Source organism: Sciurus vulgaris (assembly GCF_902686455.1).
Source record: "Sciurus vulgaris genome assembly, chromosome: 1".
Classification (NCBI taxonomy): Eukaryota; Metazoa; Chordata; class Mammalia; order Rodentia; family Sciuridae; genus Sciurus; species Sciurus vulgaris.
Window position 1 is genome coordinate 79821943 of NC_136461.1, and position 108882 is coordinate 79930824.

The 108882-nt window shown below is 35.4% G+C and overlaps 1 protein-coding gene across 6 annotated transcripts; it reads left to right on the top strand.

Annotated features, from left to right (window-relative positions):
• The first annotated feature begins 3040 nt into the window (after positions 1-3040).
• Positions 3041-104284, top strand: BTBD8 (BTB domain containing 8). 6 transcript variants are annotated; one of them, XM_079144034.1, is made up of 18 exons: positions 3041-4318; positions 10516-10713; positions 19685-19881; positions 27775-27892; positions 40108-40197; positions 63122-63202; positions 64556-64652; positions 69995-70083; positions 70504-70606; positions 87550-87732; positions 88347-88493; positions 89311-89440; positions 91824-91885; positions 96168-96864; positions 97233-97317; positions 98218-98357; positions 99794-102112; positions 103412-104284. In XM_079144034.1, exons 1-18 carry the CDS (start codon positions 4170-4172, stop codon positions 103879-103881), a joined length of 5355 nt encoding a protein of 1784 aa, XP_079000160.1. In that variant the 5' UTR covers positions 3041-4169; the 3' UTR covers positions 103882-104284. The 6 variants fall into 6 exon arrangements, with proteins under 6 accessions (XP_079000160.1, XP_079000164.1, XP_079000162.1 ...); XM_079144036.1 differs by having other exon boundaries at positions 3045-4318; positions 88347-88484; XM_079144033.1 differs by having other exon boundaries at positions 3049-4318; positions 97230-97317.
• The last annotated feature ends 4598 nt before the right edge of the window (positions 104285-108882 follow it).

The window sequence follows — 108882 nt, forward strand, 5'->3', positions numbered from 1 at the left end:
CTTTTTTGTGATGTTTGCAGCTATTGGTGCTCATACTGACTATATCTATTAATCATCGAAGACTGCAAAATTGAGATATTCTGATTTTGTTCTTTTTCATTTATTAGTTAAAACACCTTAATAAGATGCTATTTCCATTCATTTATTATGTGGTTACCTAGTGATACAATTCCTACTGAAAAAAAAAAAAACAATAACTCAATTCTTAATCATGGCCAATTTTTTTCGTTTTTTTTAAATTTGTTCTTTTCAGATATACATAACAGTAGAATGTATTTTAACATATTATACACATATAGAATATAGTTTATTCTAATTAGGATTCCATTCTTGGGGTTGTACATGACGTGGAGTTTCACTTGTGTATTCATATATGACCATAGTAAAGTTATATGTGACTCATTCTACTGTCTTTCCTATTCCCATCCCTCCTTCCTTCCCTTCATTCTCTTTGCCTAATCCAATGAACTTCCATTCCCCCGATCCCATTATTGTGTGTTAGCATCCACATATCAGAGAGAACATTCAGCCTCTGGTTTTTGGGGACTGGTTTATTTCACTTAGCATGATTGTCTCTAATTCTATCCATTTACCAGCAAATGCCATAATTTCATTCTTTCTTATGACTGAGCAATATTCCATTGTGTATATATACTCCATTTTCTTTATTCATTCCTTTGCTGAAGGGCACATAGGTTGGTTCCACAGCTTTGCTATTGTGAATTAAGCTGCTATAAACATAGATGTGGTTACATCACTGTATTATGTGTGAAGTGAATCAGGTACCCTCACCCAGAAGAACTTTATCATAATTAAGCTTCTCTTCTTGTCAGAAAGATTTTTACAAAGAGTGTCAACAAGTTTTCACAGTTCTGCAGAAAGCTCAGTGTGGTTTGAAGCTTCCTCTTTCTTGTAAATGCCAGGTTCACAGCAAAAACATTTGAAACCTCTGTCTAATCTAAGAATATAGAACAGAGAGTAACTGTTATGTGAACCCCCATCCCCTGATGAGTATGAATCTTAAAAGAATTTTCAGACTCAGGGTCCAGTGATTTTAGGCATTAGCCCCTCTGGCCCACTAAGGCAAAAACAAACCTGCTTCCTGAAAATTCCTTGGGTGTCCAGCCTCATCTGTCCAACATCATGCTGATTTTAAGTCCTTTGAGCATGTACCAAGGAGTGGGATAACTAGGTCAAATGGTAGTTCCATTCCAAGTTTTCTGAGGAATCTCCATACTGCTTTCCAGAGTGGTTGCATCAATTTGCAGTCCCACCAGCAATGTATAAGTGTACCTTTTCTCCCACATCCTTGCCAACATTTATTGTTACCAGTATTCTTGATAATTACCATTCTGACTGGAGTGAGATGGAATTTCAGTGTAGTTTCATGGTTTATTTTTAAATAAGATGGCAGTAAGAAATCAAAAAATATAACTTCCCTATGAATGAAGACCTTCAATGGTCATCATCACCAACTTCACAAACTCAACATAGCAGTGGAGTTAGTAAAACTTAATAGCTAAGAAGAAACAAATGACAATTTAGCAAAATGGGACTATTTATTTGAATGGAAGACAATGTGGGGGAGAATGTAAACACTAAGGGACACTCTTCAAAACTGGTAAAATGAAATCATAAGTTAGCAATACATGTGGTGGCAAGATTTCACATTTTGTCTTTCCAACCATCACATGAAATACTCTTGTCCCCATTATAGGGAAACTGCAGCTTAATACACTAGAGTTCAATATATTTAGACTACTAGTTCAGCAGTTTAGGTCATGCAACTAATAAACGGTTTACACTAGATTCTATATTATGATTTGAATGTGTGTGCCCTTACACAGACACATACACAGGGAAGAGTCCAGGAACAGAAAAAAAAAAAAAATGATAAGATCTCTCCAGGGATAAGTGACTATAGGGATGAATTGATTAAAACAGAATTCATACTTTTAGGGCCTAAAGGAGTAGCTTAGTGGTAAATCACTTGGCTAGCATGCCCGGTTTGATCCCCACCCAACAAGGAAAAAAAGGTGGTGGGGGGAGAAGAATGCTTTAAGAAATCTCTTCCAGTAGAATGTGAAGCATCAATGACAGGACTTTTTTTTTTTTTTAAATCTGGGACTTCACACAAGCTAAGTGCTACCACTAAGCTATACCCCCCAGCTCCCTGTGCTTCTCTTTGTTCTTTTTTTTAAAGGGGCACTTATTTTCTAATCACTTTACATAATGAGTTGCCTAAGCTGCCTCAGGTAATTTCAAAGAATTAAATAACATGTCCCAAAAATCAAATCCTTCTGTCATTCATTCCCAACCAGAAAACCAGAGAATAGCCTAGATTTTACTTCATCAACTGATAAAGAGACATCAATAGAAATATTGGAAGAGTTTTGAAGGGCAAGAGCCTGGCACTAGACTGCTTGGTTTGTTTAATTTAAGGTGTACAACATGATGTTTTGATACAGTGAAATGATAAGTCAATTAATATTTTGTTTCACATAGTTAACTTGTGGGCTATGAGCACCTAAGATCTACACCTAATGGCTAATGTCTAGTATACAACATATTAATTACAGTCTTCATGTTATACTTTAGAAATGTCTAGATTTACTCATCTCGCATAACTGCAACTCTGTATCCTGAGTCACCTCTCTCCTACCCCACCCAACCACCATTCTACTATGTATTAGACTTTATCTGCCCATAATTAGGTTGTTTCCAAATCTTGAATAATTTGAATTATGCTGCAATGAACATGGGGAAGGCAGATATCTCTATGAGGCGCTGAGTTCATTTCTTTTGGGTATATATCCAGAAGAGGGATTTTTGGATCATATGGTAGTTCTATTTTAAAATTTTTGAGGAATAGCCATACTGTTTTCCATAATGTCTGCAGCAATTTACATTCCCACAAACAATGAATGCAAATTGACTAAATTCATCAAGCAAAAGATAAACATGACTTTGGTTTTAAAGCTGGTTGTGTGACCTTGATCAAGTTATCTATCCTCAGTTTCCTCAGCTGTAAATTGGGGCTCAGGGAAGTATCCATACAGATGGTTAACATGAGCCCTGAGTTAATATAAAATAAAGCAAGAAGAATGTGCTCATCATAAAATAAGCATTCAAATTAAAACGTCAGGTTTCTGAATATCTGAAAGGGGAATCTGGACAAATGGCTACCTCTGGGTCAATCTCATGTTACAAAGTCCATATATTTTCTAAGCAATTGTTATTCTCTACCGTGTGCAGAGGCTGTCAATAAAGCACAACTATTGAGCTTTCTTCTTTTGGAGGAAGTGATCAAATAGAAAGTACCGAAACTTTTAAATGATACTCCACGTAGTTTCTTCAAAATTCTATAACTCCTCCACCCAATTCTCTGCTCAATGAAAGCCTCTGTTCCTCCCAACTTACTTTTTTCCACCTTCCTGATCATAAAATTTAGGGCTTCACACGCAAAGTCGTGTAACAAAATTCGACTTTTCTCAGCTCAAATCCAAGAGCAGTTACACGAATCACTCCTTGGATCAGAAGACCCTGTAAATACCTTTCGTATTGGACTTAGGATAGTTTTGAGGCAGAGTTTACCAATTTCTTCCTCTACACCAATATTGCTTGCCAAAAGTATTTATTCTTCAGGGTTGAGAAGCCGGTAAGCGAGAGGGGGTGAGCCTCGCGGCTGGAAAGGTCTTAGGAACCAGTTTTTCGTGGGGAAAAAAGCGCACACAGGCCAGGAAGATACCGCTTTCCAAGGCTGGTCATACTGATTTGAATTCAATCCTAAATAACATGTTTATTAGAAGGAATGGTTGACACTGACCGGAAAGCAAAGACGAGGGACGGACAGGTGACCCCACTCGGTCCGGCGAGACCGCCGGGTCGCGAGCAGCAGGGCGGGGTGCGCGCAGGCAGAGGTAAACAGAGCGAGTGCGCCTGCGCACGCCCACCAGGGTCACGTGCCGCCGCCGCCCGGGGCCTGCGAAATCGCCCCGAGGGCGGCCCGACTGTAAGAGACCGCGGGCAAACACAAGAGGGGCGTCGACCTTTCTCCTGGGGGGCGGACTCGGGTCCCGCGGCGTGTTCTGTCGGAAACGCCTCCTTCTTCCTCCTGGGCGGGGCGACTGAGGCCCTGTACCGAGTCTGCCGCGGCGCCTCAGTGGGGTATGGCCCGTTGTGAGGAGGGCGACGCGGTCCCCCTGGTACTTCTGGGGTCTCCCGGAGTTTGCAGTAAAGGGTTGCAAAGGAAGGGGCTCTGTGAATGGCGCCGGCTGAAGGCGATGGTGTCGGAGCAGCTCAGCCAGGATATGCTCAGGTAGGAGGAGGCGGGAACTCTGGCTGCACCAGTTACTTCAGCGCCCACCTCCGCCCCCGAAGCGGTGGCTTTCTCCAGCTCTGCCTCCCCATCCCTTCCCACCTGGTTCCCCGCGCCTCAGGCAACTGCAGGATGTTCGCCAGTCTCTCCACAACTCCGACACCCAGATAACCAGTCTCGAGCATTTCAGACCACTTAACACTGCAAAGGGAAAACAAGATTACGGTTATTTCAGCACCCGTTTATGCTAAAATATTCTAACAGGGGCAGGCCCTATTGCTTTGAAGACAAATCGCTGAGATCGGGGTGAATCCCGGTCTGGAGACATACACTTTTTTTTCTTTTTTAATTAAAGTAGATGAAATTAGGCATATTTGTATTGAGGAAAGATAGAACAAATTACTAAAACCTTGGATTCCCCCCCCCCCTTTTTTTTTATGAGCTCTGAAGGTGCGCTCTTTAAACGGTTTACTAGGACTGCTTATATAGAAATACTTCCTGATTGCAACCTGCCTTCCCCTCTCCACCTAGAGCACTCTATGGTTCCTAGCAACTCCCTTCTCCCACCCGGACCCAAGCAAATGGAGGGTTGTCCTGAAGTTTAACCCTTTGTAGGCGTGTAAATATCTTAGTCTGTAAGGAACCCAGTTAAAGTTATCTCTCTCTCTCTCTTTCCTTAAATATTTTTTAGTCATAGATGGACATAATACCTTTTTTCCTATTTATTTACTTTTATGTGAGGCTGAGGATTGAACCCAGTGCCTCACAAGTGCTAGGCAAGCACTCTACCACTGAGTCATAACCCCAGCCCAAAACATCTCTCTTTACAAAGACAATTAACTTAGAAAAATTACTTACCTTATCTCTATTACCTTTAAAACATTATTCCTTGAACTTTCATGAGCATCAGAATCACCTGGAGGGCTCGTTAAAACACAGGTGTACTGGGTCCCAGCCCATAGTTCTGATTCATTTAGACTGGGACTGGGGCCCCAAGATTTTATATTTCTGACAAGGTCCCAGGTGATGCTCAGGCTGTTGGTCACAGCCAGACTTTGAGGACCAGAGTACACAGAATTACTAATAATAAGTAGCAGTTGTGCAGCATTCTTCATTTAAAAAGTGCTTTCTGTCAGAAATTCACCCACACTAAAGACTCCCTATAGCAAGAATTAGAATTTTATTTTTAAAATTTCCCTTTAATTTTGGCCTATCTACCAGGGATACTACTTTGGTGTCTACCAGTGGGGGACTGATATAAAAGAAGAAAAAATAAGAACGAAGCTGTTCTCTTTCTAGGGTGATGACTAGGATGAGATGCTCCCTCGTTTCAGTGACTTGATTTGTCTAGCTGTTTTGTGAGCTTTAAAGTGGCATGAATTTAAGAAAGCTGCACATCTAAATTATATATATAAAAGAAATGAGGTTAAAAGTATAGTTGATGGACAGTTTGTCTTCTTCCTAATAGCAATTGAGAATAAGAGTCTGAACTCTTAAGTTCCTATTATAAGCAAAGAAAAATATGTGTAACAGTATTTTTTTAACAACAGTGAAAAACTTGGTATGCTCACCCAACCATCTTACATGCTAAGCTAAATTAATCTTCCCCCAAGCATAGCAATATCACTGATTTATTCTACAAATATTAATGAAACCTGTAGCTCCAACCATGTATATAGTCCTGTACCAGGTCCTAAGGAATCGAAGATTAAGACATTGCTTTGGTGATTGTGCTTACACTTTAGTGAGGAGAGAGAATGACCAATTAAAAGTGGTGGTGGAGGTGTTGGGGAAGACTTTAAGGGTGACATTTGAGTGAGTTCTTGGGAATTAAGAATTGATGAAATAAAGATCAGGAAGGAAGAAATAGAGGGTGTTTAAACATGGGAAAATGTCTTTTACATAGGCAGAGATTTGAAAGAATTTGATTTATTTTGGGAAAGCAAGTTATATTAGATTCGAGGTTACCTGAGTCAATGAGATAATGTGGAAGAGTGAGGAAAAGCAGCAAGTAGTTTCAGCAGTTAAAAATATGGATCTGATGCAGAACAGGAAAGTTGCTTGGGTTATGACAATAATCATATAAGACCTTATCAATAAATGGACCATTATTTGGGAAGTCATCTGTAAGAAAAAGCTAACATGTATTACCATTCTACTACTTACTAGATACTGGGCTTATGTACAATGTTTTATTTACTTTTCTCATGAATCCTGTTATCATCTTCATTTAAAAGATTAGAGACACATTGTATAAGCTTAGATAAGAAGAGTCAGAATAAGAACCTTGGCAGTCTGGCTCCAGAGTCCTTAAAGTGACTTGCCCCAGGGTCACATGGCCAGAATATGAGTCATAACATAAACCCAGAGAGTCTGCCTTCTCTATAGTAGCTGTAGAAACTGATCTTCAGTAATTTTGTTTCATCATTTTTGCTTCTCTTTACCATTTCTTTTTCTTAATGTAGCATTGATTTGCTTTGGAATGCTCTTACATGCCATCAACTGGTTCCATCAGTTGCTTTATCTCTGCTGGCATTGTTTTACTTGACTACCACACTTGCTGAAGGCTACCTTTGGCTCAGTCCTTCATCTATTCAAATATGATTAGGGGATAAGGACTTGTGGTCCAAACCAGGACATATATAGTTAATGAGTTTGTCTCTTTATTTGCCAGAAGATGGTGAATATGGCAGAAAAAGTGACAACACAGAAAGGCAAATGGATACACTAAGACTTCATAACAGAGGCCTTCTTTCTCTCTTTTGTGGTACTGGGATTGAACCCAGGGGTACTCTATCACTGAACTACATCCCCAGCTCTTTTTATTTTTTATTTTGAGACAGAGTCTTGTTAAGTTGCCTAGGGTGACCTCAAACTTGTGAGGTCTCCTGCCTTAGCTTCTAGAGTCACTGGACAGAGGCTTTTTTCTTCCAGGGAAATGTTTGGAATGTATTCTAGAGGAAGTGGTGTTTTAAAAATAGGAATTAAAATATTTGTTTTGAATTTGAGAAAAGAAATTGGAAACTGACTAGTGAGATTTTAACAGTAGTCAAGAGATAAACAATTAATGGAGTTGGTGACTGAATACATGTTGGGGAACTAGGGAAGGGAAGACTGGAAGATGGCCCCAAATCTTAGGACATTTGAAAGGGAGGTATATAATGAATGCTCAGGAAGCTCTCTATTCAGAGACAATTGGAAATACATCTGGAGTTAAGCTAGAATTAGCAAATACATATTAAAGGTTGCTGGCATCACTAGAACCCAGTTACCCAAGCCAAGGGTTATTCCCTTCATTTAGCCTTCCAGATTCAGTTGCCAACTCCTGCCAATTTTATTACCTAAATATATTTTAATTCCAACCCCTCTTTCTTATCATTGAACTCTTCTGGCTCCAACCCTTCATGTCATCCTCCTGCTGTTTAATAGTTGTCTCATCTTCATTCTCATTTTCCTCTAACTCCTCCATTACACAACTAACAGGGGATTTGTTGGGGGGCAATAATGGGAATTTAGCCCAGTGTGCTCTACCACAGAGCTACATCTCCAGTGCTTTTTATTTTTTATTTTGAGATAGTGTCTTATTAAGTTGCTGAGATTTGGCCATAAATTTGCAATCCTTCTGCTTCAGCCTCCTGAGTTGCTGGAATTACAGGTGTGTGCCACCATGCCTGGCTAACAGGTGATATTTTGAAAAATAAACTTGCCCATGTTTCAAACTATTTGGTGACTCCCCTTCAACTGCAGAATATGGTTAAATCTTTGCCTTTCTTATTCATCCTTGTCCCTCAGCTTCATCTGCCACTTTTAACCTTCTTAGTACTCTATGCAGACCATGTTATAATTCCATGCTCACACTTACCTTTGTAAAGAATGTGGAGCCTAGGAACTCCCTCCCACTTTCCCTTGCTCCTCTATGAGGTCTTTTCTTATGTCTGTATTTGAAAAACAAAGTACTTTTTTGTGCTGTTGAATGTATCACACTCTTAATCATTTCAGGACCGATTTCCCTACTGTACTATAAATTCCTTGAGGGCAGGTATTATGATTTAGTCATCTATATGTTACTAGTGCTTAGTACATAGTACCTGCTTAATAAATGTTTAGTGATAAATGGGATTTTTAAAAATGCAGTCTAAAATTCTTTAGTTAGATAATTCTATGATTTGACTATTTGTCACTTTCAGAATTGGAGTTGAAATTTAACTGCCATTCTAGAAATATTGAGAGGTGGGACCTTTAAGTAGCAATAAAGGCCATGAGGGTACCATCCTCATAGGTGAGACTCATACCCTTATAAAAGAATTTTCCCTCCTCTTAACCTTTCCTGCCCTCTTGCCTTCCACCATGTATTAATGAGTAAGAGAAGCCCTTGTCAGGTGTTGGCAGCTTGATATTGGACTTACCATCCTCTAGAACTGTGATCTATTAAATGTCTGCTCATTATAAATTATCCCATCTTTGGTGTTCTGTTATAGTAGTATAAAGTCAACCAAGACAGGTTAATACAGTAGTTGGCCAAAAAAAAATAAGGTGTAAAGAAGCTGGGGCTTGACAACATTGAGCTTTTGCTCCAATTTGCCCGCCCTCTAGACTTTACTGTTAGTTAAGTCAGTAACCCCTCTTATGTTCAAGCCAATCTGAGTCAGATTTTGTTACTAATAGTTACAGGATATACTCACAATATATGTATGTGGTTTTATAAAATAAAAAGCACCGTATTTCCACAGTAATAATTTTTTACACACATAATGTTTTTCTTTCATTTAGCAAATACTCAGGAGCATCTGTTATGAACAGGAGATTCCCTAGTGATATTTGTTTGGCTACCACCTACAATACTTCCTCATTCACATGAAGAGGAGTCGGGGTAGGGGGAAAATGGATGGGAGAAAGGAACAAATTGAGTGTACAATTTGAGTTTGAGAGGACAACACACTTGTATAACTTAGAAAAAGAATATGATGAAAGTATTGATCAGATGCATGTCTGCTCATTGTTTTCAAGGTTTTGAAAGCTTTTGTGCTCTGAAACGTTTGTTAAGGGTAAAATGGGATCATTTAACATCAGATATTGAACTCTTGCTGTATACTGAAGACACACAGTTTTTGCCCTTGAGGAGTTCATTGTCTAGTAGGGAGAAACACTGATAAAAATAATGATGCAATGAAAGAAGTGCTGTAATAGAGGTATGTACTGAATGTAATGGGATTAGAGGAAGAAGCCATTTGCTTGGTCTTTGGGGAGTATGAGTGTCATTGGCAACTTTCCAAGATTTCACAGTAATGGCCATCTTTACCCATTACTTGTACATCCTATAGTGTACTGGTGCGATTGCCAATTATATCTTGCAATACGGAAGTCTTCTGAGAATACATACCATGACAATGATATTGCTATAGTGATGTCAAGTATTGTTTCATATGAGTGTAAAAATATATAGTTACTGCAAAGAGACAAAATATTATGAAAGTTTCAGTTTTTTATTTCTGTTCTTCCATTACTTTCTGTATGCATGAAATCAATGTGCTTTACCATAACTATGTCTATATACTAGTAAAGGGATTTGAATGGGTTTACTCCTTGAGTTCATCATTTTAATACTAGATTAGATTATGATTAATTCTACTTGGGTAGATGGAAAAGGACCTAAATGTCACATTCTTGACATCCAAGCCTGCGTATCAGACTTGGCAATTAACAGTCAGAACAAAGTGTACCAGTTTCTAACCTGAATTGTCTATTGTTAGATTTGGTTTGTTGGTGTTATTGACCATTGACTCTTTTTGCTTCAATTTTAGTAAGATTTTTTAAAAGTTTATTCTTTTTAATAGTCAGCAACTATGTTAACTTTGTGTTCTGTGTTTCAAAAAAAATCTAAAGAAGGGTCACTATAAAGGAAAATCAACATAAGTAGAAAATAAATTTTATTATTAGAAGGAATTAATAAAATATATTTTGAAAAGTAGTCTTTTTTTAGTGAAATTACCTTTGTTTTCACTATAAATTTTTTTAAAATTAGATTCTAAGCCAATATTAAGTAATGTTCTTTGAAATGAAGTCAGAACAAACCCATTTTTACTATTAACATTTTGTTGCCTGTACATTTAAAAATTATTATTTTAAACCTGTTTCATAAAAAATTTATATTTCTTAGCATCACTAACTAAACTGTGATTCCATTTTATTCCTTATAGGCTTTTAAGGGAAGAAATCCATACAGATGTTACTTTCTCTACAGATTATACTTTGTTCAAAGCACACAAAGCTGTCCTTTTAGGGAGGGTTCCTGACTTCTATTTCCATACTGTTGGACAGACATCAGACAGTATAACAAATCACGAGCCTGTTCCTGTGGAGAATGTTGAAGCTTTAGAATTTAGAACATTTTTACAGTAAGTGCTCTTTTTTCCTATTACATTTAATTCTAATAAATAATTGAGTATTTTTAAAGCATGTGTAGAGTGTATATGTTTTCATTTCATTCACTTTCATATCTTAATAACCTGATCAGGAAAATCCATTAATTTAAATTATAAATTACCTTAGTAATTAGTATTAGTAGAGTCTGTTAATATCATAGACTTAGTATTAGTAGAAGCTAAGTACAAACTTTAGACTGATCCTGACCTACAGGTGTTGCCCAGTGGTAGAGTGTATGCTTAGCATTCATGAAGCCCTAGGTTCAATCTCTAGAACACACACACCGAAGAGACTGATCCTAGGAGAGGAGAAAGAAATGGTATGCTCTCAGGTAATTTGAATGAATTATTTTATGCTAGGGCGACGCTATTGACATTTTGGCTTAGATACTTTTTTGTTGTAGGGGCAGGGCTGTGAAATTTATATTAGTTGTGACAACTGAAATGTCTTTAGACATTCCCAAATGTCCTCTGGGAGTTGGAGGTGTGTGGCTATTGAGAACCATTGCCCCATACTGATTTCTTATAAATTATTGGTATTTAAAACTTTAAATAAATTGTTTATAAAATATATTTAGATTATAACTGACTTTATTCTCATGGCTTATGTTTTAGTCCATTTGAACTGCTGAAAGAAAGTATCTTAGTTAGATCTGGTAATTTATAAACCACAGAAATTTATCACTATAGTTCTGTATTCTGGGAAGTTCTAGATAAAGGTGTCAACAGATGTTGTGTTTGATGAAGGCTGGTTTCATGTAGATGGCACCTTCTATGTCCCTTCACATGCCAGTTGTTATGGACAAACTCCCTCAGGTCTCTCTTTGAAGGGCACTAATACTATTCATAGGTTGGAGCCCTCATGACCTAATGACCTTTCAAATGTCCCACCTTTTAATACTACCACATTGAATTAAGTTTCAACATAGAATTTGGGGGAACATAAGCATTAAGACCATAGTAGCTTGTATGTGGTCAAAATTTTTTGAAAATAGATCATCAGTTGAACTTTATAGTATTGGGGGAATTCATGTGTTTGATGAACTTAGAAAATTGTCATCAGCTAAATAATGAGAGAAACTAATTTAACTTAATCCCCATTCTGTACTTCATTTCTTTTTATCAGTGAATAATATTTAGTTATATATCACATTTTATTTATCCATTCATCAGTTGATGACCATTCAAGGTTTTTCTATTTTTGGACTATTATGAATAATGCTGCTGTGACCCTTTATGTATAAATTTTTGTGTGAATCTATGTTTTCATTGCTTGTGGATAAATACCTAGGAGTGAAATTGTTACGTCATATGGTAAGTCTATGTTTAATCTATTGAGGAACTACCAGACTTTTCTAAAATAGCTATACCATTTTACATTCCCACTGTCAGTAGATGAGAGTTACAGTTTCTCCATATTCTCAGCAATACCTTCTGTCTTTTATTATGGCTATCCTAGTAAATATGAACTGGTATCACATGTGGTCTCCATTTGTGTTTCCCTGATGTTGAGCATATTTCATGCGCATATTTGCCATTTTAATATCTTCTTTTAGGAACTGTTCATGTTCTTTGCCATTTTTTAATTGGGTTATTTGTCATCATTTTACTGAATTTTAAGAATTCCTTATATATTCTGGAGTACTAGACTCTTACCAGATATATGATTTGCAAACATTTTCTTTTTTTTTGTAGGTTGACTTTTCACTTTCTTGATGGTCCCATTTGTGACGTGAGAGTTTACTTTTTTTTTTTTTTTCTGTTTTTGGTACTATGCATTGAATTCAGGTACATTTTACCACTAAGCCTCATTTCTCATTTTTTTTTTTTTTTATTATTTTGAGACAGGGTCTTGTTAAGTTGCTGAGACTGACCTTGAATTTGTAATCCTCCTGCCAGCCTTTGGAGTAGCTGGGATTACAGGACTTGCCACTATGCCTACTACAAAGATTTATTTATAGTTTTTTCTAAGGATTTTATGCTTTTGTGTTTTTGGCTCTTACATGATCTAAGATCCATTTTGAGTTAATTTTTGTGTGTGATGTAAGGGTTTCCAACTTTATTCTTTTATATGTGGATATCCAATCATTTCAGCACCATTTTTTGAAGTAACTTCTTTTCCCACTGGAGCATTTGGACACCCTTGTTGAAAACCAGTTACCCATTCCTCTGAACTGAATTCTCTTCCTCCAGACTTTTATGTTGAAGCCCGAATGTATGATGGTAGTTGAAGGTGAGGCCTTTGGGAGGTAATTAAGTTTAGGTGATTTCATGAAGGTAGGGTCCTCAAAAGAATTAGTGCCTTTATAAGAAGAGAGATCAGAGAGCCTGTGCTGTCCTACTATTACCACCCTGTGAAGACACAGTGAAATAGCAGTGTTTTGAATCCAGAAAGAGGGCCTGCCCCAGAACCCAACCATGCTGGCACTCAGATTAGACTTCTGGCCACCAAAATTATGTGAAATAAATTTCTATTATTTAAGCCACCTACTTTATGGTATTTTGTTATGACAACTTGAGCTGACTGATACACTCATAAATATAGGGTTAATTTCATTTCTATTCCATTGGTCTGTATGTCTGTATTATGCCAGTATCAATGGTCAGTTTTTGCTTTTATGAGAAATCAAAGTTGGATTTTTTGGGTTTTTATATCCTGCATCATATTTTCTGATATGCCTTTTGCCTATAATCAAAATCACATTGACTTTAGAAAATTGTCTTTGGATCAAGAAATTTTAACTATATTTGTGTGATTTGGCCAGTTATTCTTTATTTTATGTTCTGCCTATTTCTAGAGTCATCTGTTTTTCTTTCTTTATTTGAGTTATGTGAAGCTGCTATAAGCAAAATGGAAAATTGCCTTGACTTTCCCTGTTTCTTAGTACAGCATAATATACTATAATTTAAACAGCTATTTTTAGTGCCATTTAGAGAATTATTATTTTTCAGTATAGATCACAGGCCTTTTATTGATAGTTCCAAATATCAATTTTAAAATGTATACCTTTTTTTCCGTAGTAGATGGTACAATGGAGTTCTTATAAAAACAGGCTTTGTAGTCAAGCCAGGCTTACCATTTTTAAGTGTGTAAACTTGTATTAATCATTTACCATTACTTTTCTCATCTAAAAAAATGGCCGTAATAACAATAATTCCTACCTCATAGAGTTATTGTGAGATTTAAATGAAATGGTTGTAAAGCACTTAACACAGTAGCCTGACATATAGTAAGCACTGAACAATTTTTTTTCTTTTTTGGTGGTACTGGGAACTGAATACAGGGGCACTTTACCACTGAGCTATATCTCCAGCACTATTTTTTTTTTTTTTTTTTTTTTGAGAATAGGATCTTGCTAATTTGCCCAGGCTGGCCTTGAACTTGCTTCCACCTCCTAAGTTGCTAGGATTACAGGTATATGCCACCCTACCTTGCACACTGTACAAATTTTAATAAATGTTTATATTACTAGCACTATGAAATTATACATTTCCATAGCTATTAAGTGCATGTTTAAAAGAGGATCCTGAGCCAGGAGCAGTGGTGCATTCCTGTAATCCCAACTACTTAGCACTCTGAGGCAGGAGGATCCTAAGTTCAAAGTCAGCCTCAGCAATTTAGCATGATCCTGTCTCACAATAAAAATAAAGGTCTAGGGGGCTGGGGATGTAGCTCAGTTGGTAGAGTACTTGCCTCACAAGCACAAGACCCTTGGTTCAATCCCCACAAAAGACTAAAAGATAAAAGATAAATAAAGGGTTGGGGATATAGTTCAGAGGTAGAATACCCCTGGGTTAAATCTTTACAAAAATCAAATCAATCAATCAGTGAAGATCCTGGAGAGAGTTTAAATTTTTATATGTTAGGGAAAGAGATATTAAATCAGTGTTATCCTTTATTACACTAAAAGTGATTGCGGGTACTGGAATTGTAGCTTAGTGGTAGAGTGCTTGCCTAGCATGTGTGAGGCACTGGATTTGATTCTCAGCACCACATATAAATAAATAAATTAAGTAAAGGTCCATTGACAACTAAAAAGCAAATTAAAAAAAGTGGTGGGGGTTGGGGCTCAGTGGTAGAGCACTTGCCTCACATATATGAGGCACTGGGTCCTCAGCACCACATAAAAATAAATATATTAAAAAACAGATTTTGTCTCCATTTACAACTGAAAAAAAATTTAAAGTGTTGGGGGAAAAGGTTAAATTAGAGTTAGTACAGGAGAGTGAAGTCAGCCTTGAACTTGGTAGCAAAATAGGTATCTGCCTCCTTCTGGTTATGCATTATCTTGTTTGATTTCTTTCTTCTTTTTTTTTTTTTTTTTTAAACTGGTAAGAAGGATTTATTTGGGACTCACTGTTTTAGAGGTTCAGTCTATAGTTGGTGTTTGAGCCAGCTTTTTCATTGCTGTGACCAAAGATCTGACAAGCAGTTAGAGGAGGAAAAGGTTATTTGGGACTCATGGCTTCAGAGCTTCAGTTTGCCGACTCCATAACTCTGGGCCCAGGGTGAGGCAGAACATCATGGTGGAAGGGCATGGAGGAGGAAAGCAGCTCAGGACATAGCACCAGAAAGGAGAGGGGTGGAGGAAGAGAAGAAGAAGGAGGAGAAGGAGGAAGAGGAGAAAAAGAAGATGAAGAAGAGGAAGAAGAGCTTGTTTGATTTCTTTCAGCCTCAGTCTTCTCATTTAAAACAAGAAAGTTGGAGTAGCTGGCTTTGTACTTCAGCATTTCACAATGCTGGATTTTAAGCAGTTAATTCTATTCTATTTTATATAAGGCTAGTCATGTATGTCTGTAGTTATGTAAGCTCTTTGAGAGTAAATTGTCTCATTGATGTGTGCATCCAAATGATATCTAGTATCTTGTACTTAGGAAGTACTTGTGATGTACTCTGTGTTAGCGGATTCCATTGAAATTTGGCTATATTAAAGTAATGCATAAGGAGAGTATTTTAATGGAAAACATTAAATTTCTTTTAGTAAAAACTGATAAAATAGATTTTTGAATTTTTGCTATATGAAATTCAGTCCTTTGTAAGTTTCTTCAGTTCACATCCTTTCTCTTGAATCAATAAAGATGTTGAAATATTCTTTTATGTTGCTACTTATTCTACCATAAGTCCTTTCATGTGTACTTGAATTAAAGTATGAAATATAGTTTTTGAAAAGTTGTTATATATGCAGTGACTTCAGATATGGCTCAAGTGTCAGTGGAAAATAGTGCTTACTTTATGACCTCATGATTAGAATTCAAGTAAAGATCATAAAACTCTTCAATTTCCCCAGAAGACTTACCATTGTTATTGTGAGTGTCTGTATGTAAGAGAGGGAAAGATGAGGGAGGACTTTGAATTTTCAGTTTAACATTAATAACTGGGAGATGTTGTAATAAAGTATCAGATAAATACATAAAACAGCACAGAACAACCTTCTTATGTGGTTCCTATTTTCTCTGTTACATTCCTTTTATTATTCAGGCTGGAAATGGATGGGATATATGTCTTTCTTGTATTAACTATAATTTCTGTATTTTTTTTCTTTTGGTGCTGGGAATTGAACCAATCGTATTGTGCCTGTTAAGCATGCACTCTGCCACTGAGTTACATCTCCACCCGTGTATTTTATTTTATTTTTTGTTTGTTTGTTTATTTTTGAGACAGGTCCTCAGTATGTTGCTCAGACTGGCCACAAACTCCTGGGCTCAAATGATCCTCCCAACTCTGTTTCCAGCCATGTATTTTTGATGCCTTGGTATTTGGAGTCTTATAAACTAACTGGGAAGAGAATTCCCTTCCCAGAGTTAGCTCATTCCTAGAGATAATAAATGACTTGCCTATGAATATATCTTTTATATGCAAATAAACTAATCATGAGTCCATATACCCACCCATACACCTTCCTCCATCTAGTTCTTATGCTCCAGGAGACAATATTCATCTACCCTAATCATCCCAGGGTCAGTACCAGACACCTTATAGCCAGGAGCTTAACAATATTATTAAATAATTTAATCCAAATACTGTTCAGTTGCTCACCTCACCTTGCTCATTCCTTCCCACAAAAACCACAATAATGGCTTTGTCCTGAGCTGGGGATGTGGTTCAGATGTAGATCACTTGCCTAGCATGCATGAGGGCCTGAGTTTGATAGCCAGTACTGGGGGAAAAACAAAAGCCCTTGTCCATGTTTTTTACTGTTCCTTCTGCCCCGTACCAAATCTGTTACTTCCCCACATGGCCCTGCATAGCACGGTACACCCCCCTCATTTTGGGAATTGTAAATGACAGATTATCTTTTCAATAGCAATAATTTCCTGATCTGTCTGCCTCACTATATCTGAACAAATCCAAAATCCCTGGTACAGTTTAAACCACTTATCAATGTCATTACTGCCTTCAGACCATTTTCCCTGCTTTTTCCTAAGCCCCATGTCTTTGAATCTCATTTTACTAGTCTATATACCATTAGATCATCATCCATAGACCTCCAGGTCAGTACTCCTCTTTCCTCAAAGTTTTTGGGTACTGACTTTTGTCAGTTTCTGTAGTTACACAATTTTTGGTAATTCCAGTTGCTGTATAGATGATGTTTCCACTAATTTTGCCTCTCAGTCCTTTTAATTGCTATCTTACAGTTATCTTGTTTTCCACCTTACCTCATTTCCCACAACAACTAAGTATTAGTGTGTGAGGACCAGCTCCAAGGTGTCATGAGACCAAAGAGAGAGGCAAACAGATTTAGAAGCACACAGAGTGCAGTTTATTGAGGAACTTAGCTATAGAAGCGTGGTCAAGGGCAATAGCAAGACCAGTTGGAACCCTGCAGTTTGAGTCAGAAAGAGAAGTTAGGTTAGAACAAAAGTGACTTCATTCTAGCTGGAATGTACCTGATTTATCTTAAGATAATATCAAAGAATTAGGCACATCTTTGGAACCAGGGTCCACTCAAATAGTTTTGTCTATTTGTAGTTGCTGGGAAAATATACAGGAAAAACTGACTAGGGTTATTCTGGGGCAGTCAAGATGATTATGACTCAGGATAGCTACAGTCATGTCAAACTGAATTCATATACCTCAACTATGCACTACCAGGCAAATTGTAACTCATGTTATTACCAATAACTGACTCCATAATCTCTGTTCTAAGCATCTCACTCTAATTTTTACCTCCTACCTTTCTAGCCTACTTCCTTTAGGACTCCAGCTATAATAATTTATTATTTTAGTGCATTTTTCTGTTGCTCTTACAGAATACCTGAGACTGGGAAATCTTTAAAGAAAAGAGGTTTATTTGGCTTATAGTTTTGAAAATCCAAGAGCGTGGTGCTGGCATCTGCTTGACCTCTAGTGAGAGCCTTGTGGTGGGAAGTGGAAGAGAAACGACTGCAGGCAAGGAGAGGCACATGTATGAGACAGACCAAAGGGAGTGCCAGGCTTGCTTTGTAATAACCCACATATAAGAATCCAGTCTCTGAGGAAAGACATAATCTGTTGATGAGGCTAGTGCCTCTATAACCTAGTTACCTCCAAAGGCAGTGTTACCTCCAACACTGCCATATTGGGAATCAAATTTCAGCATGAGTTTTGGTGGGGGCAAACCATATCCAGACCATTCCAGCGGATCTGCCACATTAATCTTGCCACATTTTTAGTCTCTGATTCTCTTTTCGGGGTGGAGGGCGGTTACTGGGGATTGAACTCAGGGGAACTCAACCTCTGAACCTCATCCCCAGCCCTATTTTATATTTTATTTAGAGGTAGGTTGTCACTGAGTTGCTTAGCACCTTGCTTTTGTTGAAGCTGGCTTTGAACTCACAATCTTTGTGCCTCAGCCTCCTGAGACACAGGGATTATAGGCATGCAACAATGTGCCAGCAAATTACTGTATCTTAATCATGTCTGATTCTGATTCTCTTATGTCCTCATTTCTTTTCTATCTTAGCTTAAATTCCCTTTGGTTATCATTGTATCACTCCTTTTACATGCAGCCTGAACACCTTGTCCCCTTGGAATTTGTTTTATTTACATGTCAAAACTGCAAATCTTAATCCAACTTTTTGACTACTCCACTCCTGCTTTCACACGGTCGAATGTGGCTGGAAAAAAACACACACAACCATGTTAGCTAATCTTACTTTAAATTTATAGCTGTAAACCTCAATTGATGACTGCTAATTACTGTGTGGTGTTTGTCTTTTATTCTGTTGATATGGTGTACAACATTGATTTTCTGTGCTTGACCACTATCAACTTCCTGAGATAAATCCCAGTTTATAAGTTGCTGGATACAGTTTGCTATTTTTTTTTGAGGGTTTTTTTTCATTCTTAGCAATAAGTAATATAGGTATGTTTTTGTTTTGTTTTGTTTTTTCCCTTCTAATGTCTTTGCCTCTTTTCAAGTAATACTGGCCTCAGACAATGAGTTGGAAAGTGTTCTTTCCGTGTTTTTTTGGAAAATTTTGTGGAGGATTGGTTGGTGTTAATTCTTTAAACATTTGGGAGAATTCACTAATGAAACTAGATGGCCCTGGTTTTTTCTTTGTGAAAGTTTTGATTACAACTTCATTCTCCTTATTTTTAAAAGGTCTACGCCAATATCCTGTTTCTTTTTGAGTCAGATTTAGTAATTTTTATCTCTCTGGGAATTGTTCATTTCATCCAAGTTACCTAATTTTTTGCATTGTATGTTACATTTAACACTAAGAAAATCTTATAGACTATTTTTCAAACTTTTTATAGTTTTAGATTGACTTTTCCAGTTAGTCCAGACTAAATGGGGTTTTAAATTATGTTTAATACATGTGTATAATTATTTTATGCATATTTTATATGTATAACACACATATACATATGCAATATATGAAAGCAGCATTTGGGAAACTAGCTTTTTACTTTTAAGGCTCACCCTTTTTTTAACTAATTTTTAAAAATTTTGTCTTTTAGGATTGTATATTCATCAAACAGAGACATAAAAAACTATGAAGAGGAAATTTGTAGGAAAATGATAGCAGAAAGTGGGATACTACAAAAGAAACTTGACTTCAGTTTTCAAAAGTGTAAAAATTCATCTGATTGTTCTCTTCAGAAGCATGAAATTTCAGAGGATATCAGTAATAGAGATGACAGTTTAATTTCCAATGGTGAGGTATTTTTGGTGGATTTTTATAACATTGTACAGCCATGAAAATAATTGTAATCTGATATAGAGAAAATCATACTTCAAAAACTGCTCTATTGATATATTTTTAAAAATAAGCATGGAAAAGGGAATATATTAGTGTGACTAACTCTGAGTTTCCCCGAGTAATTAGAAATAGGGTTATTATGAATAAATCCATATATAATAACTTTTATATAACTTTTCCTCTTAACTACTGAAGCCTCTATATGTCATTGTCCTTATTTTGTTCTATACTAATAAAGAAGTTTTAACAGACTATAGAGTCAGTTCTATTATAGCACAATATATACTTTCTTTTAAAAAAAATCACGGAACACAAAAATTGCTGTTACACAAAAACTTTTTAAAAAGATAGTAACCTAAAAAATATGGTAGCTTAGTTTTACACACATTAAATGGTTAAGAAATACATAAATATTATAATACGTATGACAATTTACCTTAAAAAAGACCTTAAGATTGCTTGTGGAAGCATCAGCTTGTGAGTTATTGTGAATTGGTAGAAAGAGGATATTAATTAGATGTATAAATATACTGACAAGAAACTTGGGGTCTCTGGAACAGAGAATAGACCACACAGAGTATTTTAGTGCCAGTTCTCAGACGTTAAGTTCCATGAGACAATGAAGTGAGTTCCTGATGTTATCCTGCTTGTAGAGTGGAATTGCACCACAGGAAAGGAATACCAAAATTAGGAAACACTAAGCTTTCCAGGTTGCTGGCCTATCTGCCAGTCATACTCTACAGAGAAATGGAGAGGAAAAGGGAGATACCAATCTTGGCTTTGGAAGTAAACAAATCTTCTTTAGGGGAGAGTGGGGAAGGTACCCTGGAATGTAAGGAAATGGCTTCCTGGAGAGGCAGGTCTCCAAGACCTTTTTTTTCTTTTTTTTTCTTTTCTTTTTTTTAACATTTTTAGTTGTAGATGGACACAATACCTTTATTTTATTTATTTATCTTTATGTGGTGCTGAGGATAGAACCCAGTGCCTCCCACATGTTAGGCAAGTGCTCTACCACCAAACCACAACCCCAGTGCTCCAAGTCCTTGAACTGTATGTTACCTCTAGGTTCTAAGGAATATTGCTGCTTGATCATCTTTAGCCAAGTTTACCAGGGCTTTTCTCAGAAAAGTCAGACTGTGCAGACACAAATATTGATATAAAATTGTCTCCCAACAGTTATCTGAAATCAAATGGAAAAATTTAACACTAGGTATGAATGGGTATGGCTCATAACATATGCAGCGAACTGAGGTATCTGGTAGATTTTTAGGTGTATGCATATATGCTTTGTATATTATTACATGGCTTGATTCATCTGGGTACCATCTTCTGCATTGACAATTGAAGTGTTTTTTATATATGAAATTGCACCTAAGGACACTCAAAATTTAGTTATATTAAAATTGACCCCGTAAAATATCAGTCGTGTAAAGATGTTATAGCAGAATTTACTATATATGAAAATACCTGTTAACTAAAGGGTCTTATTACTGATGTTTTGTGTAGCAGCAGCAACCACCACCACTAAACTGGTTTAACTAATTTAATCTTGGTTAGATTCCTTTTGCATTACATTCATCATATCTATGAATAAATGACTAGAGAGTCTAGGCTTTGAAGTATCTAGTTGATCTCATTTGGTCTCATATAAACCTAAGTAAGTGGTTGCAGACTCATTTTATCAATAAAGACCCTTATACCCACAAAACATAAATGATTTCCCAAGGCCATACAGAGCAATTGATAAGCTGCTATTTGGTACACATTTTTCATGCTTCTAGTGTAGAACTCTACCAGTGGCTCCATAGCAGCCCTTTAAGATGGCAAAATGAGTAAGTGTAAGTGAAAAGAGCTTATTTACCCCTCAAACCCTATTCTTTGACTGTTTTCTCTATCAATCCAAAGAAAAACCCCATGCTCACCCATAATCTCCCAGTTGTCAATTTAAGACACTTTTGGTCCACATCTTCTTAGTCCCCTTGAATTCTTTCATATCAGTGCTGCTCTCCTTAAAACATTTCCTGTCTTTTATGAAATTATGCTCTCAAGATTTTCCTTCTTGACCATGCCTCATTCTTCACTAATGTCATCTTTCCACTCCTTAAATAAATAGTATTCTCCAGTTTTTTCTTGAGCTTTATATCTAACTACTCACTACACATAGCTATTTTTAAAATACCTTAAATATTCCAAATTTATTATATAATGACTTAATCACCTCTTGCTCCTTTTTTTGATTAATTAATTTATTATTTTCAGTGGTTGAAATTGAACCCAGGGACTCTTCACCACTGAGTTACATTCCCAGGCCTTTTTAGTTTTTTATATTGTGACAGGGTTTACTAAGTTGCTGAGGCTGCCCTTGAATTTGTGATCCCCCTGCCTTCATCTCCTGAGTAGCTGAACTAAGGCTTATGCCACTATGCCCCACCTTTTCTGTCTCCTTTTCTTTTCCTTTTTCCTGTCCTTCCTTCCTTCCTTTCATTACAGTGATGGGGATTGAACCCAGGGGTCTCACATACTAAACTTCATCCCCATCCTCTTATTTAAATTTTATTTGAGACAGGGTCTTACTAAGTTCCTTGAGGGTGTCCTTGAACTTGTGATCATCTAGCCTCAGCCTCCTGGGTAGTTGGGATTAAAGGTATGTGCCACCAGACCTGGCTTCCTTTTCTTAAATGCTTTATTCTTGTGAATTGTATCATCATTTTAATACTGTTACTTTCACATTAGTTTCATTCAATTTATGGCTATGTCATTGATTTATCTCCTAAATATTCTTAAATACTTCTTTTGCTTTATCTTCCTGCCATTTTTTTATTTTGAGATTTTGGCATTTTTCTTGAGTATTTGCAACTCCAGGCAGTCTGCAGGTCCCTAGTTGCACTCTCCATTTGTGTTGTAAAGAACCAATTACAGGTCTAGTTGCATGGCATTCCCTTTGTTAAAATTATTCAGTATCTCTCATAACCTTAATTTAAATCTCAAATCCCTTTCCATGGTGTCAGGGGATTTTGTAAATTGGTTCCTGCCTCAACCTTTACTGTCACCTCTCTTCACCACCCCTTCATACCCCTTGAGCTTTAGTCTTACTGAATTACTTGATATGTCCCCCAAACTGTGTTTTGCCACATCTGTGTCTTTGTACTTGCTATTTGTTCCTGCAATGGCATTCTAGTCATTTGTTAATTATCTATTCAGTGCTAAATTTAAGGCTATGAGAGTGAACAAAGTAGTATTTCTGTCCTGCAGTCTAGTTGGAGATATAATCAGGTGGGTCATGTATTAAGAAAACACAAATAGGGCTTTCAAAGAAAGCTTCATGGAGGGGGTAAGTTCTTGGTTGAATCCCAAAGAAAAAACAAGTTACCCAGGCAAAAACAGTATTCCAGGAAAAGTAAACAAATTCTGAGGGTATCATGACATTTCCTTCCTCTATAGTTTCAATAATTTGCTAGAACATCTTACAGAACTCAGGATAACACTCTACTTGTGTTTACCAGTTTATTATAAAGGATACGATTCAGGAATAGTCATAGGGAAGACATGTGTAGGGGAAGGTATTTTGGACCAGTGCAGAAAACTTTCACACCCTTTCCAGATGTACTACTTTCTTAGTATATCAGTGTGTTTAGTAACCTAGAAGATCCCTGAATCTATTGTTGAAGAGTTTTTATAATAGGGGCCCAGTCCTAAATCACTTTATTAGCATAACTCAGGTGTGGTCAAAAGCATCTCACGAATGACAAAAAACAGTGCTATCACTCAGAAAATTCCAAGGGTTTTAGGAGTTATGTGCTATGAACCAGGGACAAAGACCAAATATTATAAAATGATATATATTTTATTATAACACACTGACATATTCTAGTTCAATAGGGTATTTGAGTACATTAATGAGCATTGAGATACTTTATATAGTGTAATCTTATCAAACTAATTTGGTTTTGTTTTGAAGTTTCTGTATTTTCCCTTGGTATCAAGGGAAAATTCTTCATTCTCCCATTAAGTGCTTCAAGTTTTCTGTAGGAATTATAGAAGGAGTTGGATTTCCCTTTTCCTGATGCCTAATTATGGTTCGAGTTGTATATTTTTCCTTCAGAAGTTTATTTATGTAATATTTAATATATTAATTCAAATATTTATTAATGTTCTATGTATCATATACAGTCCCAGGTCTGAGGGATACCTCAGGACTAAGATGGATTTCCAGCCCTTTTGGGACCCTACATTGTGGTTAGAGAAGGTAGGATACGGATACGGGGAGGGTAGATGATAAACATGGTAAAGAAATTAGAAGGTTGACATATTTTAGGAAAAAAATAATAGGACAAGGAAAGGGGGTCAGGATGGGCAGTGATAGAATTGTAATTTTAGACAGGATGGTCAAGTTCAGCCTCTAAATTGATGGATAAACAAAGATTTGAAATGGGGGGGTTAGCCATTTGGATATCATGAGAAGAGTGTTCAAGGCAGAAGAAATGTCAGTGCAAAACATCCTGAGATGAGGATGTACCTTCCATATTGGAGAAATGAAAAAGAATTCAGTGTGGAAGTGAGCAGTGTAGTAGGCAAGGAAGTCAGAGAGAGAATGTTACCAGAATCCTAGGCCAGAGGCTCAACTCTGGTAATCCCATCAAATTGGGTTCAGTCACTTGCCCCAAAAACAAAGTGGTAAAAGTAATGACAAAATGCAGAAAAGAAACTTTAATCTGTATAGCTACACTGGGAAGATAAAAGGGACCAGTATTTCCAACCTTGTCTGAGTTCCCAAGTTATATAGATAAGTGGGGGACCAGAGGTATGTGTGGTCAAGAAGTCTTGTCAAACAGTGGTCTGGTTGATCATTACCTCAGGATTGGTCAGGTGGGACTTTATCAGAGATAGGAAAATTGTTGCCTGGGGGATAGTTTTGACTCATCCTGAAATTTTTTATATCAGACTTCTTGTTTCTGGAGTCCATTGTAACTGACTGAGAGCAAAAGAGACAGATGCAAAATGGAGGCAGAGATACCAAATTTTTTACACTTGCAGGCCCGAGTGAAAAATCAGTGTTTTCAGCAAAAGTAGGCTCTAAGTCCTTGTTACAGTAACAGGAAGCTAGATGTCATGGGGGCCTTATAAGACATTGTTAAAGACTGGTTTTTATTATAAAAGAAATGGAGTGAGCCATTGAGGGTTTCATCCTGGGATGAACTATGATCTGAATTGCATTTTTAATGCAGTTTTGGAAGTTCTGTTAAAAATAGATTGTGGGATTCAAAAGTAAGAGAGCAGTTGAGAGATGCTGTGGCTTGGACTAAAGTACAGGAGTGAAGGTGTTGAGTAGTAGTTGGATTCTGGATCTCTTTTGATGGTAGAGCCAACATTAGCATTGTAATATGTATTTCAGGCTCAAAATTTATTTAGTGGGAATCCATCATGAGTGAATGAACCTTACCAGATGTACTAACTAAATAAAGTTTCTAGACTGTCAGAGTATGACATACAATTGTTAAAGGAAAACTTCAGACAAAGTAAATCTGAGTTTATTTGAACAAGAAATAGTTCATGAATCAGTCAGCTCAGAATCAGAAGAGGTTTAGAAGGGTCCACTGTACCACATGGGCAGTAGTATTTATAGACAGAACATGAAAGTAACATACAGAAATAGCTTGATGGGTTACAGATAGGCTTTTGCCTTAATGGACATGGTCTCATGTGTTGATTACCTGTGATTAGATGGCATTTCACTGCTTGCTTTTTCTCTCTTCCTCCGTCCCTACCTCCCTTTCCTTCCCTCCCCCCACCCCTTTCTTTCTCTTTCTTTTCTAATTCTGGGAATTGAACTCAGGGGTGTTTTACCACTGAACCACACTCCAGTCCTTTAAAAAAAATTTTTTTTTTTTTAAATTTTAAGACAGGGTCTCACTAAGTTGATCAGCTGACCTCAAACTTGGAATCCTGATGCCTTAGTCTCCCAAGTTGTTAGAATTATAGGGATAAGTCATTGTGCCTGACTTGCTGCTTCTGTTTGGTTAAGCTCTGACTGTTACCAAAAACATATACTCCTAAGTCAGGTTGCAGTTTATTATGTAAGATACAGTGTCAGGTCAAATGTTAACTTAGCACCGTGTAGTTTACACACACACACACACACACACGCACGCACACACACGCACTCATGCACACACAATGATATATAATGATGAGCCATGATATACAGTATAGCATTTTTTTTCTTTTTATGTATACATGTCTTATATTTCACTTCCTACTACCTAAATGATGACTCTTTTGAAGAAGAGGTTTTAAAAATACTTATTTTAATATAACTTATTTTTCTATAATTCTATACTTATTTTTCTATAACTCTTGTTTTCAGTACTAATCTCATGGTAGGTTCTATAATAACCATTGATTTCAGTTGAATTTCTATCACTTTACATATCAGTCTAGCCATATTGTCAAAAAGTAAGTTGTTTTGTCAGCTTTCCATCATTATAATGAAATACATGAGACAATTAACTTATAAAAAGAAAAGACTTATTTGGCTAACAATTTTGAAGGTTCGAGTTCAATATCAGGCAAATCAATTACTTTGGGCTGATGGATGTACCAGATGACAATGGTGGGAAGTACCTGTCAAAATAAACTGCTCACCTTATGGCCAGGAAGCAAAAGAGAAGGAGACCAGGATTCCACAAACCCCCTTCACAGACATATGCCCAGTGACTTAAAGAATTTCCACTTAGGGGAGAAAGGTACACTCATACACTGCTGGTGGGGCTGCAAATTAGTGCAGCCACTATGGAAAGCAGTGTGGAGATTCCTTAGAAAACTTGGAATGGAACCACCATTTGACCCAGCTATCCCACTCCTTGGCCTATACCCAAAGGACTTAAAATCTGCATACTACAGAAATACAGCCACATCAATGTTCATAGCTGCTCAATTCACAATAGCCAGACTGTGGAACCAACCTAGATGCCCTTCAATTGATGAGTGGATAAAGAAACTGTGGTATATATATACAATGGAATATTACTCAGCCATAAAGAATGATAAAATTATGACATTTGCAGGCAAATGGATGAAATTGGAGAATATCATGCTAAGTGAGATAGGCCGATCTCAAAAAGCCAAAGGACGAATGATATCACTGATAAGTGGAGGATGACACATAATGGGGGGGAGGGAAGGGTTAGAGTTAGGGTTAGGGAGGGGGGCAAGTATAGAGGAAGGAACTACTGTATAGAGGGTAAAGAGGGGTGGGAGGGGTGGGGGGAAGGGAAAAAATAACAGAATGAATCAAACAACATTGCTCTATGTAAATTTATGATTATACAAATGGTATGCCTTTACGCCATGTACAAACAGAGAAACAACATGTATCCCATTTGTTTACAATAAAAAAAAAAAAAAAAAAAAAAAAAAGAATTCCCACTTAGCCCCACCTCTTAAAGGTCTACAGCACTTCCAATAGCACCACCTTGGGGACCAAGCTTTTAACACATTGACTTTTGGAGAATGTTCAGCATTCAAATAGGGAATAGGAAGGAATTAAATAGTGGAAAGGAATATCAAAATGGAAAAAAAATCAGACTTTCATGAAGTAAATTCATTTTGGTGCATAATTTTGTGATGTTTATATGTGTATCTGTATTGAAAGATATTTATGTGTAAATGGGAATACATATGTCAAAGCAGAAAATGTAGATGATTTAAAATTTTTTATCTTGAATTTACCACAATTTTGGAAAATTAAGATAATTGTGTAAGAAAACTCTTGCTGATATTAGAAAACAAATTTGGGGGATATTTATAATATTAAAGAAACCCTTTGAGTCTTATTTTTCTCTCTTAAAGATCATTATGACTTGGAACCTGCATCTGAATTAGGAGAAGATTTGTTGAAGCTTTATGTGAAACATTATTGTCCAGATATTGATATTTATGTTGATGGAAGAAGGTTTAAAGCTCACAGGTAAGTAGACATGTGATTGATTAATTTGGTGCCTTGGTTGTGACATTGAAGTATAGAAGAATGTCTGTCTTTTTCTAACACAGTGGTTTTCAAGCTCTGCTCCATGTAGGCTAAGGGATTCCATAGTGAGTCCTCAGGGAGTCTCTGATAGGGGGAAATGTTGGGCATCAGACCTGGTTTTCTGCCTGCAGGATCATACATGCACATGTGGATCCACCCAAATGTGCATGTACACATTTCAGCCAGAGCAGATCTCTTATCTGTTTTTTGCCTTGGACATGAACTTGAGATTTCATTAGATTAAAATGTTCTGTTGCCTAAAATGGGTTTGAAAGCTGCTGTCACAAAAAATATAGTTCATGCAGTTTTTAATGTTATAAGAATTATAGTATTAAGAATGGTTATTTCGACATGAATGACATGTATTTTCTCTGAATGCATTTTAGCACAAATTCTGTAGTACAAAATAGAGGATGCTCATGAATAGCATTGATTAGGAGGTTTAATACTTCAGTGTACTTTTTAAAAACCCTTGTTCTGCTTTAAAACTGGGTTGCTCACATATTCTAGTCTTTCAGATTTCAAATTAAAGCTTGCTGCCTGTTTCAGTTAGGCTCTTTTGATTGCAAGTCACTAAAATCTGCTTAAAAGAAGAAAAAAAATTATAAGAAATTCAGATTACCAGTTGGAACTCAATATAAATAAGCATAACTGGGTCTCACTATTAGCTAGAATCAGAACCAGAAATCTGAAGAACCCAGACAGTATTCCTTCTATCTGTTTGTGTTTTAAATATGAATGTTAAGTTATTCTGATTCTCCTGAAGAGGAAGAACCCAACTATTCGCAATGACAAGATGCAATTTTCTAGGTTCAAGAATCCATACCCCTTAATGATATTAGCAGTAAGTTTAGATCACAGGAACCTACCATCTTAGAACTCATACTGTTTTTTTCAGTTAATTGACAGCGTACATTACCAAATTCTAGGATTAATAGTTCAAACCAGACTATTTACTATTCAGAATTTGACGTTTCCTCTCTGGGAATATGTAATTTATAAATCTATGTACATACATGGACACCTTTTTTCCTAATTCTTATGAAAACCACATTATGTATAGTAAAATATAAAATGTAATACGGGTTGACCAATATATTTTTTATATAAGTGTACCTTTCCTAAACCATAATGTGTATGTGTGTATGGTGTTTGTATGTGTGTGTATGTGTGTGTGTTTATCTCCTTTTTGCCAACATAATTTAGGATTTTATTTAGTTCTGTACCCAGATTTCTCTTGAGACCATATGGGCATCCTGCCAAAGTTCTGCTTATAAAACCCTAAAGTTATGCTGTCATACAGGGAAGGCAGGACCCTGTGACCATTTGCAATTTGTCCTCATTGTCTGTATTTGGACTTTCTCTTTGTGCTGCCTGAGAGTGAACTAACAGTACTGTGTTTTCGGAGCGGGGTCCATAATATTAGGTTTGTGTTGCAGGACAACACTTGCTCACATTTCTGTTTTGTTTTGTTTACCTAGCAGTGAAAAAGAAATTCATATTAATTAGAAAAGCAATTTCCTGAGGAGAGTTCTAAGATCTGACTTAAGTTTTCCTACTTTGTTGCTCTTATGTAGTTACAATAGCAAATTCTAAATCACAAGGTTACCTTTCTAGTTCATATTTGGGCATCTCTGTGTTTAGTGCATACTGATTTTATTATGTAGTTCAAGGAATATTAGAGCATAGTTCAGAAAATATGTATTGCTGTAAAGCCCGCATATTCTTCTAAAGCCCAACAATAGAACTTTTTAAAATACTTCTTGTTCTCGATGATCATTATCAGCATTTCTCATATGACTGCTTTAATTATTTTCAATTATATGAACTCATATATGGAAAGATCAATGCGAAATTTATGGTCTTAATTATATTCATTTTAGGTTTCAACATTTAAAACAGTTCAGTTTGCTAGTTTAATATGTTCAAATTGGTATGAAAACCTAGGAATTTACTCTTCTATTATGTTAAACTTTCTCTAATGTTCAAGTTGCTTACTCAAACAAATCCCTGATAATTCAATTCTTCCAAGATTGTCTTGCCAGTTGTACTGTCCTTCTTTACTTTAATCCTGACTTCAATACCTACAGCACTTTATGTACTTAAAGGCAATCTGATGCCATCACTTGTTTGTAGTGGTACCCTAAGCCAGATTGGTTAAGTGTGATTGGTTAAGTGAGTGTGAACTGTAGAGTTAATCTGCCTAGGGTTTTAATTCCAGCTTCACTATCATTAGTTGCTTGAATTTGGGCAAGCCATTTAGCTATCCATTCTGTCCTTTAGCATCCTCATCAAAGGTGGGAATTATATGAGTACTCATTTCATGGGGTAATTATGAGGATTACTTATTACATTTAAAACACTTTGAACAGCACCTGGCCCATAGTACTATATGTGTTAGCTGTCATCATTATTACAGTTGATAGGCCTTTGATACAAGCTTTTGTGCAGATAGTGGCAACAGCTTCCATGCCCATTACTTACATGGAACAAGCAGAGAAACATGGTTTGAATCACTTGCATTTATCCTTAGTCCAAAGAATAGTTTAGCAGTAGCCCTCTAAAGAAGACCACATTTTACCACACTTTTCTCCCTCTAAATAGGCCTTACCCTCTCTAAAATATAACTTCTTCATGCTTTCCTCCATCTTTGTCCTTGTCTGTCTCCAATACTTCTGCTCAAAGCAGAAATGAAGAGAGGTCTTTTTATTTAGAGGTTGGAGGATTATGATAAAAGAAGGATACCTTAGTTATTTTAGATTCCATTTATTAGTTGTGTTTCTACTTTTCTGAATATTCTGGGATACTACAGTACATTACCTCTTGTCATAGTCCTCTGTAACATTATCTTCCTACCTGAATTCCTGTCCTTTACCAAGGGAATACTATCAGGATAGAGTACATTTCTCTTTCTTTCTGTAATTCCTCCTGTCACCTTTAGTCTAACCCTAAGTACCTACCTGACCCATTGCATTGCTGATCTCCTATTTTATAGTGTAATTTGTTATTTTAATGTTTAATGAGACAAATTTAATCTGTGTTTTTAAGATAATTTGTTTGTTGCACTCTACATTCTGTAATTAAAATTCTTCTTATTGAAAAAGCAGGATAGTGATTCCTAATTTTAGCTTGGTGACATTCAAGATCTGATATTCTTTTCTTATCAGTGCCTAATATTGTACTATTAAACATTCACTCTTTGGGTTAAGATGTTGTTAAATCTCCCTTTATGATGTAGGTTTTTGTGAAAATTTAGCAAATCAACATAGTGTTTGAAGATCAATGCTGTAGTCTGGATCATGCCACTATCTGTATATCCTTGCGTACATTGACTGAAATTGTTTTCAGAAGTGGCAGAGCTTAGTAATTGTGAAGTCAGTTTGAGTTTGCATTCTATTTTCACTACTTAATAATTTGGGTAATTTACTTAATCTCTCTAGGTTTAAATGTATTTGTAAAAGAAATAATAATAGTAATTATAGCATAAGATGACTGTGAGGATTGAATCAGATAATGCATATAAAGTACTTAGCATACCTAATTGTGTCTGGCATATTGTAAGCTTTCAAAAGTATGTATTATGTGTTATAAGTATGTGTTAGATATCTGTAAGAGAGACATGATATTGCCTATTCTACTTTATCTTATATCAGGAGTCAACAAATGATGGCCTGAATGTGGTAAGTGGATTGTTTTTATATGAGATAGCAAAAAACAAAGAATATGCAACAGGGATCTGAAAAACCCCAAATATTTACAATCTGGCCCTTTGCAGGAAAAGGACCAGACATTCTGTACTCAGATTACGTCACAAAAGTTTTACTCTCTTTATAGAAGTTTGAACAAGAAATAATGTATAAACATATACTTTTGTGAGAAAGCTGAGGCTTTAATTAGCAAACCCACATGTAGAAAAAAAGATTGGGCTGGGTGCAGTGGCCACACCTGTAATCCCTGCAACTCTGGAGGCTGAGGAAGGATTATCTAGAGTTCAAACCCAGCCTCAGCAATCTAGCAAGGCCCTAATCAACTCGGAAAGACCCTGTCTCTAATAAAATATAAAAAAGGACTGGAGATGTGTTTTGGTTGTTAAGAGCCCCTGGGTTCAATCTCTGGTACCAAAACAAAACAAAAAACAAACAAACAAAAAACAAAGATTGATCTTATGATGAAAGATCTGTGAATGAATGCATATTTGTTTTTTAAGGTAGGATAAAATGTTATATAAAAACTGATTTTAAAATCCTGACTGATTAATTAAATATCAGTTCTAATTATGTTAGATAATAGGATATCCATTATACTTTACAGTTTAATTTAGGAAAGGCTAATCTAATGAAAGCCATAGTCAATGGATATCATAAAATTTTTAAGAGAAAATTAACTGTCCTTTTATAAAGTAACATTTTCCAAAATATTTGCAGAGGCAGGAAGTATAGCTCAATGGAAGAGTACTTGTCTAGTATGCACAAGGCTCTAGGTTCAATCCCCAGCACAGAAAAAAAATTTTCTTTTAATATTTGCTAAGAAGTGGGATGACTAATAGTGAGACAGCTCCAGAAAATTTAGATTCACTACTCTGGGTTTAATCTATATTCAGTTATGTTTAGCTAAAGCAAAACAAATATGTGTACACACACAACTCTTTGGACAAAAATATTTAAAAATTAGACCCAGTTTTAAAACAAAACAGCAGCTACAACAACAACAACAACAACAAAACAACAAAAATTCTCTTTTAGAGGCATTTCTGAGTAATCCAGGCCATTGTTCTGCCTGGAATAGTGAATCTAGTTCAGCTAACATTAGGAAGTACTAAAGAACAGCATACCTAAGCAACAGCAAGTAGGAAATTAGGGCATTCTGATAGAGCCAGAAGCAGCATTGTCAGTGGATATTAAATTTAATCAAAAGAGAAAATAGATTTTGACATGTAGGAAAATTAAAAGATTTAGCAAAGATTTTTAATATGACATGCCATCTATTGTTGAATTATTATTATTATTATTATTGTTGTTGTTGTTGTTGTTGTTGTTGTTATTTTACATGGGGCATGATCCAAATTATATATCTTTTCTGAGTTTCTATTTTTTTGCCAGAGATGATTTCATTGACTTTTCTCCTTATTAACTAGAAGTCCTTTTCTTTTTTTTTCTCATAATTTTTTTTTATTGTAAACAAAAGGGATGCATGTTGTTTCTCTATTTGTACATGGAGTCAAGGCATACCATTTGTGTAATCATAAATTTACATAGGGTAATGTTGTTTGATTCATTCTGTTATTTTTTTCCCTTCCCCCCACCCCTCCCACCCCTCTTTTCCCTCTATACAGTCTTCCTTCCTCCATTCTTACCACCCTCCTTATCCCTAACCCTAAACCTAACCCTAACCCTAACGCTAACCCCTCCCACCCCCCCATTATATGTCCTCATCCGCTTATCAGCGAGATCATTTGTCCTTTGGTTTTTTGAGATTGGCTTATCTCACTTAGCATGATATTCTCCAGTTTCATCCATTTGCCTGCAAATGCCATAATTTTATCATTCTTCATGGCGGAGTAATATTCCATTGTATATATATGCCACAGTTTCTTTATCCATTCATCAATTGAAGGGCATCTAGGTTGGTTCCACAATCTGGCTATGGTGAATTGAGCAGCAATGAACATTGATTTGGCTGTATCTCTGTAGTATGCTGATTTTAAGTCCTTTGGGTATAGGCCAAGGAGTGGGATAGCTGGGTCAAATGGTGTTTCCATTCCAAGCTTTCTGAGGAATCTCCATAGTGCTTTCCAGAGTAGCTGCACTAATTTGCAACCCCACCAGCAATGTATGAGTGTACCTTTTTCCCCACATCTTCGCCAACACCTATTGTTGCTTGTGTTCTTGATAATCGCCATTCTAATTGGAGTGAGGTGGAATCTTAGGGTAGTTTTGATTTGCATTTCTCTTATTACTAGAGATGTTGAACATTTTTTCATATATCTGTTGAATGCTTGTAGAGCTTCTTCTGTGAAGTGTTCATTTCCTTAGCCCATTTGTTGATTGGATTATTTGTATTCTTGGTGTCGAGTTTTTTGAGTTCTTTATAGATTCTGGAAATTAGTGCTCTATCTGAAGTATGAGTGGCAAAGATTTTCTCCCACTCTGTAGGCTCTCTCTTCACATTACTGATAGTTTCCTTTCCTGAGAGAAAGCTTTTTAGTTTGAATCTACCCAAGTTGTTGATTCTTGCTTTTATTTCTTGTGCTATGGGAGTCCAGTTAAGGAAGTCTGATCCTAAGCCAACAAGTTGAAGGTTTGGACCTACTTTTTCTTCTATAAGATGCAGGGTCTCTGGTCTGATTCCGAGGTCCTTGATCCATTTTGAGTTGAGTTTTGTGCAGGGTGAGAGATAGGGGTTTAATTTCATTCTGTTGCATATGGTTTTCCAGTTTTCCCAGCACCATTTGTTGAAGAGGCTATCTTTACTCCATTGATATTTTTGGCCCCTTTATCTAGTATGAGAAAATTGTATTTATTTGGATTTGTGTCCATGTCCTCTATTCTGTACCATTGATCTGCCTGTCTATTTTGGTACCAATACTACACCGTTTTTGTTACTATTGCTTTGTAATAGAGTTGAAGATCTGGTATTGAGATACCCCCTGCTTTGCTCTTTCTACTGAGGATTGCTTTAGCTATTCTGGGTTTTTTATTCTTCCAGATGAATTTTATAATTGCTTGCTCTATTTCTGTAAGGTACATCATTGGGATTTTAATTGGAATTGCATTGAATCTGTATAGCACTTTAGGTAGTATGGCCATATTGACAACCTATCCAAGAACATGGGAGATCTTTCCATCTTCTAAGGTTTTCTTTAATTTCTTTCTTTAGTGTTCTGTAGTTCTCATTGTAGAGGTCTTTCACCTCTTTTGTGAGATTGATTCCCAAGTATTTTATTTTTTTCGAGGCTATTGTGAATGGGGTAGTTTTCCTAATTTCTCTTTCTGAAGATTCATCACTTATGTATAAAAATGCATTGGATTTATGAGCATTGGTCTTGTAACCTGCTACTTTACTGAATTCACTTATGAGTTCTAAAAGTTTTCTTGTGGAATTTCCAGGTTCCTCTAAATATATAATCATGTCATCAGCGAACAGGTTGTTTGAGTTCTTCTTTTCCGATTCGTATCCCTTTAATTTCTTTGGTTTGTCTAATTGCTCTGGTTAGAGTTTCAAGGACGATGTTGAATAGAAGTGGTGAAAGAGGGCATCCCTGCCTTGTTCCAGTTTTTAGGGGGAATGCTTTCAGTTTTTCACCATTTAGAATGATATTGGCCATGGGCTTAGCATAGATGGCCTTTACAAATGTGAAGGAATGTTCCCACTACCCCAATTTTCTCTAGTGTTTTGAGCATGAAGGGATGCTGTATTTTATCCTGAGTTTCTATTTTAAGATCAGGGTATCTTCCTCATATATAAAATGGCTAACATGCTGTGTTTGTTCAAATCTTCTGAGAAGCAGCCACAAAGATGGGATTAAACTCAAAAGGAGTTTATTAAGGTAAATACATGCGAGAGAATATGAGGAGGAAACTAGAGAAGACTGAGAAAGTTACAAGACTGCAATACCAATCTGACCCTGAGTGAAGGAGAAAGGAAAGAAGTTACATCATAGACACAGTACAATTCCAGAGAAGATTTGGCAAGGCAGTTGAAAAAATTTCCAAGCCAAAGTCTTCAGAGAAATTCTTGCCTCCAGGAATAGATCTGCCTTTATTATCTCTTCTAGGCTTAGTCATTTGCAGGGAATAATTTCTGACTTTGGGACCAGTGTGGTTTTGGGTTCCAGAGTACTATAGCTGGGACCCTAGGTCAGTTTATGAAGTTTATAATCAGAGAGATGCATTCTTATAACTGCCTTATTGGTAAATTATGACATACTATATATTTATATATCTTTGCCACTTGTCATAGTCAGGTAAAATATGTAAATGGAAGGATAAAATTCTATTCATATTCTTCATAAGGAATTAATGATCACGTATGTACCAGATGCTATATTTAATGCTGAAAGTAAGATTCTCAAAAAAATAAAAAATGAGATACACAGTATGAAATGGATTGTATTTATTGAAATTCAACATTGTTAATATATTAGAAAAGACTGCTGTGAAAAAAGACCTGATAGGATATTCAATAAACTGTTAACATTGATTATTTCTATAGAGTGGAATTGAAGTAAACAAGGAAGCATGGAGAGTACTCAAAATTTTTACTTTATGAATATTCTGTATTGGAGTTTGATTACAGACATTTTATAATTTAAAATTTTCTTTTTAATTTGGCTTTCCATGCTTTAGGAAAGAATCGTACATTGCTTAATATTTAAAAATTTGTTCATATAGACTCAATAATACTCTAAAGAAACTATCTTTGGTTGGGCTGGGAATATAGCTAGGTGGTCAAATATTTGCCTAGAATGCATGAAGCCCTAGATTCAAATCCCAGCATGGCAATCAAATAATCAAAAATCTAGCGGCTGGGGTTGTAGCTCAGTGGTAGAGCATTTGCCTAGCACGTTATGAGGCACTGGGTTCAATCCTCATCACCACATAAAAATAAACAAATAAAATAAAGGCATTATGTCCATTTACAACTAAAAAAATTTTTTTAAATCTATCTTTGTCTTCTTATATAGAAAAATAAAAATTATATCAAACAGTTCATTAAATATTCACTTTATTATCAGGTTCTATTTTTCTTTTTCCTTGACTTACTCTAAGTTTAATGTGTACTGCTTTTTATTATTCTAAAGGTGAAACAATAATCACTGATAGGAAACTTTTTTCTTTTCTAAGATAAGCATTTAAAAACTAAGTATTTCCTTCTAAGCACTGCTTTAGATGCATCCTGCAAATTATGATATATATATTTTCATTTTCACTCAGCTAAGAGTATTTTCTAATCTTCCTTTTAATTTCTTTTTTACCAATGGATTGTCTAGAAGTGTGTTTAACTTCCAACTATTGGGGAATTTTCCACCTATTTCTCCATTATTAATTTCTAGTTTAATTCCATTGTGGTCATAGAATGTATTATATTTTCAGTTCACTTAACTTTATTGAGATGTGTTTGATAACCCAGTCCATCTTAGTAAATTTCAAGTCCTAAGTACTTGAAAAGATTATGTATTGTGCTGTGCTGGAGTGTAATGTTCTATAAATGTCAAATTGTTTGACACTATTGTTTAAGTCTTACAGACCTTTAATTAAATTTTTGTTACCTGTTCTATTAATTACTGAGAAGAATGTTGAAGTGTCCAAGCATAATTGTGAATTTGTCTGTCTATCCCTTCAGTTTCCTTCAGTTTTTGCTTCATGTATTTTGAAACTGTATTTGGTACATACATATTTGGGATGACAATTTCCTCATGATGAATTGAGCTCTTTTTAATTATGAAACATCTCTTTTTACCCCAGGTAATATCCCTTGTAAAGTCTACTTTGTTAATATAGCCACTTCTGCTTTTTTGTGATTGGTGTTTGTAAGTTTTATCTTTTTACATCCTTCACTTTTAACCTCTCTGTGTCTTTATATTTAAAATGGGTTTAAAATTAATTTCTTGCAATTATATCTTACCTTTTAAAACCCATTCTCATAATTTACCATTTATAGTAATGTAGTATTAATACATTTGCGCTGTCTACCATATTATTATTGGTTTTCATTTTTTCTTTGTTCTATTTTTGTCTTCTTTTCCTGCCTTTCTTTTGTATTAATTGAGATTTAAAACTCTTTTAAAATTTTAGTTTTTTTCTCCTCTTCCTCCTCCTCCCCCTCCTCCAGATTGAACGCAGAGTCACTCTACCACATCACCAACCTTTTTAAAATTTTGAGACAGGATCTCATTAAACTTCGTTCTAGTTAGCTTTTCTGTCACTGTGACCAAAATATCCAACTGAAACAACTTAGAGCAGGAAAAGTTTATTTGGGGCTCATGGTTTCAGAGGTCTCAGTTCACATATGGTTGGCTCCATTGCTCCAGGCCCACGATAAGGCAGCACATCATGGTGTAAGGGTCCCAGGGAGGAAAGCTGCTCATGGTGGGTTATGAAGCAGAGAGAGAGAGAAAGACAGACAGATAGACAGAGACAGAGACAGAGAGACACACATACACACAGTGGGGAGGGGCCACAGGAAGAGCAACCTTCCAGGGCCTGCCCCACAGTGACCCAGCCATGCCCCACCTGCCTACAATTACCACCAAGTCCATTCAAACTAGAATTATGAGGTCAGAGCTCTCATAATCTAATCATTTTACCTCAGGAATTCCTGCATTAATAGGAGCTTTTGGGGGACACCTTTTATCCATCCAAACCATAACAAAGTTGAATTTGCAATCCTCCTATCTTAGCCTCTTGAGTATCCAAGATTATAGGGATGTGCCACTATGCCTAGTTATTAAATTTCTGTTCTCATGTGTGTGTGCAATTTTTGCTTTTTTTCTTCACTTCTCCAGAATTTCTAATATACATTGTTATTGCTGTGTGCCTTTAACTAGTGTCACATGTCTTTATGTACAATGTTAGAATCTATTCCCTCTTCCTTCCTGTCATTTGTGCTATTTATATATTTTGTATAGAAGTCCTTTATTGAATAAGTGATTTGCAAATTTTTTTCCCAATTGATGACTTGCCTTTTTGGAGGCTGACCTTGAATTTGCTGTCCTCCTGTCTTTACTTCCCAAGTAGCTGGGATTATAGGTGTGCACCACCACATTGGACTCAATAATTTGATGCTGTAGATTATATTATTTTAATGCAAGTAAGATTTCCTTTTGCTTTGGGGTCATGGTTAGATTAGATATTGCTTGCTTTGTTCCCCTTAGGGATTGAGTTGATTCAAAACTGGACTTCTGGTTTAACAATAACATGTCTATTTCTTATTTGCTCTTCAGCCTAGGGTAAACCCAAATTCTAGGTTAGCTACCCAAACTACTCCTTGGGGTGTTTACCAATAGACCTTCATTCCCAGCCCTTTTTTTTTTTTTTAATCATGAGACAGGGTCTCACTATGTTATTTAGGGCCTCACTAAATTGCTGAGGCTGACTTTGAATTTGTAATCCTCCTGCCTCAGCCTCCAGTCCCTGGAATTACAGGCATGTGCCACCACACCCAACTCCCAAGTTCTTTGTCCCTTCCAGCCTTTGAAGATTGCCAGAAGCTATTCTTATCTTGTCAGCTTCCCAACCACTGCTTTTGTTTTTTGATTTGGCAATCACCACAGTGGAAGAAATTACTTCAGATGCTTGGGTCTCCTCTTCTGTCTTCTTTTATATAATTTGACTAACCACTATGGTAGTGTTCTGAGACTTTCAAATTGTGCTTTATTTTCTCGTGTGTGTGTGTTATACGTATTCTATCTTTTCTGTTTTCAACAGGATGAACAGTCTGAGACAATCTAGTAAATCATTGCTAGAAATGTCTTTCTCTTCTCCCTATTCTCCTAACTCTTCCATCCTCTACTGGGATATTTTCCTCTATATTTCATTTACTACCATGTTCCCAGCATCTAGAATAATGCCTAGCACAGAATAAAAGTCAGTGGATATTTGTTGGATTAAAGAATGAATGAATGAACATTTTATTTGAGAAGATAGAATGAAAATTGAAAATAATCTCTCCTGTCATTTTCTCAAACCTAAGATATAACCTTTCCTGAGCTTAATTTAGGTGAGTTATGAACTAGAACTTAGAACTTTTATAGTCGTAGCCTCTCTATTAATTAAAAAAAATCTTCAGATGACAAATAATTGCAATCTCTTTATTATTGCTGTTTCCTCAAGATGTTAAATAGTATCTTTGGTCTTTATTTCTCCATTATAGGAATTTGTTACTCTTAGTAATAGAAAAGGTTTTAATTATTATTTAAATTAAAGAGTTTCCAAGAGAAAAAAATCTAAAAGATAACAAGGGCATTGTAATTAATGTTTCGAACAAAACACTTAAGTATAAATATAAACTTTAATTTTTATTATAATAATCATAGAGTGAATACAAACAAGATAAAATAGATTGTGTGTTTTAAATAAAGATTAACAGTTTTATGGAAATTACATTTTACATAGTATGTAAATGTTTACCTGTGTTTTTCCCCCTCTTCCCTTTAGGGCCATTTTAAGTGCCAGATCCAGTTATTTTGCTGCAATGCTGAGTGGATGTTGGGCTGAAAGCTCTCAAGAATACATTACTCTTCAAGGGTAAGCATAATTTTTACAAGACAGCTTGACTATAAGTGATTGCAAATAATACTTCATACAAAGCAGTTATGAATCTGATTTCCTTGTATGATCAGTGAAATATTTCTCATGTAGTAGAATTCAACTAAGTAACATTTTCTGAAACAGGAGGTAGGAGAGAGCATTTAGTAACAGAAGTAGCATATTAATCTGCTCAGGCTTCTATAACAAAATTCCAAAACTGAGTGGCTTAAACAACAGAAATCTGTTTTCTCACAGTTCTGGGGTCTGAAGTAAAAAATGAAGGTGTCAGCGAGGTTGGTGTCTGACTAGGATAACCACTTTCTTGCTGTGTGCTTTTGTTCTGTGGTGTCTCTTTTAAGGATACTAATCCTCTTAGATCTAGGTTCCATACCTATGAGGCCCCGTCTCCAGATATAACCACACTGGGAATTTAGACTTCAACATATAAATTTAGGGGCATGTTCAGTCCATAACAGATAGTTTATGATTATGGAAGATTTAAAATGCCAGGCTGTAGAGTTTATTATCCTGTAGGTAAAAAGCATATATAAATGGATCTCTTGGTGATATTTTATCATCACTGTTGAAAAACAACTTAAAAGATATATGTATCCTACTGATAAGGTCTCTTTCTTTATGATCAATTTGAAATATCCATCGACTGTGGGAAGGGTAGCTAACAAAAGCTGGAGTCTCTAAGTATGGCAATCCTAAGAATAATCACTTTGGGTAATTTTGGAAACTTGTCCAGGGGCTATGTTTCATATATCTTAGACTTTATTTTTTAAACTGTCAATTTACTCTTAATTAGAACTGAATTAAAAATTCAAATAAAAAATAATACTAGTTTGACTCAGATGCAACTTTTTGGCATTTATTAAAAATGATATAAGTCTGTGTAGTGAGACAAAAGTCTAAAGAAGTATGATTATGGGATCTTATTCATCTGCAAAGGAAAGTAATTTATAGAGAGCACATGTTTGATTTTTTCCTAGAAAAAAATCTTAGTGTCTATCAGGTTAGTGACAATTTTAACTGTCTGTTACCTATTATGTTATATATTCTTTATTCCTTTATCCAAATAGATTCTGTCCTCAGCAGTAATAATGCTTGACAACAACACTTTGTATTTTCTGCATTTCGTCCATGTTTAGTATGCCCTTTAATTTTTAGAATCAGTCTTTGAGATAGAGAAGGTATATTAAAGTTAAGTGTCTACTCAAGTAGATAAGTGCTTATGTAGAATATAAATCACATATTTATTGATTATTAATTCAGAATTCATTTCACTGCAGTGGAATTCATCCAGTGCAGTGACTGCACTGAAGAAATTAAAAAGTTTTCCCATTGGCCTGTATTCTTAAGCTAGCTCAGAATACTCTTCTACACTGTTTAAATCAGCAACTTTCACATTTTGTCCCATAGAACCCTAAAGTTCCTGTTAAGTTCATTAGGGAATGTATGACATAGGGTTAGAATCTTAGGGGAAGAACATTTGGTAATGGGCTCCCCTTCAACTTTTGTCTGTTTTATATAATTGGTTTTTTTAAATGTTTTTTTTTCAGTTGTAGATGGACACAATACCTTCATTTTATTTATTTTTATGTAGTGCCTCCAACCACTTCATTTTATTTATTTATTTTTATGTAGTGATCCAACCCAGTGCCTCACACGTGCTGGGCAAGTGCTCTACCACTGAGCTAGAACCCCAGCCCTATTTTATATAATTGTTAACCTCTAAGTTTAACTGTAGGAATAAAGGCAACAAGAGTCTTTTCTTTTTCTTTCAGTTTTCCTTAATCACCCCTCATTAACTGACAGATTAAACATTCACATGCCCAGGCTTTTGAAGATGAGATCTTTTTACTAAGAGGTCAGTGATCAGGAAAGAAATAGTGTCATCAATCATTTGTCTCTACTCACTCACCTCTAACTTTCCATCTTTATGATAAATATTTCTTCTTATAATATGGCTTAACTACTGCTGACCAAATTTAGTAACTCATTCAAGGGAAGGCCAAATAGAAGTAGCCAAATTAGTTTCGAAGTATCATCTAAATAAGCAGACTATACCTTATATTAGTGCCAGCCATGACCAGGCTTGTGCTTCTTATAATATTTTCTTCTCACTTATGTGGCAAGCAAGGCTCTGCTCTTACTTACTGGGTCCTCTTGCCCAGCAGTGCTGTATTAGCAGTGGAGGCTCCTTCCTAATTGGTGTATTTATTCCTATTGCTAATGCACTGGAAAAGGTACATTTCTCTTTGGTTCAACTCATTTATCTTGTTTGATAAAGCAAGACTTTATAACACTAAAATAAAACATGAAAGTATTTCCTGATGGATATATGGTTTAATCTACATCATTTTATCATTACTCTCATCACAATACTATGCTATATTTTTTCCTTTCCTATTATATCACATATCAAACTGATTGTGCTCAGATTGCCATCTAAAATTTTATAAATATTGTGGCATATAAAGCCGTTGGAAGGCAAAAACAGATTGAGGAATTTTACCTTTCCCCCCAAAAATCACATCTTTTAGCAATTTTTTATATTGCAACAAAGTAATCTACAAAACCAGTTCAACTTTTTCCATTACCATATTATAAACCTGGGTAGATGTTTCTATGGGGAGTGTAGTGTAATAGAAAGATCATGAACTTTGATGTCCTTACAGGAAGTCCTATATCCAGCCCTAACTTCCTACATGACTTTAGGAGAATTCCTTAACTTTCTCAAGCCTCCTGAGGTTGTTGAAAGAATTGAGTGAAGTACAGTAACAAAAGAATCTGGTACAGTGCTTTATATATAGTATGTTATTATGATTTGTCTTTTTCTAATTTCTCTAGATTATATTATTCTAAAGAGAATGAAGTTCTAGTGAGGGCCATTTCCAGTACCAGCACCCAGTGACTACTTTGCATTAGCAGCAGCTTCTTTTGAAACTGTGTAGCTATTGCAAGTCTGCATATTTTCTACAAATAGAATTGAATGAAATTCTGTCTCTCCTTACAGAAAGAACCACAGTGTTTTTGATGTTGATTATTCAGAAATATATACATCATATGTTTTGAGAGGGATAGCTTTCAATAAACTGAGGTGGGCATATTAGAGTCCTGTTCCACCATGCCTTCCGAGTTGGGGAGTGGAAGAGGATAATTGGAAGAAAATTGTCCTGTTCTAAAGAGGAAGGGAATTTTTTTCCATATGCCATAATGTAAATGAAACCCATTTTTATAAATAGAAGTCTTCTTTACAGTGGTGGCCTGGGCTTCGGACCATAAATTTGGGTTTCCAATCTTCTTTACAAGATTTTGGGGATTATTCTGAGCCTTTAATATGATCTTTTGACATTTAAATCATATTTCTCTTCTGACTAAAACCTTTTCATGTCTTCTCATCACAAATACAATTAAATCCAAACTCTTCTGTGACCTACAAGACCCTATATGATACAGATGATACAGTCCTTGACTTTTCCCTTATTTTGTATTGTTCTTTCCCTTTTGGCCTCTCATCAAGTAAATTCATTCCTGCTTTAGGGCTTTTAAACTTACCATCCCCTCTACCTACAAGTTTTTACCCAGTATTTTGCATGGTTGGCTTTAAAAAAAAAAAAAAAATATATATATATATATATATATATATATATTTTAAATTTATCTTTATTGTAAACAAATGAGATGCATCCTGTTTCTCTGTTTGTACATGAAGTAGAGGCATACCATTTGTGTAATCATTCATTTACCTAGGGTAATAGTTTTTGATTCATTCTGTCATTTTTTCCTCCCCCCCACCCCTCTTTTCCCTCTATATAGTCCCTCCTTTGTCCATTCTTGCCTCCCTCCCACCCCCCCCAATTATGTGCCATAATCCCTTATCAGCGATATCATTCGTCCTTTGGTTTTTTGAGATTGGCTTATCTCACTTAGCATGATATTCTCCAATTTCATCCATTTGCCTACAAATGACATAATTTTATAATTTTTTATGGCTGAGTAGTATTCTGTTGTATATATATACCACAGGCTTTTTTCTTTTTTTTTTTCATTTTTTTAATTGTAAACAAATGAGATACATGTTGTTTCTCTGTTTGTACATGGAGTAAAGGCGTACCATTTGTGTAATCATAAATTTACATAGGGTAATGTTGTTTGATTCATTCTGTTATTTTTTCCCTTCCCCCCACCCCTCTTTTCCCTCTATACAATCCTTCCTCCATTCTTACCCCCGTCCTTAACCCTAACTCTAACTCTAAAAATAACCCCTTCCACCCCCCATTATGTGTCATCATCCACTTATCAGCGAGATCATTCGTCCTTTGGTTTTTTGAGATTGGCTTATCTCACTTAGCATGATATTCTCCAATTTCATCCATTTGCCTGCAAATGCCATAATTTTATCATTCTTTATGGCTGAGTAATATTTCATTATATATATATATACCACAGTTTCTTTATCCATTCATCAACTGAAGGGCATCTAGGTTGGTTCCACAATCTGGCTATTGTGAACTGAGCAGCTGTGAACCTTGATATGGCTGTATCTCTGTAGTATGCTGATTTTAAGTCCTTTGGGTACAGGCCAAGGAGTAGGATAGCTGGGTCAAATGGTGTTTCCATTCCAAGTTTTCTAAGGAATCTCCACATTGTTTTCCAGAGTGGCTGCACTAATTTGCAGCCCCACCAGCAATGCATGAGTGTACCTTTTCCCCCAAAATCCTCACCAACACATGTTGTTGCTTGTGTTCTTGATAATCGCCATTCTAATAGGTGTGAGATGGAATCTTAGGGTAGTTCTGATTTGCATTTCTCTTATTACTAGAGATGTTGAACATTTTTTCAGATATCTGTTGATTGCTTGTAGAGCTTCTTCTGTGAAGTGTCTGTTCATTTCCTTAGCCCATTTGTTGATTGGATTATTTGTATTCTTGGTGTCGAGTTTTTTGAGTTCTTTATAGATTCTGGAAATTAGCGCTCTATCTGAAGTATGAGTGGCAAAGATTTTCTCCCACTCTGTAGGCTCTCTCTTCACATTGCTGATAGTTTCTTTTGCTGAGAGAAAGCTTTTTAGTTTGAATCTACCCAAGTTGTTGATTCTTGCTTTAATTTCTTGTGCTATGGGAGTCCTGTGAAGGAAGTCTGATCCTAAGCCAACAAGTTGAAGATTTGAACCTACTTTTTCTTCTATAAGATGCAGGGTCTCTGGTCTGATTCCGAGGTCCTTGATCCATTTTGAGTTGAGTTTTGTGCAGGGTGAGAGATAGGGGTTTAATTTCATTCTGTTGCATATGGTTTTCCAGTTTTCCCAGCACCATTTGTTGAAGACGCTATCTTTTCTCCATTGCATATTTTTGGCCCCTTTATCTAGTATGAGAAAATTGTATTTATTTGGGTTTGTGTCCATGTCCTCTATTCTGTACCATTGATCTGCCTGTCTGTTTTTGTGCCAATACCATGCCGTTTTTGTTACTATTGCTTTGTAGTACAGTTGAAGTTCTGGTATTGCGATACTCCATTTCACTCTTCCTGCTAAGGATTGCTTTATCTATTCTGGGTTTCTCATTCTTCCAGATGAATTTCATAATTGCTTGCTCTATTTCTGTAAGGTATGTCATTGGGATTTTAATTGGAATTGCATTGAATCTGTATAGCACTTTTGGTAGTATGGCCATTTTGACAATATTAATTCTGCCTATCCAAGAACATGGGAGATCTTTCCATCTTCTAAGGTTTTCTTTAATTTCTTTCTTTAGTGTTCTGTAGTTCTCATTGTAGAGGTCTTTCACCTCTTTTGTGAGATTGATTCCCAAGTATTTTATTTTTTTCGATGCTATTGTGAATGGGGTAGTTTTCCTAACTTCTCTTTCTGAAGATTCATCACTTATGTATAAAAATGCATTGGATTTATGAGCATTGATCTTGTAACCTGCTACTTTACTGAATTCACTTATGAATTCTAAAAGTTTTCTGGTGGAATTTTCCAGTTCCTCTAAATATAGAATCATGTCATCAGCAAATAGGGATAGTTTGAGCTCTTCTTTTCCTATTCGTATCCCTTTAATTTCTTTGGTCTTTCCAATTGCTCTGGCTAGAGTTTCAAGGACAATGTTGAATAGAAGTGGTGAAAGAGGCATCCCTGCCTTCTTCCAGTTTTTAGGGGGAAATATTTTCATATTTTCACCGTTTAGAATGATATTAGCCATGGGCTTAGCATAGATGGCCTTCACAATGTTAAGGAATGTTCCCACTATCCCTATTTTTCTAGTGTTTTGAGCATGAAGGAATGCTGTAATTTATTGAATGCTTTTTTCTGCATCTATTGCAAAATCATGTGATTCTTGACTTTAAGTCTGTTGATATGGTGATTTACACTTATTGATTTCCGAATGTTGAACCACCCTTGCATCCCTGGGATAAAACCCACTTGATCGTGGTGCACTATCTTTTTAATATATTTTTGTATGCGATTTGCTAAGATTTTGTTGAGAATTTTTGCATCGATGTTCATTAAGGATATTGGTCTGAAATATTCTTTCCTCGATGTGTCTCTGGTTTAGGTATCAGGGTGATATTGGTTTCATAGAATGAGTTTGGGAGGGTTCCCTCCTCTTCTATTTCATGGAATACTTTGAGGAGTATTGGAATGAGCTCTTCTTTAAAGGTTTTGTAGAACTCAGCTGAGAACCCATGTGCTCCTGGACTTTTTTTTGTTGGTAGGCTTTTGATGACTTCTTCTATTTCATTACTTGAAATTGATCTATTTAAATTGTGTATGTCCTCCTGGTTCAGTTTAGGTAATTCATATTTCTCTAGAAAACTGTTGATGTCTTCAAGATTTTCTATTTTGTTGGAGTATAGATTTTCAAAATAGCTTCTAATTATGTTTTGTATTTCAATTCTGTCTGTTTTGATATTTCCTTGTTCATTCCGAATTTTAGTAATTTGAGTTTTCTCTCTCCTTCTTTTTCTTAGTTTGGCTAAGGGTTTATCAGTTTTGTGTATTTTTTCAAAGAACCAACTATTTATTTTGTCAATTTTTTCTATTGTTTCTTTTGTTTCAATTTATTGATTTCAGCTCTGATTTTTAACTATTTCCTGTCTTCTACTACTTTTGGTGTTACTCTGCTCTTCTTTTTCTAGGACTTTGAGCTGTAGTGTTAGGTCGTTTGTTGATTTTTTCTTCTTTTATTGAATGTGCTCCATGAAATAAATATTCCTCTAAGTACTGCTTTCACAGTGTCCCAGAGATTTAAATATGATGTATCTTTGTTTTCATTTGCCTCTAAAAATTTTTTAATTTCCCTCCTGATGTTATCCATTCATCATACAATAGCATATTATTTAATTTCCAGGTGTTGTAGTGGTTTCTGTTTTTTATTCTGTCATTTATTTCTAATTTCAATCCATTATGATCTGATAGAGTACAAGGTAGTATCTCTATCTTCTTGTATTTGCTAACAGTAGCTTTGTGACATAAAATACGGTCTATTTAGAGAAGTATCCATGTGCTGCGAAGAGAAGAAAGTGTATTCGCTCTTTGTTGAATGGTATATTCTATATTTGTCCATTAAGTCTAAATTAATGATTGTATTATTGAGATCTATGGTTTCTTTGTTCAGTTTTTGTTTGGAGGATCTGTCCAGTGGTAAGAGAGATGTGTTAAAGTCACCTAGTATTATTGTGTTGTGATCTATTTGATTTCTGGAATTGAGAAGGATTTGTTTGACGTACATGGATGAGCCAATGTTCAGGGCATAGATATTTGTGATTGTTATGTCTTGCTGATTTATGCTTCTCTTAAGCAGTATGAAATGTCCTTCTTTATCCCTTCTGACTAGTTTTGGCTTGAAGTCCACATTATCTGATATGAGGATGGATACTCCAACTTTTTTGCTGTGTCCATGTGCATGGTATGTTTTTTCCCATCCTTTCACCTTTAGTCTGTGGGAATCTTTTTCTATGAGATGAGTCTCTTGCAGGCAGCAAATTGTTGAATCTTTCTTTTTAATCCAATCTGCCAGTCTATGTCTTTTGATTGATGAATTCAGGCCATTAACATTCAGGGTTATTATTGAGATACGATTTGTATTCCCAGTCATTTGACTCATTTTTTTTTTTTTTTTTTTGACACGACTTGGTTTCTTCTTTATTTGGCTGTTCCTTAGGGTAGTCCCTCCTTTTGCTGATTTACATCGTTGTTTTTCATCTCTTCCTCATGGCATATTTTGCTGAGGATGTTCTGTAGTGCCAGCTTTCTTTTTGTAAATTCTTTTAGCTTTTGTTTATCATGGAAGGGTTTTATTTCGTCGTCAAATCTGAAGGTAAGTTTTGCTGGATATAAGATTCTGGTTGGCATCCTGTTTTCTTTCAGAGCTTGAAAAATGTTGTTCTAGGCCCTTCTAGCTCTAGGGTTTGGGTTGAAAAATCTGCTGATATCCATATTGGATCTCCCCTGAATGTAATTTGATTTTTTTCTCTCGCAGCCTTTAAAATTCTGTCTTTATTTTATATGTTAGGTATTTTCATTATAATGTGCCTTGGTGTGGGTCTATTGTAATTTTGTATATTTGGAGTCCTATAAGCCTCTTGTACTTGATTTTCCATTTCATTCTTCAGATTTGGGAAATTTTCTGGTATTATTTTATTGAATAGATTGTTCATTCCTTTGGTTTGTTTCTCTGTGCCTTCCTCTATCCCAATAATTCTTTTTTTTTTTAATTTTTTTGTAGCTGTAGATGGACAGCATGTCTTTATTTTGTTTATTTTCACGTGGTGCTGAGGATCAAACCAGTGCCTCACACGCGAGGGGTAAGCGCTCTGCCCCTGAGCCACAGCCCCAGCCCCCAATAATTATTAAATTTGGCCTTTTCATGATATCCCATAATTCTTGGAGATTATGTTCATGATTTCTTACCATCTTCTCTGTTTGGTCAACTTTGTTTCCAAGATTAAATATTTTGTCTTCAATGTCTGAGGTCTTCCAGGTGTTCTATCCTACTGGATATGCTTTCTATGGATTTCTTAATTTGGTTTATTGTTTCCTTCATTTCAAGGTTTTCTGTCTGGTTTTTTTTTTTTTTCAGTATCTCTTTTTATTGAAATGATCTTTTGCTTCCTGCATTTGCTCTTTTAACTGTTGAGTGGTGCGATCATTCAAAGCCTGCATTTGCTCTTTCATCTCATCATTTGCTTCTCTGATCATTTTAATTATGTCCATTCTGAACTCCCTTTCTGACATTTCTTCTGCCATGCTGTCATTGGATTTTATTGCTGTAGCATCTAGGTTTGTTTGGGACATTTTCTTCCCTTGTTTTCTCATATTGCTCAGGTATCTTCCCTTCTAGTAGTAAAACTCTGAGATATTGCATATTTCCTCTATTGACTAATATTGTCTCTGTAGATTTCCAATAACTCACCTCTTAGCCTTCAGTAGCCTGAAGTCTTGGAGGAACTTGGTAATGTGGTGCTCCACTAGGAAGCTGCCCCTCTAGGGGTGGTGGCCTTCAGGTGGGGTATATTCCCTGTCAGTGGGCAGAGTTGCCTCCACTTGTTGACTGATGGTCAGCCAAAGGGGGACTAGACTGCAGACTGGGGCACGTCTGATCTGGGACTGTGTCTCTGGTTCTACTGCCCTGGTGGGAAAGCCTTGCCCAGCAGGGAAGGTGGGGATGTTTCGCTGGACAGCTCTCCTCCAAGAAGTTCCCTTTGGTCCAGAACTACCACCTGGACTGGGCAGCCCTCCTCTGTGACATTCCCTGGGGTCCCAACCTACTGCCTGGGCTGGGGAACCTGGCCTTGCAAGTGACTCCCTGGCTGAGTGGCCCTCCTCTGCTACGTTCCCTGGGGACCAGAGCTACCGCCTGGACCTGAACCCTCACTCTGCATTGAAACCTCTTGCTATACGGCCCTCCTCTGCAATGCTCCTGGTTGACTGGGTTCACGGCTCCAGCAGGAGTCTCACTGGGCCACTCTACTCCATGAAGTTCCCTGTGTTTTGGGACTACTGCCCCATCCAGGGAGCTCTGAGTTGGTCCCAAGTCTGTCAATACCTCCTCTTCTTGACTCCTGGGTCCTGTCAAAGCTCCTCTAGTCTCCTCTGGGTGTCTCAGGAAGGGAGTTGCCCTTCCAGTGATGATGGCCACACCCTCAGGAATAATTCAAAATGCAATGCAGGCAGACTGGCTCCTCTGCTGGCTTGCTCTGCAATGACGCCTGACCTCGATGCAGGGGTAAGGAGGGGTTGCTCAGTGATGGTGTCCAACTTGGGCCCGGTGGTTGGGCGGGTTGGCTGCCCGCCGGCTAGCTCTGCAACGCATGCCGGTTGGGTGTCCGCTGGCTAGCTCCGCGACTGCAACCAACCAGTGATGGCGCCCAACCTCAGTCTATGGTTGGCTTCTTATGCTTGAAATCTTAGATCAAGTGTCATCTTCTCAGACTATCCCAGCTAAAGAAGTTACAGCTCAATTTCTCAGTTGCTCTCATATTATCCTTTTGTGTGATCTTCATGGTACTTGTCACTATTAAAGTTTCTTCTTTATATTTTTGTTTGCATGTTTATTGTCCTTGTCCTCTCCCTAGAATGTAAGCTTTATGTACCCCAAGGTCTAGAATAGAGGCTGTTATTCGGTAAATTGAGTGTGAATGGATGGACAGATGAATGAACAAAGGAATGAATGAATGAAATCCCTGTGTTATCTTAGCCCACACACATAGTCACCTGAAAATTTAGAAGCACAGAAATTGCATAGAGTAGGTACATGATTAGTCTCTATCTTAGATCTTTGTCCTCTCATTGGTTGTTAGTTTTTCTGATTTTGAGTACATGTAATGTTTTTCATCTCCTACAAGCTTTTCTCCTGATTACATTTTAGTTGGAATAATGCTTTAAATCTTTCCATTTAAATCATGGGCTAAAAATGTTCAACATCTCTAGTAATAAGAGAAATGCAAATCAAAACTACCCTAAGATTCCACCTCACCCCAATTAGAATGGCGATTATCAAGAACACAAGCAACAATAGGTGTTGGCGAGGATGTGGGGAAAAAGGTACACTCATACATTGCTGGTGGGGTTGCAAATTAGTGCAGCCACTCTGGAAAGCACTATGGAGATTCCTCAGAAAGCTTGGAATGGAAACACCATTTGACCCAGCTATCCCACTCCTCAGCCTATACCCAAAGGACTTAAAATCAGCATACTACAGAGATACAGCAACATCAATGTTCATTGCTTCTCAATTCACAATAGCCAGAGTGTGAAACCAACCTAGATGCCCTTCAGTTGATGAATGGATAAAGAAACTGTGGCAAATATACACAATGGAATATTACTCCGCCATGAAGAATGATAAAATTATGGCATTTGCAGGCAAATGGATGAAATTGGAGAATATCATGCTAAGTGAGATAAGCCAATCTCAAAAATCCAAAGGACGAATGATCTCGCTGATAAGCAGATGATGACATATAATGGGGGGGTGGGAGGGGTTAGCAGTAGAGTTAGGGTTAGGTTTAGGGTTAGGGTTAAGGAGGGGGCAAGAATGGAGGGAGGAAGGACTGTATAGAGGGAAAAGAGGGGTGGGAGGGTTGGGGGGAAGGAAAAAAATAACAGAAAGAATCAAACATTACCCTATGTAAATTTATGATTACACAAGGTATGCCTTGACTCCATGTACAAAGAGAGAAACAACATGTATCCCATTTGTTTACAATAAAAATAAATAAATAAATAAATCATGGGCTATTGAAGTAATTTGTTGTTTTTCTAGGTCATTGGCTCATGTCTTTATAAACCCTTTTAGGAAAATCACAAATGACTTACATCATTATAGCAAGAATGCATCTTAATAAAGCATTTGTCAAGACAGCAGGAAAATGGTTTCTCAATGTTTTTATAGCTATCATATATTAATACATAGGCTCTATCATATATTAATACATAGGCTCCAGTGTCTTCATTTTACTCCTTATTTTAATAAAATGACTCTTGTTTTTATTTAGTCATTATCTTCTGCTTAAACATGTCATCTTAAACAATTCTTTCAATATAAATAGCCAATTCTCATTAATGTTAACAAGAATGGCTCTTGAGAAATAGGAGGAAAATGTATTGAACAGCATTACAGTCTAGAAATTATGCTAGTGTTTTAGATTAACAAACTATAAATAATATGGTTTAATTATTCTGAGATTAAATCTTGTCATTTTCCTCATATACATATGTACATATATATGAGAATATTATGATTTTTCACTTTTTTCCCCAGTTTGGGAAGAAAGTCTAAGTTCTTCTGTATGAGTTGTATTAAGCCATTCATTAAAAATTCATCAAACACTTACTGAATGTATATTATTTAAGGAATAATAGAATCAAAGTAAACACCTGAATCCCTTTGAGACTCTGTTTCTTTTCTTCTTGTTCCTTTTTCAGTTCCTTTAGCAAATATTAGGTACTGTGCTTAGTAATCTGTGAGGTTCTTCTCAACACTGTGGAGCTTCCAGGATTACATGAAGAAAGGAAATTCTTCTGTTCCAAGGGTATTAAATCAATACTGACATTCTTCTGGTACTAAGCATACAATGATAACTAAGACATGAATACTGCTCTTACAGAACGTGGTCTAGAAAGAGAGACAAAAGCATAAAAAACATACTGCAGATTAGTTTGATAAATAAAGTAATGAAAGTATGTGAAGAGTACTGATTGAGAGCCTAGACTTCAGAGTGATTCCGTCTACATTCAAATTCCAGTTCATTACTACCATTTGACCACCAGCAAGTTACTCAATTTCAGTTTCTAAATCTATAAAATGAGACTAATAATTATATCTACTATTGAGTTGTTGTGATGATTAAATGAGCCAGTATCATTCAAAGTGCATGTTAACTCAGGTGCTGGCTCATAATAAGTGCTTAATAAATGCTAGTTATTATTTTTAACACTCATTTGAAGTTCTGTTTTTATTTGTTTTGCTTTTGTTTTTGCCTTGGGAGCATTAAGGAAATAATCAGAGATAAGGAGCTGTTTTATGTCTGAAAGATAAGTGGAGAGGGAGAACATTGTCAGCACAGTGAATAGTATATGCTAAGGTATGGATATATAAGGAATTTAAGTATAGAAAATGAGTAAGTAAGTTCAGTTATCTTTCACGAGGGATAACTGGAAATAAGAGTTCTGTATACCAAACTAGGGAATTTGGACTCTTTTCTATGAGCTTTGGAGAATAGTTTAGGAATTTTAGAAGTAGAAGACATAAATAAGATTTGCATTTTAGCAAAGTCACTTGATAATAATGTGGGAAATGGAAAGCTCGCAGAAGATTTCAGACAGGAAATCTGTATGAGAGGATACCGTCTTAGTTCAGAAGGGAGAAAATGAGAGGCTGAACCAGGGCGGTGAGAGGGGAAATAGAGAACAGAGCCTGAATTCAAGAAATTCTTGAAGGTATATATGACAGAGTATAATGAGGGAAAGGCTTAAGATAAACCTCAGGTTATAACTTAGGTATCTAGATGAATGAGGTCTGTGAGGCTTTCTATCAGAGCTTGGGGTTATCTAATAAATAGACTACTTCCTTTCTGTTCAGAATAAAATGAATCAGCACATGAAATAAGAAAACATTTCCTTTATTTTTGATGAAAACTCTTAAAACAGCAGAATGTGCTTTGATGCAAGAACAAAAGTTAGCTTGTTTACTGTATTCCTCTAAATCAGCCCACCTAAGAAGTCTGATTCTATATAGCAGATAAACTTTTTCCCAATCATCGCTTCCCACTGATTCCGCTGAAAGAAAAAAAAAGAAATCAGATTACCTCTCATGTTGAGTTCCTCCTAAGGAATGATCAATGGCTGTCCACCAACCAGATAAATTGCCCCATTTGGTACACAGGAGTAGAGGGTGGGACAAGATTTCCTGTAAAAATGCTATCAATAAGGTAGAAATAACAGAAAGAAGAATGAATTTGGAATGTGGAGGAGGAAAGAGATTGTTCATTTTCTGTTGCTTTTTAATAATACACAACCACGAATTGCATAAGTAATAAAGAAAAGAGGTTTATTTTTGGCTCATGGCTCTGGTCCAGGGTTGATGGCCCTCTTATTGGCAGAGTTCCAAGATGGTGCAGGGTATCACATGGGAAGAGAAAGAAAGCACATAAGATACTTAGTCAAACTGGTTTTTATAGCAGACCCACAATAAAGATAACCTGTTAATCCATTGATCACATGAGTGGGTTAACCTGTTCATGAGGGCAGAACCCTAATCACCTCTGAAGATCCCACCTGCTCCTACCACTTGACATCTCACACTAGGAATCAGATGTCAACATGACTTTTAGAGGGGACACACCATAACAGAGCTTAAGAATTGAGACTTTTAAATAGTAAGTAATAAAGGTTATCACTCCAAACTATTTCTTAAGTCACGTCTACTTTTTCAGCTATGTAATGAGGACATTGGTCAAGCTAGAACCACTAGCTTCTTAGGTATTACAAATAAAATCTGTACAGAACAAGAATCTTCCTGGTGAATAGAGTTGTCCATCCTTAAGCAAAACCAGAGGCTAATTTATCAAAGGTGCTGAGGAGATGATATTTATTTATTTATTTATTTTATGGTTCTGGGAATCAAACCCAGGGCCTCACATATACTAAGTGCTCTACCACTGTACTGCATCCTAGCAGAGGAGTAAATTTCTTTTTTTTTTATTTTTTATTGTTTGTTCTATTTAGTTACACATGACATAAGTATGGATTTTGATTCATTATACACAAATGGAGTACAACTTTTCATTTCTCTGGTTGTACATGATGTAGTCACACCATTTGTGTAATCATACATGTACCTTGTACCTTGGGTAATGATGTTTGTCTCATTTCACCATCTTTCCTTCCCTCTGCCCTCTCCCCTCCCCTCATCTCCCTCTACACAATCCCAAGTTCCTCCTTTCTTCCCTTACCACCCTCCTCCCCCTTATATGTATCAGCATCCACTTATCAGAGAAAACATTTGACCATTGGTTTTTGGGGATTGGCTTATCTCACTTACCATGATATTCTCCAACTCCATCCATTTACCTGCAAATGCCATAATTTTATTCTTCTTCATAGCTGAGTAATATTCCATTGTGTATGTGTGTGTATCATGATTTCTTTATCCATTCATCTATTGAAGGGCATCTAGGTTGGTTCCACAATCTAGCTATTGTGAATTGAGCTGCTGTAAACATTGATGTGGCTGCATCACTGTAGTATGCTGATTTTAAGTCCTTTGGGTATAGGCCTAGGAATAGGATAGCTGAGTCAAATGGTGGTTTCATTCCAAGTTTTCTAAGGAATCTCCACACTACTTTCCAAAGTGGCTGCACCAGTCTACAATCTCACCAGCAATGTATGAGTGTACCTTTTCCCCCACATCCTCACCAACACCTGTTGCTGCTTGTATTCATGATAATAGCTATTCTAATTGCAATGAGATGAAATCTTAGGGTATAGTTTTGACTTGCATTTCTCTAATTACTAGAGCTGTTCAACATTTTTTATATATTTGTTGATCATTTACATATCTTCTGTGAAGTGTCTGCTTGGTTCCTTAGCCCATTTATTGATTGGATTATTTGTGTTTTTGGTGTTAAGCTTTTTGAGTTCTTTTTTTTTTTTATTGTAAACAAATGGGATACATGTTGTTTCTCTATTTGTACATGGAGTAAAGACATACCATTTGTGTAATCATAAATTTACATAGGGTAATGTTTGATTCATTCTGTTATTTTTTACCTTCCCCCCACCCCTCCCACCTCTCTTTTCCCTCTATACAGTCCTTCCTTCCTCCATTCTTGCCCCCTTCTTATCCCTAACCCTAAACCTAACGCTAACCCCTCCCACCCCCCATTATATGTTCCTCATCCGCTTATCAGCGAGATCATTCGTCCTTTAGTTTTTTGAGATTGGCTTATCTCACTTAGCATGATATTCTCCAATTTCATCCATTTGCCTGCAAATGCCATAATTTCATTATTGTTATGGCTGAGTAATATTCCATTGTATATATATGCCACAGTTTATTCATCCACTCATCAACTGAAGGGCATCTAAGTTGGTTCCACAATTTGGATATGGTGAATTGAGAAGCAATGAACATTGATGTTGCTGTATCTCTGTAGTATGCTGATTTTAAGTCCTTTGGGTATAGGCTGAGGAGTGGGATAGCTGGGTCAAATGGTGTTTCCATTCCAAGCTTTCTGAGGAATCTCCATAGTGCTTTCCAGAGTGGCTGCACTAATTTGCAACCCCACCAGCAATGTATGAGTGTACCTTTTTCCCCACATCTTCGCCAACACCTATTGTTGCTTGTGTTCTTGATAATCGCCATTCTAATTGGAGTGAGATAGAATCTTAGGGTAGTTTTGATTTGCATTTCTCTTATTACTAGAGATGTTGAACATTTTTTCATATATCTGTTGAATGCTTGTAGAGCTTCTTCTGTGAAGTGTCTGTTCATTTCCTTAGCCCATTTGTTGATTGAATTATTTGTATTCTTGGTGTCGAGTTTTTTGAGTTCTTTATAGATTCTGGAAATTAGTGCTCTATCTGAAGTATGAGTGGCAAAGATTTTCTCCCACTCTGTAGGCTCTCTCTTCACATTACTGATAGTTTCCTTTGCTGAGAGAAAGCTTTTTAGTTTGAATCTATCCCAGTTGTTGATTCTTGCTTTTATTTCTTGTGCTATGGGAGCCATGTGAAGGAAGTCTGATCCTAAGCCAATAAGTTGAAGATTTGGACCTACTTTTTCTTCTATAAGGTGCAGAGTCTCTGGTCTGATTCCGAGGTCCTTGATCTTTTGAGTTGAGTTTTGTGCAGGGTGAGAGATAGGGTTTAATTTCATTCTGTTGCATATGGATTTCCAGTTTTCCCAGCACCATTTGTTGAAGAGGCTATCTTTACTCCATTGATATTTTTGGCCCCTTTGTCTAGTATGAGAAAATTGTATTTATTTGTATTTGTGTCCATGTCCTCTATTCTGTACCATTGATCTACCTGTCTATTTTGGTACCAATACCATGTCGTTTTTTGTTACTATTGCTTTGTAATAGAGTTGAAGAACTGGTATTGAGATACCCCCTGCTTCGCTCTTTCTACTGAGGATTGCTTTAGCTATTCTGGGTTTTTTATTCTTCCAGATGAATTTCATAATTGCTTGCTCTATTTCTGTAAGGTATGTCATTGGGATTTTAATTGGAATTGCATTGAATCTGTATAGCACTTTAGGTAGTATGGCTATTTTTGACAATATTAATTCTGCCTATCCAAGAACATGAGAGATCTTTCCATCTTCTAAGGTTTTCTTTAATTTCTTTCTTTAGTGTTCTGTAGTTCTCATTGTAGAGGTCTTTCACCTCTTTTGTGAGATTGATTCCCAAGTATTTTATTTTTTTCAAGGCTATTGTGAATGGGGTCCCTTTCCTAACTTCTCTTTCTGAAGAGTCATCACTTATGTATAAAAATGCGTTGGATTTATGAGCATTGATCTTGTAACCTGCTACTTTACTGAATTCACTTATGAGTTCTAAGAGTTTTCTGGTGGAATTTCCAGGTTCCTCTAAATATATAATCATGTCATCAGCGAACAGGGATAGTTTGAGTTCTTCTTTTCCGATTCGTATCCCTTTAATTTCTTTGGTTTGTCTAATTGCTCTGGCTAGAGTTTCAAGGACAATGTTGAATAGAAGTGGTGAAAGAAGGCATCCCTGCCTTGTTCCAGTTTTTAGGGGGAATGCTTTCAGTTTTTCACCATTTAGAATGATATTGGCCATGGGCTTAGCGTAGATGGCCTTTACAATGTTAAGGAATGTTCCCACTACCCCAATTTCTTCTACTGTTTTGAGCATGAAGGGATGCTGTATTTTATCGAATGCTTTTTCTGCATCTATTGAAATAATCATGTGATTCTTAACTTTAAGTCTGTTGATGTGGTGAATGACATTTATTGATTTCCAGATGTTGAACCACCCTTGCATCCCTGGGATAAAACCCACTTGATCGTGGTGCACTATCTTTTTAATATATTCTTGTATGCGATTTGCTAAAATTTTGTTGAGAATTTTTGCGTCCATTTTCATTAAGGATATTGGTCTGAAATTTTCTTTCCTCGATGTGTCTCTGTCTGGTTTAGGTATCAGGGTGATATTGGCTTCATAGAATGAGTTTGGGAGGGTTCCCTCCTCTTCTATTTCATGAAATACTTTGAGAAGTATTGGAATGAGCTCTTCTTTAAAGTATTGGCATGAACTCGGCTGAGAATGTATCTGGTCGCGGACTTTTCTTTGTTGGTAGACTTTTGATGACCTCTTCTATTTCATTGCTTGAAATTGATTTATTTAAGTTGTGTATGTCCTCCTCGTTCAGTTTAGGTAATTCATATGTCTCTGGAAACTTGTTGATGTCTTCGAGGTTTTCTGTTTTGTTGGAGTATAGATTTTCAAAATAGCTTCTAATTATGTTTTGTATTTCACTCGTGTCTGTCATGATATGTCCTTGTGCATCCCGAATTTTAGTAATTTTTCTCCCTCTTTCTCTTTGTTAGTGTGGCTAAGGGTTTATCAATTTTGTTTATTTTTTTCAAAGAACCAACTATTTATTTTGTTAATTTTTCCGATTGTTTCTTTTGTTTCAATTTCGTTGATTTCGGCTCTGATTTTAACTATTTCCTGTCTTCTACTACTTTTGGTGTTGGTCTGCTCTTCTTTTTCTAGGGCTTTGAACTGTAGTGTTAAGTCATTTATTTGTTGATGGTTCTTCTTTTGTTGAATGCGCCCCATGAAATAAATCTTCCTCTACGTACTGCTTTCATAGTGTCCCAGAGATTTTGATATGATGTGTCTTTGTTCTCGTTTACTTCTAAGAATTTTTTTATTTCCCTCCTGATGTCTTCTGTTATCCATTCATCATATAATAGTGTATTATTTAATCTCCAGCTATTGGAGAAGTTTCTGTTTTTTATTCTGTCATTTATTTCTAATTTCAATCCATTATGATCTGATAGAGTACAAGGTAGTATCTCTATCTTCTTGTATTTGCTAACAGTAGCTTTGTGGCATAAAACATGGTCTATTTTAGAGAAGGATCCATGTGCTGCTGAGAAGAAAGTGTATTCATTCTTTGTTGGATGGTATATTCTATATATTTCTGTTAAGTCTAAATTGTTGATTGTGTTATTGAGATCTATGGTTTCTTTATTCAATTTGTGTTTGGAAGATCTATCCAGTGGTGACAGAGGTGTGTTAAAATCGCCTAGTATTATTGTGTTGTGGTCTATTTGATTTCTGGAATTGAGAAGGATTTGTTTGACGAACATGGATGAGCCAATGTTCAGGGCATAGATATTTATGATTGTTATGTCTTGCTGATTTATGGTTTCCTTACGCAGTATGTAATGTCCTTCTTTATCCCTTCTGACTAGTTTTGGCTTGAAGTCCACATTTTCTGAAATGAGGATGGAAACTCCAGCTTTTTTGCTGTGTCCATGTGCATGGTATGTTTTTTCCCATCCTTTCACCTTTAGTCTATGGGTATCTCTTTCTATGAGATGAGTCTCTTGCAGGCAGCATATTGTTGGATTTTTTCTTTTTAATCCAATCTGCCAGTCTATGTCTTTTGATTGATGAGTTCAGGCCATTAACATTCAGGGTTATTATTGTGATATGATTTGTATTCCCAGTCATTTGACTCATTTTTGTTTTTTGACATGATTTGGTTTCCCCTTTATTTGGCTATTCCTTTAGGCTAGTTCCTCCCTTTGCTGATTTGCATTGTTGTTTTTCATCTCTTCCTCATGGAATATTTTGCTGAGCATGTTCTATAGTGCCAGCTTTCTTTTTGTAAATTCTTTTAGCTTTTGTTTATCATGGAAGGATCTTATTTCGTCGTCAAATCTGAGAGTAAGTTTTGCTGGTTATAAGATTCTTGGTTGGCATCCGTTTTCTTTCAGGGCTCGATAAATGTTGTTCCAGACCCTTCTAGCTTTTAGGGTCTGGATTGAAAAATCTGCTGCTATTCTTATTGGTTTCCCCCTGAATGTAGTTTGATTTTTTTCTCTCACAGCCTTTAAAATTCTGTCTTTATTTTGTATGTTAGGTATTTTCATTATAATGTTCCTTGGTGTGGGTCTGTTGTAATTTTGTATGTTTGGAGTCCTGTGAGCCTGTTGTACTTGGTTTTCCATTTCATTCTTCAGATTTGGGAAATTTTCTGATATTATTTCATTGAATAGGTTGTTCATTCCTTTGGTTTGTTTCTCCAAGCCTTCCTCAGTCCCAGTAATTCTTATATTTGGCCTTTTCATGATATCCCATAATTCTTGGAGATTTTGTTCATGATTTCTTACCCTCTTCTCTGTTTGGTCAACTTTGTTTCCAAGATTAAATATTTTGTCTTCAATGTCTGACGTTCTGTCTTTCAGGTATGCTATCCTATTGGTTATGCTTTCTATGGAGTTTTTAACTTGGTTTATTGTTTCCTTCATTTCAAGGATTTCTGTTTTTTTTTTTTTTCAGTATCTCTAACTCTTTATTGAAATGATCTCTTGCTTCCCGTATTTGCTCTTTTAACTGTTGATTGGTGCAATCATTTAATGCCTGCATTTGCTTTCATCTCCTCCCTCAATGCCTGCATTTGCTCTTTCATCTCATTGTTTGCTTCCCTGATTGTTTTAAATATGTACATTCTGAACTCCCTTTCTGACATTTTTTCTGCTGTGCTGTCATTGGGTTTTGTTGATATAGTATCTAGGTTTGTTTGGGACATTTTCTTCCCTTGTTTTCTCATATTGGTCAGATGTCAGTGGGACTCTGAGATATTGCAGATTTCCTCTATTGGCTTATAGTGTCCCTGTAGATTTCTAGTGTATCACCTCCCAGCCTTCAGTAGCCTGAAGTCTTGGAGGAACTTGATAATGCTGTGCTTCCGAAGATTGCTGCCCCTAGCCTGCTACTGGTTCCAGGGCTTGGAGCTGGCTCTGTATGGAAAGCCTCTCACTGGGGGGCCTGCTCCGAGAAGCTGGCCGGGTGGGAGGAGCCCACCGCCAGAGTGAGCAGGGCTACCTGGGGAAGACTCTATCTGCCCTGCCCTGCTCTGATAAGCCGCCCCTATCCAGGCCTGCCACCCAGGCCGATCTTCACCCAGTGGGGGAGACTCACCCCGTTGCTCTATTTTAGTCCGAGTTTCTCAATGGCTCCTCTTCTTGAATTCTGGGTTCTGGAGCGACAGAGATGCAGTCACCCTCTAGTCCGCCATCTTGGATCGCCCCGTGGAAAGAGCCTGCGGCCAGAGCGGGCAGGGCCGCCTGGAGATGTCTCTGGCTGCCCTGCCCTGGTCCCAGAGGCTGCCTGCAGGTTGGAGCTCTCCGCTGGCTTGTGGACTTGTGGCTGGCTCTGTGTAGAAAGGCTCTCACTGGGCGGTCTGCTCCGAGAAGCTAGCCTTGAAAGGCATCTCCTGCCAGAGTGAGCTGAGCTGCTTGGGGAAGTCCCTGGCTGCCCTGTCCTGGTCCCTGAAGCTGCCTGCGGGCTGGAGCTTGCCACACTGGCTCCGGGACTTGGAGCTGGTTCTGTGCAGAAAGCTTTGAGTTCTTTATAAATCCTTGAGATTAGTGCTCTATCTGGAGTGTGTGTGGTAAAGATCCTTTCCCACTCTGTAGGCTCTCTCTTCACATTATTGATTCCTTTACTGAGAAAAAGCTTTTTAGTTTGAATTCATCCCGCTTATTAATTCTTGCTTTTATTTCTTGCACTTTGGGAGTCTTGTTAAGGAAGTCTGGTCCTAAGCCAACATGATGAAAATTTGGGCCTATTTTTACTTCTATTTGGAACAGGGTCTTTGGTCTAATTCCTAGGTCCTTGATCCTTTTTGAGTTGAGTTTTGTGCAGGGTGAGAGATAGGGGTTTAATTTTATTTTGCTGCATATGGATTTCCAGTTTTCTCAGCACCAATTGTTGAAGAGGCTGTCATTTCTCCATTGTTTTTGGGACCTTTGTCTTGTATGAGATAACTGTATTTTTGTGGATTTGTCTCTGTGTCTTCTATTCTGTACCATTGGTTTATCTGCCATTTTGGTGCCAGGATCATGCTGTTTTTGTTACTACTGCTCTGTAGTATCATATAAGGTCTGGTATTGTGATACCTACTGCTTTACTCTTCCTACCAAAGATTGGTTTGGCCATCTGGTTCTCTTTATTTTTCCAAATGAATTTCACGATTGCTTTCTCTCTTTCTATGAGGCACATCATAGAAATAGAATAAATGAATTCAGCAAAGTAGCAGGACATAAAGTCAACACTTACAAATCTAATGCATTTCTATTCATAAGTGATGAATCCTCTGAAAGTAGGAGAACTTTCACAATAGCCTCAAAAAAAAAAATACTTGGGAATCAATCTAACAAAAGAGGTGAAAGACCTCTACAATGAGAACTACAGAACACTAAAGAAAGAAATTAAAGAAAACCTTAGAAGATGGAAAGATCTCCCATGTTCTCGGATAAGCAGAATTAATATTGTCAAAATGTCCATACTACCAAAAGTGCTATACAGATTCAATGCAATTCCCATTAAAATCCCAATGATGTACCTCATAGAAATAGTAAATTTCTTAATAAACCAGAAGTTAGACAGTGACCTTTTAACATCCCACACTCTAAAAGTCTATGGAAAAAGATTCTTGATAAATCTTTATTTGATCTTATATATTTTATAATATAGAATTCATAGCTGCAGTTCAAATTTATGATATGCTTACATGTTTATTTAAAGAATGGAGGTTCAAACTTTATTTTGGCTAAAAGTGTATGGGAAAATAGAATGTATGATTGATTTTAGTTAAAACTTAATTATTTCTGGATTTGAGTTTTCCTTTATTTTGCAGTATAAACCATGTAGAAATGAATGTTATGATGCATTTTATATATGGAGGAACTTTGGACTTTCCAGACAAAGCTAATGTTGGGTATGTATTACTTTTTTAATAAGTTTAAATATAAAACTATTAATATTTTACAGATTCTACTTCATTGAGCTATGTTGTAGTATCAGTGAAGCAGAAGCTTCATTTTTTTTTTTTCTTTTTTTTTTTTTATCTTTTGAGATGAGGGGTTGCTGTTTGCCCAGACAGGTCTCTAACTCCTAAGCTCAAGTGATCTTCCCAACTTAACCTCCCAAATGCAGGATTTGTAGGTGTGTGTCACCTTGCCTTCCTCTGAAACTTCACTTTTATTATCAATTTTGCCATATTTTGAGTGTGTTTGGGAAATATCTAAAAACAATAAGAAAAGGTGACTTAATAACTTATAGTGATAAGATTAAGAAAGGTCTTTTAGACTTGAATTATATTAGAAGACATATTACTTTTCTTTGGAAAATGAATAAAAGTTTTGTATAAAAATAAAATCAATCTTTTATCAAACTTTGAATGTTATTTTACTACTTTAATTTTTAAATTTAGGTTATCCTTTTTAAACAATAAAAGAAAAAGAAAAACTTTAAAATGTGTTTCCAAATATAAAAGTATCCAAAGACTAACAAGTATATGATTCTTACATGCTGTAAACTGAAATACCATCTAAACTTCTGAATTCCTACTGGAGAGTGAAATTCTACCTTTCTCTTCCAATTTTCAGTGGTATTTTAGTAGCAAACAGTAAAAAGATGCTCTTTTAATTTTAAAGATTCATTTGGGGTTTTCTAATTTTGAATTGAATAAATACGTTTTGGGGGGAAACATATCATAGGTCACAGAGATTAAGTACCAAAGTTTTATCCCAGAGCAACCTATAGGAAAGTTTATGCTCTCAGGACTTGTAGGCTTCCTAAGTACTTAAAGTATGTGTAGGTGCTCAGAAATACTTGCCAGATGAACGAAGCAAAGGCAACTCTCTGATCATTAAGATGCTATCTAATCTTGGAGTCATTCATAGGCATTTTCAATATGATAGCCATCAGTGAATTAATTCCCTCCCCAAACTATATTGCCACAAATCTGCTGATAAGATTTTTGTAGCATTTACAGCTTTCAAAAAGCAGTTTCCTAAAAATTTGTTCTATTGCCATTGAGAATATGAAGGGAATTTGAAATATCTCCAAATTTATTTGTTATTCACATTAAATAATCAGTGTCAGTGCTTTCCACATTTTACCTATGTCTTCATTATAGTCTATAAAAGAATATTTATTAGTGTGAAGCAAAAAATTAGAATTAAAGTAATTCAGATTCTTTTTCTAGAGACTGTATGTTATCAAGAAATTGTATTTGCTTTGATTTTTTATATTTGAGGATTAACAAGTACATCTATTTTCATTTTAGTCAGATTCTCAATATGGCTGATATGTATGGACTAGAAGGATTAAAAGAAGTAGCAATCTATATTTTAAGAAGAGATTACTGTAATTTCTTTCAGAAGGTAATTATTGAATCTCGGAAATCTTTACTCAATACTTTAAGTCAACCATTATTATCTACTAGATTTTAAATTTTTGTTGTAATTGTACTTTAAATATAAAAAAATTAGTTTATAACTAATGGAGGCTCCAATTGACAGCACATATGTTATCCTTTCAAAAATCAGAAACTAATTAAAATCATTTTAAGTAAAATAAAATTGATTTGGGAGGGTTATTGAAAGTATTCAGAATTTGACACTAGGAGAAAGGAAATCTAGAATTATGGTTACCTTCTTGTTGTATCAAAGAGCTACACAGTGGTTCATTGGTTTTTCTCCCTAAAAATATGTTCTTTCTTTCTACCACTTCTTTACAGCATGTACTTAAAGTGAAATATAGTTCTCTTCTACAGTCTCTCCATATGGAATATGAATACTGATTAATTTTAGTTTGTGCAAAGGTCAATTTACTGTCTAAAGAAGTATTTCATTTTATGCATTCCAGACTCACTTGGGACATTATTCTTAGATTCTTCATTGGGTATTTTGTTTTGTTTTGGTTTTTGTTGTTTTTTTGCTGTACCGGGGGTTGAATCCAGGGCCTTGCCCTTGTGAAACAAGAACCCTATCACTGAGCCACATCCCTAGTGCTTTTTGTTGTTTCAGTGTACTTGTAACTGTAGGCTATTTTTATTTTCTTATTTATGCCTTTCTATAGATTTTCTACAATGATCATTTAATTAACAACAAAATAACAAATTTTGAAAGAGTTGTTTATATTGTACTTCCCTTTTATTGGGTATGTGAGGCAATAATATGCATTATATGACTTCTGGTTAGATCATTTTAAGAACACTTAAATTTGGATTTTTTGTGTTGGATAGGACTTTTCCTGCCTCTTTCCTATAAGTTGTAACTGAGGAAGCAGCCCATATTCTAAAAGAGAACCATAAACAGCTGGGTTCACTAACACCATCACTACCCCTCTGCAGAGTTTACTGAAAAACAGTTAAACCCCTCATGTACTTTTGACCAGTGATTCACTCCAGCCTCCATAATTAAGGGGATTGAAAGAAGCAAGGCAGTAATGTGGTTTCCTCAGCTTTGTGGAGAGAGAGAATAATTCTGGTGAAAGCTTTTTCCTTCTCCTTCACATGCCTCTTCTATTACCCTAAAATCAAAGTTAAGAGGGAGATCCAAGTGAATCACAAATAAAAAATTAAAGCTAGGAAGTAACTGCAATAGGAGAGGATGCCTTCATCTCCCAGTTGGACATTTACTATATCCATAAAACTAGCCCACCCTGGAGCTTCCATCAAGGAAGAAAAGAAAGTGATAAGCAATTTCTTGGGACAACTTGGAATAGGCCTGAGAAGCCTATGAGAATATGCTTGATATGGAGATTTCTAAAGGGAGGAGGCTTGCTGGAGAAGCCAGAACTATCCTAGTGATAAGAGACCACAGCTATTGTCATGTAGAGAAAAAAGTTGGGGTGTTCATTCTGCACCCTGTTTACACATGGTCCATAGGGAAGAAGGAGGACCTTAGCAATTCCCTGAAAGAGGAGACTGATAAAAGGCCAGATAACAGTGTCCCACCTAGGCAGACATCATACATCATAAACCACTGAAAGTTGTTAAACACTGAGTGATGGTGAACTTTGATCTTCCCCTAAAAGAGCCACCACCTCAGCAAAGACCACCAGCATCTGAGAGCAAAATTGAGGACAATACCCTGCTGCCATCTTAGTCTCGTAAGATGACCACAGCTATCAATGGCCATCTTCGTTAGAATTAGACCTAAAAATTGGAGGGGCGGGAGACCAAACTGTGTTCTACTCCCTATTGCAGATCTCCACTATCATGAATCTATTCAGTGCTAGGGAGATAAATATTGAAATCAGAAATGAGACAGGTATTAAAATAGTACTACTGACTTTTAACAATAAAACCAGAAAGTTGTGGAATCTGCTTATTAGAATGCCATTAAGGCATGGAAAATGGGATTTGACATAGCTGGGTAAAAAGCACTAGTTTGAAAAAAATAAGTTTTATGTTAGTATCTGCTCTGAGCTGAGACTTCTCAATAAACTAGTTAATCTAACATAAAATAATCTCTTTATGAATAATTTTTAGACCATTGCCTCTGTTTTTATTCATTCAGAAATATATGGGTTATATCTAGTTTCTTGTATTTTACTTTCAGTAATCCACTTTTTTTTGTATCAGACAGATAATATGCTGATGTAACACAGTTTGAGGGAGGCACACCTCACAATGGTATAAAAACTCAATCATCACACTTATGAACAAAAAAAGTATCTCCACTTAATTTTAAACAACAGGGCATACTTGTTTCTATTAAAACAACAGAAAGTGTTTCTTTTAAATTAACAGTATGGTATTTTGTTGAAAAAGATTTTTACTATATTTCATTTATTTTAATGTAGTCCATATTACTGTGGTAGTGAATATTTTAGAGAAGTTTCTGTTTTTATTGACCTGATCTTTAAACTTTCTTGCTTTATGTATTTTAATAATATGTATTTTTATAACTGTACTTCTGAATATATATAATTTTTAACTTTTAGTTCTAACTATTGCAGTCTCTTGGCAGTGACTTAAATATCATAAACTTATCATAAGATACTCCACAGTAAAACAAATTTAGGTATAATACGATAGACAACTGGCCCCACAATTCTTTACTGGAGATAGCTTTAGTCATTTCATTAACTTCATAATCCTACCTTTTACACATTTAAAATTTGAGGGAGCTTCATTTATGAAATTATAGTGGATATATATTTACATTTTATACACATGTATGTAGTCACCAATTAAAAATATGTTTTAGACAATAATTTCAATATATATCTTCCCACATTCTGCAAGCAGGTTTTAGAAAATGACTAAAGGTCAGTCATGCCATTACAAAAAACCTTGGGAGTCATCATTTCCTTATAAATAAATTCTCAAAAGAGCCAGCGTTATCCCTTTAAACCAGGAGTCAGCAGATTTTTTCTGTAAAGCAACTTAGTGACACCTTGTCTCAAAATTTAAAAAATGAAAAGGGTTGGGGATGTAGCTCAGTGGTAAAGCACCCCTGGATTCTACTACCCTGTGCCCCACCCTCAAAAAAAACTTTGTGAATCCTGTTGTCTGTATCACAACTGTGCTCTGCTATTGTAGATCAAAGGCAGCTATAGACAATATATAAATAAAGTAACATGGCAGCGTTCTGATAAAACTTTATTCATAAAACCAGGAGTGGGCTAGATTTTTCCCACAGGCTGAAGTTTGCCAGTCTTCTGCTTTAAGCAGCAAGTTTTTTTAAAATAGACATTTTGATAATTTATAGCAATTATTATTGTTATATATCAGTAGATTTCATATTATATAAGACTGGTTGTTTCTAAGCAAAATTAGACTGTTGGAACTTTTTAACTTGTGCATAGTTTTACAGTTTTTCAGACTTTGGAGTGCTCTTAGACTGTCACACTAATTTGATACTCCTGTCTTAAGTGGGTCAGAAAACCAAATTAGGTCAGTGGTAGAGCATAAAAATAAATCAATAAAACAAAGGCATTGTGTCCATCTACAACTAAAAAAAAAAAAAGAAAGAAAGAAAAAAAGAAACCAAATTATTTAACTTAGTAGAATTATCAGAGTTACCATCATATAACCTATAATAGTGATAGTCATTTTTGATTTTAGGAACTCCGGTTATCTTATGGGGATTTTAATTGTTTAATTTAAATTGTTAATATGCAAAGTATTTATATTTAGTTCTTAAATACTACTAGAACGCTTTTTTTTTTTTTTTTTTTTTTTTTTCTTTTTGGTACCAGGGGTTGAACCCAGGGGCACTTAACCACTACACCACATCCCCAACCCTTTTTTTATTTTGAGACAGGGTGAGCTAAGTTGCTTAGGGCCTTGCTAAATTGCTGAGGCTGGCTTTGAACGTTCAGTCCTCCTGCCTCAGCCTCTCAAGCCACTTGGATTACAGGCATGTGCCACTGTGCCCAGCCTATAACACTTTGTAGTAGAAGATTGAATTAATAGATTAATTTGATAGAGGATTAAATTAGTTTAATTAAAATTAAATTAAAAGTTGGAAATTACTGACCTTATTGGAAGAACTACGCTAGAGACATTTCTAAAGAAGCTTTTGCTCTGCTTTGAGAGAAGAGGATTTTTTGAAGTATATATTTAGAGGCTAGATATATAAATTGACTTTTTGCTGGTCTTGGTGTGTATAAACCCAAGCTCATGACTAATAAATGTGTATAAAGAGAAATTCAACCTAAAAGGAAAATAGATGTGCCTAGGAACAGTCCAAAACCTGAAAATCCATGGCATGGGCAATACATAGCACATAGGCTTAACACCAAGAGCAGTAGGATGTTTTCCCTACTTGTATCTACCTTTTGTTTTAATTAATACTTTTATATATGTATTTTACAAACATTGTGTTATAATCTAATTCTATTTTTATCCAATGTCAACATATGGGGTTGGTTACATTTTTTTTAAATTGAGAAAAAGATATAGAGATAGCCTATATACCTACTACCTCCACATATTATCAGCACTTTTGACCAGAGTGGCACATTTGATATAGTTGATGAACCTACACTGATACATCATTATCACCCAAAGTCTGTAGTTTACATTAGAGTTCACTCTTGGTGTTATATATTCCATGGGTTTGGGCAAATGTATAATGACATGTATCTGTCATCACAGTGTCATGCTGAGTATTTTCAGTGCCCTAAAAATCCTTCTTTCCCTACTGTCCCCTAGCAACCACTGATCTTTTTACTGTTCCCATAGATTTTATTTTTCCATATTGTTACATAGTTGAAATCATATAGTAGATAACCTTTTCCTAATGACTTCTTATTAATATTTGCTTAGTAATATTTATTCAAATTTCCTCTATGTCTTTTCTTGACATGATAGGTCATTCATGGATGTGTGAACATTCCATTGCTTGCATGTATTGTAGCTCATTTATCCATTCACCTACTGAAGGATATCTTGGTTGTTTCCAAGTTTTAGGAATAATTAGTAAAGCTGCTTTAAACATCTGTATATAGGTTTTTGTGTAGAAAGGTGTTTTTAAGAAAAAAAAAATTGACATTAATTACACAGCATGCTCGTAGGCAGAATCCCAACAAAAGTTAATTCCAGATACAGAATTAAGTGAAGAAAATTGGTTTTTTAACTCATCAAATTTTGAATTGCATGTATTTATAGTTTAGGTATATAAATCAAATTTTCTTTATGAGTCAAATACTTTTCCCCACTGCAAATTGAAAAGGAATAAAAGCAGTATTTTCTCTCTATCAATTTTAGCCCATTTCTAGAACATTGACTTCTATACTGGAATGCCTAATTATTGCTCATTCAGTTGGAGTGGAAAGTCTTTTTGCTGACTGCATGAAGTAAGTTATATTAAGAAGTGTTGCTGTTATAAATTTAGGGATTTTGTTCTTTTATTCTCTTAATTTTGTGAGCAGTTTTACACTTGATCTGTTTTCTTGGGCACAATGTAAGTAATTTAGTCCTTAACTTGTTGCTCCAATTGAGTGAAAGTATTGATTTAGATATTAACTCAAGATGCTTGGGATCAATTTATATTAGCTTAATGAACCATGGTTAAAATCTGTGCACATAACCCAGCATGGCTTAAAATGTTTTTATAGAAAATATAGTATAGTTCAGTCCCTTTTAGAGCTTATAAAATAATATGAGTTGGTCAAAACATATGTGTACAATTTATATAATTGAAAACAAAAATGTTACTAACTATTGTAAGTAAAATGTTTTCATTTTTCTAACTTGGAATTCTTTGATTCTAACAGGTGGATTGTAAAGCATTTTGCAAGGTTTTGGTCTGAGAGAAGCTTTGCAAATGTACCTCCTGAGATTCAGAAAAATTGCCTTAATATGTTGATTCAGTCATTAGTGAGTATAAACTGAATACTCTTACTTATGTGTGCCATCAACACTGTTTTTTCACTTTTGTATGGTACTTTGAATTATTTAAATATAAATGGAGAATGTTATAAAAAGCAAGTAAGAAAATCAATTCTAGATAATGTAGAACCATTTTACTCTAACCTTAAGTTTCTATTCCTCTGAAACCACTTTCAGTACTCAGTTATTCATTAGTCAGGTTTATTCAGAGAGGCAGAATCACATTATGAAAGAGGGCTCCCAGAGATGGAGGTTGTGCATTGACTCAGCAATATGGACCAAGCAATATGTACTCACCAAGGAAGATCTGGATATCAGAAACTTCTCAGTGGTACCATTCTTCAAGGGTTCAGCCACCTACCTGATGATAGGTTGATTATATTGGCCTATTTCCATCATGGAAAAGGCTGTGCTTTGTTCTCATTAAAATAGACATTTCTCTGGGTATAAATTTTCTTCCCTAGCCCAGTGTTTCTGCTAAAACTACTATTCATGAATTTACGTAATACATTATCCATAATCTTGATATTCCACATAGCATCACTAATTACTTATGACGTAATGACTGTGACAATCACAATCACAATGACACATCACTTTACAGCAAATGAAATACAACAAGGGGCCCAAAGTCATGGAATTTATTGGACTTATGAGTTTCCCCATCATGTTGAAGCAGCTGACTTGATAGAATGAAGGAATGGTCTGTTGAAGACACATTAACATTGCCAATGAGGTTGCAATTTCTTGGGGGACTAGGGCAATGAACCCCAGGATACAATATGTACTCTTAATTTTTAATTTAATGTGCTATTTGTTCCATATCCAGGATTTATGAATCTAGAAATTGAAATGTAGAAATGGAAGTAGGTCTATACAAAATTACTCCTGGGGCTGGAGTTGTGACTCAGTGGCAGAACACTTGCCTGGCATGTGTGAGACCCTGGGTTTGTACTCAGCACCACGTGTAAATAAATAAAATAAAAGATCCATTAACAACAACAAAAATATATTTTTTAATTACTTCTGGTGATTCATTAGCAATTTTTTTTTTTTTTTTAGCTTCCTTTCCCTGCAACTTTGGGCTCTGTTGATCTAGAGGTCTTAGTTCCAAAGAGAATGCTTCCATCTGGGAACATAGTAATGATTCCCAAAAAAAAAAAAAAAATAGAAACTTGAGATTGTCTTTATCTGATGACTTTGTAAATCCACATGCAAAGAATATAAATTACTGATAGGTTGAGCTCTGACTGTTAAGGGGAGATTGGGTTGCTACCATACAGTGTGATAAGGAAAAACACATCAGGGATGCAGTACTCCCAGGTTCTATGAGTAACATCAGTAGAAAATTTTAGCAACCTAATTTAGTGCTGATAATGACCCAGATTGTTTAGGAATAAAAGTTTAGGCCACTACCAGATAAAGAACTATAAATAGCAGAGGTACTGGGCGAGGGCAAAGGGAATATGGAATGGATAGTAGAATCATTGTAAATAACAGTTATGGCCACATAATGAGTATAGCAGTAGCTGTGATATAAACATATAGTCTTCATATCCCTTTTACATGAGTGTATTTGTCTACATATTAATCCTTAAATATTTTTGGATTTTTACCACTTTCTCATTCCCCTACTATCTAATATAAAACATTGATCTAAGATAGTTAACAACTTTATATCTCCATATTTAAGATTCAAGATATAAGGGAGAACTGATGAATCAGTTTAAAGAAGAATGATTATCACTGATGGACAAAAAGGAAAAAAAAAGAACTTTGTGTCTTATTTTAAGAATAGCTAGATTGTGGGACCAACCTAGATGTCCTTCAATAGATGAATTGATAAAGAAACTGTGGTGTATATACACAATGGAATATTATTTAGCCATAAAGAAGAATGAAATTATGGCATTTGCAGGTAAATGGATGGAATTGGAGAATATCATGCTAAGTGAAATAAGCCAATCCCCCCAAACCAAAGGTCAAATGTTTTCTCTGATAAGCAGATGATGACACATAATAGGGGTGGGGGGTAAGAGAAGAATGGAGGAACTTTGGATTATGTAGAGGGAAATGAGAGCGGGGAGAGGACAGGGGTATGAAAGATGGTGGAAAGAGACAGACATCATTACCCTGTGTACATGTATGATTACACAAATGGTGTGAATCTACATCATGTACAACCATAGAAACGAAAAGTTGTACCCCATTTGTGTACAATGAATCAAAATGCAATCTGTAAAAATTAAAAAATTTAAAAAATTTTAAAAGTGAAAAAAAAAGCATTAGTATGTTTGTTGTATGGGGGTTAGTTGTATCATTTTAGGCAGAAACCAGAAATGTGACTGTTATTGTCTCCATTTGGGAACTAAGTGTGGTTTATAGAGATGTGTATGTGTGCCAGTTGATAAGGGGTTGACTGTATTAGCTTTGTAACGTGTTAGTCTGACTAGGGTAGACCTTATTTTCCAGAATTTTCTTCTTTGTATACTTCAAGTTAGAATGGCCACAAAAGACAATTTGGCATGAAATTTTTAGGGTAGAAGTGGTTACCATTGCTATTAAGTCTCAAATATTGCTTCTATACTGACTTATCTCATTGTCTTGGCCTGCTAACTGTTCCACTTTACTCTGTACACTTTCAGCTTTTTTTACCCTGGGCCATGTATGTGCTTAGCTCAATAGTTACAGGCACCAGTATTTCCTATAGGATGCCCATTTTACCCAGGTTGGACGCAACATGACTAAAATACAAGTCCACCCTTGTGGGTTCCACTTGGTGCTTTTGGTGTTGGCTTGTCCTTGTTCTTCCTCACTTTACATCCATCTGGCCTTCTCAACTCCTGTCCAGTGAACTTCAAACTACATAATCAGATGCAAAGACTCTTTAATCAGCTCCCACAATTGTGTGATTTCAAGTCCCTGTAACACATTTGTATACACACACACACACACACACCTCTCCTAGTGGTCCTGTTTCTCTGATTGAACTCTGAATAATAACATCAGACTGGATTACATCAAAGGTACATATCTAAATCTAACTAGGAAAACAAACATGTAGGCTCTTACTCACAGGATGCCACTACAAAATCTAAATCTATGTTTATGCCTATGAAGGACTTTGTAGTTTTTTTGCTCACAATTTTGCATTAGTTTCCTTAGTCATTGAATAGTTAATTCCTGTTCATGAAGGCAAGCAGTTGTCCCAGCTATACTTCAGTGCAATAGAAATAGAAGCATTATTTACTAAATGTAGTAGCACCCATATTTAGTGAATTTTTTAGACATTTAAGAGTTCAAAAATACTTCTTATTTCTTTTGATATTTAGTATAAGAGAAGTACTACTATCTCCATTTCACACATTGAGAAAAGAAAATGGGAGGCAAGTGCTTTTGTTCAAGTTCACAGGGTCAGTAAATGACAAAGTTCAGTCTTAAAACCAATTGCTGCCATTCTAAATATGTAAGTGCTCAATGTGGGCAAAGTTTTTTGGTTTTTTTGGGGGGGCAGGGGTTTGACTTCAAGAAACTAACAAATTAATGGAAGAATGGGCATGTAAGCAATAAAATACAAATTAGATTGTGATAAGTAATAGCATTAAGTTCCATGTCAGTTTTATTTACCATTAAAGCACTAGCTTTAGAACAGTGCCTAATGTATTAGGTACTCATACATATTGTCAAATGAATGAATAGGTATAATTTTATAATTCAGGTATATACATAGGATAACAGATTAAATAATCAATCTGACTGGAATAATGACAGAAGTAATTTGAGATGAACCTGAAGGTATAATGCAATTTCAAAATAAGTAGGTTAGGGCATTCCTGACAGACTAAAAATGTGACCAGGGACATGGAGACTAGGCAGTGTTATTGTGCTGTATCTGAAATGAGAGATGAGTCTGGGGACAGTCTAAGGCCAGACTACAAAAGATTTTAGCTGAATATCCTTGTTAATAAGTTTGATTTATTTTCTTACAAGTAGTATGAGTTTAATTGAAGAATAAGCCCTTCAAAAAATGCCTTTCCTCTGCTACGCTATATTACTTTGAGTTTGTAGGTCTAATTAGATCCTTACAAACTTTGTGAATGCTTGACTTTTCTTTTAAGACAGATGAAAAGATGAACATCAGAATGGCCAAACACTGAATCTGATCAATAGACTTTTAGACATCATGGTGATTATTACAAAATTTTGTCTTTTTTTTATAGATTGGACAAATATTTAAGAAATATTAATTTAACATTCATTATATTTGTTACAGAAATCAAATGTATTTAGCTTTATTGATATAGAATATTTTTTTCACATTGAAATTTGAAATATTATACAGAAAAATGAAACAAAGAATAAGCAGTCTTCTTGTCTTCTTTTTCTTTTTCTGTTTTTTAAACCCCAACCCCAAATTGGCCTTTCAGAAAATCTTTTTTAATGTGTATGTATCATATTTATAATATTATTTTTAAAATAAGAATTCTAAATTGTTACATTTTTATACATTCAATACCAACTAAAAATGAATTGCATTTTCAGGTATTTCTTTTCTGTGTATTTGCATATCTCCAAAAGCTTTGCTTTTGGCCAAAGCTTATTAATATGACTTTTATCTAAAGATAATTTATCTTACATACAAATTATAGCTGGGCCTTCTACTTCATTAATATTTTATATTTATTTGCTTACCATTTATCCTGAACCTTGATTATTTTATTTTGGAAAGAATACTTGACATGAGGTCTACCCTTTTTTTTCCACCTGGCATTAGGAATTGAACCCAGGGACTTGCTTATGCTAAGCATGTACTCTCCCAGTGGGCTACACCCCTAGCATTTTAATCAATTTTGAAGTGTTCAATATAGTATTATTAGCTATAGACACAATGCTGTACAACAGATCTCTAGAACTTAAACAGTTATGTATAACCATAACTTGTGGCCCCATTGATAACAACTCCCCATTTCCTTCTACCCTAGCCTCTGGCAACCACCATTTCATTCTTTAATCATGTGAGTTTGACTCTTAGATACCTTGTATAAATGAGTCAGCAGCATTTGTCTTTCTGTGACTAACTTATTTCACTCAGCTTAATGTCCTCAAGGTTTGTCCATGTTGCTGCATAGTGCAAGTTTCTTCTTTTTAAGACTGAATACTTTACCACTAGATGTATATGCCACATTTTCATTGTCCATTCATTGTCATTGGATGTTTAGGTCTCTTCCACATGTTGATTATTATAAATAGTGCTGCAGTGAACATGGGAATTCAGGTATTTTTTCAAGATCTTGACTTCACTTCTTTTGAATAAATAATCACAGATAGGATTATGAGGTCCTATAGTAGGTTCTACTTCTAATTTTTTGAAGAATCTCTATGCTGTTTTCCATAGTAGCTACACCATTTTGCATCTTCCACATCCTCATCAACACTTTTTTAAATGTAAAAACCATCTTAACAGGTGTGTGGTGATGTCCCATTGTAGCTTAACTTACATTTTGCTGATGATTAGTGATATTGAGCATCTTATATGCTTTGGGGCATGTGTTTATCCTCTTTTGAGAAATGTCTATTCAAGTCTTCAACTTGTTAATTAATTGTCAATTGTGTTGCTAACTCTGTCTTCAGATCTACTAATATTTGCTTAGGTGTTTTGATTCAGGATATTATATACAATAATATCTATTCATTATATATTATTTTATTATGTATTATTTTCTCATTATATACTGTCTAAGTCCCTTGAGCTGTTTTTGACTTAGTCTTTTATGTCTGATAAAAGTATAGCCCCACTTCTCCTCTCTTTACTGTCATTGCCATCTTTTTCTATCTCTTCACTTTCAGCATATTCATGTCCTTTTATTAAGTGAGTCTCTTGCACACAGAATTGTGGCTTATAACTCACAAATAGAACTGAAACATTAGTTTTACAAAAGAATTCTTAGGCTTACTATGTAGGATATACTGGTATTTTCTATCTCTTTGTCTCCCTCCTTCTTGTTTCTTCTGTTTTCTAATGCTGATTGTGAACCACTAAATACCTTTCTCTAGGTTGCTAGGGAAGACACTACAATTTGTAAGACAGTACTCATAATGTTTATTCAATATAGTGTTAGGTGTATTCAAAATATAGGGTTGAGTGTATATTGGCAGTGTTTTGGATACCTCTGGTGTCCCACATATTCTTTTGGCCCATGTTTGTACTTTAGCCATTTCTTCAACATCTCGCTGCTCACAGGTGTAATCCCTCAGCCATATCACACTTCTTTCTTTCCAGACACTTCACTTCTCCACATGGGATACCTGCACTTGAGCATTAAATAATTTATGTTTTGCAGATCTGGGGATTGAACCCAGGACTTGATGCACACTAGGCACGTAATCTACAGTGGAACTATATCCCCAGTTCAGCAATTCTGAACCTGTATGAGCCTGGCAACAAAAGAAAGTTGACACCCCAGGTGGCAAACCTTGACCCAGGAGATGGGAGACAGTGGTTAAATGTTTTCCTCTTCTGTCTCTCAAGTGGTTAATTCAAAATACATCCTCCACAGCTCTTAAAAAGGTCCTACACAAGATTGAGGCCCAGTCACCTACAATGGTGAATGCTCTGTCCATGCCTTTCAAACTGTAATGTATATACAAAACACTGAGGAATCTCATTTAATGTAAATTCTAATTCAGTAAATCAAGGGAGGAACCAGAGACTCTACTTTTTTTATCAAGCTCTGGTTTGTTGCTAATGCTGATAGTGTAGATCACATTTCAAGTAGCAAGGAACTAGAAAATGCAACCTTGGATGGGCTTTCCATCCATCCTTTTCTCTCTCCCAGTGCATCATATCCCCTTTGATCTCAAACTTCCCCAAACAAGCTATATACAAGCCTGTTTCTCAGTCTCAGTTTTTATGTAGATCCCAGGCTAAGACTAGTAGTATTGACCCAACTATTTACTTCTAGGAATATAACCTAGAGATATGAAATAATGTTATATGCAAGGTAATTCATTATAACATAATAACGAAGCATAGTAAATAATGTAAATGTCTAAAAGTAGATGACTAGTTAAATTGTTTATGATATATTTATATCATAGATTATTACATAGCTATTAAAACCATAAAGGGCTCCATATACCAATAAGCAAATGTTAAAGATGTATGCTAAATGTAAAAGGCAACATAGAGATTACATATTAATGCCTCCATTTGAATAAAATAAGGGGAAAATTGTATATATACATTGTTTGCATATGCATAAAAACACTCTTGAAAGATAAAGAAAAAATTATATTGGTTTGGAAATGGGTGGTTTGTGGATAGGAAGGTGTCTCTTACACACAGAATTGTGGCTTATATATTTTGAGCCATATGATCTATATATTTTGAACCATATGATTGTTAACTATTGAATTAAAATTTTATATTTGGTCTAGAAGTATTACTTTTTTCCTTCTTTGAACCTCAGGGTACTCTAACATTTGATATTCATCACATATTCAAATCAGTATGGAAAAAGATCACATATTGGGCTGGAAAGATAGCTCAGTTGGTAGAGTGCTTACCTTGCAAGCACAAGGCCCTGGGTTAGATCCCTAGCACCACAAAAAAAAAAAAAAAAAAAAAAAAAAAAAAAAATCACATATTATCTATGTATTTAACTGTATCCATACTTTAGTTTTCTAATAGATTCTAAGCTAAATTATGAACTATACTGTACTTTTAAAAAGTATTACTGCTTGAGCATATAACACTATATATATATGTGTGTGTGTGTATATATATATATATATATATATAGTAAGCATTTTGTAGATACCTGCCAAATTTATTTGCATACCCAATGTTTGACTCCACCACCAGAGCAATGCTTTTTTTTTTTTTTAATGGCAAATAAACACCTGTGTGTTTTGTTTTTTTTTTTATTGTAAACAAATGGGATACATGTTGTTTCTCTGTTTGTACATGGCGTAAAGGCATACCATTTGTGTAACCATAAATCTACATAGAGTAATGTTGTTTGATTCATTCTGTTATTTTTTCCCTTCCCCCCACCCCTCCCACCCCTCTTTTCCCTCTATACAGTACTTCCTTCCTCCATACTTGCCCCCCTCCCCAACCCTAACTCTAACCCTAACACTAACCCGTCCCTCCCCCCCATTATGTGTCATCCTCCACTTATTAGTGATATCATTCGTCCTTTGGCTTTTTGAGATTGGCTTATCTCACTTAGCATGATATTCTCCAATTTCATCCATTTGCCTGCAAATGCCATAATTTTATCATTCTTTATGACTGAGTAATATTCCATTGTACATATATACCACAGTTTCTTTATCCACTCATCAATTGAAGGGCATCTAGGTTGGTTCCACAGTCTGGCTATTGTGAATTGAGCAGCTATGAACATTGATGTGGCTGTGTCTCTGTAATATGCAGATTTTAAGTCCTTTGGGTATAGGCCAAGGAGTGGGATAGCTGGGTCAAATGGAGGGTCCATTCCAAGTTTTCTAAGGAATCTCCACACTGCTTTCCAGAGTGGCTGCACTAATGTGCAGCCCCACCAGCAGTGTATGAGTGTACCTTTCTCCCCACATCCTCGCCAACACCTGTTGTTGCTCGTATTCTTGATAATCGCCATTCTAATTGGGGTGAGATGGAATCTTAGGGTGGTTTTGATTTGCATTTCTCTTATTACTAGAGATGTTGAACATTTTTCCATATGTTTGTTGATTGCTTGTAGATCTTCTTCTGTGAAGTGTCTATTCATTTCCTTAGCCCATTTGTCCCCTGGATTATTTGAATTCCTGGAGTAGAGTTTTTTGAGTTCTTTATAGATTCTGGAGATTAGTGCTCTATCTGAAGTATGATTGGCAAAGATATTCTCCCACTCTGTAGGCTCTTTCTTCGCATTGCTGATAGTTTCCTTTGCTGAGAGAAAGCTTTTTAGTTTGAATCTATCCCAGTGGTTGATTCTAGCTTTTATTTCTTGTGCTATGGGAGTCCTGTTAAGGAAGTCTGGTCCTAGACCAACAAGGTGAAGATTTGGACCTCCTTTTTCTTCTATAAGATGCAGGGTCTCTGGTCTGATTCCAAGGTCCTTAATCCATTTTGAGTTTAGTTTCGTGCATGGTGAGAGATATGGGTTTAGTTTCATCCTGTTGCATATGGATTTTCAATTCTCCCAGCACCATTTGTTGAAGAGGCTATCTTTTCTCCATTGCATATTTTTGGCCCCTTTGTCTAGTATGAGAAAATTGTATTTATTTGGGTTTGTGTCCGTGTCCTCTATTCTGTACCATTGATCTACCTTTCTATTTTGGTACCAATACCATGCCGTTTTTGTTACTATTGCTTTGTAGTAGAGTTGAAGATCTGGTATTGCAATACCCCCTGTTTCACTCTTCCTGCTAAGGATTGCTTTAGCTATTCTGGGTTTCTTATTCTTCCAGATGACTTTCATAATTGCTTGCTCTATTTCTGTAAGGTACGTCATTGGGATTTTAATTGGAATTGCGTTGAATTTGTATAGCACTTTAGGTAGTATGGCCATTTTGACAATATTAATTCTTCCTATCCAAGAACATGGAAGATCTTTCCATCTTCTAAGGTGTTCTTTAATTTCTTTCTTTAGTGTTGTATAGTTCTCATTGTAGAGGTCTTTCACCTCTTTTGTGAGATTGATTCCCAAGTATTTTATTTTTTTCGATGCTATTGTGAATGGGGTAGTTTTCCTAATTTCTCTTTCTGAAGATTCATCACTTATGTATAAAAATGCGTTGGATTTATGAGCATTGATCTTGTAACCTGCTACTTTACTGAAATCACTTATGAGTTCTAAGAGTTTTCTGGTAGAATTTCCAGGTTCCTCTAAATATATAATCATGTCATCAGCGAACAGGGATAGTTTGAGTTCTTCTTTTCCAATTCGTATCCCTTTAATTTCTTTGGTTTGTCTAATTGCTCTGGCCAGAGTCTCAAGAACGATGTTGAATAGAAGTGGTGAAAGAGGGCATCCCTGCCTTGTTCCAGTTTTTAGGGGGAATGCTTTCAGTTTTTCACCATTTAGAATGATATTAGCCGTGGGCTTAGCATAAATGGCCTTTACAATGTTAAGGAATGTTCCCACTATCCCTATTTTTTCTAGTGTTTTGAGCATGAAGGGGTGCTATATTTTATCAAATGCTTTTTCTGCATCTATTGAAATAATCATGTGATTCTTGACTTTAAGTCTATTAATATGGTGAATTACGTTTATTGATTTCCTGATGTTGAACCAACCTTGCATCCCTGGGATGAAACCCACTTGATCATGGTGCACTATCTTTTTAATATGTTTTTGTATGCGATTTGCTAAAATTTTGTTGAGAATTTTTGCGTCGATGTTCATTAAGGATATTGGTCTGAAATTTTCTTTCCTTGATGAGTCTCTGTCTGGTTTAGGTATCAGTGTGATATTGGCTTCATAGAATGAGTTTGGGAGGGTTCCCTCCTCTTCTATTTAATGGAATACTTTGAGAAGTATTGGAATGAGCTCTTCTTTAAAGGTTTTGTAGAACTCGGCTGAGAACCCATCTGGTCCCGGACTTTTCTTTGTTGGTAGGCTTTTGATGACTTCTTCTATTTCAGTACTTGAAATTGGTCTATTTAAATTGTTTATGTCCTTCTCGTTCAGTTTAGGCAATTCATATGTCTCTAGAAACCTGTTGATGTCTTCGAAATTTTCTATTTTGTTGGAGTATAGATTTTCAAAATAGCTTCTAATTATGTTTTGTATTTCAATTCTGTCTGTTGTGATATTTCCTTGTTCATTCCGAATTTTAGTGATTTGGGTTTTTTCTCGTCTTCTCTTTGTTACTGTGGCTAAAGGTTTATCAATTTTGTTTATTTTTTCGAAGAACCAACTATTTATTTTGTCAATTTTTTGTATTGTTTCTTTTGTTTCAATTTCATTGATTTCAGCTCTGAGTTTAACTATTTCCTGTCTTCTACTACTTTTGGTGCTGTTCTGTTCTTCTTTTTCGAGGGCTTTGAGCTGTAGTGTTAGGTCATTTATTTGTTGAGTTTTACTTCTTTTATTAAATGCGCTCCATGAAATAAATTTCCCTCTAAGTACTGCTTTCATAGTGTCCCAGAGATTTTGATATAATGTTTCTTTCTTCTCATTTACCTCTAAGAATTTTTTAATTTCCTTCCTAATATCTTCTGTTATCCATTCATCATATAATAGCATATTGTTTAATCTCCAGATGTTGGAATAGTTTCTGTGTTTTACTCTTTCATTTATTTCTAACTTCAATCCATTATGATCTGATAGAATACATGGTAGTGTCTCTATCTTCTTGTACTTGCTAACATTAGCTTTGTGGCATAATATATGGTCTATTTTAGAGAAGGATCCATGTGCTGCTGAGAAGAAAGTGTATTCACTCTTGGTTGGATGGTATATTCTATAAATGTCCGTTAAGTCTAAATTATTGATTGTGTTATTGAGATCTATGGTTTCTTTGTTCAATTTTTGTCTGGAAGATCTGTCCAGTGGTGAGAGAGGCGTGTTAAAATCACCTAGTATTATTGTGTTGTGGTCTATTTGATTTCTGAAATTGAGAAGGATTTGTTTGACATACATAGATGAGCCACTGTTTGGGGCATAGATGTTTATGATTGTTATATCTTGCTGATTTATGCTTCCCTTAAGCAGTATGAAATGACCTTCTTTATCCCTTCTGACTAACTTTGGCTTGAAGTCCACATTATCGGAAATGAGGATGGATACTCCAGCTTTTTTGCTGAGTCCATGTGCATGGTATGTTTTTCCCCATCCTTTCACCTTTAGTCTATGGGTATCTTTTTCTATGAGGTGAGTCTCTTGCAGGCAACATATTGTTGGATCTTTCTTTTTAATCCAGTCTGCCAGTCTATGTCTTTTGATTGATGAATTCAGGCCATTAACATTCAGGGTTATTATAGAGAAATGATTTGGTTTCCCGGTCATTTGGTTCATTTTTAAAATTTTGTTTATTTATTTGTTTGACACAACTTGTTTCCTCCTTTATTTGACAATTCCTTTAGGATAATTCCTCCCTTTGCTGATTTGCTTCTTTGTTTTTTCATCTCTTCCTCATGGAATATTTTGTTGAGAATGTTCTGTAATGCTGGCTTTCTTTTTGTAAATTCTTTTAGCTTTTGTTTATCATGGAAGGATTTTATTTCATCGTCAAATTTGAAGGTAAGTTTTGCTGGGTATAAGATTCTTGGTTGGCATCCATTTTCTTTCAGGGCTTGAAAAATGTTGTTCCAGGCCCTTGTAGCTTTTAGGGTCTGGATTGAAAAATCTGCTGATATGCGTATTGGTTTCCCCCTGAATGTAATTTGGTTCTTTTCTCTCACAGCCTTTAAAATTCTGTCTTTATTTTGTATGTTAGGTATTTTCATTATAATGTGCCTTGGTGTGGGTCTGTTGTAATTTTGTGTATTTGGAGTCCTATAAACCTCTTGAACTTGATTTTCCATTTCATTCTTCAGATTTGGGAAATTTTCTGATATTATTTCATTGAATAAATTGTTCATTCCTTTGGCTTGTTTCTCTAGGCCTTCCTCAATCCCAATAATTCTTAAATTTGGCCTTTTCATGATATCCCATAGTTCTTGTAGATTCTCTTCACGATTTCTTACCATCTTCTCTGTTTGTTCAACTTTGTTTTCAAGGTTAAATATTTTGTCTTCAATGTCTGAGGTTCTGCCTTCCAGGTGTTCTATCCTACTGGATATGCTTTCTATGGAGTTCTTAATTTGGTTTATTGTTTCCTTCATTTCAAGGATTTCTGTTTGGTTTTTTTTCAATATCGCTAACTCTTTATTGAAATGATCTTTTGCTTCCTGTATTTGCTCTTTTAACTGTCGATTGGTGCGATCATTCAATGCCTGCATTTGCTCTTTCATCTCATCATTCAGTGCATGCATTTGCTCTTTCATCTCATCGTTTGCTTCCCTGATCATTTTAATTATGTACTCCTTTTCTGTCATTTCTTCTGCCATGCTGTCATTGGGTTTTATTGATGTAACATCTAGATTTGTTTGCAGCATTTTCTTTCCTTGTTTTCTCATATTGTTCAGGTATCAGTGGACCGCTGAGATATTGCAGATTTCCTCTATTGACTTACAATGTCCCTGAAGATTTCCATATATATCCCCCCTTAGCCTTCAGTAGGCTGAAGTCATGGAGGAAGTTGATAATGCGGTGCTCCACAAGGAAGCTGCCTCTCTAGGAGTGGTGGCCTTCAGGTGGGGTATAATCCCTGCTAGTGGGCAGAGGTGCCTCCACTTGTTGACCAATGGTCATCCAAAGGGGACCTAGGCTGCGGGCTGAGGCAAGGCCTGTTTGGGCCTGAGTCTCTGGTTTTACCGTCCTTGTGGGGAAACCTCACCCAACAGGGAAGACTCACCCGGTGGGGAGGTCTCGCTGGTCAGTTCCCTCCTAGAGGTTCCCCTCAATTTACAGCTACCGTCTGGGCTGGGCTGCCTTCCTCTGCAAAGTTCCCAGAGGCCCGGCCCTACCTCCTGGGCCTGGGAGCCTCACCCTTCGCAGATGAATCTCCTTAGGCTGCCCCTCCTCAGAGAATTTGCCCACAGGCCTGGAACCTTCGCTCCGCCCTAAGCCTGTCTCTGTGCGGCTCTACCACCCAGAAGCCTCCTAGATCCTGGGACCCTGCTCTGCACCTAATCGCCTGGCTGTGTGGCCCCTCCTCTGAGCAGCCACCTGTGGCCCCGAACAATCGCTCTGAGTCCCAGAGACCCGCCACAGGCCTCTTCCTCCAGACAGCCGCCCAGTATTCCGGTGCGGTCACTAGGAGTCCAAGAAACTCACTTCGTGCCTCCTCCTCCCACCAACCACCCGTAGCCCAGGGCAATCAATCACTCCGAGTCGAAGTGACCCTCCCCGTTCCTCCTCCTTCTCCAGATAACCCCCCACCGGGTGTTCAGGAGCAGTCCCTCTGAGTGGCTCTGAATCCACGTGACCCGCTGCACGGGTCCTCTGAGCAACCGCCCGGAGCTCTGGTGCGGCCACTCAAGACCAAGCGTCCCACCACGCTTCTCCTCCAGGCAGCCCCCCTGTGTTCAGGAGCTGTCACTTTAAGACCAAACAACTCACCACTCGCCTTTTCCTCTGAGCAGCCGCCTGGAGTGCTAATGCAGTCACTGCGAGTCCAAAGGACCCGCCACGCTCCTCCTCCTCCTCCTCCTACTCCTCCGGGCAGGCCCTGGGGTTCAGAAGTGGTCAGAGTCCAAACAGCTCGCCACGCAGCCCCTCCTCTGGCAACCGCCTGTAGCTCTGGTGTAGTCACCCGAATCCAAGCAGCCGCGCTCCTCTTCTTCCTCCTCGTCCTCAGGGCAGGCCCCGGGGTTCAGAAGCGTCATTCTGAGTCCAAACAGCTCGCCGCGCGGCTTCTCCTCTGGCAACCGCCTGTAGCTCTGGTGCAGTCACTCCGAATCCAAGTGGCCACGCTCCTCCTCCTCCTCCTCAGGGCAGGCCCCGGTGTCCTGAGTCCACACAGCTCTCCTCGCCACTCCTCCCCTGGGCAGCCGCCGGAGCCCCAGTGGTTGCTCCGAGTCCCAGCGCTGTGCCGAGCGGCCTCCTTTACGGCGCTCCCAGCTGTCCGAGTTCACTGCTCCAGCAGGGGGAGGGGCGTCTCGCCGGCAGTTCTACTTCACAAAGTTTCCTGCGTTCCGGGACCACCGTCCCATCCGGGATGCCTCCCCAGGGGGTGAGAGTCACCCGGCTGCTTTGAGTTGGTCCCAAGCGTCTCAATATCTCCTCCTCTGAATCCTGAGTCCTGGAGCAACACGAAATGCAGCCACCCTCTAGGCCGCCATCTTGAAAAACCCCCAGAGCAATGCTTTTAGTAGAGCAAATTGGGCTTATTGCCTAAACTCTTAGTAATTGCACAGATACTCAGGAAATCACCAGAGGAGGAAAGAATAATGGTACTAAAAAAAAAAAAAAAAAAAAAAAAAAAAAAAAAAAAAAAAAAAAACTCGGATTATAGCAAAATAGGATTTTTTTTTTTATTTTAACAAAACTATGGAAGTATATAATGCTTTTTAATGAATTCTTGATAAATGGGTAAACTTTTTAGAGTTTAAGTTCAAGAGTTAAATATAAATTATCTTAGAAATTCACTTACAGATATTTCTCAGTATTTGATAATGTTAAGAGATTAATGAATATTTGAGTGTCTTTTATGACCCAGTTTTGCACTAGGCCCTGAGGATAGAGTAGTGAACAGAAGCAGACATGGTTTCATAGTTTGAACATACAATATAGTAAAGGAGACAGATATTAATCAAGCACATATATGTTTGAATCACAATTAAGTACTTTTTAAAAAAGGGGCCAAATTCTCAGTATGTATCTGGTTTAGATTTAGGGATCAGGGAAGATGTGGTACTTTAGGTGAGATCTAAACAATACAGGAGTCACGTGCAGAGTCTCTATTATATAGTCCATGTTAAGATTTCATCTTCTCATTTCCAGGTGTATTAGCTATCTATTGCTGTGTAAAAAAAACCCACCCCACAACTAAAAGGCTTAGAGCTTCAGGTTATTATTTCTCACAATTCTGTGGTTTGACTGAATGATTCTTCTGGTTTTTGCCTGAGCTCACTCTGGTAACGGCATTCAACTGGTGTCTAAACTGGAGGCTTGGCCTCTCACTCCACGTGGTCTTTCTTACCAAGTTTTTTCATGGCCTAGTGGTCCCAGAATTTCTAGAGGGTAAAGACAGAAGCTGTGAAGCTCTGGAACTTGTATACCACCACTGTTGGCTAAAGCAAGTGAAAAGTTCAGTCCATATTCAAGGCAGGAAGAAATAAATTCTACCTCCCAGTGAACGAAGCTACAAAGAATTTGTGACTCTGTGTGCATGTCTTAAGCTACTACAGTCTATCAAATATCTATTTAATAAATAATTACGTACTAAGCATCAGACATGATTAAGATACATTAATTTGCTGAACACAGTGGCACACGCCTATAATCCCAGTGGCTTGGGAACCTGAGGCAGGAAGATCGTGAGTTCAAAGCCAGCCTCAGCAACTTTGTGAGGCCCCAAGCAACTCAGCAAGACCCTGTCTCTAATTTAAAAAAAAAAAAAAAAAAAAAAATTATAAATATATATGTAAAAAAATACATATATATATATATTTACACACACACACACACACACACACGTGGGGCTGGGGATGCGGCTCAGCACCCCTTGTTCAGTCCCCAATACCAAAAAACAAAAAACAAACATTTTTTGTTTTTCATTTTCCTTAGAGAGCATACAGTATTTGTGAGTTGTCATTTCATTTTCTATATTGAAAACGAACATTTGTGAACATTTTTCCTGTGATACAAAAATGAATCATTATTAAATGAATAAATTATAAAAAGTAGAATCTTACCTAATAGAGAAGAGGAAGAAAGTCAATGGGAATTATAAGTAATTTTTAGCCTTTCTAAATTTATAATAAAATAATTTATAGTCAGAAAAAAATTCAGGTGATAATCACTATAGCCATGAAGTTATGAATGATATATATACAGGCACACAAATTAATTTGCTGGTGATAATCTTAAGTAAGGGGATTTTTCTTTGTAGTTATATTATAGTTGTGCTCTCAGGTTTATTTTACCTACCTGATAAAGGTGATTTCTTCCCAGCTCAGAATTTTCCCTTTTGGGTAATTCTGAATGAATGAATGAATGAATGAATGAATGAATGAATATTATAAGTAAAACTAATGACTAAGTATTAGCTATCTGTAATTTTGTTTCTAGCAGGAAACATCACAAGAAAACTAAAATATTTTATTTGCTTAGAAAGTTATTTTATGAGCAGTAATACCACCTTTTTTTTTTGCAATATTTTTTTTAAATTCTAAGAATGATAAGAATGCTGCTTTTCTTCTGATGGAAAGTGACAGGCTAATCATCAGTTTACCCAGAGTAAAGTGGACAGAAGCAGCACTGATTATGGCATCACAGCTCCAAGAAGAGTGTATTGCATTTATTGTAGAAAACTTCTCCAAGATCATTCAGAGTGAAAATTTCATTCTTCTCTTACAGGTAGTATGTCTATAACTGTATCCTATGTTCAGTTTAGTTCCATCTTTGTGTTGTAATTTTAATTATGTAAGAGTTTTTATATGCAGGTTTCCTTTGATTAAATTAGTATGATTTAAATAAATTTCACAGCAGATGGCATGTTTGCATCAGATTTAGAGCAGTAATGGACAGGATTTTTGGCTCACAAGACAAAGAAGGCAGGAAGGATAGGTTTGAGCACCCTGGCAAGGCACATTGTAACTGTGGCCAACTGTAACCCTCAATCAGCAGAGCCATATTTTTAAAACCAAGTTGTAAAGATACTGTTTTGGTCTGTAATACAATTATGGTCCTTGCAAAACTTCCCTAACTTACTGTGGAGCTACTTTCTCTAAAATTAATAATAGAATAGAGAATTCCTATTGCTTATTTCTAGGTTCTGTTATTATGGCTGTGTTGTCTCTTTAAAACTGTGTGTACATTTTAACAAAGAAAGGGAAAGAAAGAACAAATATGATATCTGATTGATTTCATATAGCTAGTAATTATGAATGTTCTGCTGTTATGACAGACTTTCACATTTCTTACACATTTTACATGAATTTCTATTAAATATCAGTTTCTGTGTTTTGTAGTCACAAGCAATGAGCAGCACAGCTGATCTGTTGGATAAAATTTTAAAAGCAATTGAAGAAAATATTACCACTGAAAATAGTTGTACTCTTCTTATGGCTGTGGACACATTACTGAACTCTGAAAATACAAAGGAAATGGTATTGAATGTAATAACATTCATTGAAATGATGTAATATTTGAAGTACTTTAAGATTTAGATTGCATGTACATTTTAAATGTTGCATGACTCATTGAAGCTAGGTAATGGACATCTGGAGGTCGATTATGGTCTCTACTTTTGTGTGTGTTTGGAATTTTTCATAATATAAAAGTTTTAAAATTCCATTTATGAGAATTTGGCCTTTTGAATCATTTATTCTAAACCTAGTTGTTGGTACTTAGTGATATTTGGCACAATGTAAGTCTAGTATATCTCTCTGGTCATTATATTGAATTTTTGGATATAAAAATGTATGTTGTAGAATTATTGCCATTTGGTGATATATATTTTTCAATCCTTTTTCTCTTAAAAAAATCATAAAATTAGATTGACCAGGAAAAAGCAAAATTTAAATATTATTTTAAATGCAATTAGTCGGTGGTAATTAATAAGCTAATTGCAAATTATTGGCATATTTATTCTATAAGAATGATGAAAATTTCATCATATTTATTACTATTGCATAGAGTATTTGACCTTGTAATGTCATAGTTGATTTTAAAAGGCTGTGGAAGATATTTATATAAAGGACATTGGTGTTTTAAAATAATGTTTGGTTGAAAGGATAAGATTTAGCTTCATGTTCACTATAAAATTCTATTAATGAGTAAGCCTTCATAAATAATATGTACCCTACGATCTTAAAAATCTAAGTGATGACATCATTGATCTAGCTTAGGAGTAAGTAGATTCGGAAAGGAATAATGACTGGTTGCTATGACAATGTGGCTCTCACCAGCTGCTGATTTGTTGCTTGAACACAGGGTTTTACGTGCAAGATCCAGGCTCTGCGTGATAAGCTGTGGATCTTCCTGGTTCAGTCTTTCTATGCTGTTCGTCACACAGAAAGCTGGAAGCTGATGAGCACAGATGATCAACAGAAAATCCAAGCAGGTATGTTAGCTTTGAAATGTTTTAATTCTCATTTTATGATCTTTGTGACAGCAGACAGTTTGAAGGCATTCTGATAAGTAGTAAGATTAACATTTGTATGCTTCTGTTTTAATAATACTATGCTAATCAAAACTAGTGATAGTGTGTGAGGCAATTTTAATAAATTACGGGGTTTTTTTGCCGTTGTTAGTAAATGAAACTCCTTTATATACACATATAAATTTTTAATCCTCCTGTATATTTGCAACAGTATTCCAGCCAAATTTGCTTAAAAGCATTCTTGTGAAGAGGTTAGAAGTATGAAAGACTATAATTCATATAGAACAGATTTCAAAACATACTTTCTCCCTTTTAAAATATATTTTGCCATAAAGGTTTTCCATCTTTTTCATAAGACACCCTTTCTTATGGTTTTGTCCAGATTAGATGGATTTTTTTTCACAATTGATTTGTTCAGTGATGAGGCGTGTGCTATTGCGGAGTGTCCCTCAGGAACCACACAGTGGTCTCTGACATTTAATAGGTACCATTTGAAACATAAGCATTAAAAAAAAGATGTGCATTCCTTAGAATATATGATTGTTTAAAAAAAAATTGAGGGTGTGGAACTAAAAATGGCTTCATGACTATTTTTGGGGTAAAGCCAGTGCCTTAGAAAAAATACTGGCATATTCAGCAAGTATACTCTTGAAAACAATTTAAGCTAAGGGACTATTTTCTGAAGTAACATTTGTTTCCTATAAAAGATGGAAGCTATGTGTGATGAAATATATTCTTGATAATGCATGAATATGTAAATCCTTTAGTGGTAAGTCAGAATGTGAACTGCCGGTGTCTTGTGTTGTAAGTCTAACGTGATAGTGCAGCTAGATGTTATTCAAAGAGTGCTTTTCAAAGAAATTCCATTTTTTAAATAACAAAAATCAAGAGATTTTTAGAAACTGAAATTTTTTTCGTAGTGACTTATTTCTATGCTGATTTTTATATGATAGTTTACTATAATATCTATACAATGTGAGGAAACAAAATAACATCAGTATTCCATGAGAAGGTGTCCTTCAACTCTTTTCTAGTTGGAACAAACTTTGTTTTTCTCTGTTTTAGAGGATTTCATAGTTAAGTTGAACTTCAAACAGTGTTCTTTAATTATTCAAAGCACTAATTAAAAATACATGTGAATACATATGTATACTTACACAAATCTAAACAAAATATCATTGGCAATACAGCTAATTATCAAAAAGAACTGTCCATTCTATTTCATCAGTGCAATAATAATGTTTATAAACCTTAAATATGTTGAATAATAATGAATCTTGATTTATGCATAATTGCTGCATTGGGAAACCCAGATGAAAGAATATTTTTGGGTTGTCTTTGTTGTAACATTTCATACATTCTAGTTGTTATTGACTTTTGGAAGAAAGTTTTTATTGATTTCTTTTCATATATTGTTGTACAGAGTCATTTGCTTACTCTAAGTCAGTCTTTACATTGCCCCTTCCAGAATCTTGCTTTGTTTTACAGCACATATCCTGCAGAACAGATTGTGGAAAATGCATAATAGAGTTCGATAATTTAATATATTTTATTAGCTGTTTTAATAAAAATCAAATAATTTTTGGAAATTATATTTTTTTCTTCAAAATATATCTTAAAGCACCATAACTTTCAAAAGAAAGAAATATATTAACTGAACTATGTTGATAGCCCTCATACCATTATTCCTATATATTTCCCTGACGTCATTCAAATTCTTATTTTAAGCGCAAAACATGAATTCCCCAATAATTCCCATATAAACCTAACTTACAAAATGAATTCTTATTTAATTCTAAAAAGAATAATAGGAGTTTGAGCATTGTTTCTTATCTTATTTTCAACAGAATCTTATTTTTTGTTCTATTTCCACCTTCCTCATGACATACTTGGAAAAACCAGGTGTATTTTTAGTTAATTTCAACAGAGTATTTTTATATTTTTAGGATAACTATTTTCTTGTATTATTTTAAAATATTATATTTGTCATAATGTATAATTTTTTGAAATTTGGAAAATAAATGAAACCAGTTATCTAAAAATTTACAACTTGAGAAATTTCTGGGTTTTTTGTAAATACATGAAGTCTTTGAGATTGCACTTACTATTTATTAATTTTAAAAACAAATATCTTAGGAACCAGAGAATAAGATTAAAAGTGACATCCTTTAAAAAAAATTCTAAAATACAACAGAGAATTATTTTTGTGTACTACATTGGTTTCAGGTGTTGTTGTGTTACTTCCATCAAAATATGATGTTTTGTGCCAGAATTCTATGTCTTCTGTGCTTCTATAGTAATAGTAATGCTTCCTATAAAAATAAATTGCTGTTTTTTTCTACAGCTGCATTTGACAAGGGTGATGATCGAAGACTTGGCAAAAAGCCTATATTCAGTAGCTCTCAGGTAAACTTCTGAATTTTATAGGTCCAATGACAAAAGATAACAAATTATTTAAATTTTATTATTTTGTATTTCAGCCTAATTTTTTAAAATCTCTTCATTAATTAAAACTATTTCTTAATAGAAATAATTTCGAGTCTTTTAAAATCAAGTGAACATTGAATACATTTTTAAATAATATAAAGTTTTGATGTCCAGCTGGCATGAGAACTATCTATCTTTTTCATTTCCTTGAAAACCTTTTTGGCAGGTTACATATTGGAGCTATTCCAGTAGATTGGGAATTGTTCAGAATTCTAGATCTAATACAATGACTGTTTTTCCAATTAACCTATTTCTTACTAAGAAAGGTCTTGGTTGTTCCAGTTTTCTCTATACCAGTATTTTAATTCACTTTTTTTTATGTGAAGAAAGCAATTGGTACCAAAAGCACAGTTGTGTTCTACTTTAAAAGTTACTTAGTGTGCTTATATAAGGTACCCAATGTAATCAAATTCTCAGAAACAGAAAGTAGAATGGTGATTCCCAGAGACTGAGAGTGGGGTGGATTATAGAAAAAGGGAGTTGTTTAGTGTAGTGGGTATAGCTTTTCAGTTTTGTAACAAAGAAAGTTCTAGAGATATAGAGTTGTGTAACAAAATGCATATAGTTAATATAACTGCACCATATGCTTAAAAATGTTAAGATGGTAAATTTTGTGTTATGTTTTTTACCATATACCCAAAAATTTACTTGATGTATTTATTTTAACTGGAAATATGTTTTTCTTCCCACAAAATATTGTTATTATTGGTTAACTTCCAAGATAATTTATAGCTGCTTATGTAAGCAATAATATATTTAAAATACAGAATCATACTAGCCTCCTGTGTGTATTACAATGATAATACGGAAACATACATTGAGAATTACAGTTTGGATTGCAAAGAACATAGTGTCCTTGCAGAGCAGAGTAGGGAATCCTGTTTTCTTCCTTATAAAAACCAATGCAGCCCAAACCATAACTGAGGTGTCATGGCTTAAGGCAGGGTCAAGCTCTAAACAAATGTCATTAGATAAGAAACTGGGATATTGGAGCTTTTTGCCAGTAGTAAACTTACTAGGACTGTTCTCTAGAGTGTGTTTCACAATATATTAGCTCCATCATATGCTCCACCTAAGAACATGTAGCTTCCACCAAGTTTAAGAATCAGTACACACTGTAGCTCCTCTTAAAGGTTAAAGATAAAAATTATACCTTAAAAGTGCTAAGAAACACTATAGTAAAAGAACACCTGAATTTTGTTTCAACTAAATTTCTACTTGTTAAACTATGGGACACCATTAGGCTTCCCTAAGTTACTTTAAAGCATATTATATAATTCCCCATAACATAGTTACTCTAGGAGATGTTACCTTAGGACTTTTTTTTTTTTTAATGTACTTAAATTCCCTGTTATCCCTGTGGTTTTGTTGTTGTTTGTTTGTTTGTTTGTTTTAAGGTCCCCAGGAATTAGTCTACCTGCCTTCTTTCCCAATTATAAAGCAAGCTTTTCCTCCTCCTTTGCCCTACAGTAAAGTGGAACAAATTTTCATCATTCTTCCTTATCTTCCTGACTTTAAGGTTGTCTAAGAGTTGTTTTCTGTTAACAACAATGGGAATGAAATAGAGTAATAAGTTTCCCTCAGAAAGGCAGTGGTATACTGAAATGAGTGCTATATAAAAAATTAGAAGAGTTCAAATATTGACTTCACATTATTATTTGTGTTTGCTTATGTGTAAGATGGAATAATAAAACCAGCAGGATTATTGTAAAAATTAGTCAAAATAATTTATGGGTAGTTATCTGGTATGTAGTAAGTACTTAGTAAACATGAAATGAATACAGTTTTCAAATAGAGATGAAACCTTTAGAAGGTGGAAAGAAGGCTGGGTACAGTGGCACATACCTGTAATCCCAGTCACTGGGGAGACTGAGGTAGGAGGATCACAAGTTGAGGCCAGCCTCAGCAAACTTAATGAGGCCCTAAGAAACTTAGACCCTGTCACAAAGTAAAAAATAAAAAGGACTGGAATGTGACTCAATGGTAAAGCACCCCAGCACCAAAAAAAAAAAAAAAAAAAAAAAAAAAAAAAAAAAAAGAAATAAAATAAAGGTGGGGAAAAGCTAATCAGATAAGAACAAGAGAAATGTTTCAAAAGAGTGCTAGTACTAAAATACTTAAAAATAAAACATGGTAGTTGCTTCACAATAAAATGGGGATAAGTATATATGAAACAATTGCACATGAATTGGTAATTGTTAAAGCTGGATATTAAGTACATGACAATTCATCATACTGTTCTGTCTTTTCTTTAAATTATGTTTAAATTTTTCTATAGTAAAAATTAACCAAAAAAAAAAAAAAAAAAAGATAGGAATACTTTAGAGGGTTATCTTTTTTTTTTTTTTTTTTTTTCATTTTTGTCAATAGAATATAGTGACCATTCCCAGTTGGTCATGGGTTCAGAAGAAACATATTTAAACTTTGCAAATATAAGCAAGAGACTGCTTAGAAATTCATTCACATTGAATCTTCATCATATCATACTATGTTAATGTCAAGTTTCTAAAGGAGTGTATTTATCCCATATAATACATACATTTAGCCCTTAGCATAATACTTCAAAGTGCAAAGATTTAAGGAGAGCAAATTAAGTACAGTTGGTTTGAAGGGAGAGAAAAGGTCTAAAAGCAGAACTTGACCTAATTTTAGGTATTAAAAATAGAGGAACGTTTTGTTGGGCTAAGATTGGATCAAAAAAGCAAAAACTGAGGAACAAGCCCATTTGAACTTTATAAATGTTAGAATCCTAGAACACTGATCTGAGGAAGTTATTCTCTACTCTATAAACATGTAAAATCTAAGGCCCAGAGTTGCTAATAACTTCTTAAATATTCCAAATCTACCAGAGGCAAAGCCAGTATAAGAATCTCATGATTCCTTCATCACCATTCCTTCGGTTTTGCCAAATTTAGCCAAGTTAGTATTTTTATTGTCTATATGCACATATTTGCATGCATATATATATATAGATATATATATGTGTGTGTGTGTGTGTTATTTTATCTTGGACAGTTTTAAATGGAATAGAGAAGCTTTTCAGATTTAGAAATAATTAGATGTTGAATTATAATCAATATATGCCAGGTTTTAACAACAAACATCAACATTTTCATAAGTTCCCAATATATTATTGGCCTGGTGCCAAAGATTTTAGATACAAAAAGTGAAGACAACATAGGCTTTGCCTCTACAGTCTCATGTAGCTTTACAAAGGGAAAAGGGGGAACATTTACATATTTACCCAAAAAATGACAATATAATCTTACATTTTTATTCTAAAATTCCTACCAACTTTAAAATTTTTGGTGTTCTCTTCCTTACTAAGGTTAGGTCTAAGAAAAATGATTAAGTGGTTGTGTTTGTCTTCAGTGCTGTTCTATTTTTGTCCTTTTCCCTTTTTCATATCCCTTTTCCTGCACTTTCTCCAGATAGCCAATACTGTACTACCCTCTTGTTCTTTCAAAAACCAAGGTTTTCAAATGTAATGTGTTGTGTTTCCTAGGAGTTTTTTGTTTGTTTTCAGTGAAGACTCCAAGAAGTAAATTATTCTTACCATAGAGAATTAAATCTTTAATGATAAAATTCCTGGCATTTGGGATAGGGTTGAAGAGAGAGGTTTTGCTGAAAATCTTTGCAATGTCTCTCAAATTATCCCATTTGGATGATTACCTCCTTGAGGCAGTAAGTCATGAGCTCAAGTCCTATTTCTGTCCCTTACAAGCTTATGACCTTGGGTAAGTCACATACCTACTTTCATCCTCCATTTCTTGTCTGAGAATTAAAAATATCTATAGGAACTATTTCATAAGATTATTGCAAATATTAAGTGAAATGATGTAGGGAAAAGGTTTTACATGGAACCAGGGATTCCTTTAAAAATCTTGAATATTAATGTTTACTCAAGGCATGCTGAATCTTTAGGTATTAATCTCTACCAGACCTTCATAAATTAAAAATAATATGCCTTTTAAATATGTAAACCTTTAATGTTGTATTTAAGATTTGATTAAAGTAATATGATCAATTGAGAGTAAAAAGTTTTGATCAAAATGATCAAAGACCCAATTCAAGTTTTAAATGACCTTAAATCATAACATGAACTTGCTGTTTGTGTCCTCTGAAAAATTGGCTTATTGAAACAAAGTATTATATGTGAAAAGTTCAGCCAAGTTAAAGTATTTTTTCTTCTTTTTTGTAGCAAAGGAGACAAGTTTCTGACTCTAGTATTATAAAAAACAAATCTTGGAGGGAAAATAACAAGTGTTGGAGTTCTCTCTCTACTAATCAAAAGATGAAATCTGATGGATTAGCATCTGGACATTCATCAAATACTAATAGAAATAGTATAAATAAAACCTTGAAGCATGATGATTTAAAGGAAAAGGATAGTACAAAAGTAACATTTAAGAGTACAAAAGAATTGAAAACTGGGGGGAAAAATATTTCTGGAAAGCCCAAAACTGTAATAAAGCCCAAAATAGAAAACAATGATAATGCAAAACTCGACAACCTGCCACCTAAAGTTGTGGAAAAGTCAACAACAGCAGCAGCAACTGGACATAAAAATTCAGTAAATGGAAAAGGAGTGAAAAACCAGGAAGGGCAAATCACAGGCGCCAGACCCAAGGTATTCACTGGAAACTTAAATGTGCAAGCCAAAGCAAAACCTTTGAAAAAAGGGACAGGGAAAGATTCTCCATGCCTCAGCATTGCAGGACCTTCCAGCCAATCTACAAATTCAAGCATGGAACTATTGATTTCCACTGAATGTCTGGGCAAACCAAAAGAAAATGGATCAGTAGAAGAGATGTCTTCCAGTCAGAAGCTATCCTTTTGTGATTCTCCAGCACAGATGGTGAAAAACAGTGTAGACAGTGTCAAAATTTCCACTGTAGGTGGGTTTTTAGCACTTTTAATTTTTTTTTATACTTTGTGTGTATGTGTGTTGTGCTGGGGATCAACCCAGGGCATTATACATGCTAGGCAAGTACTGTATTACTGAGCTACACCTTCACCCCAAAACTCTAATTTTTAATAGCTCTTGACAGGTAAAGTTCTTAGAAAGAATGATGCTTGGGGGTCTTTTATTTATTTATTTTTAAATATCATAAAGTATTTATTTATATGTATTCATGAAAACAGAGAAAACAGTCCTTCCTTCTTTAACGTTTTTGTTTATTGTGTCTAACCAGTAAATTTATACCAGATTGTTACATATTAATGTATTCTATCTCATGACTGACTTTTTCTTAATTTATAGCAGTAAAATCTCAGCCTGTTTCAAGAGTTACCAATGGAACTTCCAATAAAAAAAGCATTCATGAACAAGACACTAATATAAATAACAGGTAGGTCTTCATTTAATGTTTAACCTATATGCTAACTCTCTCTGTAAATTAATTATATACTAACTTGTAGCTAAATATTGTTAAAGTGTGGGGCTGGGGTTATGGCTCAGCAGTAGAGCACTCGTCCAGTGCCTGTAAGGCACTAGGTTCAATCCTCAACACCACATAAAAATAAATAAATAAAGATAAAGATGTCTACCTACAACTAAAAAAAATTTTTAAAAAATATTGTTAAATATTTTGGGAATAATATTGTTAAATATTGTTGGGAATCCATTTGTGCATACTGGTTAAAGTCTTAGAGATAATATTTTGGGTATTCAAGTGCAAATTGGCCAAAAAGCATTACCAAATGCTTTTTTTGTTTGTTTGTTTTATGGCACTAAGGACAGAACCCAGGGTCATGTGCATTCTATTCTAGGCAAGTGTTCTACCACTGAGTTATATGCCCCCAGCTCTAGCAAATAATTTTAAATGTTTAATTTTTGGCTATTACTAGGATATGAATAATTTTCCCTGCCTTATTATTTAAATTGATTTTCAGTATTAATTGATACTGGCTTAGCAGTAGACTGCTGAGCTCTACAATACTGTTTTTAATTTGTTAAAAAAAAGTAAAATATTATACAGTGATGTTTTAAATGATTGTCTTATTTATAAAAGAATATATATATTAGAATGATGGATGCAAAGTATTAGAACAATATCTTTATACTTATGGCATTTATTATGCATTGCTTTATCATGCTTTACCTACTTTACCTAAAGACTTATGGTTTCTCTATTTTCAGAAAATATGTATTTCTATTTCTTGGGGAAAATATATTTCATGAGTGGCTCTCTTAAAAGTTTATGTTTTGGAATCTCATTGTAATACTAAATGCAAACCATTTTTCTTAGTATACTAAAGAAAGTCAGTGACAAAGGATATAGTGACCCAGTACCACAGGCAATTTTGAAGAAAAGAGGAAATGGCAATGGATGTGGTACAACTCAGCAGAGGACAAAGAATGCCTCATCTAATCTTGCTAAAACTCAAGGTAAAGCTGAAACAGTTGTGGGTATCATGGGTATTACTTCCTTATGTAAGTTGGATAAGCAAAACTCAAATTTGGAATTTAAGTAGCAAATAAGCAAAATATAACAATTTCACTTATTTTTACATTTGTTTCACATGATAGAGATGAGAGTTTAGACAAGTATTTTGGTGTTTTGCAAGTATGGGTTCAGTTTTTATTATCCTTTGTGAGAAAAATAATTAAGGGAGTCAGTAGTTTATCTGCATTTGTGGTGCTTTTATAGAGTATGCCCATATTTCTTTAAAGTTTCATTGATAACTATAGGAATTTCATCTGTAAAACCAGCTCTAAATAGCTCTAAAAATAATGGTATAGCCTAGATAGCCATTATATATAAAGAGGAAGAATTTTCCCTACTGAATCTGTGCTATGTAATGTATTTATCAGTATTTTAAGAAGGAAAATATTAGATTGTATGATTTGCTAACATAATAACTGATTTTAAAAATTACTTTTTTATACATTAAGCCTTCACATGTGTAAGAGCAATTTGTAAAATTCTCAAAATACTTTTGATTTACATTATGAATTAATACTGAAAATCAATTTAAATAATAAGGCAGGGAAAATTATTCATATCCTAGTAATAGCTAAAAATTAAACATTTAAAATTATTTGCTAGAGCTGTAGGCATATAACTCAGTGGTAGAGCACTTGCTTAGAATGGATATGACCCTGGGTTCTGTCCTTAGTGCCATAAAACAAACAAACAAAAAAAGCATTTGGTAATGCTCTTTGGCCAATTTGCACTTGAATACCCAAAATATCATTCTCTAAGACTTTAACCAGTACGCACAAATGGATTCCCAAAATTAATCTCTCGTTCCCTCCAGGCAACAGTTCTGGTTTCCACTGCAGATTTAAGTTAATGAGCTACAATAATAATGATCTTCTTATAAGAAGGAAAATGGTTTTATTCATGTTTGAAAGAAAAAAGGAACAATTTCAACAGTTTTCTATTTTCTGTTTAGCTTGCTTCTCTTTTCCAGCTATGTAGAACACAGCCTTCCCCTCCTTCTCCCCCGACCAAAAAAAAAAAAACAAACTTCAAAGGGAAGACTTCCTTTGGTATAAGAAATCAGATTTTTTTCCACCCTCATATATTTATGCAAATCCAATTTTGGCATAAGGATCAAGGGTCTTCTCAGGAAGACTCAATTTTAATAATTTTAACTAAGACTTTGAAATAGTCCCTATATATTTTAATAGAAAAAAAATTTTTAATTTTATCATATGACTAACTCCTAATCTGTAATTATCCATTTGATCTGGATGTAATTACCTTGTAATGTAACCTTTCATTGTTTTTATTTATTTTATTTTTTCTAAAGTAATTTAAAATGTTGAATTTCACACAGAATTAGAGCATATTATATTTCTGAACTTTCCTTTCTTAGGATCCCAAGGTGACTCACCAAATTCAGTAAAATCTTCAGTCTCTTCAAGGAAGTCTGATGAAAAATTGGACCATAAGACAACTTCAGATAAACAAACACCTAAGAAAAAAGTTGTTAAGCAAGGACTTACAACTTTGCCTAAGGTTAATACAAAAATGGTGTCAATGCCTAAAACCCTGAATCAGTCAAAGAAAGGTGAAACTGTGAATAACAAAGATTCAAAACAAAAAACACTTCCTGGACAGATTATATTGAAGACTCAGTCTTCTTCTCAAAGACCTTTAAAAAGTGAAACATCTGTTATCCAGAAAAGTATTCTTCATCATACACATGATAACAGCAAAGACAATGCTTCTGAACAGAAGCCTCACAAACCTCTAACTAATCTTGCAACTGAAATCAGTGGCACAGAGTCATTTCAGTCATCGTGCAGACCAGACCCACAAAAGCCACTAAGCAGTCAGGAAAAAGAGAAATTGGTGTTAGGATGCCAAAATATTTTAAAGCTGGATAAATCAGTAAAACAAGAACTGAAATCAAAACAGATTTGTTCAGATAAAAGTGAAACAAAACTTCCCAGTCACAAAGACACAAATCATTGCATTCCAACTGAAGCATATTGTCATTCTGGCAGTGATAGTGTAGATTCAAAATTTTATAGTACCAATGCTCTGAAGTCCAGGATGTCAAATACAAATGAAAACTCCTTAAACTATAACCCAGTTTGTGATTTAAACTCAACAAATGTAGAACAAACTCATTTAATATCAGATAGAGAGAAAGAAGTAGGAAGAAAAGATACAAATAAAACATCAAGCATGAAGTGTGTGAAAGATGTTTTACCTTGTATTCCTGAAAGAATAAATGGTACCTTAAATTCTGTTCAAGATGACAGAAAATCTAAAATTCATGTAGAAGAACCAACAATTCCTACTCAATTACCTAATGATTTTGCCGTGAAGGAAGATAAACTTGCTACCACAGACTCAGATGTTTCCTCCAAATGTTTTTTGGGACAGCCATCAGGAAAAAATTCTCCTAAAAATATGGAAACATCAGAAACTCCAGAGAACCATGAAACTCCAGAAGCTCCATTCATGGGTCACTGGAATTTGAGTACCAATGTGCTGCATCAAAGAGAGAGTCCTGAATCTGACACTGGCAGTGCTACCACATCCTCTGATGACATAAAGCCCAGATCTGAAGACTATGATGCTGGAGGGTCTCAGGATGATGATGGGTCAAATGACAGAGGTATTTCTAAGTGTGGAACTATGCTATGTCATGATTTCCTTGGAAGAAGTAGCAGTGATACTAGTACTCCTGAAGAATTAAAAATATATGATAGTAATTTAAGGATTGAAGTAAAAATGAAAAAGCAAAGTAGTAATGATTTTTTCCAAGTTAACTCAACAAGTGATGATGAGATTCCTAGGAAAAGGCCAGAAATTTGGTCTCGATCTACAATAGTTCATCCTAGGGAAAAAGAAAATATTTCACGAGGCAGTGTCCAGTTTGCTCAGGAAATAGATCAGGTTTCTTCCTCAGCAGATGAAACAGAAGATGAAAGATCTGAAGCTGAAAATGTTGCAGAAAATTTCTCTCTATCTAACCCAACTCCTCAGCAGTTTCAGGGAATAATTAACTTAGCTTTTGAAGATGGAACTGAAAATGAAAGTCGTGAGTTTTCTGCAACTAAAAAGTTTAAAAGGTCAGTTTTACTTTCAGTAGATGAATGTGAAGAATTGGGATCTGATGAAGGGGAAGTCCATACTCCCTTTCAGCCTTCTATAGATTCACTTTCACCTTCTGATGTTTTTGATGGTGTTTCTCATGAACATCAGGGAAGGACCTGCTTTTCCAGATTCTCACAAGAAAACCAAGGAAGTATTTTACAATGTAAACAACAACATAAAGGCAATAGCACATATAACAATGACAGCACTCTCTTGGGTTTTAATAGCATTGACTCTTTAAGAAAAGAAAAACAGAGTGTTTCAGCCACTGATGAAAAGAACACATTAGATGTCCTGTCCAAAGGAAGCAGGCAGTTTTTTCCAGAGGATAAAAAAGTAAATGGTGGAAACAATGTAAATAATGACTTTCAGCAACGCAGCAAATTCTTGGATAGTGATATAAAATCTCAAGAAAGGCCATGTCATTTGGAGCTTCATCAAAGAGAACCCAATTCTGACATACCAAAGAACAACTCTACAAAATCTCTGGACTCCTTTCGGAGTCAAGTTCTGCCTCAGGAAGGTCAAGTGAAAGAGAGCCATTCGACAGCTACCGAAAAAGCTAATATTGCTTTATCTGCAGGTAATGTACAGAAATAGAAATGCTAAATGCATAAGAAAATAAGTTTATAGAGTTTTAAAGTTTTATGTAGCCCTGAATGTTATATTTTAGGTAGATAGAATAATTACTTATGCAACAGTTTCAAATTTTAAATGAAAATTTAAATTTCTTGATAAGTATGAAAATTAACTAGTTATTCATTCATTGTTCACTGAAAATCCTAGTGAAGAATTAATGTCTAGTAAAATTTTTCGTTGTTTATTAGACATAGCTAACCTACTAGGAGACTTTACATAAAGAGCAAATATAAAATCTTAGTTTATTATTATTTAATTATTTATGTCTAATTTAAGAATTCTCAACTAAGAAATTTTATTACACATTGGATATGATTTATGGACTTGCTAGTGATATATTTAAGAGGGCTGTGCAATAACTATAGTAATATGTAACTAAAAGCACTGAACTATTTTAACAACTAGATTATTACAATTTATATGCATTTTACAGAGATTAAAACTTTCAGGATTAATATAATTCTATTCTAAAATTTTCAAGTAAAAAGTTAAATTTCCTTAAAGAGAGTATATTTAGAAGCAATGATAATATATGAAAAAAGCCCAAGCTTATTTCATATGCACAGATGATTTCCTGTCTAATTGTTTTATGTTTTTGTCTTCCTCATTATGGTAATTCAGACTAATGACCCACATTTGAAATATGCAATAGTGGCTGACTGAGTAACTATTGTATATCATAATCAAGAAAAATACTTATCTATAATCCCTATTCAGCAAAATCATTAGGAGTTCTTTTCTTAAAAAAAAAAAAGTTGAACTTTTTTGTTTGTCCTTGCTTGAATCCTCCTTTGCATGTGCAATATACAAATAAGCCTTTAGATAAAATGTATTTATTTCCCCCTTTTGCAAATGACTTACTTTAAAAGTCACCATCAAATAACTGTCTTTTTTTTCCTCCTTAAGTTTCTATTGTAGTAAATTAGATATATGTGCACTTTCTATGTTTGTGTTGAAATAATTTGTTATTTTCTGTATCATAAGTTTTCAAATTAAAGTATGGAGAATTATTGTTAGTTGCTTATGTTGATTTTGCTGCTAAACCTCGCCCTTGAATTTTTTTTTAACATAGAAGATGAAATGCCTCAGAAATTTTGTCAATTTTGTATAAATGTTATTTTCCCATTTTGTGGTTTTTGGGGGAGGCCATCACTGTTACATTGTATTAATATTGTACTACAAAACTCTGAGAGGTACCAACATGTGCAATTTTTACATTGTGTAGTATTATGAATTATTTCAGGAGACATAGATGATTGTGACACACTGGCACAAACCCGCATGTTTGACCATCGGCCTTCAAAAACCCTTTCTCCAATATATGAGATGGATGTAACAGAAGCATTTGAGCAGAAAATGGAATCAGAAACACATGTTACAGATATGGATTATGAAGATAATCAACATTTTGCAAAACAGGACTGGACCCTACTAAAGCAACTGCTCTCTGAACAGGACTCAAACTTAAATATTACAAATTCTCTTCCTGAAGATCTAAATTTAGCACAGTATTTAATCAATCAGACACTCCTTTTAGCACGAGACAGCTCAAAACCTCAGGGTATAGCACATGTTGACACTTTGAACAGATGTAGCGAACTAACATCTCCACTTGATAATTCCTCAGCAAGTATCACCATGGCTAGTTTTTCCTCCGAAGATTGTTCACCTCAAGGGGAATGGACAATTCTGGAACTGGAAACTCAGCATTAAGAGTCTTAACATTTTGGAAAATTTTAAACTGTGTCACCCCTTTATTTTTGGATGCCTATATTATATCTAAATTATAATTGCATTAGCCAGATATAGACTGTCCTTAATATTGAGGGAGTCTTGGTTTATTGAGGTAAACATAGTTTATTTATTGATATGCTATCACATATAGGAAAAAAAAGTGTTTTTCTAAAGTTTTTGAGCATGTTTTCTATAATTATTAGAGAAATTAGAAGACTTCTAAGGGAAAACACTTGCTTTAGTTTTTCTTTCCTACCTGATCATTTGTTTATAATTCAAGAATTTAAAATGTGAATGCACAAGTATATCAGTCCCTTTACCCTTTTACTTTGTTCTGCATATGGTACCATAGTAATTTAACAATAAAAAAAACCTTACTGTGCTGTGTCAGTTTATATAATCTGTGAATAACATTTTAACTCAAGTTGGGGTGTTTTAGGATGATAGATAATTATTGGGAAAAAAAATCTTTCTCAATAATTACAAGTCCAGAAAGTCTTGAAGAAAGTATACCTCAAATTTCAACCACATTATTAATAGGATAAGAGAAGTAGAATTTCCTGTATTCTCTTTTGGGCATATATCCAGAGAAAGGTATCTGCCCTGTTCAAAAGCAGTAGGAAGACTGTCTACCTTATTTCTGTAGACTACCTTACAGTTAATTACTCTTCTTTTGGCATTTTATGTTAATATTTTGGGACTGCACCTGCAGTAAGCTGGCATTTAATATTAACTTGAAAATAGGTGCATCTGGCAATTGAGGAGTTACTGAGTTTTAAGTGTGTGTGTTTGTGTGTGTGTGTATGTATTTGTTTATGTACTTTAGTTTTCTTATTTGCTTTATCAGATTATCTTTCAGTCTAATATCAGTAGAAAGACAAAAATGAAAAACCTTTTCTATAGAATTCCATAGGAGATAAATGCCTTTTCCAAAGAATTCTATAGGGAACTTAATACATTGACCTTTGATACTGGTGGGTATTGTCCTTTAGGATAATAGGACTTCATGCAGCAGCCTCTCTCAAAGCTTTATAGCTAACTCATAAGTTTTCTAAAATATGTCAGAAATAAGGAAATTTGGGGGGATAAAATTATCCTAAAATTAGCAAAGTAGTCAATAAATTATTAATGATAGACTCTAAATATGTTGAATATCAACAATCATTGATACACAATAATTTGTTCTGAAATAATGTAATTATGTTAACACTGAATACTGATTTGTTATACCATAAATTTGCTGTACATTTTTTTACTGGAAGCTCTGTGTAGGGGACACTTATTCAAGAAAGTATTTAATGTATTCATTCAGAGTTTTAAAAAATAGGCATTGGATGAATAAGTTAATAACTTTCTTGAATGAATGAGTGGTCTCCTAGAACATGAAGTAGAGTGTGAAGATAACTAAGATTTGATTCCTGCTCTAAAAAAAAAGACTAAATTTCTAGTAATGAGGGACCATGTAAGAAAAAGTTTAAAATATACTAATATTTATACTTTTATTTATTTATTTTTAAATTTTTTACAGACTGCATTTTGATTCATTGTACACAAATGGGGTACATAATTTCATTTCTATGGTTGTACACAATGTAGATTCATACCATTCATGTAATCATACATGTACATAGGGTAAGGATGTCTGTCTCATTCCACCATTTTTCATACCCCCCTCCCTCTCATTTTCTTTTACATATTCTAAAGTTCCCCCATTATTCTCTCATTCCCCACCCCACCCCCATTATATATTATCCTCCACTTATCAGGGAAAACATTTGGCCTTTGGTTTTTTGGGCTTGGCTTATTTCACTTAGCATGATAATCTCCAATTCCATTCATTTATTTGCAAATGCCATAATATTATTCTTTATGGCTGAATAATATTCCATTGTATATATATACCACAGTTTGTTTATCCATTCATCTGTTGAAGGGCATCTAGGTTGATTCCACAGTCTAGCTATTGTGAACTGAGCTACTGTAAACATTGATGTGGCTGCATTACTGTAGTATGCTGATTTTAAGTCATTTGGGTATAAACTGAGGAGTGGGATAACTGAGTCAAAAGGTGGGGCCATTCCAAGTATTCTGAGGATTCTCCACACTGCTTTCCAGAGTGGCTGCACCAATTTGCAACTCCACCAGCAATGTAAAAGTGTGCCTTTTTCCCCACATCCACACCAACATCTATTATTGTTTGTGTTCTTGATAATAGCCATTCTAATTGGAGTAAGGTGAAATCTTAGAGTTGTTTTAATTTGCATTTCTCTAATTACTAGAGATGTTGAGCACTTTTTCATATATTTATTAATTGCCTGTGTGTCTTCTTCTGTAAAGTGTCTGTCCAGTTCCTTGGCCATTTATTGATTGGGTTCTTTGTATTTTTGGTGTAAAGTTTTATAAAAGTTCTCTATAAATTTTGGAGATAAGTGCTCTATCTGAAGTGCATGTGGAAAAGATTTTCTCCCAGTGTGTAGGCTCTCTCTTCACATTCTTGATTGTATCCTTTGCTGAGAAAAAGCTTTTTAGTTTAAGTCCATCCCATTTATTGATTCTTGCTTTGATTTCTTGTGCTTTGGGAGTCTTGTTGAGGAAGCCTGATCCTAAGCCAATATGATGAAGATTCAGGCCTACTTTGTCTTCTATTAGGTGCAGGATCTCTGGAAAAAATATGGAACGCTTCACAAATTTGCATGTCATCCTTGCTCAGGGGCCGTGCTAATCTTCTCTGTATCATTCCAATTTTAGTATATGTGCTACCGAAGCGAGCACAATATTTATACTTTTAAAACTTTGTATTTTAGAACTGGATGGGAATTTAGAGATTAGTTAATCCCTTCAAATTCCAAAGGAGGGCTCTTAACCCCAGAGGAATTAAGAGATTGCTCAAGATTCCACAGTTAATTTGGGGGCTAGAATCCAATATTCCTTAATTCTTGTTTGGTGTTATTTCTACCCCCCAACACACTTTATTTTTTTTTTCACTAAATCTGAGAACAAATACATTTATAGATCATTTATAGTACGTAGAATTATATGACAGCACCAAAGACAGCAGAAATTCCTAAGATATTGTGTTGTCTTTTTCCAAAATATGAAATTGTTTTAAATGTTACTTTTAGTAAACTTCTGAGGAAGTTTAAAAATTTATAATTGAAACTTCAGTTCTTTCCTAATTTTAAGATTTTTTTTTAGATGTTGATGGATATTTATTTATATGTGGTGCTGAGAATTGAACCCAGTGCCTCACATATGCTAGGCAAGCGCTCTACCACAGAACCACAACCCTAGCCCCTAGTTTTAAGATCTTAAAAACTCTCTTTTTAATTACTAAACATTAAAATGTACTTAATTCCATGTCACATCTATAAGTAGATGATTGAGAAGGCATTTTGTTTAAGCAGTGACAACTTAGGGGCTTATAGGACATATCAGGTTTTCATATCATGCTCTTTTGTGAACCAAGCATTTACTGTGTGCTGTGGTACTCTGGGCTAGTGCTTTATCATTCAACAAACATTAACAAGTTAGCATTTTATATGTTATACTTGCTTTAAATATATATCAATGCATTCAGTTCTCACAACAGCTCCATGAAATATGTTTTTTTTAATATTTTTAAGATGTTGCTATTTATATGTGGTGTTGAGAATTGAATCCAGTGCCTCACACATGCTAGGCAAGCATTCTACCACTGAGCCACAACCCCAGCTCTGAGAAGTTTTCTTATCTTTATTTTACATATAAGAAAGGGTTTTTTTTCTCTTTAAAGAAATTTTTCCCGTGGCTGGGGTTGTGACTCAGTGGTAGAGCTCTTGCCTGGCATGTGTGAGGCTCTGGGTTCAATTCTCAGCATCACATGAAAATTAATTAATTAAAGGTCCATTGATGACTAAAACATGTTTAAAAAGAAAAATATTTCCTTTTCACATGAGGAAACTGATGTAGAATTCTTAACTCTGCAAGATTTACTATAGTGAATGAACCCATGAGTGAAAGGAACACACTATATTTTTGTTTGATAAGATAACAATTGTATAATGCCCGAGTTATGGGAGTTCAGAACTTCTTGACAGCTTGTCAATAAGAGGTTGGAGAAGACAGATCAAGTAAAATTTTGTGACCCCTTAAGAATTTCTGTAATGAAGATTTCTATAACTTTGTGGCTGCAATCTAGTTGTATAGGCCAGGTGACTTTTTGAAGATACACCTATATATAAAGTACTTTTATAAGAGGAGAGGGAAAGGGAAGAACTGGGGAGTGAAGTTGACCAAATTATGCTATGTGTATGTATGAATATATCACAAAGTTGTCTTTTAAGTAGTTAAGTAACATAACCAGGTGTGCTTTAAAAAGATAAAAAGATAACTGTCCATAGTAATGAAAAGGACGTGGTTTGGTGAAACACCCAAACTTGTCAATCTTAGAAATGGAAAATGGGGACAATTCCAAGTGACCTCACTTCTTCTCAAGATCCCTTTCTCCCACAGCTCCTGGTGGACACCATTTGTGTGATGTGACTGCTAGTCGCCCACACCCTCACTGTTTGCTTCCAGGTATTGTCTTTTTCATGACTCAATTCCCACCTCCACGTGTTTTTCTTCAGAGTTTCTTGTGACAACTGTCCATCGTGTCATTGTCAGAAAATGGTAAGAATCCACCAATAACTCCAGCTTTTTGATCCTGGGCCATATCTTTTTCCCATTAGGATTTATATGCTTTGGCTACTTGATAGAAGTTGATTCACCAATAACTTAAGCAGAGTGTATTATAAAAGGTATCTTCATATGAAGTAAGGAAATAAATGTTCATTCACTTTTGCTCCTTCCAAAAAATAAAGGTGGGGGGGGGGAATGGAAAAGAATTTGATAACAGAGACATTAAGTAGGTTGAGATTCTAGGAGAAGATGGAAAGGAATTATAAAATTTCTATCATAAATAATATTCATTTAAGAATATTTTCTATAGATTTTTCTAGA

Coding starts and splice junctions, on each gene's coding strand:
- BTBD8 (XM_079144033.1), top strand. CDS start 4,170: ATGGCCCGTTGTGAGGAGGGCGACGCGGTCCCCCTGGTACTTCTGGGG. Junction 10,714..19,684: donor GAATTTAGAACATTTTTACA/GTAAGTGCTCTT, acceptor TTTGTCTTTTAG/GATTGTATATTCATCAAACA. Junction 19,882..27,774: donor TGACAGTTTAATTTCCAATG/GTGAGGTATTTT, acceptor TCTCTCTTAAAG/ATCATTATGACTTGGAACCT.